Source organism: Coenobita brevimanus, chromosome 26 (genome assembly GCF_032717465.1).
Source record: "Coenobita brevimanus isolate Jiangsu-jjx chromosome 26, ASM3271746v2, whole genome shotgun sequence".
In the NCBI taxonomy this organism is placed as follows: Eukaryota; Metazoa; Arthropoda; class Malacostraca; order Decapoda; family Coenobitidae; genus Coenobita; species Coenobita brevimanus.
This window is the reverse complement of record NC_136979.1, coordinates 4967340-5087096: the sequence shown is the minus strand read 5'-3', so window position 1 is coordinate 5087096 and position 119757 is coordinate 4967340. Positions and strand designations below refer to the sequence as shown.

At 41.9% G+C, this 119757-nt stretch overlaps 4 protein-coding genes across 4 annotated transcripts; 1 reads left to right on the top strand and 3 right to left on the bottom strand.

The window, feature by feature from the left end:
* Nucleotides 1–3733: 3733 nt before the first annotated feature.
* On the bottom strand, nucleotides 3734–21599 carry LOC145394166 (myosin heavy chain, muscle-like). Its single transcript, XM_080268146.1, has 21 exons — nucleotides 21092–21599; nucleotides 20902–20929; nucleotides 20650–20752; nucleotides 20361–20450; nucleotides 20086–20248; nucleotides 19634–19737; nucleotides 17503–17640; nucleotides 14434–14703; nucleotides 13789–13959; nucleotides 13316–13643; nucleotides 13017–13066; nucleotides 12788–12875; nucleotides 12113–12230; nucleotides 11395–11515; nucleotides 10314–10787; nucleotides 9310–10196; nucleotides 8585–8663; nucleotides 7693–7938; nucleotides 6697–7484; nucleotides 6138–6591; nucleotides 3734–4431 (listed from the first exon to the last, which is right to left on the bottom strand). The coding sequence occupies exons 1-21, from the start codon at nucleotides 21597–21599 to the stop codon at nucleotides 3841–3843; spliced, it is 5799 nt and encodes a 1932-aa protein (XP_080124272.1). The 3' UTR covers nucleotides 3734–3840.
* Nucleotides 21600–51631: 30032 nt separating this feature from the next.
* Nucleotides 51632–54298, bottom strand: LOC145394138 (NPC intracellular cholesterol transporter 2-like). The gene is made up of 4 exons (XM_080268117.1): nucleotides 54097–54298; nucleotides 53586–53690; nucleotides 52581–52756; nucleotides 51632–51715 (listed from the first exon to the last, which is right to left on the bottom strand). Exons 1-4 carry the CDS (start codon nucleotides 54296–54298, stop codon nucleotides 51632–51634), a joined length of 567 nt encoding a protein of 188 aa, XP_080124243.1.
* A 4540-nt stretch (nucleotides 54299–58838) lies between these two features.
* On the bottom strand, nucleotides 58839–63686 carry LOC145394056 (NPC intracellular cholesterol transporter 2-like). The gene is made up of 4 exons (XM_080268024.1): nucleotides 63576–63686; nucleotides 62188–62292; nucleotides 60810–60982; nucleotides 58839–59146 (listed from the first exon to the last, which is right to left on the bottom strand). Exons 1-4 carry the CDS (start codon nucleotides 63649–63651, stop codon nucleotides 59063–59065), a joined length of 438 nt encoding a protein of 145 aa, XP_080124150.1. The 5' UTR covers nucleotides 63652–63686; the 3' UTR covers nucleotides 58839–59062.
* An 8382-nt stretch (nucleotides 63687–72068) lies between these two features.
* RnrL (Ribonucleoside diphosphate reductase large subunit) lies at nucleotides 72069–113536 on the top strand. The gene is made up of 17 exons (XM_080268023.1): nucleotides 72069–72120; nucleotides 73877–73965; nucleotides 76023–76200; nucleotides 78286–78446; nucleotides 78893–79095; nucleotides 79354–79550; nucleotides 80292–80404; nucleotides 81240–81369; nucleotides 82616–82716; nucleotides 95780–95908; nucleotides 96901–96993; nucleotides 97406–97539; nucleotides 101487–101631; nucleotides 103382–103594; nucleotides 107629–107724; nucleotides 112284–112472; nucleotides 113257–113536. Exons 1-17 carry the CDS (start codon nucleotides 72069–72071, stop codon nucleotides 113506–113508), a joined length of 2475 nt encoding a protein of 824 aa, XP_080124149.1. The 3' UTR covers nucleotides 113509–113536.
* The last annotated feature ends 6221 nt before the right edge of the window (nucleotides 113537–119757 follow it).

Genomic DNA, 119757 nt, shown 5'->3' with positions numbered 1-119757 from the left:
CCACACACCACCACCACCACACAAAACCACACACCACCACCACACAAAACCACACACCACCACCACCACACAAAACCACACACCACCACCACCACCACACAAAACCACACACCACCACCACCACCACACAAAACCACACACCACCACCACCACACAAAACCACACACCACCACCACCACACAAAACCACACACCACCACCACCACCACCACCACCACACGAAACCCCACACCACCAACACACAAAACCCCACACCATCACCACATAAAACCCCACACCACCACCACACAGAACCACACACCACCACCACAACCACACAAAACCACACACCACCACCACGCACCATTACACACCACCACACACCACCACCATCACCACCACCACATACCACACACCGCCACCGAATACTCACAGCACCACCAAGCTTTCACCCATCTGTAACCAAACTCCTAATTCCAAAGCTTATCCAAGATGGTCTCAGCAAAAAGGTCATCAAATGCTCTTTACCATATCTCACCACAGCTCCCTCTAGCCACTCCAAGCATCCCTCCCCCATGCACATTATCAAAAACATTCGCAATTGGAGCAGTGTTCTTCATGCACAGGACACCTCGTAACACTTCTTTCACACTAATTTGGTTTGCCAGTTACATCTTGATATTTTGCTGGGTGTTTATGATCATTATCACCATCATCATCATCATCATCATCACTTTCTTCCCCATTTATAAAGAGTGGGAGGCATCCAGGAGCAATAATATGAAATTGCAGATAAGTAAGAACTATAGCAAAGTGTCCAGTAAAAATACACTGCTCATCCACTCAAGCATCATTTAATCCATGGAAATTCTTGGTTCCAGTTCATAGGCAAACGACCCACACAGACCTGTACTTCATAATATGAGATAGAATCATTATGTCGACTGCCAGGTCATGAAGAAGTATGCAACCCTTGTCATATGCATCTCTACATAATTTTCATCCACCCATTTCTCTCCTTCGTCATTTCTTTTTGTTTCCTCGATTTCTATATCCCGCTTATTCACACATTCATTCATGTTGTCCAACAGCCTTCGTCTCAGCCTTCCGCACCTCCAGCTGCCCTCAGCCTCAGTCTTTGATACCCCTTTTACCACCTTATTTGCATCCATTCTCCCTTTGTGACCATACCATTTAAGTTCACCTCTACCCTTTCATCCACAGACCTCCTTACGCCATATCTTTTTATAAATCTTAGTATTTTATACTCTTCCCAAACCACACAGTCCTCATACATCCCTTTTCAATTACCTTTCTACTGCTCTGAGGTTTTATTTTATTTTATATTATTTATTCTCATGCCGTCTCCAAGCCTCATTTTCTTCCTGATATATCTTTATGCTGTCCTCCTGAAGCATTTGTGATTAAACCTCTGTTCCACATGAGGACTTCTTTGCGCCAACCACCTCACTTCCATTTTTCGCTCCTTACTTTCTTTTTTTTTTTCACACATTTCACTCCTTTTCTATCACTGCATTCATTATTTAGTCCAAATACACCATTTACCTTCTTCGTCTTTCCCTTAACTAATATCTTCACTCTGTTTCTTTATCCTCGAAGTGACCATGCCATCTTAGCACACTCCACTACCTTTAAATCAGTAGACGTCCGTACTCTTCATCTTTCACGGATCTCTAATTATTATCCTATCCACCCTACACATACCACGTACAGTACTTTCTTTACAGTCCTATTTCTACTTCTAACAACCTTTTTTTCTCCACGTCCTTCGAAATTATCATATCTACACGCTAATATCATTATCATCATCAGCCGTTTGAGTATCCACTGCAGGACTGGCCTATCCTGATCGAAGTCGGGACAGTACAGCCAATGTATCTCTACCAAGTGGCTTAGGCTGTCTGGTTGAGATTGTATGTAGGGTGAGAAGTGCTTGTAAGTGTAACTGTAGTGTTGGAGTGGCTTTGGATATGTGTGTAGTCTGTGAACCAAGTGTAATCGGCCCGCGCAAGCCGACTGGGTGCAAGCTTACTTTATACTAAGCGACACTGGTTCAACCACAGCACCCCTTGTGTCCGCCAATGCAGTACGTGGCCGGGTGAACAATCCCAAAGTTTATTACCCTGGCGGGGCGCGAACCCTGGTTCACCAGTGTACGAAACGCACACTCTACCACTGTACCATAGAGGCTCCACATGCTAAGATAGATATTAATATATTTGCATATGGTCCCCTTGCAACCTCCACACTCAGATCTCTGTTCCGTATCAATGCCTTCATAGCACCGACCACTTTACTTCCTTGGACCACGATATTCTTCATTTGCTTAACATATCTACTTCTGTTACTGCACTTAGGTACAGAAACTCTTCCATCACTTCCAGTCTCTCTCTTCAGTCATCAGCACATTACCCTTCGAGCCTCTTTTCTCTACAACCATTGTTTTATCTACATTTACTACTGTCATGAAACTATGAATCTCTTTACAATGTTTCTGTTCACTACTAACCCACTCCACACAGTGACGTAGTTTTGTTCTTTGTTATATCGATTACTAGACACTTTTATTTAGTATAGTTGTCTAATGGTTAATGGAGACTGCTTGCCTCCATTTCAAAAAGTATATCCGAAAAGTAAGTAAAATCGACTGGGGATAGAAAGATTAAAATGAAAAATACCTTGTCTGGCTGAAGAAATTAATAATCAACAAGGTGACATCTGTATACATCAGTCCTCTCTCTCTCTCTCTCTCTCTCTCTCTCTCTCTCTCTCTCTCTCTCTCTCTCTCTCTCTCTCTCAAATTTGTTGTAGCAGAAGGGAAAAAAAAAAACAGGAAGATTCTGAATTAACTTCGTCCTTCCTGTAAAACAAATCTTGGTCACGAGAGGAAGAAAATTATAAGCTAACTAATATTTCTTTTTCCAGGAAGAGTAAGGAGGAAATTCATTACGTTCCCGCGTCTCTGGTTCTTCCTGTCAAAGCAAATCTAAATCTCTAATTCTTCCTGTCAAAGCAAATCTAAGTCTCTGGCTCTTCCTATCAAAGTAGATCTGAGTATCTGGGTATTCCTGTCAAAGTAAATCTAAGTTACAATAGAGAACAGGTCATAAGTAATTTAGAGAATCCCACAGAGTAATAATTGTGGTGGTAGGAAGGTTGGAAATTTGCACCGCATAGATATCAGATTGTTTTTTATTCAAGCTTCAGAAAATCGTACAAAAACAAGACAATAACATACTTAAGATACAACTTGCTTATTGTACACTGTAATTACCCACTATCCTGAAATGGGAAGGGTATTGCAACTCGTATAGACTGTCTGCATGTCTGTGTCGTTGCTTAGTTATCTTAAAACCCTAACTGCACATACAAGGAAAAGAGATTAAATATGGTCTTCCCTTAATGATCCCTAAGGTCCTCGAAGACTATCAAAATCAGTATTCCATATTTTTCGTCTCGTATGCTCACAGTTTTGGCTTAAAGCATGACTGTGGATGCTGTTTTTATATCCAGTTATGATTAATTGTATTTGGATTCTGGATTTTCGCTACCTATGATTAATCTGATGAATCCACTAGAGGGATTTGGTTTGCGATAGTCAGAACCCACAAGAATATGAGACAACGTGATGGTTTATAATTTGAGCACCCATGTTGATCTGTACTTTCCATACCCATATGTTTTTGTGATGTAGGCGTGTGTCATTCTTCGCAAGGTGTTACGATGCTACGGAACCCTGCACTGAGAGTAATGTCAAGTACGCTCATGGATACTAGACACGCTAACATAGATAATTACGACAGGGAGTAAGGCATTTTTCTTGAGGTGAGACATTTGCATCTCAGAGCTGCAAGTTAGCCAGCATGGTTGGGACTACAGATCCACCTCTGGCCACTGTTACTGTCGGCATGGGCTGGTCTAGCTCCTCGTACTCGTCCAGTTCCTGCTGAGCCTTGCGGTACTTGGCCAGGTTCAGGGCAGCGATCTCCTCGGCCTCCTCAATTTGTTTTTTGTAAGTTCTGATCTTCTGCTGCAGCTTGTCCACAAGGTCCTGCATCCTCTCGTGGTTCTTCTTGTCCTCGTCTGACTGGAAGGTCAGCTCCTTGATGCGCCTCTCGCACTTCCTCAGGTTCTTCTGGGCGTCGGAGTGGCGGCGAGCTTCGTCATCCAGCTGACCCTCCAGCTCACGGATGCGGCCCTCCAGCTTGGCAACGGATTTCTTGCCGGTTTTAATGGCAAAGTTCTCAGTTTCATCTAGACGGACCTGCAGCTCTTTGACGGTGACCTCAAGGCTCTTCCGCATCTTCTCTTGCGTCTGGGCGTGTTCCTGCTCAGCACGGAGTTCATCAGCCAGACGGGCGGCATCTATCATGGCCTTCTTGGCTTTCTCTTCTGAATTTTTTGCTTCACTTAGCATCTCATCCATATCAGCCTGCAACAGATAAGGTCAGTTTCTTTTTGGCATCAACAAAAACTAGAGAAAATAATGCATCGTTCATAATACTGCACTGAAAAGTAACGCTGGCTCGCTGTGGCGAAGAATCGTAAACACCAGGCAAGTTCACCATCAGGAGTCAGATGAACACTGTACCCCTCGCAGATTTTGCCTGACTTGGTTCTGCCAGATACTCAGCTCAAGCTTCCCTCTAAACTACTGTAACAGATTCTTCTAAACCCTGCCCTCTAGCACCCTGCAGCAATGGAGTATATGACAGGGGCGGAGGTTGGAACCTGCTTTAGAGCAAGGGGTGCCAAGAATCTCTGGAAACGGAAAGTTAACCAATTTGGGAATATAAATTCTCGGACGTACAACGGCCAAACTCCTAACCAAATGACTTTGCCTTCCACTGAATGCAAGCCAGTCGAGAGAGCAGGCCATATTGCGTTGTGGTTACTCGGCAACAGACCATCTTCAAGTTATTAATCAAGTGACTAGCAAAACTTCTAAATATAAGAAATGTTTGTGCATGGCATCTATTGATTATGAAAAAGTATTTGATTCGATTGAAACAGCTGTAGTGATGAAAGCAACTGAAGGACAAAGTTTGGATGACGCTTATGTTGAAAGTATTGGACGATATTTATCCAGAAAGCATCGCCATCAAAAAACTCCATAGGGATAGCTTGAAAATACCAATAAACAGAGGCGTTAAATAAGGAGACACAATTTCACACAAGTTGCTCACAGCTTCTCTTGGTGTCATAATAGAGATTTAGAATAGGACGGGAATGGATTTAACATTAATGGTGACTGAATGAACAATTTTCTATTTCCTCATGACACTTTTTTTCGGTGAATCGGGGAGAAAGCTAAAAGAAATAATAGCTGATCAGAATAGTGAGTGTCTGACGAATGACTTGAAAGTGAATATCGTAAGGAAGAACATTACGTTATAAGCCATGTTCAATCCCTTCAGGCAGAAATAAAAAGTGAAGATCTAAAATGTGTTGAGGAATACATCTATTTAGAGCAGGCAGTTCAAGCAGACCCAGTTTATGACAAGGAAATCAAGGTAAGAAAAGGAATGGGGTTGAGAGTTTTAGATGACGAAAATAAGTACATGAAGGATAAGTAACTGCAGTCAAGTTAGAGGAGACTGTTAGAAAATCAACACATCCTTCCTTTTTTGTTTTATGGGTCCGAATCATAAAGGCTCATAAAAAAAAAATTTGGAATATAAGCTAGGAGTGCTCAGAGAGGAATGGAATGAATTAGGCTATGTTAGAAGTCACGTGAAAAAATTAAAAGTGATTTTCGTGGATAAGGGAAGGGAAGAAAGCAGACGATATAGTCACTTCAAGCAAAATGCAACAGTGGATGTGGATAGGCCACGTCCTTCGTAGAGCAGATAACAGATGGGCGACCAAGTGGCAATCCAGAGATGAAGTGAGAGGAAAAAGCAGACAGACGAGATAGCAAGATGAGATTCAAACATCTGCTGGGACTGGATAGAAGAGACCATTAGCTAATCGTTCAAAATAGAAAAAGATGGAAGTGACTGTCCATCAGTAGACTTACTCAGGATGACGATGATGATGATGATGATGATGATGATGATGATGATGATGATGGTAGTGATGGTGGTGGTGGTGATTACGATGATGATGATGATGGTGATGACAAGTAACCAAACTTACATGAAGTGTCTGCAGTTCACTCTCCAACTTCCTCCTGGCCGTCACCAATGCGTTGCTGTTGGCAGTGGTGATGCTCAGTTGCTCCTGCGTCTCTGCCAGCTCAGACTCAGCCTGGCGACGCCCACGGTCAGACTGTTCTAATAAAGTTCGCGACTCCTCAAGTTCAGTGAGGAGAGAATTGGCACGGCGCTCGGACGCTGCCAGTTGCTCCCTGTATTCGGAGGAACAGCGTTGTTCTTCCTCGATGCGGGCCTGCATGTCCTTCATTTCCGCCTGCATTTTCTTCACATATTTCTGCAGGTCAGCACTGGCCTTGTTGCTGTGGTCGAGGGCCACCTCCAGCTCGCTAATATCAGACTCCATTTTCTTCTTCAAGCGGAGAGCTTCTGCTTTCCCCTTGGCCTCGGCCTCCAGAGACGCTTGGATAGAGTCGATGGCTCGCTGATGGCATTTGCTGTGAAGAAAACGGAATATTGAAATTGTTCCTTTATATACACATCATGAAATGTTTAACACGCTTTTAAAGAGAAAAGCTATTTTTGGTATTACTCCTCCTTACCGTGTGTTGTCGAACTCCTCTTCCTTCTCCTGGATGCGCCTGTCGATCTCCTGCCTGACCTGGCTCAGCTCCAGCTGGCCACGGAGGACCTTGTTCTCCTCCTGCTCAAGGGCTGCCTCGGCCTCCTCCAGAGCTGCCTGCAGCTCCTCCTTCTCAATCTCAAGACGTTTCACGTTCTTCTGAACATCGTGAAGTGACCTGCCACCTTCACCAATCTGGTCCATAAGGTCCTTGATCTCGTCCGTGAGATTCTTGTTCTCCCGACGAATGGCGTCAAGTTGGTCGAGGTTCTCCTCATAGGCAGCCTTCACACGGAAGAGTTCAGTGGAGTAGTTACGGCACTCCTTCTGGGAGGCGTCCAGCTCAGCCACGAGATCGTCAACCTTTAACTTCCACTCACCAATGATCCTGTCAAAGTTCTTTTGTTTCTTCTCAGCTGTACTAGCCAGTATCTGTGCACGTTCGGCTACCAGCTGCATATCCTCCAGTTCTGTACTGATTCTCTGCTTCCCTTTTTCCAGCTGTAAATTTTTAACATTTAGTAACTCAATCTGAGCTTCTGCTTCATCAAGACGAGCAGAGAGCTTCATTCGGGCAGCTTCCAGCTCCTCGGCTCGTGCCACTCCCTCAGATTCATACTTGGCACGCCACATCTGAGATTCTGCATTGACCTTGGACAGTTGCCGCTGAACATCAGCCTTGGCCTCAGCCTCCTCCTCCAACTGTTCTCGAAGACCATCAATGTCGTGTTCCAGGTTGCGCAGCTTGCCCACAAGAGTAGCCCGTTCCTGGTATGCAGACAAGAAATAAAGACAAGCAAATAATTCCACAGACTTCATATAATTCTAATTATTTTTGGTTACGTAATAGCCAGTCTGCATACGACTTCAAACTCAAATAAGATTATACATTTATTGCCACTGCTACATATAATGCAAAAGTTAATATTACTTTCCAGTACTGATCTTGCCACTGTCAGTTACTCAAAGCTCTTACCCGACTCTCCTCGTCGTAGAGCTGCCTGGTGTCCTCGAGCTGGTTGGAGAGAGAGAGCTTGTGTTTGGAGAGGAGGCCAACCTGACTCTCAGCCTCCTCCAGCTGGCGAAGCAAATCAGAGTTCTCCACCACCAGCTTCTTCTTAAAGGCGTCGTAATCACTGAGGGTCCTGTTCGTCTCGTCGTTTTTGGCCTGCAGTTCGTGGATTTCCTGCTGCAGTTGCTTCACTGTTTTCTCAGCTGCTGCCTGTTCGAGGGAGAGAAAGGAACAAGTGGATGCAGAGAGAGGAGTGAATGGAAAGGGACAAGCGGATAGAGACGAGTGGACAGAGATACAAGTGGACGCAAAGACAGACAGACAGACAGACAGACAGACACACACACAGAGAGACAGTGTGTGTGTGTGTGTGTGTGTGTGTGTGTGTGTGTGTGTGTGTGTGTGTGTGTGTGTGTATTGTAAGTATTAACATTAAAGCTCATTCCATTCGTCTTATGTCACCGAACCTAATATTCTTCATTCTTGCATCAACGGCCATATTATCAAAACTCAATGTAAGAAGCCCTAAACAAGCCCTAACCAAGCTCTAAGCAAGCCCTAAGTAAATCCCTGTTACCTAATGATCATTTACATAGCACCTGAAATTATGAGATGTAATCAGCCTGCATCGTACTTTACAAACTGCTATCAACAACGATGCAAAAGGCCAAATATTTTCTATCATAAACCCACGCTTCAGATATCATCGTAAAGGAAGTCCTGGGGAGTTGTCCACTTTCTAGGGCTTTCGCTTAGACAGTCCTACTCGTATAAGCTTCTCTATGGCAGTTTGTAATATATGATTTGCAAAAGAGAATAAGGCTTGAAAATTTAGCAGAAAAAAAAAAAAACTTACCCTATCCCTGGCGAGACCATCTAGGGCAGTCTTGGAGTCCTCTGCTTCCCTGCGCATCGCCTCCCTCTCCCTGTCACTCCTGTGGGAAATCTGGTTTGAGATTCAGGCAGACTTACGAAAGATCCCCTGTCTTATTTCCTTCATTATTTTTTTCGACTAGAAGGACAGGGAAGGCATGACAATGGGACCATATTGCCAGGCACTTTTTCAAAAACGTATCGATCATTTTCCTATCGTCTAATATTGGCTTTTGAAGGAAGGGCAAGGAAAGAAGAGTACAAAATTTTCCTATGCCTCTTATTATTGTCAAAGAAAATAGAAAAGTGTAAAATTCCTGTCTCTTCTGCTTGCAAAAATAAATTACAGAGGAGTTTAAAATTTCTCATAGCTATTCGTCTTCTTACAAAAACGAATTATAGTTATGCCAAGGGACTATTAGTAACCTTAGTTTGAGAATCCAGGCCTAGACGCATTTAAGGAATCTGTGTGACCAGATATTGCATGAAATCGGTACACAAAGACAGGACAGCATGGAATGATTGGGTGGGAGGCACAGATAGAACATGAACTCTTTATAACAAAAACATCTTCAGAGAGTTTGTTCTGTGCAGCCGGAAAAGTTAGAGAAAGTAAAGAAATCAAGCTCTATGTCTCTCTCCCACCCAACCTTTCCACCTCTCACAATGGATTATCTACAGGACAGCACACAATGCCTGAGAACTTACTTGGATTTCATTTTGCTGAGGTGGTCAATCTGTTCGGACATCTCGGCCACCACGTCGTTGTGCTTCTTGCGGAGGTTCATCATAGAGGACTCGTGCTGGATGTTGGTCTCCTCCAGGTCGCGACGCAGCTTGGCCAGTTCAGCTTCCCGTTTCTTATTCAACTCGATCTGAGCTGCCGTGGCGCCTCCAGCCTCGTCCAGACGCTCTCCCAACTCCTCCAGCTCTTTGGCCAAGCTCACCTTCGCTTTCTCGATCTTGCTGCGGGTTTGTCGCTCGTGTTCAATCTCTTCCTCCAGCTCCTCGACTCTGGCCTGCAGCTCCTTCACCGTTCGCTGCACCTTACACACAAGACTTTGCTCGTCCTCAAGCTTATTGGACAGTGCGTTGAATTCTTTATCTTTCCTCTCTATGATTTGTTCAAGTTCCTTCTTGCTCTTCTCGAGATCCGTCACGGCCTCTTGCATAAGCTTGAAGTCACTCTCCAGCTTCCTCTTCGATTTTTCAGTGTCTCCCCGCAGCTTCTTCTCCCGTTCCAGAGAGTCTTCCAGCTCGTCAATGGTCTGCTCCAGCCTGGCCTTGACCTTGTTTAAGTGGTTGCATTTGTCCTCCACACTCTGCAGGTCTTCGGCGGTCTTCTGGTTGCACTCTTGCAGGTGCTTCTTGTCTTTATTAATTTTCATAAAGAGTTGTTCCTGCCGAGTGATCTCCTCGTTAAGAGCCCGGATCTGGTGATCTTTACTGGCCTTGTCCTGTTCCGCCTTCTGCATGGCCAGCTCCAGGTCCTCTATGTCCTTCTTTAAGCTAACAATCTCGTGTTCGGACTTCTTCTTGGCTTGTTGTGTACGGTTGTGAGCCTCCTCTTCCTCACGTAAGCGCTCAGACGTCTCCTGTGGATATAAGAATCATATGGCAGTGCTATGAGTTTCTTCAAACTATTCAAACTACCTAGAGTAAAATTTCAAATTAAACCACAGTACACCAGTTTTATATTTATATCTACTCACGTTCAGTTGCACTTCCAGTTCACTCCTTTGCCTCTCAAGTTTGGCTTGCCTATCAATGTACTCTGACACATTGCCCCTGCTCGACTCAAGGGCAACGATGAGGCTGGTCTTCTCACCCAAAAGAGCCTCATTTGCAGCCTCAAGCTCTTTTCGGAGATTTGATTCCCGCTCAAAGTCAGCCTGAGCCATGGCAGCCTTCTCTTCCAGCGCCTTCATTTCATCCTCAACGCGGGTGACATTGAGCAGCGGCTTCACTTTCTGCCACACACTAAACCACTGCCAAGAGCGCATCTTCAGGAACCTTCTCATGCTGCGCTGGACCACCTCGAGGGCGATGCGCTGCTCCTGAAGCTTCTTGTAGATCTTCCTGCTGATGAAGCCTCTGATCCAGGCCTGCAGCCACGACACCATCCTACCCACTCGGTCGTCACGGATCTCCTCCAGCGTGCCCAACACACCAGCACGGAAGAACACCTGTATGCCCACATATATACTGTATACATGTCTCATATACAGGTCGAGAGAATACACACACACACACACACACACACACACACACACACAAACACGAAATCTGACCTAAACTCTTTCAGTAAAATGACGCCTTTAGGACCTTATCCTTGCTTCCTTCAATTCTCTTCATGATTACTGGAAACCTTTTGTTGTAAGGGGAATAAAAACAATTTCCTCTTGACTACTTAATACTTGGAGTCTTTTCTAAGCTAAATGGAGCGGTCTGAGGAGCAAGAATATTCTTTTTTTGAATGGGCATCACAGTATTGAGGTTAAAGTCGATTATCTGATCTTGTTTTTAATTTCTAATTTTAATTTTCATTAATAGCAGTAGTAGTAGTAGTAGTGTTCCTACTACTATTACTGCTACTATGGTTATTATTTGTGGTAGTAGTGGTAGCTGTGTTATCGTTATTACTACCACTAATACTAATACTACTGCTACTACTACTATTGCTATTGTTATTATTATTATTATTATTATTATTATTATTATTATTATTATTATTATTATTATTATTATTATTATTATTATAGTGCATATCTTCTTAACAATGACGTACTGTACCTTAGTGTTGCCAAGACGGTACAGTTCCCCATCCAGGCCTGCCTTCTCAAAGCACACCTTAGCTGCCTTCTTATCATCCTCACCCGCCTGAGCTACTTCCTTGGGTGCCAGGATGTTGTACCTGTCGGGAAAGAGTAAATCATCACCATCATCATCATCATCATCATCATTATTATAATCGCCATCATCATCATTATCATCATCACCGTCATCGTTATCATAGTTATCATTACCACCATAGCTATCATCACTATTGCCAATTCATCATCATTATCATCATCATCATCATCATCATCATCATCATCATTATCACCTTTGTCATTACCATCATCATCATCATCATAATCATCATTTTCACCATCATCATCATCATCATCATCATCATCATCACTTCATACATTATCAGCATCTTCAACATCACCTTTTTCCCGGCCTTCGGATGGGATGGGGTAAGATTTAGAAACAAGGAAAGGGAAAGTATGAAAGCATGAGAACTATCAACACCCTGCGCAGTCTCATGGGCCACACAGTCATTCACACATTATTTAAGCCCCTGGAATCCTGCCTCTACCACACCTTCTTTTATCATTTTCTACATTAATGCTCTTTCCAGTCACCAGCCACATAGAGTCAGTCCGTCTAGTATCAGGTAATAAAAAAGGAAAAAACAAGGAAAATAAAACTGACCACTAAGCACCTTCGAGACGGGGGAACTCACCGATGCCTGAAGTCCTTATATGAGACTCTGTTGGGGAAGCCTTTTCTGCATATACGAATACCTTCAAGCACACCGTTGCATGTGAGCTGGTGCATCACGAGGCCAGCATCAACCACACCTAAGGAAGGAAGGAAGGAAGGAGGGAAGGTGAGATATGTTAATGCACAGTAGTCCGTCTGTCTTAATTTGGGTAAGATTTTCGTCCCCCTTGCAGCTATTTCACGTAGTCCAGTAGCAGAATAAGACAATACAGTGGCTTTACATTCTTTTTATACCACTTCTTCGTAAATTAGGATCATATTCTTGTGTTAATCTCTTTCAGCTTAGCATTCTAGATGGAGAAATGACAGTTTTGGACCATCTGTGTCATCTACGAGAATTAAGAGTTAAAGATATTTGTAATGTTAGTAATACTGTAATATTAGCAGTATCTGAGTAACGTGAAAGTCCTGAAAGTGTACAGTCATGAGCAAAAGTTAGGGTACTATTCTACTGTGCCAGCTTCACATTTAAGGCATGTCTCTCACTTTCCTCCTTGACGGATTCTAAGAGAATCGTCTATGACCAAAGCAACAAACAAAGCCCTCTCAGTTTAGGAATATCAGCCAACAGAGGACAGTGGGAAGGAAAAGAGGTGAAATATTAGGCCAGCTTATATCCCCGAGCATCCCTTACCTGGCGACTTGGTCTCGTTGGGCACAATGCAGCGGATAAAGTGCGGGAGGGTGGCATTCAGGGTCTTCATCAGGTTGCTGAGTTGGTCCTGGGAGGGGGTTAGGGGAGGGTGGAGAATTACGACCATCATTGATATACGTAGTCGATACAATGCACATTCAACTTGTCCATTAAATCAATCAGAATTATTCTTATTTGAAAATGTAATCAGTATGAAAAGTTAGCTTACCTTATAGCCAGAAGAGACGGTCCTGAATCCAGCTGACTTCTTGCCCACTCCTGCACGAAAGACAAAAGAGTGTCTAGGTTGTGCAGTGAGGTAAGATTATACAGAGCTTTGAGACATTAGGTAAACGAGAGAGTGACTTTGGAAGGTGCTGATGAATCGGAAATCAAAGCAATACTCGGCTGAGACGAAAATTAATTAAATATTCTCCTTCAGTGGAAACTAGTGAAAGATTCTACAAAACAAAAGTGAGTGGAAGATTCTGGTAATGAAGAAAGTGACCTCTGCGTCCGCGAACATACCTTTGGTCTCAATGGTACCCGACTGGCCAGGGTGATCAGCAAAGATCTGGACGGTCAACTCGTTGGTGGCCTTCTTGAGCTGGTCCACTACTGTATCATTGAGGGGGTCCTTGTTCTTCTCCAGCCACCCCGCCAGGTTGTAGTTCACGGTGCCGGCGTAGTGCACGATGGCGAAGTGGGACTCTGACTCTCCAGGCTTGGGAGGCTTGGGCTTGATGAATACAGGTGTTTTGCCCAGGTGGTTGGCGTTGAGCTTCTCCTGGAAGGTCTTGTCAGTGGCTTTTGGGAACATGGACTCCTCCTCCAGGATGGAAAACAAGCCAAGTTTCTGTGGTAGACCAACGCCGTGCAGTTAATTTTGGAAAATGTGGACTACACTTGAGTTAACATTGGAACCAGTTAGAGGCATGAATTTCAAGTTGCTGCATTATCAATTGTGAACTGGTAAATTAGAAAAACGGAAAGACTGTCACCTTCTCGAAGAGCTCGATGCAGGCCTGTAAGTCCATACCGAAGTCCACGAAGGTCCAGTCAATTCCCTCCCTCTTGTACTCCTCCTGCTCTAGCACGAACATGTGGTGGTTGAAGAACTGCTGCAGCTTCTCGTTACAAAAGTTGATACAGATCTGCTCGAACCCGTTGAACTGCAAAGAGATAATCAAAATGTATAATTACTTCAAGCAGTCTGGCAACGATAATACTAAAGATCATATGCATAAGAGCATGATACTATCCAATGAAATCAAAATTCTGGGATACAACTTCCGTTAATGATTCACATATTATTACCGTGCTTTCCTTTCCCTGGGGCTTCTGTGGCTCTCTCAGATGAATAAAATCATCTGGAGTTTGCAAAAATAAGAGGGAAAAAGGTAACCATGAGAGTTCATGGTTCCAGTATTAACACTGTCATGCTTTTATGATTCACTCACCTGAATGAAACCGTCTAGCGTTTGCAAGAATGGAATAAAAGAAGCAATTAAAGGATGGTTAATGGTTCCAGTATTAAAACTAACAGCTTCCTATATGATTCGCTATCGGCTGAAATTAATTGTCCGGTGTTAGAAGGAATAAAATCCTTGAAATTAGGCGACCACGAGGGGCCTAGATTTACTCACGTCGAAGATCTCGAAGCCAGCAATGTCGAGGACGCCGATGAAGGAAGTGCGCTTGAGGCCAGTCTCGAGGGTCTTGTTACACTTGGCCACCAACCACTTGAAGAGACGGTCGAAGAGTGCCTTGGCCAGCGCTCCCACCGAGTAGTAGCACTGGTTCATGTTCATACCCTTGGCCACGAACTCAGCACCGACCTTGATCTTGGGTTTGGTGATGTTCTTGTACAGGTCCACGCCGTCCACACCCAGCAGCTTGCCCACGATACCCCCAACCTGACACCCCGAGCAAGGAGAGAGAGAAGAAAAAGCTACGATTTATGCATATCAATTATTCGAAGCTCGTTAATTTGGGGGGCTTGTTGTTCTTGTACAGGTCAGTGTCATCAACATTAAGGATTTTGCCTACTATACCTCTTACCTGGTGACCGGAGCAACGAAAATGGAGAAGAAAAGAAGAAAAGAAAGGGAAAAAGATGGCTCGACTCTCACGCCTATTGACTACACGAAGGTCCGACAAATATGGCTCTTTCACCCCGAGGACATAATTTTCACTTCATTCTTGTTATTTCCGGACGATTTAGTTACCCCTAGATGAGTCTCCTGGAGCTGGAGGGGGAAAAGGGGGAAACGCATTGATTCTACCAGTCTGACCAGCACAAGACGAGACAAGGGAAGACCTCAAGCAATATAACTATTACTGTTGAGTCTGGTTAAAAAAGAGACACGTTTGACAGGAGTTTTTCCCGTTAGTGCCAAATAATAGATTCGTTCCTCAGCGAGCTCAATACGTTAGTAAGAATTCGAGCAGATATGACAGCCTTTGACCTCTGCTAAATATGACCTCTTCTGCTAATTCTAGGTGAAAGGGATAAATTACTGGATCTTTTACTCTTTTACCGCTAGTGTTGAATGATGGATTGATTACTTTGCATCCTGGATAGTCCTCGTTTGTCTGCATGAGCGCCAGCCAATATGATAAACTTCGTAAAATCAAAAATCTGTTCGTTTTATCCATCTATCTGTCTATTCCCAAACCCCTTAATCCAGTAAAGGGTGGCCACAAACAAATCGCCTCCATGTCGCCATTTCACCGCCCTGCTCACACTCCACTCTGTCATATACCTTTCCATAACCTGTTCGCTTTAACTAGCCGTAAAATCGTCATCTCGATCTTGAATGCTGAGCTTTAGTAAGATATTAACATTACACTATCCTGCTAGTCACGAAGAAGTGCAAATTTCTTCGAATCTATAATCTGCTCACTTTCACTATAAAAAATTGCCACTTCGATCTTGAATGCTGAATTATAACAAGAGATTAACACTATGATGCTAGTCACGAAGAAGTGCTAGGAAGAGGAAATAATGCCACAGTATTGTTTTATTCTCCTATTAAGCCACAGGAAATAAGCTACAAAAGTACGAAAATCTCCGCCAGTTTAAAGTGAGTGAACTATAGGAAAAAAAAAGATGGGAATTTTTCTGATTGTGGGTGATTTTTTTCAGCCTAGGAAATCTTAGTAAAGGGATTAATGAAGTTAAGACTGTAATCCCTACTGTTTGGGAATTCTCTCCTGAGCTGAATAAAATCGTCTGGAGAGAGAGAGAGAGAGAGAGAGAGAGAGGGGGGGGCAGAACAAACAGACAGACAGACAGACAGACGTTATGGTATTGAGAGAGTTAATCCCCTGGTCTATTCACATAAATCCCAAGACTAGCTCTATAATCCCTCGGTCTAAATCCATAAATCCATAGTCTACCTCCATAAATCCCCTGGTCTACCTCCATAAATCCCCTGGTCTACCTCCATAAATTCCCTGGTCTATCTCCATAAATCCCCTGGTCTACTTTCTTAAATCCCCTGGTCTACCTCCATAAATCCCCTGGTCTACCTCCATAAATCCCCTGGTCTACCTCTATAAATCCCCTGGTCTACCTCCATAAATCCCCTGGTCTACCTCCAAAAATCCCCTGGTCTACCTCCATAAATCATCTAGTCCGCATCCATAAATCCCCTGGTCTACCTCCATAAATCCCCTGGTCTACCTTCATAAATCCCCTGGTCTACCTCTATGAATCATCTGGTCTACCTCCATAAATCCCCTGGTCTACCTCCATAAATCCCCTGGTCTACCTCCATAAATCATCTAGTCCGCATCCATAAATCCTCTGGTCTACCTCTATAAATCCCCTGGTCTACCTCTATAAATCATCTGGTCTACCTGTATAAATCCCCTGGTCTACCTCCGTAAATCCCCTGGTCTACCTCCATTAATCTCCTCGTCTACCTCCATAAATCCCCTGGTCTACCTCCATTAATCTCCTCGTCTACCTCCATAAATCCCCTGGTCTACCTCAATTTCCGTCTCATCTCGAGCTACATAAATCCTCACGATCTCACCACACCTAATCTCATTTAATCTGATCTCATCGTACCTGATCTCACCAACTCTGATTTCTCCACACCTGATCTCACCACAAAGGGTCTCACCTTATCTAATCTTATTATCTCACCGCACATGATCTCACCAGCTCTTATTTCACCATATCTGATCTCACCTCACCTGATCTTACTATCCCTGATCTCAAAACACCTGATTTTATCGCAATTGATCTTACCACCCATGATCTCATCACTGTCATAACTCACACTATAAATGATCTCACCACAACTGATCTCACTTCTCTGATCACAGCTAATCTCACCATAACCGATCTCACCACAACTGATCTCAGAATGATCTCACTTATCTTATTTCACCACAACTAATATCACCATAATCAATATTACTGCTCTCTTTTCTTCTTTCACTCCTCAGCCCTCACTTATACTGTCCCCCCCTGCCGTGACCTATCCTGCTTTGCTCTGCCCTGTCATGCCGTACCTGCCCTGCCCTGCCCTGTCCTCCTAAACTTCTCTATCCCTACCTTGTCCTGCTCTGCCCTGCCCTAACCTGTATGATTGAGTTCTGCCTGCTTCTGCCTGCTCATCTGCCATACCTTGCCCTGTTCTGCCCTGCCCTGCCGTGCTACGCCCATTTGCCATACCTTACCCTGCCTTGCCCTGTCTCACCTCCGTGTCGCTGGGTTCGGCTTGCTCCTCCCTGCCTCTCTGCCTGAACTTCATGTTGCCCAGGTGCATGACGGCTGCGGTCACCTTGTACACGTCCTCCACCTCACGTCGGCTGAACCCAAGGATGTCGAGCGCGTCCTGGGGTGGAGGGACGAAGATCCAGTTATTACCAGGACTCTAAGTTATTCTCTGGACATTTAGTTATTCTCTACACGTCGGTATAGGCTCTGCACCTCAAATTCGCAGCACGTTTAGTTGTCCTCTTCACGTCAGTTTCTCCCCACACTTCAGTTTATTTTCAGTAGTTATTCTTTACGTTTCAGCTTAATATCGGTGTTCATTGAAATCTGTTCCTCATCTCACTCTATACCTTTTATATTCCCTTCACTAAACCTCATTCTCAATACGACAGCTTAATTTCTACACATATTTTTCTCATCGTGTCAGCTTATTTTGTACATGTCAGTATATTCTAAACACAGAGAATTCCCTACGCTTCAGCTTATTCCCAACCCATCAGCTTATTCCCAACCCATCAGCTTATTCTCCACTTATCAGCATATTTTCTACACATCAGCTTATGCTTACGCGTTCTTTCATGCTCTACACATCAGCTTATTCTTGGCACATAAATCTGTCAGGCTGTCTGTTAAGTTTTTCTCAGTCTGTCATATTACTACTCAAAGGTTACAAATTCTCAACCCGTCAAGTTATTAGACACAAATCAAGGTATTAGCAACCCACCAAGTTATTCTTAGTCTATCTAATTATTCTCAACCCGTCAAGTTATTCTCTCAACAGGTCTGGTCATTCTCATCCCATCCAGTCTCAACTCATCGAGTTATTCTCAATTCGTAAAGTTATTCTCAGCCGATCAAGTTATTCTCAGCTTCTCATGTCAAGCTCAACCCGTCATGTTACTCGGAATCTCAAGTTATTCTCAACCCATCAACATATTTTCAACTCCTTTAATTATTCTCAACCCGACTAATCATTCTCACCCAAGTTATTCTCAACTCGCCAAGTTATTCTCAGTCCACCCAGTTAAATTCAACCTGATAAATAATTCTCAGTCTGCCAAGTCAGTTTCCATCTATTAAGTTACTCTCAACCTGCTAAGTAAATTTCAACCACTCAGAATATTCTCAACCCATCAAGTTATTTCCACCCTGTCAAGCTATACACGTCCTGTCAAGTTACTGCTCAAAAGATCGAACTATTTTTCAACCTTTCAAGTTAGGCTCAGTCTCAGGTTTATCTCCATACCTCATCCTGTCAAGTTCTTAATATGATGCTATACACGTCACCACACACATCGCCCATCTACAAAATCACACCCAAAATTCTCGATACGGGACTACTTATTTGTCTTAATTTCTTCCCTTTGCTTCTTCCAAGTTATAATGAGGACGAAGAGAACCTGTTTTATCCCTCTTTAATACCATGTTCCCTCCCACAAATCCTCCACCAGAGTTTAAAAAAAAAAAAAAAAAATCCCTCCTTACCCTTCGTTGTAACTATTCTCTCACACTCTTGGCCACTTCTCTTTCCTATCGCACTCCATCTCTTATCAACTGACCAATTCTTTTCCTGTGTACGAATATGCAAGTCATCCCATTCCATTATCACCAACTTTCTGTTAGTAGGACTTCGATATACAATACTGAGTTTGAAGTTCATTGTTTGACTAATCTGATCGCAAGGGAACTTTTTTTTCCCCTTCTTTTTTATGCTTCAGCTCACATAATATGCTGATCTTATGTTTTCTTGGTCAAGTTAAACAATATCTGGGAGCATGACGAGGTTGTGAGAAGTGAAATGACAATAAACTAACATATAAAGCAATTACAGTGAAGATAAGCTTTTTTTTCTTGTCTGTAAGCACACTACATTAAGGCTGCACACAGGATTTGGTGAAATGTTAGTCATCTAAATTTAGCTTCATTTAGATAAAATCAGGGTTGGATACTCTAGAACTGAAATAAGCTTCAAATTACTGTGCCTACTAATCACAGAAAGAACACAGTTTAGTAGTTCATATGATTTTCCTACTCCATATATCTTGATCTAACATCCATTTATATTTCGTCATAGAAAATTTGTTGTCAAAATACAAAATTCAGCAACTTACATGACAGAACTGCATATCCTCAGCGTCGTCGATGGAGGGGACGGTGACCTTGCCCTGAGACACGTAGTGGTAGTCGAAAATATCATCACTCAGATAGCACAATGCTGTCAAGGGTACATAGGTTACGTGTCTACTCTTGTTGGTAGCTGATATGTTCACTGATCCTTGTTGTCATCTTATAATGCATTGCTATTGAAGTATATTAACTCTTTCTGATTCAAAGGTCACTCCTAAACCGAAGAAAATCGTCTAATGTGAGCCAGATAATTATATTTGTGCATCACTCTAACTAAAAGGATTTGGTCGTTGAAGGAAGCATGTAACAGAAGTAAGCTGAAATAAAATTAGCTTAGTCGTGTTATGTCTAGAGCTGAAATTAGTAAACCTTGTGAATTATTTACTTAGGCATTGGGTATCTATTCATGCTGTCCATTGACAATTTGTGTACTCACGCTTGATCTGCTTGATCTGGTCGGACATCATCTCGTAGAAGATGTGGTAGGAGCGCTCGAGCGGCTGCTGAGAGATGACACGAGCCTTCTCCAGCAGGTACACCTCGATGTCACCGCCAGAGAGCTTGCCGTTGGGGCCGAAGTGGATACGAATAAATTTACCCTGTAGAAGAGGACGTCATTAGTTCAGAGCAGAGGAAATGGGGAACTTGCTTACATTCTGAGATACAAATTCAACTGATGCTCTGTAGTTGCAAAGATTCCACCCAACTTACGAAGCGGGAGGAGTTGTCGTTACGGACGGTCTTGGCGTTACCAAAGGCCTCCAGCACCGGGTTGGTCTGCACGATTTGGTCCTCCAGATTCTGCAAAAAACGCGGAAGTGGTCGGGCTGGGACAGAATTAGCACCATAACCATACCAGAGATTATTTTGCAGTACATCGTTAATTTAAAGGAAAATTTTGGCATACCTTAATGTATTTCACACTCCCCTGTCTTTCTCCTTTACATGAAGCAAAAACAAGATCAAACACAGTGACTACAGACATGCCTGGACTACTCACCGGCTTTTCCTCACCCGTCTTCCTGGCACTGTTGGCGCTGATGTTGGCGAAGTACGATAGAACCTTCTTGGTGTTCTCCGTCTTGCCCGCACCAGACTCGCCGCTGCAAGAGTGGAATGGTGTTACTTTGACGGTAAGATATTGCCACGTATATACCAGTATCACGTTAGTACTAATGGGGAAAATTGACCATTATTATATACAAAATATTCGCTTTCAGTAATCTTCAACAAATAAAAAAAAACTACTCACGTTATCAGCAGTGACTGGTTCTCTCCACCTGCCAAAGAAAAGAACTTAATGCTTTGAAATAACTATCCACACTCAAACATATGACAAGAATATGATTTTGTACTGTTGCAAGTTATCCAGTTCTTTGGTTATCATTCAGTTCTGTAATATATAAACATTTCTTAACATGATACTTAGCGACAACTCTGACCTTGAAGCATTTGCGTATATGCTCCGTCGGAGATGGCGAAGAGATGGGGCGGTATCTCATTACGCCTCTTGCCCTGGTAGATCTTCACTACGCGGTTGGTGTAGATGGGGTAGCGCTTGTAGGGGTTGACGACGATACAGAAGAGGCCGGAGTAGGTGTAGATGAGCTTGTTGACGTAGCGGGTTCTTAGGTTGTACAAGACGGACGCTTCGTTGAGGTAAGTCAGATTGGTCAGGTCCTCGCACTTCTCATACTTGGGAGGGTTGACTTGCTGCACCAGGTCCTTCTTCCAGTTCTTGACCTCCCCCTTAGCGAAGACGGTCACCAGGTCGCCCTTGGTGCCCTGGATCTCGCCCTCGACAAAGCCATCCCTGGAATCCGGCACCCAGCAGGATTTCTTGGGGTCGTAGGGCTTCGTGGCGTCCTGCATCTTGCCCTCCAGCGACACGAAAAGAAACTCGGTGGGGTCAGGATCAGGGCCCGAACTCTTGGCGACGTGGCCCGGCATCTTGGTGGCTGGTATGGGTGAGGGCTGGTTGATGTGGTAGTTGTGGTAGATGTGGTTGTTGTGGAAGGGGTGGTGGAAGTTGTGACGGGTACAGTATGGCAGATGAAGTAGCTATGGCAAGTGTGGTAGTTGTGGAAGATGTAAGATGTGTGGTGACTGTGCGACGTGTGATGGCAGATGTGAAAGGTGTGGTACTGAAAGAGGTCTGAAGCTTGTGAGATATATGAGAGGTTTGGTCTCTGTGGATGCTGTAGTAAACGAGGTCTTCACCGTTTTGGAAGGTGTGTTAGGTGTGGAGGACTTGATGATGGTAGGCTTGGAAATTGGTCAAAGTTTCTTAGGTGTGTCAAACGTAAGAATTGCAAAAAGTTCCTCAGTTCATGGGGATTAGGCTGTGGATATTTCAAGGTTGCTGTTGTCACACTAATAGCCGCCCGTCTTGACAAACCTGGCAGTTGCTAAGGAGTTTTTATTGTTTTTCTTTTTTCATTTCTTTTTTTGCGCAGCCTATGTTGTTCTTCAGGCCTCAGTCTTCGCAAAAAAACAAGGAAACCAGCCACCGAACTCCTTCCTTCTTGTCTCCTTGCCTGTGTGTCTCCTTGCTCTAGGCAAGTGTCTCTGTCTCCCCTCTCTCTGGTTATCTATCTCTCTCTCTCTCTCTCTCTTTCACTCTACTTATCTCTCTCTCCGCCACCTCCGACCCGCTCCTCCTCCGCTTGTCGAGTGAGTGAGGACGAAAGCGAGGGCGAAGGAGGAGCCACGCGCCCTAAGCCTAGCTACTAAAAATATCAGGCGTGGACGCGACGACGAGGAACACTACATGAAGGGGCTATGGCTTGAGCGATTTCGTAGCTCCTCTTACTTAGCGATTTATTTTGCTTGTTACGCCTCGATATCCTCAAGCTACTGGTGAAAAATGTGTCGATATTAAAGAGGATGAGAAAATTAGACAGGGGAATATGAACATGTAATAGGTAAAATGAATCACAAAAGGAAAAGTGTTACGAAGTCTTCTGTGCCAACGAGAATACGGCTCTGTGCCTCTACGCCCCTTCCTACTGCCCTTTCCCTCTATACCTCTTCATTCATCTCTCTCTCTCTCTCTCTCTTTCTCTCTCTCTCTCTCTCTCTAAATCCTGTAATTCTTCTACTTTTGTAATTACAGTGTGTTATCTCGTAATAAATATAGTTCTCTCATTTCACACTTCCTTCTCTCTTCCTCTCTTTTCCTGTCTTCATTTATTCCATTTCTTCTTTCTACCTCCATTCCTCCTACCTTTCACCCCTCCTCCTCCCTCCTTCCTTCCTTCCTTTCTTCCCTCCTTCCTTCCATCCTTCCTTCCTTCTGCCTTCCTATCCTTATTTTAATTTTCTGTAATATGAAAGTGTTTCTTTTTTAAATAAAGCCTGACCGCCCACTAAGGCCCTTCAAGTATGTGTGGTCTGTGTATCTATGTAACTCTGTAAATACTTCCCTACCTCAGTTTTTTCCTTAACTTCCTCTACTTCTCCTCCTTCCCACTCCTCCTTCACCTCGTCTTCCTTCTCCCCCTCCACCACTTACTATCACCTCCCCTACTTCCACCCCCACCTACATCACTATTTCCACCCCCACCTGTTCCTATTTCCACTCTCACCGACCTCTACATCCACCTACCTCCACCTCACTTACACCTCCACTTATTTCCACCTACACCTTAACTTACCTTCACATCTACCTCTGCCTCCACCTACTTCCACCTGCCCTTCCCCCTCCTCTTCAGCCTCCACCACCACCTAACTCCAGTTTCGCCTCCACTTCTTTGTACCTCCACCTCCACATACCTCCAGCTTCCCATTTCCCTATTTCCTCTCCTTTCCTTCGTCCTCCTCTTCTCTCCACCTGTCTCTTCTCCGACCTCTTCTCCTCCTCCTCCTTACTGTTCTCCTCCTCCTCCTCCTCCTCCTTCTCTCCTCGCCTCCTTTCCTCCCCCACGTGGATTTTTATTTTAGTAACGCGACACCGCTCCTTAGCCTTATAAGGATGTAAGCACACACACACACACACACACACACACACACACACACACACACTGGCACATACTACCACACACACAACACATACAAATACTTACAAATTTTCACACACACACACACACACACACACACACACACACACACACACACACGGTCACCCATGCACACACACACATAAATACAAATACATACAAATACTTACACACACACACACACACACACACACACACACACACATAAATACAAATACATACAAATACTTACACACACACACACACACACACACACACACACACACACACACAAACACACAAGAATTAGCGTGTATGTTCTGAACTTGTGTATTTCCATTGGGATTTTAGGGGTAAACTATTGAAGAGAGTGAAGGGAAGAGTTTGTTTTCTGTTTTTTCAGTGTTTGTTATATTTTTTTGAGATGTGGATGGGCGCACTCCTACATACTGATGACTAAACGAAGAGAATTAGTTGATTTGACTAGTTTGTACCTGTGTGTGTGTGTGTGTGTGTGTGTGTGTGTGTGTGTGTGTGTGTGTGGTTATTGATATGGAATTTATGTGTGTTTCTCTGTGTGCATTGTAATTGTTTCTGTAGTGTGTCTGCATGTGTACGTCTGTGTGTTAGCAAGATGTTTAAGAATACGGTGTTATATTTATATCTCTTCCTTATATTTTTGGTGACCTCCAATTTATTTCCTCCACTGTATTTTAGGGAGATTTTTTTTTTTATGTCCAAAAGAAAAATACTTAGCACGTTAACTCTATCTCGACAAAAATCCCTAATCCCTTTTCAGCTCAGATGATGGCAAGATGTAGTCATACTGGTGGGCTGATTTGACTGGTAACCAAGGAGATTCATCCCCACTTCATAATTCAGATTCATCGTATTCCAGACAACCACGACTTAGCACTCAAATTGTAGGAGTTGCCCAGTTCCCTCAGGTGATAAGAACTTGACTATAGATATCAAAGCTTCCACTATGATGAAGTCTCTCTTTTTCTTGCTATCTCCAGACGATTTTATTCAGCTTAGGCAAGATTTTTAGAATTTGAAGGGTGAGATATGGCCTTCCTTAACCCCTTCGATAAAAGTGGTGTCTCTTAGGTCGAATAATTTCAACTATAATAGTGGTATACTCTTTTCACTTAACTTGGCCTAAAATTGCCATGTCTCCATCTTGCATGCCGAGATATAGCAGTGGATTGGAACTAGGATATGATGCTAGTCACGAAGAAGTGCTGCAGCAAGGATGTAGGGCCAGAGTATTGTCCATTCCTGCCACTGAGTTACGTGAAATAAGTTGCAAAAGGACGAAAATCTGGAACAACTTACGGTGAAAACACTAGAGTAAAAGTTGGATGGAAGGACGTCACTGTTTTGAAGCTAACCCTCTCATAGTCAAGCCAACTCTAGAACTCTATGCAGATTAACGCCAGACGATTTTATTCAGCTGAAGGTGAGTCATGGGAGGCTGAGAGTGTTAATACCGTTACCATTAACCCCCTCGTGGTCGGAAAAACTCTAATATTCTCCAGCCAGACGATTTTGTTCAGCTGAGAGTCCTAGGAGCTTAAACCGATAAAATTAAGGGCTGTAGAGAAGGTAAATGAGGAAGGAGGAAGAGGAGGAGGAGGAGGAGGAGGAGGAGGAAGAGGAGGAGGAGAAGGGGGGGAGAGAGGGGGTGAAGGTAGCGAGAATAGATACGAATGTCAAGGTGAAGGGGAGGCATTCTCTCTCTCTCTCTCTCTCTCTCTCTCTCTCTCTCTCTCTCTCTCTCTCTCTCTCTCTCTCTCTCTTAGTTTTTCCCTCTTCTTCTGTATTTTTTTCTTTTCATTCAGTCCTCTCTTCTTTCCTCTACTCCTTCTTCCTTTCCTACCTTTCCTCCTCCTCCTCATCATCATCATCATCCTCCTCCTCCTCCTTCCCTACCAACAGCCCCCCCCCCAGTTTAATATTAGAATGATTGAGGTAGGTAGCAATGGTGGTAGTTGTGGTAGGGAGTGATGGTGGTAGCTTGTGATTGTGGTAGCTTATGATGGTGGTACTTGTGGTAGGGGTGGTGGTGGTAGTTGTGATGGCAGTAGGATGTGGTGGTGGTTGTGGTAGAGGTGATGGTGGTGGATGTGGTAGGGGTGATGGTGGTAGTTTTGGTGGTAGTGATGGTGGTAGTTATGGTAGAGGTGATGGTGGTGGATGTAGCAGAGGAGATGGTGATGGTATGTGTGGTTGGGGCGATGGTGGTAGTTGTGGTAGAGGTGATGTTTGTGGATGTGGTAGGGGTGATGGAGGTAGTTGCTGAGGTAGTGTGGTAATGGAGGTAGTTGTGGTAGTCGTGGTGGTGTCAAATGGGTGATGGTGGTAGTTGTGGTAGGGGTGATGGTAGTTATGATAGTGGTAATTGTGGTAGTTGTGGTAGGGGTATTGGTAGTTATGATAGTGGTAATTGTGGTAGTTGTGGTAGGGGTGATGGTAGTTATGATAGTAGTAACTGTGGTAGTTGTGGTAGGGGTGATGGTAGTTATGATAGTGGTAATTGTGGTAGTTGTGATAATGGTTTCAGCAATAGAGAGAGAATGCGGTAGCTAGGACGGTGGTAGTTGTGATGGTTGTAGTGTTGGTATGGAGGGTGATGGTGGTAGTTGTGGTAGATGGTAGGGTGGTAGTGGTGGTAGGGAGATGAATAAAAAAGAGAGAACCCAGATGTACATGAAAAACGAAAAGAGGAATATAATAAGGAAGAAGAAGAAGGAGGAGGAGCAGGAGGAGGAGGAGCAGCAGGAGCAGGAGAAACAGGAGAAGGAGGAGGAGGAGGAGGAGGAGGAAGAGGAGGAGGGGAAGCAGGAGGAGGAGAAGGTAAAGGAGGAAGAAGAACAAAGAGAATGAAGACAAGGAATGGGGAAAAGGAAATGGAGAAGATTGGAATGAGGAAATAAAAAGCAACAGGAAACTGAGAGAGAGAGAGAGAGAGAGAGAGAGAGAGAGAGGCGAGGTGCAGGAAGAGCGGAAGTAGAGAGGACGGAGGGAGAGGAGAGAGACTACGAAAAAATGACGGGAATGCCATGTTCACTATGACTCCTCTCTCCCCTCCCATCCCCTCTACCCCTCACCTCTCCCCTCTTCTCCCTCACCTCACCCCTCCCCACTCATCTCTCCTCCCTTCCTCTCCCCTCACCGCACCTTACTTTTCCCAAATTCCCCTCCTCTCTTTCTCACCCCTTTCACCTTACCTTTTCGCCCACCTTCGCCCTCCTTCTCCTCTCTCACCCCAGTCCCTTCTCTTCTCACCCTTTCTCTTCCCTCCATTCTTCCTCCCCGCACAGCAACTCTTCCTCCTCCCCCCCTCCCTCACTTCATCTTTCCTCCCTTCCTGCTTCTCTCACCCCTCTCCGCTTCCTCACCCTACTCTCCCCTCTATTTACTGTATAGCCCACACTCTCCCATTCCTCCTCTGTTCATTTGCCCTACGAAGAACTACTAAAGGAATATATGTTTTCTCCCAGTAAGCGATGCCTTAGAAGAGATCTCCAAATATCTAAATTTTTAAAGTCAACAGCGTCAGTTACGAAAATCTATCCAAAATATAGAGTGACAATGCGACTAAAAGTAATGAGATGAACCTTACAACTCTCATATAATAAAAAATAAATAATAAATAATGATAATCGCGCAGTGAAACAAAGGAATAGGCTTCCACTATGTCGCTGATAAATGTCTCAATTGAGTATTCAATATTTTCATTTTAACGTGAATCCTTACGACTATGAAATGGCATACTGATTACAAATATATTCCGTGATTGTGTCTGCTAATCTACTTCAGAATTATGGCTAAGAATTTGTACGGAGCATAGTACTTTCGCTTCAGTCTTTCCAAAAATATTGTCTATGTTTTTTTCTTTTTTCTTTTCGGTGATTATGGTGTCTCTGCCGTTTTCCTGCGGTATCCCGGGGGGTGTGGAGGGCGGGAAAGAGCCTTCACCTTGTCTATCCTTTTCTCACACACCCTGGTTAGAGCTTTAGTGTTATTATCTTTATCCCTACAGGAAACCACACTACAGACCAATAAGCATTCTTTTATCTGTACTTCTTACGTATTATGTACTGTTTTCCTCACTCTTCCTCTCATTCTTCTTTCTTAAACCACTTTCACTCTCTCTCTCTCTCTCTCTCTCTCTCTCTCTCTCTCTCTCTCTCTCTCTCTCTCGTCAACTTCTTTCCTTCTTCCATATCTTCATATCATCTCTTCTCCTCCCTATTCTTTCCCTTTTCTCCACCCATCTTGCCTTTTCCTCCCTTCATCCTTTCTGTAATCTCTCTCCTCAACTCTCTTCTCTTTTCCCTTCTTGTTCCCCCTCTCTTTCCTCTTCTTCTCAATCTCCCTTGCCTTCCCTTCTCTCTTCCCCAGCATTCTTCCCTCAAACTCTTTCCCCCCCTCCTTTCTCCCCCTTCATCTCTCCCCCTTCTTCCCCCTCCCTCACCACCCCAACAAAAAGCTTCACCACCACATTCCGTCTCCCTCCCTTCTTCTCACTCTAAGTAACGCTGCTTCCTCAGAGTCGTCTATATTTCTGCGTTAATTCCTGTACTTTCTTTGTTGTTCTCTAAGGTATTTACTTAATATTTGTAGTCGTTTTCAGTAGTCTTTGTATTTCTGTCTATTTTTCAATCTAACTTTGTGCCCCTTCTAATGTCGTTCTTCTTTTTTTGCTATTTTTTTATTTGCAGTATATATGTGTTATATTTTCGTTTATTTATTTATTTATTTATTTTCTTTATTTTTCTTATTTATTTTTCCTGTTACTTTTATTTATCTGTTATTTTTCCCGTTATTTTTAGGTATCTACTTATTTTTTTATCGTTTATAGGAAATATATATCTTAATCCCTTTGTTCCTCTGTTAATTTGTATTGTTCTCGCAGTTTAAAGTAATTTTGTGCCTCAATTCCCGTTCTTCTTATGTTATTCTTTTACGTGTCTACTTATTTTTATCAAGTTGTTTACAAGGGGCTTCCATTTTTGTGCTTCCTTTGTTGTTTTCTTAAATTTTTGTTTTTTCTTTCATGTGTCTAAATTCGTCCCTCCTTTCCTGTAGTTCTTCTGTTTTGCTTTGAAGTTTTTATATATTTTTTTGAGTCGTCTGCAATAAATGTGTATCTGAATCCTGTAGTTCCTCTGTTGTTTTTATGTGTTCCTGGTTATTTTTTGGAGTCTTCTATATTCGTACTTCCTCTCCTATTGACCTGGTGTTTTGTTTCCGCTTATCTTTTAGAGGTGTACATGGAAAGTAATGGTGAGGAGTAACACTATATCACCCTTGTATTTTAAAGTACAAGAAAACACATCACAGTTTATGGAGCAAATTATTGTACTCTCATTATTATTATACTCATCAGTCTGCCCTTCCTTTAGCTTTCACCACCCTCACTCATACACCTCTCCATCTCTCCATCTCATCCTCAGTCTCTCCCTCCATCTCTACCCTCATCACCCACACATACTTTTCTCATATATAATTTACATAACTGACAGCACTTTACGTCAGACCTGGTATCAGTACCTTCGAAGTGGGAAGAATACTGAACTGAAATGTGTACTGTTCGTTTTATATAATTTGGTTATGTTTCCGCTCTCGTTAGTTTATTAAAAGCTAAATCATTGTATCCCTCCTTACCAATATCGTACTTATCGTTGTTGTGGGGTTAGAAACATTCTTAAATTAGGAGTCTTGTGAAGTTGTGACTTTTTCCCCTTTAAACTTAATTACTGTCATACAAGATTCTTCAGCACGGAAGGGACTGACTGGTGTGAAATTCGGTGTGAAATGCACTGATTCACACAAACATGATCTCTTACGACCTCGTTCAGACGTGTATGTGCTGTGGCATTCTGATTTTACGGACAGCCGGATTCAGATTTCGCGGATTCAGTTTTTCGAAATGTTATAAAGGGGAGGCACAGTGCATTGGAGGTTAGGCTAGATTAGGTAAGGTTAGGAGGTAGGCTTGCTTGTGAGTCCTAATTTCAAAATATAACGCTACCGCTAGAATTAGCGTTTCGAAAACTCCAATCGGTGAAAGCTAAACCCTGCAATCAATAACATCACAATGCCGTATGTGCTGAAGCGGGTTGGTTTGTGATCCTGAGAACCCACATAGATAACGACGGTGGGTGAGGGAATGTAATCACAGGTGACTCGTGTTTATCTGTGTGGTTCACGTGTTACAGGTGCACCTTTCTCAGTGGACAAGAAATAATCATCTTAGGTGGTGACTGTGGTTGTTTATGTTGTAGTGGAGTGGGTGGATGGGGTCACTGTAGGGTTATGGCTTTCTTCCTTACACACACACACACACACACACACACACACACACACCGCTCGCTGGTGCAGTGGTAACGTTCCCGCTTGCCATCTGGTAGACGGGAGTTCGCGCCTCGCTCAGGTTGCGAAAAGTTTCACTGACGAAGTGGGTGGTTACTGTCCCCCTTGAGCAAGGGGACGGGTGTGTGGGTGTGTGAAGGTCACAGCCTTGCCCTTAGATCGGACTATATGAGCTCTCAGCTCCCTTCCGGGAGGGTAAAAGCTGACGATCACGACCATCAAGTGATCCTGACCGACCCGGTGAATTACACACACACACACACACACAGATCAGAAATAGCCTGAGTAGTGGTGAAAAAGCCTTGATTTGTGGACGACAGCGGCAGAGAGGCATGTGCAGTCTGGTTCATGCTTCAAGACTCGTGTGTGTAAGAGATTAATTTATTCCTGATCTTAACAACCTCCCCATAATTCATTCTTACTGTCGCCACATGATTTTATACATGGGGAAGACTTTCGTAGTGGTGAAGAGGAAGATAGACATTTGCAAAGCCCGTAAAAACACACAGAACAGTATTTTTACTCTCCATATTTTTACTTTATAGCACTTCTTGGTTACTGTTTTGTTTTTTACAGTACGCCTAAATATTCCCTTGTATGTTATTTAGATCTTTTTAATATCAAAATGATGTACTCTTGCGCAAGGGACAGTAATATTGATCCACTCTTTGGCTGAACGATTATGGAACACTTACACAGCATTCTGAAAAGATTGTTGGATTCTGATGATCGTAATACTGAATTTCGAAAGTCATTGCTCACTGTCTCGTTATGTATAGTACGGATGTGCAGCGATACTAGTGTCCGCAGTAGTTCATCAGTAACATCAAAGATAATATTAAACCCCTATTTCGATAACGTATTTCCTTATTTTCGATATCTCCGGAAGATGATGTAGAGCTCAGGCGATAATTTCCCAGATGGAAGGGTTAAATCTAGCTATCATTAAGCTCTTATAAAAGATTATATATATATATATATATATATATATATATATATATATATATATATATATATATATATATATATATATATATTAAAGTTAAAAGAACTGATTGGAGGAAGCAAGAATAAGCAAAAAATACATCACCTGGTTGGCCCCGTTAAGGTGTAATGGGAAAAATAAATAACTGAGGAATAGGTCACTACAATATCTCCCAGGCGAACGAGAATACAGGCTACTGATGGGATTAAAAGAGAGACTATTTCCGTATAAGTGGATGATGTAAAAAGACAGCACAGATAATTGATAAGGCAGGTAGGGAGTAACTGATAATGTAACCATAAGAAAGCACTGAATTATCAAAAATATATTGTGCTACATAATGAGTTCACCCGTACAAAGAAATAAGCCTCTTCTCCAAGTCTGACGAACACAAAGCGGAAAAAGCGAATCATCTGAAACACGCACGAGTAGAGATGGGATTTTCATTATATTTCGTCAGTTGTAAATTTCCATCGGACAGAATTGGGAAGAGTGTTGATTTTCGGACTACACATTCGCTCATTTAAGAAAAGTGTTACCTCTTTAGCCAGCCCCTCCCTCCGCGTTTCATGTAGCAACACTGTAAGCTTTATACCTTCACGTGATTCGAATTGTGCTCTGAGCTCCTGTGTGTGTGTGTGTGTGTGTGTGTGTGTGTTAGGAAGAAGGAACTAAGGGCCAGAAGTCCGCATATATTGTTCCCTCCAAGTAAAAATAAAAAAAAATATAGAACAACAGAGAGTCAAATTCAAGATCCGTTCATTTTAAGTGAATCTAGTTTCGAAATTAGACTTCACTGATTGGCTAGCGGCTGCGGTCCTGCCCCCTGACGCCGCCCCTTTGCTTCACCTGCCTTCCATGGAGACCCGCTGCTTGCTCGAAACGTAATGCGACTTTGACCCTTATCCTCATGGGTTAAAGAAAGCTCCCTGACACCTCTTCCTTAGCGATTTATTTTTGGATATGGCTGGTTGATATCTTTTTTTGTATTTTATGCAGAGAATGGCGATACTGGAAGGATTTAAGTACAGAAGAGGACAGTAATAAACAAAATAAATCGCTTAGGAAAATGTGTTAGGGAACTCCCTGAACCGACTGGAGGACGGGCAGGAGGTTCAGACCAACACCCGAATCACGTGAATCAGTAAGGCGAGGGGTTGACAAGGGAAAGACCATGACGACTTTTATGTGGCTTGCATTAGACCGCATTCTCGGGTACATCACAGACTTCGAAACATCTTTTCCTTAGCGATTTATTCCGCATATTACGCCTTAATTCTCTTATAGTCGGGACAACTCCAGTATTGAATTCTAGATAATATCAGATGATTACAATTAGCTTGGAGGGAGTGATGGAAGCCTGATTATTATTACTGACTTTTTTTTTTCTTAATTTTTTGTCTCTCTTAATATCGACCTAATTTGCTGTGGCAACGAGCAAGGTGAATATTTAAATGTAATGCGGAAAATAAATCGCTGAGGAAAATGTTTCTGAATCTCCAAACCCAGCGAGAGTATAGTCCAGTGTGATGGTATTGAGCTGATAGTTCTTCTGTTGCTCTCTCTCTCTCTCTCTCTCTCTCTCTCTTCTTGTATTAGTGGGAGGTAGGATTGAAATGACGACGATGATGATGATGATTACATGGGAGGTAGGACTGGAACGAAAATGATGATGATGATGATGATGATGATGATGACGATGAAGGTGATGTTCTGATGATAACAATAATAATATGATGATGAAGAAGGTGATGTGATGATGATGATGATGTTGATGATGAAAACTTTCCCATTTCACACTACCCTCCACCTTACGATTTCAGCTAACTTCGGAAGGACCTCTCGCAAATAAAATGCTTAGTAACAACATCCTGAAATAAAAGAGTAATACATAACACTCATGACGCTTGGAAATAATACAGAAAAAGGAGGTTGTCTTACAGAGTTATGAAGCAGTAATTACATCAGTGTTGGTGATTTCCCTCAGCTGCTGAAAGTCGCTTGATGTCAGCCAGAATAAAAACTCTAAATTATAAAATATATATGGCTGTAGCGGAAACCTAGAGAGATCAACAAAAGAGGATAATCAAAACGAAGATCACTGCTGACTGATGAAATCTGAGTCTCTCTCTCTCTGCATACATATATATGGATAGATAGATAGATAGATAATGTATGTATTTATTTGTTTATTATTTATTTAATCATTATTATATATTTATTATTCATTTAATTATTAATATTTACTTATTCATTCATTTATGCAAGTAAATCACTTTGTTATACGTGACTCATGGATATACTGATATCCACAGAAAAATGAAAAAAGTGTCCCATTCCTTTTCTTCTTGTGGATATCAGCATAGATCTATATATATATATATATATATATATATATATATATATATATATATATATATATATATATATATATATATATATGTATGTGTGTGTGTGTGTGTGTGTGTGTCAATTTCCTCTGTGATGAGGAGGTCCTCCTCTTCCATCATCAGGACCACCAAAGCCCCCTGAATGCTGGTCTCTGGGCGTGAATGCAGCTCTGGTGGCTGTGGTGGTGAGAGATGTGATTGTGGTGGCGGTGGGTGGCGATATTATGGTGTCTGTTGTGGCTGGTGGAGCTTTTGCGGTGGTAGTGGTGGTAGGTGAAGCATTTGTGGTGTCAGGCGGAGCATTTGTGATGGCGGTTATGATAGGTGGAGCTTTTGTGGTGGTAGGTGGAGCACTTATGGTGGTAGGCGGAGCATTTATGGTGGCAGGCGAAGCATTTGTGGTGGTTGTGGCTGTTGATGGAGCTGGTGTGTTAGAAAATTGGGTAGTTCGAGTGGTTGTAGTTGGAGGAGGAGCAGCTGTAGTTGTGGGTGGAGCAGTTATGGTAGTTACAGCTGTAGATGGAACAGTAGTGGTGACTGTGGTTGTAAGCTGAGCAGTTGCGCTGGCTGTGGTCGTGGATGGCGAAGGTGTGGTGGTTGTCGGTGCAGGTGGAGAATTTATGAGGCCTGATGCTGTAGGTGAGGCAGTTGCGGTGGCTGTGGTTGTAGATGGCGCAGCTGTGGTAGTTGTGGGTGATGCCGTTGTGGTGAGTTCGGTTCCTGGCTTGGTGAACTCTGGATAGGACAAAATGCTAGAGAAATGGGTGAAATTCTTGTTTGAAGGAAGTCTCTCTCTCTCTCTCTCTCTCTCTCTCTAGATGTACAGAGATGGACCGCAATTATGCACCGTAAGAAGATGGTTTTATGGTTTATTTATTTATTTTTTTTATTTATTTGTTTTTTTTTTTGTTCTGTTAAGGTATTTCCAGGTTTAACCACATAGCCGCTACTTGGTTCCCCTTCTTATCCTTACTCCCCTACAGTAGGCTAGTGTGGACTCGCCCTTTGTTTGGATACCGCCGACACTGGGCGAGTCCACTCAACGTTGCTGAGGGGAGAATGGGAAAGTAACATAGGTAAAGCACTAAATAGCTAAGTAAAGACCGAAATTTAAACATACTCGTCTGTAGAAACAGTATTGCTTATAATATTACCATCTCCCAAGGTTTGACAAGAGTTTCGTGGTACACCCTGATAATTGAAACACTTTAGGCCTATAAATGACCTAAAGTACTATAAATATAAGGGGTCACTCCGTTCAACTCACCACAATCCTCATTTGTATTCAGTCTTAGGTTTACTTCTTCGATGCCAAGTACGATTGCCAAGGAAATTAGTTAGATTCTATATATCATAAAGTGTTTTAGATATTGGCTTTCTCCCCTGACGTTCATATCACATCTTTCTTCCTAAAATTTCTGCCAACAATCAGATCAGGATAAAAACAAAAGAATAAAATATTTAAATTACCCCAGTATCACGGGCTGATTTTTTTAAACTAGGAGATAATTCTACCGGTATCCTGAATGGATGTCAGTGGAGTATTCTCTAAAATATAACCAATTTAACATAAAAGTTGCCACTCGAATATCATCATTATCATCACCATCACCATTATCGCAAGCAATGGGGAGAAGAAGAGGATGGCTCTTTTATTTGGCCCATTGAATCCGAGTGAATTCCTGTTTAGTTTGTTCCTGCTAGTACCGAAAGATGTTAATTAATTCAGCAAACATCTCTCCTAAGCAAGGGGTTGATCAAGGGTATATCTAATCCCTCCATTTCGAAAAATCTATCCTGAGTTTAATATAATCGTCGTGAAATGGCAAGGATAAAAATGAAAGCGATATCTCGGGGTTTTGTGGGCTGAACATAAATTAGAGGAATTCCTGAGTACAACCGCTTTTATTCCCGTGCTGTGTAGGAGGTACGAGGCTGCTACTGAATGTTGAGTTACTGCAAAATATTAGCCCAAGAAAATAGCAATAGACAGGAAGAAGTGCAATGGAAATGATAAAGAGCGGTAGGACTGTCTATTCTGCCTTTGGACTATATGAGATAGGTACAGAAGGACGAAAATCTGGGCCAAGTTATGATGAAAGAAGTATAGCTTCGAGGGAGGAATCATATCACTCCTTAACAAATTTTTAAAAGAAAAATAGTGTTTCAACTCCTTTTTCCTGCCCCATTTAATAATCTCTTCAGACAGACAGGAAATACGTTAGCAATAATATTTTTCCCTCACCCGAATGTTGTTTTTTGAAAATGTAAACAAAAAAATCAGCAATATTCAAAGTACAGATCAGCCAAGTGCCAAATGGAAAACAACGTTCTTAACACAGGCCGGACCACACTGTTTATGCTCACAAGTTTACACACAATTTCCGAATGCCGGAATAATGTTAGTGTGAAAAAGGGTGATACTGACCTGGGATGAAGCAGGGTGAGGAAGCGGGGAGGGTGGCAGGGGAAGGGTGGGCGAGCAGGTGACAGGATCCCTCAGGACTTCCATCATGTCGAAACCCACCACACTCACCACCTGGACAACACAGCAAGGACTGAGGATAGAGCTTACGGCAGAGAAATCATCTTTTAAATATGTATAGATAAGATGATTTTAGGAACAGAAAGGAGATGTATAAATACGTATAGAAAGGGGGATAAAGATGCAAACTATATCGGTATTAAGCTGGAGAACATGCAAGACGCTTTGAATTTTAAATGTGCAGATAAATAGCAAAGGAGGACATGCTTCGAGGACTGATATAGCAACAAGAATAAACACTTCAACCCCCGATGATACAGGGATAGGAGATGAACATTCTAGTACATATTCTGAAGCAAACGTCTGATCATGTTGGAGGGGATAAAAGTCAAAAAAGTGCACCCCATCTCACTGCGTCACGCTCTGGGCAAACGGTTTTTTCAGTGAGTTGGACATATTCTGACGCAAATATATACCTGATAATATTATGTTGGTGAGGATAAAAGTAGAAAATGAGCATCCCATTTCACTACGTCACATTCTGGACGAGCGGTTTTTCAGTGCCAACCAGACGGTAATAAAGGAGACGATACGAAAAGCACTGCCACGAAGGAGGATCAGTAAAAGAAAAAAAAAATGATATTCCTGCAAGTTTTTCTGTCTACACGAACGGAAGATTTGCCTCAGGATATGTCCAATTCCGATTTCAGAGCGAGTGGATCTTGCATTCCCAGACGATTTTGCCGATTCTGGAGAAACCGTCTGTAGTGACGAGGTTATAGACAGTCTCCAGTAACCCCTCCACTTCCTTAGGTCTCTCCTTAAGATTAATAAAATCATCTGAAGTTAGCCAGAGGAGGGTAAAAAAAAAAAAAAAGGCATTAGTATGAAAGAGTTAAAGTGAAATATGCAAAATAATAAATCGCTCAGAAAGAAGAGCTACGAAATCTCCTATGCCGTCTAGAATACGACCTAGTTCCGTATCCTCGATAATTGAGGAAGCTCCCTAACACCTCTTCCTCAGTGAATTATGATGCTTATTACGCCTTCCTGTCCTTTCCTGAGTTATATAAATCCTTCCGATGACGCCATACTCTGCATAAATAACATACAAGAGGATATTAACCAGCCACATCCAAAAATAAATCGCTAAGGAAGAGGTGCTATGGAGCCTCCTTACCCACAGGCCCTAGAATCACTGAGAAAGACGACCAGGAATCGCTGAGGAAGAAATGCTAAGAATCGCCAAGAAACAAAACAACAAAAACTCGCTAGAAAAGAAGTGCTGTGAAATTTTAGTCAGATATGCTAAGTAAGAAAAAAAAAATATTAAAAAATGGCCATGAACTCTCCCACAGCCAGAATCAAAGAAAAAGACGAGCAAAATTAGCTACGAAAAAATTGCCATGATATCCCCTAACCAGAATTGCTAGGGAAAAAGACAGCCAAAAATTGCCGCGAAGTGTTCTATTTGGCAACGAAAATATGGTTAGCATTTACTGACCTGTGGAGCAGTAGAGGGCACAGAGGGTGGGGGTGGGGGTGGAGAGGGAGCGTAGGAGATCCCCACACGTCCAGTTCTCTCTATACATCCTCCTTCCCGCCCACACTCGTCCACACACCACCCACACCCACACCCACACGTGCCATCTAACCATCTACCTCCTGCTGGAAAAAAAAAAATAATAATAATAATATAAAAAATAAAACCTCCTGAATTTATTGGTAAAGATGATTCCCGGAGCTGTATGGTGAGTGAGTGAAAGTGTGGCTCATTTGACTGGACAGACTTTAGTTAGTTCTCATTCTATCATTTTTGCCACTTGTTTTTTAGATCCTACCTCCCCTCATCCTTAGGTGATAAAAGAGGCCTAGATGATGATAATGATGATGATGATGTTATTAAAACAATAAAATCATCATCTCAAACACGAATATAGTATGGTTTTAATACGTGAATGAAAACTTCCATAAATGGTGGTTGGTGTGTTTCATAGGTAATCAGATTTTTTTAAATATTCAGGCTAATGGAAAATCAGACTATATTTGTTTTTCTTATCTCAGATTTGTCCTTTATGGAGGAGAGGAGAGTCAGTGCCCGGCTGAAGTCTATCCTCGAGTGCCTGACCAGCTTTCTCGGTTTCTTTTAAATACTCGCCAGATAATAACCCATATGAAAATTTGAGCCTCTAAAAACTAATTATGGAAACCTAATTAATGTAAAGAAAAAATCAAATTAAAATGAGATTGCTTTACTTAAACTTGAATGCTCTGGTTATTCCAATAACATTCAGTTCAATGACGCTACTTAATCTACACATTCCTGTCATACGTATTCCCCATTTATTTCTCTCCAGTAACACACAGCCACAGCGATGCCACTGACATACACCCCAATGCTAGAATGCATATTGGATATATACCGCTTCTGCTCGAGGATGTACCTTTTATGATACTGCTGTCTCCTGACGTTCTTGATCAGCTTAAGTGAGACTTCCAAACAGAGAGGATAGAAATAGGTTTCATTAACTTTTTCAATACAAGAGTTTTACAGTTAAATACAAGAATCTTGGGTAGCAAGAATAAAATAAAATAGAACGTCACAGTAATGAAGGGATTAATATTGAAGTGCATGTGTGAAAGAGAGCACTGGTAGCCTATACCAGTTCGGGCATCATTGGGATAAGAAATCCTGACGGGACATGAAATATGAGAAAACTCGCCCGGCTGTCGATCATTATTTTAAACCTCACGATTGTCCATACTAAATGAAGCTGACTTTCAAATTGACCGTCATGGGCTAAACTATATTCTTGCCCTGCGGTTGTCTCTAGGGAAAGGAATCCGAGATTTCTCAGGCTGCGTTCTGCTCTCGATGACACAGGAATTAAAAAAAAATGGTATGCTATTGGCCAAAGTATAAAAGAATAGGGCTTCCAAATCATAGTTGAAAAAAAGGCGTTTGATGATGGTACCATAGTCGAGAGTGTGTGTCTGGTAAATACTATAAGGTGTCACAAGTGCCATAGTGAATATACAAGGGGGATGCGGTGCTGGGTGTTATTATACTGTAAATATTAACTGTCCGACACAGGTCTTGTTTCATACTAAGAAATGCTTCTTGTACATCGATATAATAATAGTAAATTTTTCAAGGAGCTCGACGAACTAGAAGATTAGGATGTCTCATTAATTTTACCATGGACTGATAAGGACAATGAGGAAAAATAACTGGATATATCTTGAACTGTTTTAGACTGACAAGGAGGAAAGTTACCCAGACACATATAAAATGCTATCTATGAACGTTTCTTAGAAGTACGCATGTAATTATGATAATCGAAGGTTTACTTTTTTTTTTTTTAGTAAACTGTCACACAAGCACGAAGTCTTTCAGATTTCAAGGATATTCTATCATCATCATCGTCGTCGTCGTCGTCACCGCAGCATCCTCATCATCATCTTATTCCCATAAAATGTACTGGTATTTGTAAGCCATACATGTAGTTTGAGGTAGCATTTACAGCTGTATTGTTAATTTTTGTACCTTGTTAATGTTACAATAAGCCACCATCTGGGTAAATAATGACGCGTGTGAGAATTGATGATCCAAATATATATAGAGCCAATGATCCTTGAACCTAACTATAATATATCCGTGTCACATTCCATCCCAACCAATTCCATGCGTGCCTCAGTAATGGCAGTCTGGGTAGTGAATTACAGGCACCACATTCAACAGCCACAGCCAATATCCGTGATGCATAACCCAATCATAGCCTCAGTGCCAAAGTGTTTCTAATTTACAGCACAAGAGTGAGGGAATATATACTTCAGTCTCCTTAACTTGGTGGAGATTTTCGTCCTACTGCTTTTTTTTTTTTTTCGTAGATCAGTTGTAGAATATGACAGTACTAGAATTCTATATCCATTCCATAGCTCTTCATAATGACTAGCACCATCTTCCTCTGTCGGTTTCTTGTTATAGGTCTGAATTCAAGATGGACTGACGACAGTTTTAGGCAACTCAAATTGGACAGAATATAGAGACCTGGGTATGAATATTATTGTTCACCCTCACCCTCACTTAGCTCCCACCCTCCACGTATCTCTGTAGGCTAGTTGAATGATTGGTTGGATCTTGGATATTTGGCTGTCGATAAGTGTTACGGCGAAAAAAATCAGTAAGTCAAATACCCCTGTTTTAGCTTTTGAAGCAAAAAAAATATGAAATGAGAGTTAAGTTTCTTTTGTATACTGTATGACAGGAAATTGTATTTCCGTGAAAAAATACTTTATTTCATGAGTACAGATACTGCAGTCGCTAAAGCGATTTTATTTAGACCGTGTCATTTATTTCAAGTTTTGAAAAGTTCTTTGACACTAATTTTATAAATTCCATGCTATCGAGCTTTTTCTATCACACTATATGAGTCATCCTTCTTCCTATTGTTAAGATTAACCACGCATTCCACTGCTGAATTATAGTTTTTTATCGCTGTGTATGATTTTTTGTCAACTTAGCCCCTTCACTATGAGGACGTCTTTTACAAGTAATTTTGTATTCTCACCACCTTTTTAAGTCTTTATTCGATTTAAGGGAGATTTTTCGGATTAGAGAGGTTACACACAGCCTTTCCCAACCTCCTCACTACCAGGTATCTCCCCTTAACTGGAGTGAAAATCGTCTCTCGGTAACCAAAATCAAATGAGAAAAAGATGTCCTCGGGTTGAAGGGAATTAATAAGGCTTGCCATCTATACTGTGTACAATGTTGATGTCCACCACCCATGAAGCTGGTGGATTAGAGGAAGTATGTGTGTGTGTGTGTGTGTGTGTGTGTGTGTGTGTGTGTGTGTGTGTGTGTGTGTGTGTGTGTGTGTGTGAGGGGGATGGGCTAAGATATAACTCTTGTCAGCAGTGATCAGACACACACGCTCACTGACAGTTGACAAGACGAAGACTTGAGACTGACAGGAGTGGTGCTGTGGTGGTGGCTATGTTGGTGGTAGTAGATGAAGTAACTGTGGTAGAGAGGAAAAAATAGCAACGGCAATAGCATTTGTTGTGGTAGGGCTACATAATTGCTGTGGTGGTGATTGGTGTGGTAGAGGCTTATAAGTGCTGTAAATAAGTGCTGTGATTCTGATAGTGGTTGGCTGTTGTCATAAAGCCGTATATCAGCTGTAAACAATAGCTGAGGTGGCGATTGTTTGGTGTGACGGGAGTGAGTAATTACTAAAGGTAAAATCTGAGGAAGTGACTTTTCTTTATAGTTTTCAGTCTTCATAAAACTAACATTTCGTTTTGGGAGGGGACTTTGGTAGGACAGAATCAACTACCGTGTATAAGAGATGACGAGTGGGCACCTGCAGCGGTTGGTGTGGGCGTGGGTGGTGTGTGGGCGGGTGTGGGCGTGGGTGATGGTGTACAGGGAGGGTCTGACAGGGTGTGGGAGCCCCCTACTCTCCCACCCCGCCATCAGCCCCATCGTCTGCGCCTTACACTGCTCCTCAGGTTTGTCAGTGTATCTTTATTATTATTATTATTATTGTTATTATTATTATTATTATTATTATTATTATTATTATTATTATTATTAATTATTATTATTTCAGCTTTATTTTTCAATCATTTAGTCTGGCACTCAATTATTTCGCCTAGTTTTTCAAGGGATGTTGGAGAGGGATGCCTTCACGTGGTGGCACCGATATAACCAGGTGGCTCCGCTGCCTGGTAATACAACCTTCCCTTAACCATTCCCTATCCTCTGAAAGGAGATTGGTGAACTATATGAGGAAGACAGTTTAAGGCAGCAGTCCACTGGGTTCACCATACCTGATGAACCTGAGGCCACTACAACAACAACAGCAAGAACAACAGTATGGCTCGAAGGCAGTCATTCAGTCAGTCAGTAAAATCAGCTAATTTATCAGTTAATCAGTCATTCAGCACAGAATTTATCTATCTTATCTGCCAGTCAATCAGTTAGCCAGTTAGTTAGTCACTTAAAAAAGGCATACAGTTTATGTGTTATGCAGGGAGGTCCATATATAGCACTCTTCTTCCACGTAGCTGGCAGTTTTTTGTGTGTTGTGAGGACGGCTCACTCAGGGTTATCAGTCTCTATCCTGCATCATTTATTCATTTCTGGCTCCCACGCATACACTACGCCCACACCAGCAGACTGAGCCGGTCCCAGAACTATCAGGTATATCCCTCTAGTGTTGATTTAGTTTCTTTAAATAATCTACAGGAAAATATTAATAAGACTCATTCCTTTGTCCCTACCTTCTTCATCATCCTTCCTACCTCTCTCTCTCTCTCTCTCTCTCTCTCTCTCTCTCTCTCTCTCTCTCTCTCTCTCTCTCTCTCTCTCTCTCTCTCTCTCTCTCTCTCTCTCTCTTCCTTTCAGTCCTCTATCTTTCCTCCTCCAAATCTCCCTTCTGATTACCTCATTCTTCTTTATTTCTTTCATCTTCCCCTCCTCATTTGTCTTCTTTCATCTTCCTTCTCCTTCCTCTCCTCTTCTTCTCTTCCTCTTCGTCTATCCCCTCTTCTTCTTCCCTTTCCGCCTCTTTTTCCTCACCGTGATTTTTCTTCTCTCCTTCTTCGTCCTCCCTCCTCACTTTTCTCTTCATCCTCCTCCCTCCTCCCCCCTCCCCATTTCACTTCTTCCTCTTCCTTCCTATCCTCCCCCATCTTCCCCCTCTTTCTTCTCCTCCCCTTCTTCCTCCCTCCTCTCCTCTTTCCTTCCTCCTCGCTCTCCTCTCCACTTCTTCCTCCTTGCTCCCCTCTTCCATTCTTCCTCCTTCCTCTCCTTTTCCTTCCTCCCTCCCATCTCTCCCCTGTACCCACTTCTCTCCCCTGCCCAGGTGGTGAGTGTGGTGGGTTTCGACATGATGGGGGTAGTATGTCCTGTCAGCTGCTATCCCACGCCTCTCCTGACACCCCTTCCGCATCCTCACCCTGCTTCACACAAGGTCAGCACCCACTATTTTTGTGCTATAGTGCGTTTGTCCTAACCTGGCAAAAATCCCTAACCCCCTTCAACTGTTGATGGCTAAGTGTAGTCAGACTGGACGCTCGAGTTGACTGTAGGTTAGGTTAGGATAGGCTGAGTTGGATTAGGTTAGGTTAAGTTAGATTAGGTTAGGTTAGATTCTGTTAGGTTAGGTTAGGTTAAATTAGGTTTGGTTAGGTTGAGTTGGCTTAGGTTAAATGTGGGAGTTGCCCAGTTCCGCCAGATGAAAGTAAACAGACTATAGTACTATCTTAGCGATCTGAAATTGTGGCCAGCGAGAGTATACATGGAGGCGATTTGTTTGTGGCCACCCCTTACCGGATTAAGGCGTCTGGCAACAGATAGATAGATAGAGAGTATACAACAAATTGACCACAACTTATTAGCCACTGCGTGCTAGATTTTTCTCTTGACTGATAAAAATCGTATAGCATTATCACCATTAGATTTCCGAGATGGTCTAGTACGTACCAAAGAAAGAGTTACTAGGACGGATTTGAGACGTCTGATTTCTACATTCTTTTTACTCTAAGTTCGACTGATATTGCCACCTGTCTATCCTGAATGCTGAGTTAGAACAATAGATAAACACTAGAATATGATGCTGGTCACCAAGAAGTGCTATGGATAAAATGAAGAGCCGCAGTCCGAGGAAGCGTTATGGAAAAAATTCAGAGCCATTTTTTTCTCTCCTGGGGTTACGTGAAATAAGCTGGAGAAGAACTGAAATATAGGCCAAGTTAAAGTAAAAAATATGTATTGTTTTCTCAGCTGAACAAGATCTTCAACTGTTATCCTGAATATAATAACCATGCAAAACAATGCTCCCAGCGGATAGGGTGTCTGAGGGCGAATGAAAATGACTGCATGTGTTTTCCTCTCCGACACTCCACATTTCACCCTTCAGTCCAATGTCTTATTTTTTCCCCTATCCCCACACTATTGTAGTCAGCTTTAGATAACCTTCTATAACTGGGGTGGTAACATATTGCTTTCATTTATCCCTTCACCAAAAGAGATCCCAAATAACTTAGTAAAATCGTCTGGAGGTAACAAGAACCAATTTCTATTTCAAATTAAACGAAAACTGTTTCATCTAACTTTGAGCAGTTACCATAATGTTTGATCTTTCCCTGAGACTTTGAACTTTGACTTTCCTCAAAATCTAATTTCTTTATTTTTGTTTAAACCTTAACCGTTCCACAAAAATTAGTATACATTGGATAAGAACTGTTCAGGTTTACCTTGCCATGTGACTTTGACCTCTGACCTATTGTTCTTAAAAAAAAAAAAAAAATCACCTTTTCCCGTAATCCTCAACTCCTTCACCAGCGTTTAATGAATATCAGATCAAAACAATTTATTTTTATCTACTTCACACGCAGAAAAATTTGACCTTGCCTTGTGACCTTGACCTTTGACAGATTGTTTTCAGCACTGAATTCCTTCGTTCTTTGACCCTTAACTCTTCCACTAAGTTTTCTTCAGATCAGATCAGAAGTGTTTGAGTTGACGTTGCCCTGTGACCTTAGCCTTTGGCCCTTCCTGTGACCTTCACTTTTGATTGGCTGTGCTCAATATCGATTTTTTTTTCTTCCTCTCAATGTCTGGTTTAAATCGGATAAACGCTGCTCAAGTTGACCTTACCTGTGATCTCTGCCTTTGGTCTGTTGTTCACAAACAAAATTGGTTTACTTCTTCGATGACCTTCAACTGTTCTACAAATTATGGTTAAAATTATACCAAACCTGTTTGAGTTATTTTGTAACACACACGCACGCGCACACACACACACACACACACACACACACACACACACACACACACACATGAAGGCATAACACCCACTCATGCTTCACGAGTCGCGGGTGTAAAAATACATCCTGGAACTGAAGGGACCAATCATTTCCAGTCACACAAACCATCGCTTCACCATCGGCAGCCACGGATGCCACTACTACTATTACTACTACTACTTCTACTACTACGACGACTGCAGTTACTGGGCTTACTACTTCAACAACGATCTCTCCACCATCACCGAAATCAACCACAACTACAACATTAACCACTTCATCACCAACCACAACCATTCAACCAAGTACAACAACTACTACTCCCCCAACAACTACTTCTCCTTCATCAACCACAACAACCACTCCAACAGCTACCACAACAACCACACTGCTACCAACTACAACAGCAGCAACAACCACTTCAGTAAGCAATATTAAGTTCGTTGTCTAATGAATGAAATCTGTGTTCCAGGGGCGGTATTCTCGTGTGGTTAGGAAGCTTTCTGTTCTCTTTTTACTCTAACTTGGCCTAAAATTGCCATCTCTCCACCTTGATTACCGGGTTGTAGCATTAGATTAACGCTGGAACATGATGTTAGTCACGAAGTGCAATGGAAGGATCCAGAGCTGTAATACTATCATTTTCTGCCACTGAGCTATGTGAAATAAGCTGCAAAAGGATGATAATCTGGGCCAACTTAGAGTAAAAAGCAGTGTAGCACCTCTTCCTTACCGGTTTATTTCTGAATCTTCTCCGTTAATATATACTTGTGTGTTAATCATGCAATCTATGTCAGTATTAAAAAGATGTGAGAAGTAAAAAAGAGGCTATTAATGGGTAGTTAGGAAAATAAATTGCTATGGATGAGGTGCTAGGGAACCTCCTTAGCCGATGGAAATACGAGCCTTGGTGGCAGGGGAGACTTCACAGCAGCTATTCGGCGATTTATTTTGCATATTACACTTTCTTATCTTCCTGTATTGTCGAGTCCATGCATAAGTACAACAGGGGGTGATGTGTTGCGGTCTTACGTAGCATTATTTTATTTATTTATTTTTATATATTTATCTATTTATTTATTTACGTCTTACATTTCCTGTAGTCGGATTATTCTGACGGGCTTCTTCCAACACAGCAAACGCCAGACATAAAGGAATTCATCAGTGACACACGGCTGTACGTCCCTGTGGAAAACCATGCGACTACCAGATACACATAAATGATATAAAAGAGAAAAACAGAATCGTAAAATAAATCACCTTGAAAAGGGTGCTACAAAATTTCCAATCTTCTTTACCCTCCATCTTTTTCATATTTCGATGTCACCTTGAGGAAAATAAATACAATGTTGATATATAAGTTTGTTCCTGATTAGCTACACAGTTTTCCTCTTCCTATACAGCGCCAGTTTATAAAGTGTCTAATTGTAGTACCTCTAGTTTCTATTTAATTATCTCCATGTACTTAACATTACTCCATAACTACCTGAAGCCGTCTTTTACAAACTGATCTTTAAAAGCAAGATACATATTGTCATTAGCTTCCTCTTTTTGTTTCTGGGTCTTCTCGTGAACTGAATGTGAACTATACACTTTTTACACTAACCTGATCCAGATTTTCATCCTTTTTCAGCCTATTTCATGCAGCTCAGAGGCAGAAAGAAAAAATGCTACGGCTTTTCAGCTTTTCCACAGCACTTCTTCCTTACTAACATCATAACATCATATTCTAGTGTTAATTTATTGTTACAACTTAGTATTTAAGGTGGAGAGATGGCAATTTTAGGCCAACTTAGAGCAAAAGGAGTATAGTAATATCAACACAGATTTATCATTATCTCCACTTGCCTCGTTACTTTATCAGCACTACATACACCATCATCAACAACCTTAACGCCTTTGTTCCTGTGATTTAATTTTCTCCACGCTTTTATAGATCTTGTAGTTCCCTTTCCCCTGTAATTTATCTTGGCTATTGCTTCTTAACGCCTTAATTCCAGTGACTTATTTTCCAGTATTATTCTTGCTACCACTAGACGCTATTATTCAACTTAGGACACACCTCTGGTAATGAAGGGTATGAAGGCTGTATCTAACTCTCCTAGGTTGATAAGTCTCGAACGCTGAGGAAAATTAACAGAGGAACTTGAAATACGTAATCGAACTGAAGGGGTTAATATCAAGGTTTAAAGATATAACTGACGTGAAAGAGAATATTAAGGGGTAATATGCAAAACTAAATCGTTAAGAAAGTTGTGTTACGAAGTCTCATGTGGAAACGAAAATAAGGCCCACAATACTCTGTTTTAACATGATCACTTTTACCTTCCGTCTTCAGTTCTGATCTTTAACAGGAGATTAACACTAGAACATGCTTCTAGTCACGAAGAACTGCTATGGAATGGGTGTAGAACCATATTGCCTTATCTGACCAATGAGCAACGTAAATATACCTCAAGGACGATAATCTCCGCAAAGTTGAGATGGACAAAACATAACCTTTCCCAGACCGCAAGGGAAAACACTGGTTCGAATCCCGACCCGGTCAGACTCGTAGACAAAATCTGTTTCCCTTACATCCCCGTTCATCCAGCACTGCAGCAGTACAAATGGGGACCTTCATGGATGTAACTTCAATTGTTGCATGTTCTAAGGGGAAAATTGTGACCTGTAAAAATTGATTGTATAGAGACGAACGCCTTCACCTAGTTGCATCGATTTGACCGGGTGACTCGCTCTCTGGCCATACACTTCCCTCCCTATCCCCCAAAAGTACGATGGTGAACCGCAATAAGAGGGTAACTTCAGCCTGCAGTCCACAGGGTTCACATTCATCTCGTGTAATCTATAGTCATTAATCCTATAGCTTTCTTCTTTTACTTACCCCCGGCTGTGACTTGGGCCAGTACTCTAAGGAGGCTCTCTCGCACCTCTTCCTGGGCGATTTATTTTTGGATATGGGTGGTTAATATCCTTTTGTGCGCTATTTATGCAAAGTATGGCGATTTTGGAAGGATTTGTGCAACGTAGACTAGGAGAGTAAGGTGTTATAAGCAAAATAAACCGCTTAGGAAAAGGTGTTTGGGAGCTTCCTTAACCCACGGACCACGGTGAGAATTGCCTACCTTAATTAGTCCCGCTCAGTTGATAAGCACTCATTCTAAGCGCTCTTCTTTCAGGTACCCTTTGCGGACTACAGTGGCGCCTCACGTATAAACCTCTTGTCCACGGATACCGCCTACTGCTACGACAACACCGAGGTCATCGCCCTGGTCAACAACTGGTCCAAGTACGAGATATTCTGCCTGTACCAGGGCTTCATCACCATCCTCCCCTCCACCACCCTCTGCACCGCCACCGACAGGATGGAGTGCATGAACGTGGACTGCCAACCTGGAGAGGCCATCCGGGGTTTCACGGTCGATGGTGACGCTACGTACGGTCCTTGCGGTACGTTTTCGGAGGACCAGAGCACGCTAGATACCTCCGACTGTGAACTGGTGGAGTCTGTGGGGAATATCGAGGGGGAGGGCGGGTGGACGGACTGGCGTTTTTGCAGGGGGGACGAGAACCACTTCTACACCATGACGGGGGCCAGAGTGACCAAAGAGGGCGAGGATTGGAAGTTTGTCAGTATCACCTGCTGCCGCGTCATCCCTAAGTGATTTAGTAGTAGTAACTGTAGTAGCAGCAGTAGTAGTGGTAGTAGCAGTAGCAGTAGTAGTAGTTTCTAAGTGGCATAGGAGGCTTTTTAACACCTGCTCATAACCGATTCATATTACATGTTACACCTTAACGCCTTTGCACGTTTCTATATCATTTTAATATCGGAATAGATTGCACCAGTAACATACAGGAAGATACTGAAATTTAATGTGCAGAATAAGTGAGGAAGAGGTGCTGCGAAATCTCCAAAACCACTTAGAATACAACTCTTTGCTAGATACCAACTCCTTCAGCCCGATGACGTATCTGATTCCCATTTAATTCACGTAAAGATAGAGTTTTAGTGCCTGACATGTGGCTCTTTATACTGACAACTTTGTTATATATTCACCTCTTCAGGCCGATGAGATATTTTCCCCACCTCTATTTTATTCTCCGTACTTCCAGATCTGGTTAAACTGAGAAGAGATTTTTGGAATGGAGGGATTAATTTTATTTCATTTGTATGCGTTCACTTGGGGGTCTCTTGAATGAAATCGTCTGAAGCTATAACTATAAAGCAGAAATTGCCACACGTCCTCGATTTGAAGGACTTAATGGTACTGGATAAGAAAATGCTGTTCCTTTCTTTTGCCCTTCATGTACCCACACCTGGTTTTTCACTGCTGTAGTTATCCGTAGATCAGTGTATGTGTAATCTCTTCATATCCTCGAGTGTATTCTGTATATTTATTCACTGTAGCTCGGTTTTATATCCAACACGAGGTAGAAATAGTAACTTGGGGCGTATTTTGTCATATGCGTTGTGTAGTGGTAGCAGGAGAGTAGTTTCTTGTGAAGTGGTGGCAGGAGAGTAGATTTTATCCCCTTAAATTCAGTGACGTAATAGTCCGTTTGTTTCAGTCACTCTCAGACGATTTTCTTCAGCTTAGGGGAAGTTTCTTGTCGTGAAAGGGTAAATAAAGGCTACTTTTATTCTGTCAAATTTGAAAAGTCACTCCGAAGTTGAATAAAATAGTCTGGAGGGAGTAAGAACAACACGAATCAAGAATCTTTAATCTTTTCCCTGTCCATGAAGGCAAAAAGTATAATACGTTCCTCAGGCTGCCAAAAGACGGTTTTGACTAGCAGAGGGGGATTCTAGTAGTCAGAGGGTTGATTACTATCTAAGTTAACCCTTCGAGTGCCGGAAATTACCTAAACTGATTGTAATGACCTGGATTAGCCTGCAAAACATGACTAGCGAGTCCATGTCAGCGAATGAATTAAATGTCACTCTATAGCTCCGGCTTTCTGTACTGTATTGTAGCGGTCGGTCTGCACAAGCCTGGCATGGGTAGGAAGCTGTTCTACACACGTTCAGGTCGTGCTTTTCGAGTCGTAAAAGGCAATTGGTCCGTAAAGTTAAGACATCACTTTTTTCTTTTGTCGCCGGATGTGGAGTGACTTATTTTCCGGCTATACACAATGAAGAGTTATTAATTTACAAAATATAATAAGCCATATCCATCTCTGTCACATATTCTCTTCAGTTACCTTTCCATTTTCTCCACCGCTCAACCCCCCCTCCCCCCATTATTCAGAACTGCGTGATACTTTATGGTTTACTAATAAGAGAACAAAGAATTGGTCTCTGTATATTCTTTATTATAAGGGCATATATTTTATTATACTCTTATCTCTGTGCTCTGTGGTAGTGAACGAGTAATAGGCCCTAGAAGAGTTACATACTTCTCACATAAACAGGATCTCTATAATATCCTTATGATTACCGTGACAGACATCTATTTATTAGTACTAGTAGTAGTACTGAATTCCTATAATATCAATGCTTTATTGTCACCTCATCCACTTACAGGTTATCTAATATAGCTACGCAAACCATGTTTCTTATTTGTTTCATCCACATGTGCAATAGAACTGAGATATCCAAGTTATACATTAATCTTATTTACACACACACACACACACACACACACACACACACACACACACACATATATATATATATATATATATATATATATATATATATATATATATATATATATATATATATATATATATATATATTCGAGCATACCACTCAAATCCATGCCTGCATTGTGTTCATTTTAACCATGCAATTTTTTTATGTGTTGCGGGGACGGTTCAGTTAGTGTCATCAATGTCTGCATCATTTATTCATCATTTATTCATATCCCACTACTACACCTATACCCACAGCAGCGCAGTGAGCAGTCCCCGCGACACATAAAATACTGCCTGGTTTGTTTCTGGTGACGCTCTGTATGAAATCTACACCTACCTAATACGTCTATAATATACACAACTTTAACTAATTCTATTCACATATAGGACAGCTTTTTCGTTGCTATAGATTTTTTTATATCTCTTCGTCAGCGATATATCCTGTAGTTTACATTTCAATAACCTCGTGTTTGGAACTGATGAAAATTATTTCAACATTAAAAAGACATACGAGGTAAGTAATATGCAAAACTTTCTCTTGCAGTTGCAGATGTTGAGAGAGAGAGAGAGAGAGAGATCCAGCTTCATATGAATGTGAACCCAGATGATTGCAGGTTGAAAATACCCCTCTCTTGTAGTCCACCATCCTCCGCTCGGTGGATAGGGAGGGAGGTTGAGGGACGTTTGTATAACCCGGTCAGTGGCGTTGCATGGTTATGTTGGTGACACTGTGCTATAAAGTCAAACAGGGCTATTTTATTCTCCCTAAAGACGGACGATTTTATTCAGCTTAGAGAACTTTTAATCCCTCTAATTCTGTTACTTATATTTTACTTTATTATTATCTCCAAACGATTTTATTCGACTTAAGAAAGATCATTTGTGTTAAAGGAGCTAATCAAGGCTATATCTAACCCCTCAATGTCAGAAAGTCACTCCTAAGGTGAAAAAGGTCCTCGAGAGGGGCGCCTTCACGTGGTGGCACCGATATGAGGGGGGGGCGGTGGGGCTGCCATAACGTCCTTCAGTTCCCTCTCTATTCCCCAAGGAGAGGATGGTGGAGTGCAGAAGGGAGGGGCAATTTCCACCAGCAGTCCACTTTGCTTACACGCTCGTACACTTAGTTTTAACGATACGGTCCCTAGTCTTTCCACTGTCACTTGTTCTTTCTTCAAAAACAAATCTCAGTTACAACGGGAATCTGATCGTATGTCTGTGAATGTGGATCTGTATTCCGGTGACTGCCATTGGTCATTAAGGCGCTAGGAGATGATGACGGGGATCTGCCAGTGGTCATTAAGGCGCTAGGAGATGATGACGGGGAAGGCGATGCAAACCTGTAGCTGACCTAAGTTGTCCTCCAGCATCCATGTCACGAGCACTTCCAACTGAGGAGAAATCAAGAATATGATTTTTTTTTCGGTATACAATAATTACCTCCCCCTCCCCCCCCCAAAAAAAAAGTAGCAACATAAATCCACTTCGCCAGCTCATTCAGCTGTGGAAAAAATCATTAGTACAATACTTTGGCTCACACACATTTATTCCTCAAGGAGGTAAGTGTACATAAATCCACTTCAGCACGTTCCACTTACGAGGTCATGTGGATTATAATTTGACTTTATAAAGGAACTCACTCTGGAGAAGGCAGTAGTGTGTGATGCCGCTGAAATGTCGTTTGTGATACTGTGCAATTATGTCTACCTTGTGGCCTCGAAATCTACTACAACAACCACCCAGTGGGGAAAGCATGCTTCACCTAGTAACCTGCTTCTGTTGGGCGGTCCGGCAACCTCCCAGCCTACTGTATATATAATTTCATTCTTGAAGTTATTATGACAAGAGAACACAAAAGAGTAACTACACATATTCAGATCCTTGAAGCCATTAACATAGAAGAGTTCAAACAACCAGTTGTTGTTATTGTTATTGTTGTTGTTACTGTTTTCGTTGTTGCAGTTGTTGTTACTGTTGAGCAAACTTGGTCTGTTTGGCCGAGCAGACCCATCAACAGCAGGGAAGCAATCGCCCTTGCCAGATTGTCCCGTACAAAGAAAAAGAATCTATGTTCCATTGCGTCAGATAACGCCTCGCCACAGTGAGGCGTGGGGAAGGGTATGGGAGTTTGATTCCGGATGGAACCTGCACATACTAACCCTGAAAATCATCATGAAACAGGAACACGAAATCCCAAACAAAATACACTGATCCTTCAAACAGATACAGCAAAAGAAAAATAGGCCAAAATCGCACCTCAGGGTAGATCTCGAGGACTGGCATGACGGCGTGGTACTTGTATGTGTGTCCGGCCACCAGAGGGCAGGTGTCGCCATTGACCAGCTTCTCACAGCCACCGGGACCTGGCCAGGGGTAGTGCTCGTTGCCGAAATAGGCGTCGATTACTGCCTGGAATGACTCTACCTCCCTATCTGGTGGAGGAAAGGAGAATGGGGATGTAAATATGTGTTGCTGGGGAAGGGGGGGGGTTAAGGGGACAGGGCAGGGTCGTAAGAATGTTGGGGGAGGCATGGACGCGGGAAGGGGGGATAGCCCGAAGGATCAACCCCCACCTTTCTATAAAAATAAGAAGGGAGGATACTTTTATTGTCTTTTATTTATGTATTTATTTATTCATTCTCTGTTAATTATTGTTTCCTAGGTTCTTTCCTTTACTGTATAACACTGGATACATCTTTTAATAATCAGTCTAGATATTTTTATAATACTTTACAAGCAGCCATGTCTTAAGAATAAAGGCAATCAAAATTCAGGTCTCTCCCCAACTTAAAATCCTGGCTGCACCCCTCGGGGAAGGGAAGAGAGAAAGGGGAAAAAATAGTTATTACTGTGCGTGGCTATGGGTGGAGAGAGAGAGAGAGAGAGAGAGAGAGAGAGAGAGAGATCCACCTCAAAACATAATCAACTCTTCCTTGACCCACTGCCCATCTATCCACCAGACTCATTGAAATCAAACAACAATTTTTTGAGATATCTTGTACGCACACAGACAAACAGACACGGGCGAATACATAACCTGTGTCCAATTTCGTGGCGAAGGTAATAATGATAGTAATAATAATGAAATACCAATGTAGAGCAGGAAAACAGGAGAATTAACTGAGTAGCTACGAACAATTTTAGTGTGGATGATTTCCCTCAGTTAACTGGAACTTTCTAGCGTAAGCAAATATAGTTTTAGTGCCGCATAACAGTGAATGGTTTTAGAACAGAGGATCAGTGTGAAGTGTGAGGACTAACCTGGGGTAAAGGTGATGTTGACGTCTTGCATGCTGGGTCTGAACACAGGGCACGGAGGAATGTAGCAGTCCTCGATGTCCACGCGGTCCACGTGAGCCTGAGACCCTGTGAGAAGTTAATGAAAGGATATAGAGATTCCATTATATAGTTCCCATTTTATCATTTTGTCTCTCCATCTACTTATTGTATTTCTTTTAGCGGGTTTGTTTATATCTGATGGAACTGGAACTCTCCTATAATTCAAATACTAAGCTGTAGTTGCGGGAAATTTGATGAGCCTCAGGTACAAGGTAGGAATGAGCCTCCTTGGTTACCAGTCAAATTTGTCGTCCAGTCTGACTGCACCCGGCCATAAACTAAGGTGAAATGAGCTAGGAGTCTTTGTCAGGTAAAAATAAAAGTACTACACTTGCCTGAAGCTGTTGTCTGGGGTGGCCATGAGCGAAAAGAGCAGCACGTAAAACCCCATCCCCACTTGCTGAGGCTTTTCCTTGCCTCCCAGCCTGCCTACCCACTTTCTCAGGCTGTATCTCCCCAACATATGTGTCATAGATACAATCTGGGCATCGGATTTGGACTGGAACTTGTACACCTAAGAGCATTTGTTCGCTGACCCTCTTCTGCCAGCGCTCTCCTGCCTTCTTTGTTTCTCGTTCCTCCCCAGACGTCAGGGAGTATCCATCCTTCCCATACTCCTCTGTTGTGTGTCTCATATCTCCGTCCTATAAAAGTAGTTCATGTAACACCTTCCATTGCCTCAGCCAGCAGAGAAGTGTCGGGGATGTTTTGCTTATGACTAGCTTTTCAACTTTATGTGCAAGTAACTCCGGACAGTTGACTAAAGAATGCTTACTCTGTTTAGCAGCCAAGTGTACGTTTTTACACTTTGCATCAATAGAAATTTTCGCCTTAAGCACAAACAATATTATATATATATATACATATATAAAGAAAAAACGGACGTCTGTTCGCTTTAACTAGGTGAAAAATTGCCATCTTTCCATGAAGGCTGAAATGCCAAGAAATTAATGCTAGACCATGGTGCTAGTCACGAAAAAATGCTATGGAAGGATGTAGAGTCGTAGCATTGTCTTTTTCCGCCACTGAGCTACGTGACATATTGTACCGAAGGACAAAAACCTCCGTCTAGTTAAAATGAACAGACTTTCGATTCAAGATTTTAATTTGGAAAAAAACATAAGTTACTCACCACAGTCCGTGACCACAGTGCCAGGCAAAGCGCTACTTCCAGTCACCAGCGGAAGCAGCAATAGCAACAGGTTCATGTCTGCGGTTTACTCTTCTTCGTGACTAGCCAAGGATGGTTGTTGCTGGGTGTTTGACTGAGACGAAGAGGTGGGGTCTCTATATACGGGGTCCAGCGTGTCGTGTGTGTGTGTGTGTGTGTGTGTGTGTGTGTGTGTCGGGGTAATATGGGGGCGTGACGTAAGAGGCTGTGAACTCTAAATACGTTGTAGGCTCGATGTCTTAGGAGCTTTCGTAACATCTCTACCGATTTATTTTTTGTCACTCCTTAATATTCCACTTTTATGTTACCAAAGCAAACTATATCAGTATCAGAAAGACATAAATTACGTACAAGAGGCTATTAAAGTCCAATATCCAAACTAAATCGCTAAGGAAGAAGAGCTACGAACCCGTGTGGAGGGGGAACAGCGGGGTTTTCTTCTCAGGGGTCCATCCACATACCCACAAAAAGTTCTCATGCCGCCAGTAGTCACGTGTTGCCATAAATTTACACCCGCACTAGCGATGAGAGTGGTTATTATGTTTTCTACGACGTTTATGTGTGTGTGTGTGTGTGTGTGTGTGTGTGTGTGTGTGTGTGTGTGTGTGTGTGTGTGTGTGTGTGTGTGTGTGTGTGTGTGTGAACAAAATAACTCAAAACAGTTTTCATCCGATCTGAACTAAATTTAATGGAGGAGTAGAGAGACAGGCACGGGGTTGACCTATCGTTTTTTAGAATAGTAGGCCTAGGTCAAAGGTCAAGATTACATGGCAAGATAAAGTTAAACAATTTTTACCCGAATTACACCCAATCTTGTACTAGGGTTCAGGTAAGGATCCACATAAAAAGCAATCAAATGTCGAGGTCACAGGGAAAGATCAAAAGGCATGGTTAAAGGTGAACCCAAACAGTTTTGATCTGAATTGGAGCAAACATGGTGGAAGGGTTAAGGGTCAGGCAGTAATTTGATTTTGAGAATTAAATCAAGGGTCAAGATCAAAGGGCACGGGCAAATGTTCAACCCTTAGACTAATTGGTGGGCTAGGGTGGTGACTCTTGCTCAAGCCCAACCTATAGGAACCAGTGTGTCAAATCAGAGCAAGATGTTCCAACTCTCTTTCACAAGGCTTTCTGGATGCTCATTGTTAGGATCGGATTTTGAGCTGCGAAGGTCCTAGGCCAATGCTGTAAGTAGTGGAAAGTCCTACTGTCATTTTACCCACTACTCATTTCACTGAGTTATTCAATCAGCTGCCGTCAAACTTGAAATACTATGAATGTAGAAGAGCGAGTAGTAGTTGCATGTACGCTGGCATACATATGGATGGGTAAATGGTGAAGGCTCCCCTTTGTGCAGGAAGATTTGTGCAGTTGTCTTGACTATTGTTTAAGGATGAAGAATCTTGCGTGTTTTCTTGCTTCTTTGGTTTCCTTGACATGACTTACACACACACACACACACACACACACACACACACACACAAAGATGACCCCTGAAGAAGCCTGGGTTTTAAAGGGAAAGTATTACTATACCCCAGGGAGTGTCAACCCCCGGACCTTTCCACAAATACTCAATGATCCTGTGCACCGACCACCAAAAAACACGCCCAACATTACCTCACTTGAAGGTAATTTCTTGTAAAACACCACTGGTGTTTTACAAGAATATCTTGTGGCCATTCGTCAGTCAGTCAGTAGAGAGAGAGAGAGAGAGAGAGAGAGAGAGAGAGCATTTCAGGGATAAATGCTACCTCAAAACGTCTTACGACCCATTACAAGGAGGTACCAAAAACGAAGTTGCCAGTCATACTGTACATTACCACTCCAATAGTGAGGGCAGAAAAGTATGGCAAAGGTGAAGGCTCTTACCACCCACCCCTCCCATCCGTATTGCAGAGACAGGAAGGGAAGTATGCTTAAACGGGGGAGAGGGAGGGAATTAGATCAGTTAATTATACAGGAAAAATGGAAACAGTCAATCTGCCACAAAGTTAGGACTAAGAAAGCTTTGCCTAACTGTGTCATGAACAGTTACATTGACGAATTGCCAACTACCCCTACTGGTTACCTATTACTGGTATTGCAAACCCTGTGTTGTACAGGAAGAAACTAGCTACTGTATTATAGTGAAAACACTTTAAGTCAAACTTCCATCTGTGATTCCTCCTTGAGTTGGCGTTTAAACTATACGTGTGTTGGCAGTCGACATCTTCAAATCAATGAAGGATTTTGATTTCCTCAACTGGTTGTCCGCGCAGATGCATGGTCTCGAAAAGAGGCCCAATGCCTGCAGTTTTTTCTGCTCCCTCCCTCCGTCCCTCCCTCTGATAGAGAGTGAGGAAGGGAGGGCACAACAGCACGAGGGTAATTTTTAATGCATTACAGCTATAGCGATATAGCGTTTACGGTATTGGTTGTTTTATCGTCCTTGTGCGGCCATTTTGATTAGGCGGTAGAGGTGATGATGGTGGTCGTGTTAGTGTGGTGGCTGTGGTCCTGATGGTCATGGTTGTGGCAGTGGTCATGATGGCAGTGAATACAATGACAGTGGTGACTGTGGTAATAAAATCAAGTGGCAGTGACAACTATGGTAATGATGGCAGACGTTGCTATAGTAACGATGTTAGTAGTGATATTAACGGTAGTAGTGGTGATATATTTGTCAAAAAAATTTAATTTTGAAGTCATCCGTGCAATACCGATATAGAGACATAGATAGATAGACAGATAGGTAGATAGATAGATAACGTAATCATTTCTTTATTTATATAAGTCAGTTATAATCGCAAACCTCTTCTGAGATATGCTGTGTGTGAAGAGGTCCGCCAACCACCATCACCACCATCAGCGTACATTCAAACTCTGATAGGGATCCTCCTAGCAGGACGCACCTGGGGCATTTACAGTGATAGATTTGGGGCAATGAAAAGAAACGATCTCCCTACTTTACAACAGTATATCAGGTCAGTGATGTCCTGTACCACTCCGGTTTGGGGTCTCATCCTGTCAAATCACCCATTGCAACAGCCTGCAAACCATACAGAACAACACTCCACGCATCATCACTGGCTGCACCAAAACCATTCTCATAGCTCACTTACATTTGAAACCAAAGTCCTTCCTGTTAGAGGATATCTCTATATGAGAGGCACTCAGTCCTACGTGGCAGTCAGTACTAACACACAGTATCCTCTTTATATTACGACAAAGCCACACAGCACAACAAGGCACATAAAACAATCTCCACACAAACATTATCAAACTCCATTTAGCAATGTCCCTATCTCCAGACATTCCAACATTAACAGTGAAGAAACGCCTATAGTAGCTATGTACCTTATTTATGTGCAAAGCAAATACGACACCTCGATCAGAACACTATATTTCAAGCCTCCCTCCCGAGATCCAAGCACCAGTGGTATCCTTAAAGAGAAGTGATTGAGTACATCGAGCTAGGCTTAGATCACATCACCCAGCCCTCTCTTGTTACCAGCTCAGATTTGGTTTGGGTGAAATCAGTGATGACGTGCCACGTATTTGAAACAGACCGACGCAACATAACGCGCATCACATCCCTCCATCGTCTAATCGTTTGTTGCCGCATAAGGAGCGTGGAGGCCTGGGGCTAGGCTACTTAGTCTCGACACGGAAGCCGAGGATGATCAGTGGCTTTTCCCTGAGTGGTATTCTGTGTGTAATAAACTCCAACCATCCAGAGAATGAACTCTTACGGATCACATTTGGTTGGAACACCTAAACCCAGTAGACCACCAAGGGTTTGTTTGGTTATATGGTAACAATCGAACTTGTAAATAGATTCCCCAGGGTACAATAAACCATCTGACTTGACACTTAACGTTGAACCACCTGAAGGCAGCTCTACAGCGAGTGAGTGGATGGTGGGGCGCACCTACCTACCACATTCTCACTTTTTTCTTTAGTTTTTCCCTCAGGCTTGTGAAAAACAATCCAGGTTTTTGGATCCTGAATTTTCATTTCTTTTGTAAATAAATAAATATAGCTAGATAGACAGATAACAAGTTTCTTGTACATGTACTACATGTTTTTATTGCATAAAATACATCACATGAAAATTACTATGATAATAAGTTACAACATCAGACATGAGATCAGTGTTTTTAAGTATGGATTTGGTAAGGAGCTTCTTGTAGGATGATCCACGTAGGATTGGGTGAGGCGGGTGGCGTGGTGGGCGGGGAAAGGGGGGTTACACCAGGAGGATCGGCACCATCCCACAGAAGTGCTCCACGTCGTTTTCATCACGCAGCTTCCACGTCACCATCACCGATATCTGTGGCCGAGGGTAAAGGGCAAAGTCATGGGGAGGTTAGGAAGACTAAAGCAGGATAGATACAAGGCACACGCAGCGAAACAGAAGACAGTTGAAGAAGACAGTGGTATTGAACAAGAGGAGGGCAGGACAGCTACCGCAGAAAGCACGGAGGGTAGAACAGGAGACAGTTGAAGGAGACGGTGGAGTACGTTTTGTTATTTGATTGTTGCGGACGAGGCGTTAGTGTGTGAGCGTCCACCCTCACAAACTCAGTGCTAGTCGGTGGAACTCGAACCCACCATTCACAGTGTCCTCCAAATCTGGGCCCAGCACCCAACCAACCAAGCCACCGGAGAAGAGGACAATGTTAACACCACTCCGAGGCCACATTTTTTATATTATCATTCTTCCTGCCACCGGGCGATTTTATACATTTTAAGGGAGACTTTTCAAACTGGAAAGGTCACATGTCGCCTCCATTAACCCCTTCACTACCAGACGTATCCCCTAAGTTGAATAAAGTCGTCTGGAGGAGGCAAGAAAAGACAGAAAATGATATTGAAGAGGTAATGAATCTAGCTTCGTGTCTGGTGCAGAATTTTGTATTTTGAATGAATAACGCACACATACAGAAAAGCTGCTAATTTAAAAGATACACTTGGTTTTTAATTACTTTTTATAAGTGGATATGATTCATCCATCTAAATAAAGCGTGGTAGGAACATTTTATATTGAAGTGTCTGAAATAAGATGCACTGAAAAGCAGAACGCTAAGAATCCAGAGACAATGAATCAAGAATAACGAAGATATAAGGAGAGTTCTTGAATGTTCTGAATATTGTAGAAGAAACAGAAGCGGTAATATATACATTTTTAAGAAACGAGTCAAAGAAAATTAAACAATATTGACTCAGAGAAAAGTCCAGAAACACATGAGAAAATACTTCAGAATAGCGCCACTGAAGAGACTACTGTTCATCCCTTCAGCCTGTCTATGTCGTTTCTGATTTATTTTTGCTATCTTCAGACGCTCTTTGGCAGATTTTGAGAGACTTCAGAGATTTTTCGAACTGGAGGAGTTAGATATAGCCCTCATTAACCCCTTCACTAACCGGGCTGTCTCCTAAATAAATATACTTTCGTTGGGTGACAGCAAGATAATATGTATAATGGAAATATTAAAACACTGAAGAGGCTAACCACAAGATCACGAAGAAAACTGCCATTTATTATTATTATTATTATTATTATTATTATTATCATTATTATTATTATTATTATTATTATTATTGTTTCTGAGTCACTTCATGGAAAATATACGAAATTTGACCTTTTTTCTTCCATGCTGATCACGCTGAGTTCAGTGGAATGCTCTCTAACTTTCTCCTATACTCAGAGACATTTTAAAATGAACTGTTTGATATTAGGAGTTTGCTTACACCTTCCCACATACTTATAAAGGCAAATTATATCAATATAAAAAAGTATAAACAAGGTACCAGATTATTCAATAGGGTAATATGCTACCTCCCTTTCCTTGGGGGAAGCAGCCTAGGTATATAGATAGATAGATAGTAATATGCATAATAAAGCACTGAGGAAGAGGTGTAAGACAACCACACAAAACAAATAACATATGGACCAGAGAGAGAGAGAAAAAAAAAAAGAGGTAAATACTGACCGCAGGGTACTCGTCAAGAACCTCCATGACGGCTCTGTACTTGTATTGCTTGCCTGCCTCCAGAGGGCATTGGTCCCCCTCCAGCAGCGTGCAGCCGTCGGGACCAGGCCAGGGGAAAGTCTCACCCCCTATGCTGGCCAGGATCACCGTCTCCAGCTCACTCGAGGTGCTGCCTGTTGGGGCGTCATCACCATTTTTAACCCTATATAACTTTAGCATCATCACTAATTTCCATATCTTGTTATAACTGATATTTCTACCTTATTATCATCTGTGATATTAGTATTGTATAATCATTATTAATAGTATTATTTTATTATCATTGGTAATCTCAGTACCGGTATATCATGATCACCACTATTATTAGTATCATATTACATCTCTGACATCAGTTTTGTATCTTCATTACCAACATCATGAGTGTCACTGATCAAGCACCCTTATCATCGTCACTATCATCAACATCAACACCATCAATATCAAGATCAACGGAGTACCCCATACAGCTTAATTATCCTATCCACTTGCACGATTGACAACCATGCTGTCCACTAAAACTACGTTGTTATTTGAGTTGATTTGGCCATTTACCGAGATGCAAATAACGTGCCCTCTTGACTCTTGGTTAGTGTTCTGATCTGTATTATAACAGAGAAGCTCTGCCTGTCTGACTGTCTAGGGGAATGCATATTGAACTCTTTAAACAGCTTTGACAGGGGTAATTATTTACGACGAACTGAGATGCGTACATTACAGTTGCTAAAGTGGCGTCCCTGATGGCCAAGATTTGAACTAATTAGAAACAAGCAATCAACATGATGGAAACAAGGCAGCCAATTACTGTGGAGTTTTTTACTTCTACAACCACATTATTAACTATAACGGTTCGGATGGATGGATGGATTGGTGGGGTGGACAGGGCTGGTGGATTGAATAGGGCGGGTGGGGTGGGTGGGCAGGGTTGGTGGGTGAGTGGGTAGTGAAAAAATAGGTTCATGGTAGAAATATGTCCATGGTAAATATATCCCGGGAGAAATGGGCCCTAAGAGGAACATCGGTTCACTTAGCAATATGGGACCCAGGGGGTCGTTGCCCACAGAGGGAGTGGCCTTCCAGGGTCTCAGGCAATGCCGGGTACCCCTGCTATTGTATAATATCTGCGTACTGATTGCGAAAAATCAGATCAGCCTAGAGCAGTTGATGAGTACACCAGATGACAATACATCCCTTCTTCAGGAAAGAATCATAAGCAGAACACAGTGTGTGTAAGGCAATGTGGATGCCGCTGAAGCGAGCTACAGTATGTGACATAGCCCAATGACAGTAAAGTACCATTAGTGAATCAATACGTAACTAATACATCTAGAGATTGCACTACCTGGAATGAAGGTGATGTTGACGTTGTATGTGCTGGGTCGCTCCACCACGCAGGGAGGCAGGTCACAGTTGGTCATCTCAAACTCTAGGACCTCAGCTTGTGAGCCTACGGAGAGAGAAAGCTTGAAGGCTGAATTCCCAAACAAATATATGATCGTAAAAACATACCCCCATCTGGGGTAGTTGTCAATAGGAGATATGAAACAGTTGTGATCTACTAGGACATTCTTTAGGCATATCTAGAGAGGGTCCAAGTCGGCCGGAAACTGTTTTAACATTCCAATAGATATATTTTTTCCAGATTTGGATACTATTATTTCCTTTTAGCAATCCATGGCGCTGCGATAATAAAACACACACATGATAAATTCTCTCTCTCTCTCTCTCTCTCTCTCTCTCTCTCTCTCTCTCTCTCTCTCTCTCTCTCTCTCTCTCTCTCTCTCAGGAAGAATAATAGGCATGGAAAGATTTAGCATTCTTCTTTCTGTGTACATCCTGTGAAACGAAAGGACTTACGATAACTTTTTTTCCCTTAAGTAAGATTTCTTTTTGCATGAAAAGCAAGGCAAGGGGATGGGGGGTGTTCTGTATCCTCCTAGTCCTTCCTATGAAAAAAAATGACGATTGATAGAGAGAGAGAGAGAGAGAGAGAGAGAGAGAGAGAGAGAGAGATTCAGTGTATGTGTGTATAGAAACTCGCTGTATAGGTGTATGCCAGTATGTATGCATAACCTGTATATATGTATGTATATGCATGAATACTTCTACAGTATGTATGTAAGTATGTATGCAGCATTTTTTATACACTAGTCAAGATTACCTAATCCCTGGCAAGCTCTGTATGTGGGTCAGTACCTCTTAATCCTTTTAGATAAGGGTCCATGGCTGCCATCCTCAATGTAGCCTTTATTAATCCACGAAGATGTATATAGCTGTGCTAAAGAGTGCTCAGGTAGGCACACATATACACACCCTGATATAGATAGATAGACAGATAGGCAGACAGATAGATAGATAAATAGAAATAGACAAAGAAATGGTGTGTATATACGTTTATCAAGAAGCCAACAAAACTAGTGTGTCTTAGGCAAGCATGGAAAAAATAATCTCTTGATAACTTGGGATGTCCCAGTTATCAAGTAAGGGCCCAAGGAGCTTAGTTTTCCTTCGTTATTGTAGTGAAATATGACGATTGTTGCATGGATAATGCCCTATTCCTCTTATCCATACGAATTCTAGCATATTCGAAAATCCCACGTATCTGTGTGATTTATATATACTGCATACATAGAGAGAGAAAGAGAGAATTAAAAAGGCGTTACCATACTGAAGTAGCTAAACCCCAACCCACCCACCAATCCCTCCCTCTTTCTCAGCCTCCCTACTCACCACAATCCTGATAACTAGTTGCTGCAGTGCCCCCTACGAGCACCGTCAGGAGGAGGAGCACATACTCTAAGGGCATCGTGGTGGTGGTGCTAGTGGAGGTGGTCTGGGCAGGGGAAGGTGCAGCTGGGGTATGAGGTGTGGGGGCGGGTATCACTTATTTATACAGCTTCTACGACCCCATCTCTCTCTCTCTCTCTCTCTCTCTCTCTCTCTCTCTCTCTCTCTCTCTCTCTCTCTCTCTCTCTCTCTCTGTCATTTTTATTATAATTATTAAAGTTTTTCTAGAACTTCAGTTATGTACTCAGCCTCTGCTTCAAGAGACAGCAGTAAACCTTTTATGTTACTCGTTTGTTAAATACGAGTTGGCGATGATGAACTCTAGCTTAACTGTGCGTGTGTGTGTGTGTGTGTGTGTGTGTGTGTGTGTGTGTGTGTGTGTGGGTATAACCCGTTGGCAACATGGGTGAGAACCTGACGAAATGAGAAAGTACATTGGTGAGATTTGTCGTGGTGGGAGACAACATATGGCCGGTACATGTGCCCCATCCCCCCCCTCCAGACACACACACACACACACACACACACACACACACACACACACACGTGTTCACAGTGTGTATGAGATTGTGTGTATATGTATATATATAGATAGATAAATAGATAGATAGATAGATAGATAGATAGATGGATATTCATTTAATTTATTTGTTGCGTGTTCATTTATCTTTGTTATATTATTCATAATTACATATATTGATACATACGCATTATTTGTTTATTAATTCATTTTTCATTCATTCATTCATTTATTATTTATTTATATCATTACCTAATTAATCAATACTTAATTTTATAAGTACATACAGTATAGTAAGAGCCATTCTCATCAAACCCATAATAATCACCTCCTTTGGGACATAGGGGATGATTCTCTTACACACCTGGCAGCAGTTTACATGACACAACACCCTTCACTCACCTGTGCTAGAGTCGACAGCCTACACGTACACGTAAGACAGCGCCATGACCCCAGGTTACATAATACATCTCCAAAAGCTTCTTCATGTTTTATTCAGCAACGCCTTGTCAGGTTTGTGGCATACTCAGGCATTAAAGACAGTGACCACGGTAATATACAAAATGGAGTTGCGTGAGTGGATGTTTATATTTAGAATTATTATTATCATACCTTCTTTTATTCTCGTTTAAAGATTCATAAAAACTACCGGTAGGGGAAGTCTGATAACATTTTCCCGTGCTGAAGACATGCGTCATAGGACTTTGCCCCACTTTAGAGTCCAACGAAATACGATAAGGCGTCACAGAAATATTAAAAACTGCTCTAATCTTTCCCAGCCATGTTCATGCCTCACCCTCCCAGCTGCACGGGACCAGGGAACAGGTAGTGATAATGTTTTTTATAGATGCTAAGGAGTAACAGCTGCTTTTTTTTTTTTTTTTTTTTTCGCGTCCTAGTTTCATGGTGATGACCCATGTGATATTAGTACCACTATCCTTTGTGACGAAGTACTTTAACCCCTTTAATACGGTGACTTCTTTCGCGTTGAACAAGGAAGCCCCCTAACACCTTTTCGCAAGATATTTATTTCGCTTATTACACCTTACTGTTCTATTCTGTTATCTAAATCCTTCCCATATCGCCATACTCTGGATAAGTAACGTACAAAAGGATATTAACCAGCCATATACAAATATAAATCGTTAAGGAAAAGGTGCTAGGGAGCCTCCTGACCCGACTAGAATACGGGCTTAAGTCTAATTCGATCCATTCATGACCTAGAAAGACAAATCCAGATCCACTTAACTCACTTTAAGTTCACTTATATTAGTTTAGGTTCACTTTCACCCATTCTGCCAACTTCAGGTTCTCTCAGGCAACTTCAGGTACTTTCAGAGAACTTCAGATTCATCCGAGTCCACTTCAGGATGATACTCGAAGGTCAGGTCATTACAGATCCTTCTCGTTATGTCCATGAAGCTGTATGTCAAAAACCAGACCCGTTTAAAAGGGTTATTACACGTCCCCAAGAAACAGCTTATGATACACTGACTAAAAAAAAAGACAAACTGCAGGTTACTGCGGCAAAAACAAACACATAAGTATATAAAATAAAATGCAATACGATCAAACAAAGAGTGGTTAAAGATATATAGAAAAAAAAAACGGGGGGGGGGTATTCTATATGTGCGTCCTCGATAGAAGGTAACGATGCAAGCACCCTGAAAAACAAAAACGAAAGATGATTATAGAAAAAAAAAAAAATGTAAGAAAGGGTGACTGTGAACGGGTCGGGGTGAATGAGCACGCGTCACCCCAGCACGGGAACACCTCGGCCTGGGTCACCCCTTTACGTAAACACTCTCACCCCCCTCTCCTCCTCACTTCCCTCTCTCTGTCATTATCTTTCTCTTTTCAGTCATCATTAGTTTACATTAACGTCCTATGACATCATTCACTTTTGGTTAATTTTCTTAACACAGAGGCTGGCAGAAAGGCATATTATATATATATATATATATATATATATATATATATATATATATATATATATATATATATATATATATATATTGCCAGACGCCATAATCCCGTAAGAGGTGGCCATTTGACTTTGAGTTATTTGTTTTACAGGGAGGGGCACTAACCCTCCACCAACCCACTTGTTGACACGTAGGGAACAAGTATGGTTTGGTTATATGGTTACCACCCAGCGTTGTAAATGGTTTCTTGGCTTACAGGAAACCATTTAGCTTGTCACTCAGTGTAAAGCCACCTGTGAACGAAAGAAAAGCAGTAAGAAGTGACAGGAAAGATGAGAGAAGTAGGAAGAGAGGAGGGCAGGCACAGAAAAAGAATGATAACGGCTAAGGAAGATATAGGCAGCACTACATCAAGTGAGTGGATAATGATCGTCACCACCTACCACTATATATAATTATTTAATATCATTTTTTTATTTATATTTTCTAAATCTTTATGGAACTCATCACAGATGTAAGGGCCCGCGACTAGACTATTTTGTTCAGTAATTCGTGAGTAACCAACCGGGCTCCCTTGAACGAAGTCACGTGAACAATAAACCTCAACCCAACCCCAGACTTACACCCTTATGAGCCGCGCCCATTTTTAGGACCTTATCCTACTAGACCACCAGGCGTTCATGTGTTGGTTAAATGATTACCGCCCACAGCAGTCAAATGGTTCCCTAGCTATGGTAGTGAAGTCCAAACCTTGAAGCTTAACAGTACTACATGTTAACACGTAATGCCACACACCTTCACACACCGCCACCTGAGGACTGATGCCGAACCGTTGATACTGATATGTGCCAAACATAACCTGCTAAGGTACACTGTTACTGGTATTGGCATTTTTACAACCTGTCTATAAGGTTTGTAAAAGAAAAGTGAAAACTATAAAAATGAAATTCTGATTCTCAAACAGTTCCTGTCGCAACTGTGGACGTAATAGGCACTGTACCCCTTTCATCCCTTCAATCTCATGGCTTAATGCTTAGCTTATTTACAGACCTGTGTAATAATGAACAGGTTGGTGATATTTAGCCGTGGTCTTGGTTTGGCCAGGGGGAGAGAGACTGGGTCCTCTGTGTTCTTCGTGTTTTCCCTCCTTCAGGACTCTATCAGAGTTCATTTTCTCAATATTTTTCACAATCTTAAATGTTTCTATATTGTGTCCTTGTTTACGTCAGTCCCTACTCTTCGAGTTACCTTTTTTTCGATCGTTCCTCGTTAACTTAGTCCCTTAAAGTTAGTGCCTATCTTGTTGCATGTCTCTGCTCATCTCCAAGAATATTCTTTTTTTCTTGAAAGTAGAGTGACCAGATCTATATGCAATGCTCCATGTGGACGCGTATGAGGGGTTCTGTACAGTGATCCAAAGCCCTGCTCACTGATGTAACAGATGGTTCGACATAAACTGCCCAGCAAAACATTTGCCTTTGCTACAGTAGCTTCCTGAGAGTTGACAGTTTCATAAATCTTTGTATCATCAGCTAAGATTTTATAGTTTGGCTGAGTGTTTTCCGGTAGGGCATTGCTGAAAAGCAGGAAAAGAACTGGACCAAGAACAGAAGTCTCCATAACATTCTTTGACTATCGAAAACTGCTTGAATCATCTTCAATCAATCAATCAATCAATCATTTCCTGTGGCACCCCACGGGATGCATAGGGTCTCAATGAACTCTCTCCACCAATATTTGTCTCTTGCCATCTCCTTCAGGTCCCACCAACACTCCTCTCCTGCTTCTTTTTTCATTGTCCTCAACCAGGTTTCCCTCGGCCTACCTCTACCTCTTCTTCCTCTAGCAATCCACTCTGGCACATCCTGTATTAAACAACCTTCTTTTCTGTATATGTGTCCCAGCCACTTCCAGCGAGACAGTCTCACATATTCATTAACTGGTTCCACTCTCTTAATATCCCTTACTCTTTCATTTGTAACCCTGTCTTGCCACTTTACCCCAAGAATCCTCCTCAGTATTTTATTCTCAAATCCTAATACTTTCTGATCTGTTGCAATTGTACTGTACCATGACTCATGCCCGTAAATTAAAATGGGTCTAACCATGGACTTGTAAATTTTCACTTTAGTATGTACCGAAAGCATATTATTATTCCAAACAGATTTCAACACTCCAACAGCTCGCCAAGCCTATCTAATCCTCTCCTCAATTTCATTGTTTAATGATCCATTAGATGATACAATCGTTCCCAAATATTTAAAGTTTTCTACATTCTTCACCACATTATTCCCAATTACACAATCGATTTGGTTCTCCACGTTCATATTAATAATTTCTGTCTTTCCACAATTTATTACCAATCCCACTTTTTCTCCTTCCTCCACCAGACAATCGAGCACCCTCTGCATCTCGTAAATACTTCCGCAAATCAGTACAATATCATCAGCATAGTCCAAATCCATCAGCTTCTTATTTTCTTTCCAGTTAATTCCTGCACCTGTTCTCCTTACAACCTTTTTCATAACATAATCCATAACCAAAACAAACAACAATGGCGAAAGAACTCCTCCTTGAATCACTCCTGACCTAACTTGAAATGGATCACTCAAGGAACCACTCACCATTACCTTACAAAAAGTACCTTCATGCAGGCTTCTAATAATATTTACAAACTTTTCTGGTATGCCATAGAATCTCATAATTTTCAACATAGCGCCACGTGAAACACTATCAAACGCCTTTTCAAAATCCACAAAACACATACTAAGTGGCATTTTCATCTCATTAGCTTGTTGCATTAGATGCCTTACAATAAAAATCTGATCATTACAACCTCGACCCTTTCTAAATCCCGCTTGTTCTTCTCTTAAAATTTTATCAATAACTGGCTCTATTCTGTTCAACAAGATTTTGGAAAAGACTTTTGCAACTACAGGTGTCAAAGTTATCCCCCTCCAATTGCCACACACACTTAAATCTCCCTTTTTTGGTATTTTTATAATCACTCCATTTTTCCACTCTTCTGGAATTCCACCATTATCCCAAGCCACATTAAAAAGTTTCAAAAGTGCATTCATCAACTCGTCATTTTCCACCTTAAGCATTTCAGGGAATATTCCATCCTCACCTGGAGCCTTAAAATTCTTTAACTCCTTTATAGATTTTGCTACCTCTTATGCATGTTCTGGCACACCTTTCGTCTCCCCGCTGATTTATTTGGCAAAGAGAAAAGCAAAACTACTTATTAATTCTAGTCGATCTAACCAACTAACGGCAATCTTTTACAATGCTTGGTTTGCCAACATTTCTCCTCAGCCACAATGGTGCCAATTTTCATATCCCCCTCACGAAAGATTTTCCGTTCAGTCGCCTCGGACACATGAAAGCAAAGGGCAGGCTGCATGTGGCTTGTGCAAGGCGATCAACCTGGACATGCCATGTGTGAACAACATGGGATGAAAGCCAAACCAAAGAGGGCCTGAGATGAAGGGCGTGAGGCTGATGGAGACGGGAGTATAGGAAGGAGAGGAAACGGAAGATGTTAGAGTGGGGTTGTGAAGAAGGGCGAGGGTGGTTTAGGAATAACTTACGATTAGTCCTGAGAGTTTTTGAGAGAGAAATGGAAGCCACGGGCAAATATGAGCAGACAGTTCACACTGGGCACCACTGGCCCAGTTGGGAGACCGTGGGAGGTGGGAATGGCGGGAGAAGCAGAAGTAGTGTACGCAATGCAAGCGACCTCTGCCCGGCCTTATTTAGCGAAAACAGAACGGTCAGAAGAACTTCGAATGGGATAGGTAGGGTAGGTACAGATTGCTGAGCTGAGGGTTTCAGTGATGGAAAACTGAGGAGCGATAAGAGGGCGGTCAACAGGAGTGGCGGAAGGCATACAAGCAATTGCAGGAGTTCTACTTGACCATGCAGGGAGTAGAGGGTCAGCAGAGGTGGCTGTGACAATGTAAGCGAGGATACTGGGGGAAGGGGGATCTCTGCCAGAGAGCTGAAGAGGAAAAATGAACGTCGAACGTTTTCTTTGGAGTCAGGAGAACATGCTGGGGATGCCAGAACGCTGGACTAGGTTAAGATGAGTTGCATAAGAGGGAACATCAACCAGTCGGGAGGAAAAAGACGGAGCAGGGGACGGAAATCAGGCATTCTTTGGCGAAGCAGATACCGATCATACAAATGCCATGAGTAACAGGACACAGGTTGAGTTCAGTGAGCATGTTAACTTCTCTGGTAGACCAGTGGCAGTGAAGAATGATACGCCTGGCTAGATTCTGTACCACTTCAAGAGGTTGGAGCTGTTCAGGGAAGACAAGAGAGAGAGGGATGCCATATTAGCCAAGAAGAGAGAGAATGCTGACCACCTGGCCTCTGGGTCACTAGTGAGGATATCGAGGAGGTCAAGTTGGGGAAGGAGGCTGTTGCAGAGGGTAGTGATACGTTGGGAGGAGTTACAGACGGAGAGGGACGCTAAGATTTTAATATATCCTATACTTCCATGAAGAGAGCCAAGAGGAAAACAGTTATACAAGCAAGTCTGTGAGTAGAAGTGCGAGTAAACGAACTGGATTTGGCAATGCAAATTATTAACCCACAAGCAGAGGCATCCTAGCTTAACTTAACAAGGATACTTTGGCGAGGAGGAGGGCGAGAAGAATGCCAGGTGAATGGGAGTGGGTGCAAATATCATCAGTATATCGTAAGATCAGAGAGGACATGGGAAGAGAACCAAGAAGACGGAGACGTCTGTTCATGAGAAGGATGAAGAGGAAAGGGCTGAGGATCCCACCCGGGGGAATACCAAGACTGCAGAGTCGATAGTCATTAACCACATAGCAGAACAAAACCCGAGTGTGGCGACGTGACAGGCAGCTTTCAAATAAGCGAAATTGGCGGCCAGAGACATTCAGGTAGGCAAGTTAATCAAGGATGACATCGGGGGTAGCTCTGAGGTCAATTAAGGCAATGCAAGAAGAGGGTGTGTGGTGAGAGTATTATTCTACAAGGTAGTGCTGAGTACTGCGCCTTGGGAGGAAACCAAAGAGGTGAGGAGAGATTTGATCCCGAACAAGACTGCGATGCCTCGCTAAAGAAAAAAAAATCTTCGGGCACTTTACAGACAGAGAAAATGAGAGGAAATAAAAGGGAAGTCAGAGGAGTCAGACTTAGGGAATGGGATGATCGTACTACTGGTCCACTCGTCCGGGAGCATGCCCTCAGAGAGGCTTCAGTTGAAGGGATTGCCAGGAACCTGACCACCAGTGATTTGTGACACTTATTCCAAAATCTGTCCTCTTCCATATCTCTGTCACAGTAAGATGCATCAGCATTACTCAATATCACTTTTAATGTCTCAAACTTTAGAAAATGGCATCTTGTGTTACATTTATAAGAATTAATTCTTCTCCGCCATCCATCACTCATCAACAAAGCATCGCTCTCTCCACTCCGCTCACGAGAGAATAATGAGCTAGTTATTACAATGAGGTATCACTAAAAAATTCCTGCAAGAACATCATCCCTACTTGCCGGTAGTTTTGTATCTCGCGCCAGTGTCGTTTATTTACATCCGTTCATAGAGGAAGCAGTTACGGAAAACATGGAGCATTACTTCAGGCAACAAGTACATTTGTGGCATGCTAAGAGGATAGTTTATTAACTTCTTATAATGTGAGTATATGCAGAGGGTTTTGCTGAAGCCAACTGTTACATTTTCATTTCTGTGAAACACCCGCGAAAACTTCAGCTAGATCGAGAGAGTAGTTGAGAAGTCCTTGTTGATTGGTCCATCTGAGCGCCATGATTACGACAAAGCACGTTTTGTCCAATCAGCTGTGGTTTTTAACACATTGCACAGAAGAAAGAAAACCATTGGCTCGACTGAACATTTCCCGCGTTTTTCGTTTATTATTCGAGTGACAGCCATCGAGAGAGAGGTGGTCTTGTTCGGTGAGAATTTTTTAAAGCTATTTACGGAAAGAAATGACTCCCAAACCAGACAAGATGTGGTCAAAGATGTACGTCATCAAGAGAGGTACGCAAACCAATATACCTTTTTATTCTAATCTAAGTATTGTTGACAATGAATAACTTGTGGTGTTCAGTTCAACCGCCCTAGTGTAGACTGGGTTGCAGTAACAAATGAATATTCTTTTTTTCTTTAATGAGTGAATATTGGAGACAAGTCAGCGTTCAGTTAGGATACTATTTTTTACAAGTAGCATTGTAAGTGGCCAGGGTGATATCACGTTTGTGTATGGTTACAGGGGTCTGGAAGTTTTTTTTTTTTTTTTTTTTTATGTAGCTTCATATGGAGAAGAATGTATTTTTTGTATATGAAGTAGCCGCCAACCACCCCAATTTATTATGGTCAAATACTTCCATGAAACTAGCAACCTGCACCACAAAGCACAAGCTTTATGGATGTTGCATGGTAGAGTGAAGTTTTTTGCCTCACCAATTATACCAGTATGCTGTCTCATTAGGCTAACCTTTTCATTAGGAGTGTTTTTGGCTACTGTACAGATTAAAGTCTCCAGAATTACAGGATTTTGCATCTTATGGAATTTCTTTTGTGTTTAAACATACCTGGGAGGCCTTGACTTTTTTTTTTTTTCTCCTGAAAAGATATATAATTTTCCTTTCCTTATCAGATGTCAAGGGAGTAGGGGCATGTAGGACACTAGAGATCTGCCTTGTGAAGTAGTACCATTTGCATTAGTTAGTCATAATGGTATTCTAAGGTTGAGGTTAGGGTAGGTTGATTTATGTCTGCCAGCTACTGTAACTACCCAACCAAACCTAGAGGTTAGGATATAAGTTGCTATTACACATCATGCTACACTACGGGGAAGAACATTGGGTTGTACTTCCCGAAAACCAAAACGTCATTTTACCCTTTAGTGTCACTTATCGGAATGAGGTTTTAAGCATTGTAAAGCAATTCCTTTCAGCGCATTTGGAAGACCTGAGAAAGGGTAGATGTAAAAACTAAATCCATAAGATTAAAAAAAAAAAATTAGGAGACATTGTTTTATAAATTAGTCATGCATTGTGTTGAATAATTGTAACTGTTGGATGTTTTAGCAAGGCTGATTTAATAATATTTAGTCTTTTTATACATAAACAGTAAAGGATAAATGAATGGGAAATGGATGAATATCAGTAGTTGCCAGTAATCAGATACGGTTATTTGTTTTACATTGACCTACTTGTGAGGGGTCGTTGATGCCACTTCCATGGTAAATGCTGTGTTTAGTACTGTACACTACTTAGAAAATAGGGGAGGGGGGCACTGCTGCTTACATCTACATTAAACTAAGCAAACCTAACAACCACATTATATTGTCAATGCTGTAGATCAAGCAGAGCCAAAGAAACCCTTTCCCAAATTTCTAAATACTAAATAAATACCATAAAAGGCATTGAGATCCCCAGATATGAAGTTACAAGTACTGTATTTGCCTTTTGGTGATCCTGTTAGCTTCACAGGCTGTTTCATTAGTAGAAGTACATAAAGGTAGGGCAGCTTGTAGAAGAGGTAGGTCAAGAACTGGATACCATACTGGAATTTGTGAAGGATGATGGAAAGACTGGTTGATGGTGTTTAATGACATGACAGGAAATTCTTTGGGATCATGATTTACAAGGTGTGGCCTCAGACATTACCCACAGAGATTGTAGTAGAGGATCTTTTGTTACCATAGGCCATCTGCAGTCTAGTACAGTGTGGTACTACAAATGTGAATTTCTTCCTTCAAATGAATTTTTAATTCTGCACTTAATTTCAGATGGACGGCAAGAACCCGTAATGTTCGACAAGATCACTTCTCGCATCCAGAAACTCTGTTATGGACTTAATATGGATTTTATTGACCCTGTAAGTAAAGTTGCACACAGTATTGTTTCATTTTGTCAGCTTTTTGTGTGAGTCATTTTGAAAAGTGCAGAAATTAAATAACCGTTGTTTTGTGGTAGAAGTGGCTGTAAAGAGTTTATATAGCTATCTATCTATCTATAGCCCAACGCCCTAATCCCTCAAAGGGTGGCAGCAGACAAAACGCCTCCTAGTCGCTCTGTCACCCACCATTTGACTACCCTCCTCCCAACTCCCCCCCCCCCCTCCCTCATATACCTCTCAACTCCATCCCTCCACCTCATCCTCGGTCTACCTCTCCTCCCTCCCTCCACCACACCTACATACACCCTCTTAGTCAGTCTTTCATTCTCCATTCTCTTCACATGTCCAAACCACCTCGGTGTATTTCTCCTAATCTTCTCAACCACATCCACATCCACCCCACAACGTTCCTTCACTTCTTCATTCATCAACCTGTCCCTCCATGTCACTCCACATGCTCCTCTCAAGTAACTCATTTCCACTGCTCTCACTCTTGACTTGTTCCCCTCTTGCAAGCTCCATGCCTCACTTCCATACGTCAGGGTAGGGATCACAATACTATCATGCAGTGACTTCTTAACTTCCATACTCACCTCCCTATTTCTCATCACTGCTTTCAGTGTACCAACAACCTTCCTTCCCTGCTGTACCCTTTCATGCACTTCATCCCCCGAAGTTCCATCCTTACTCATCACACTACCCAAGTACTTGAATGCACTCACATTCTCCATATCCTCACCATCCAACCTCACTGCACACTCTGTGACTTCATTATATATATATACAGTATATATATATGTGTGTGTGTGTGTGTGTGTATCATGAAACTAGATATACATACCCAGAGTGAACTGCCATTATTGTGTATCCCTTTCCCAGGCATTCCAAGAGCTCTTGTAATGCTAATCACTGAGAAAACAGACAAGGGAAACCCCCCCACACACACACACACTCACTCTTGTCTGACTCATTAAAACTTCATTTTAAAAGATAAATAAACATGCTGCATATCTCTCAGTACTGTACCAGTAATTCCATTGTTATCATAGGCATACCAGCATGCAAGGTTTCTAACTGATAATTTAATCTTAGACCAGGTTATAAATAATGTAAATATCATCTATTCAGATTTTCACAAATAGGCCTATGTAAAAATTGGTGGACAAGTTTCTTTTTATCCATCATCCAATCTTATGTTGCCCCAGGAGGAGCAGAAGAGCCCAGGGCTAGGCAATTTGGTCCTGACATTTAAGATGAGACTGACCAGCTTCACTCATTCGTGAGTGGCATTACGTGAGCAATAAACCCCAACCACTCCTTGGGTATACCCACACAGGTTCAATCCGATTGGAGTGCCTTAATTACCCACTAAACCACCATGTGCCATAATTTGGTTATATGGTTACCACCCAGCATAGTAAATGGTTTCCTGGTGTACAGGAAACCATTTGACTTGTCACTCAGAGTTGAGTCACCCATTGGCAAAAGAAGAGGAAGGAATGAAGGAAAGAAAGAAGATAGTGTATTAAGGTTTCCAATTGCTTGTGCAGAACTTTTTAATTATAATCGCAGGAAAAGACATCACATTGTGTTTTTAGCATTAAGAGTGATGTTCATTAAAGGTTTTATAAATTTTTCATAGACACAAGGCAGTTATGCCTGAGGGGTTCCTAAGTGTGTAATATTGGCTAATGCAACTGGAACAACCTCCACCATGTCATTCAAACTACCCATGTCTGGCAGTGCTCACCTGTTCTTGTTTTCATTCTCGTCTCAGTGCCATTTTGTTTTTATCACCATGTGTGGCTGCACTGGCTTGTGATCATTGTCATTGCACAAAGTGTTTGGCGCTCCAGTGATTTGGTCATGATTATTACTGTAGTTTATGTACATTTGGTTCTTGATAAAATGCATCTTGGTATCTCTCTCTCTCTCTCTCTCTCTTTCTCACACACACACACACACACACACACACACACACACACACACACACACACAGCTGGTTGCTCTATGTAATCACATTTTCCTCCACACAGCCTGCAATCACACTGAAAGTGATAAATGGACTGTACTCTGGAGTGACGACAGTAGAGCTGGATAACCTGGCTGCAGAGACTGCTGCCACCATGACCACAAAGCATCCAGATTATGCAGTTTTGGCAGCTAGGATTGCAGTCTCAAATCTGCATAAGGAAACTAAAAAGTCTTTCAGTGGTGAGTGCAAGCAAGAGAAAGGAAAGTGTGAGATTTGTGGGGAGAAAGGTTGTCTTTCTGAGTACTTGCTCCATCTGAAGGCAGTCTCACATTTGGAGAGGTGACAATAAAACAGTAGAGGAATGGACTACTGTACCAACATTAAGGTCATTGTGCTGATCTTGGTTAGGGCAGGAAACAGTTTGAGAATTTAAGTTTCACCTAAACTGTCATCACCCACTGATATCATTGCCAAAAAGCTGTGACTTCCTGACCAGTTCATTGATGGGGGAGTAGAGGGCTGGTGTTGGATGGTGAGGACTTACCTTCATTGTTAGGGTTAATTTCATTTTAAGTTTTTTGAATGAGTAAACTATAAGATATTGAATGCCAAGTAACTTGCTCGGGAAGAATTACACTTGTGTAACGTACAAATACTGTATTATGCTTGTGAAGGTACTGTAGTTTCAACCTAGTATTGTACATACTATGCAGTTTCACTTAGCTACGAGTTTGTTGCATTCACTAGTTACTTAGTCCATGCAATTCTGCTTCCAGGTTTTAACCAGTGTATAACCTTGGAACCTGATTAGCCTAAAGCAGAGTGTACAAACTAAATGAAGCTCAACAAATTAATCACTGGTCTGTCTGGAATTCGAACTCAGGCCTTCGCGCTTATCATGCACGCATGTTACCACTGAGCCAAAGAGAGGATCCTCACTTTGCCTTTTGGTAGCGCGGGCATTTATAAACCCCATTACACCCCTCCTATTTCCCCTTGGTGATTAATTTGGTGAGTCGAACACACGGTAGCGTAGCATCGGAGGCCACAATTGGGGAGGTTGTGGACTTCGCTGAGCAGCTCGTTTGTGGGATGTAAGTACTGTTCAAGGACACTGTCAGCTAAGCAAGGAACAACACAAAATTTCCAACCAAGCCAGACCTCACATCCCACACTACTGCCAACCAAATATACAAATTAATTATTGATCTGGGTGAGTTCAAACTCATGCTTTCACGCTTATCACGCGTGCACGTTATCGCCGAGGCAAAAAGAGGATCTCCACTTTGCCTCGGGGCAGCGTGGGCATTTATAGACCCCACTAGATGAGGTTAAAAAAAAAAAAAAGCCAGGACCATTTATGTAAGGTTGTGTGTAATGCATGGTTTAAGCATAAATGTGTGTATATACATGGTAAAAAGATGGGAGAGAATATTCAAAGGAGTCCATGTGCATGGGGGTGCTGTTGACAGGGCACTGAAAGAACAGAGCACATTTATTTGATTATATGGTTTTGGGGAGAAAGGAGAAGTTGGCAAGAGTTTGGAGGATAAGGTGCAAGAGGATTACTTGAATTTAAACAAAAAAGTTGAGAAATAGGTGGTGAATGAATATGACCTTGCTTTAGTTCATTGCATACATACTCAAAACATGTTAAATTTCATTAAATAAATGGCATATACCATAGGAATGATGTGAAATAGCATAGTAATTTAAATCTTATGAAATATAATCAGGCAGTACCAGTAGCTTTAAATGTATTAGCATGTACTTTGGGGCAACAAAATCCTAGAATCTTGCCAGTTTACTGAAGATGCTGACTTAATTTCTTAAGTTAACTCCTGTAATTCAGGTGTGCCTGTCTAAAGATGAATAAGATTGACTTGCATTGGTCAGAATATTGTAAAACATGCCTTGGCTGGATAAGTTGTTGAAACCATTTCTATTCTCTGCAACCAAGGAATGCCCTTCAAGAGGTAAATATATTATTAGCCAGAAAAAAAAAAAAAAAACTGAAGGGATTAAAGATTTAAATAATTGCAGTCAAGATGATTGTTACATAAGCATTATCTTTATTCACTATGGAATAGTGCTTATTCTTTGAAGGTTACAGCATTTTGGGGTCAGGTTGTTGCCTCAGCTGAATAACATTGTTCTGTGACCACGACAGAATCCAGATGTGAGGCAGCAATCCTCAAGTTGTCAAATGAGTGTTACTATAAAGATTATGCAGAAATGACAGTTATTCTGTAAAGATCATTTCAGTTGAGCTAACATTGGCATTGCAGTAGCTACTATTAATATGAACACTACTATCCCCACAGAGGTCATGGAGGACCTGTACAACATGAAAGATAAGAAGACTGGGAAAAGGATGCCAATGCTTGGGGAAGAGTACTACAACATCATAATGAAAAATGCTGACAGACTGAACTCTGCCATTATCTATGACCGAGACTTTGCATATAATTATTTTGGTTTTAAGGTTGGTGCCTTTGTAGCTATGGTCGTATCATGTTGTCATGTTTATCTTTTGTTGATTGGTTTATCTCTGTAGCATTGTTAAAGCATTTGTTACAGTGGGAATCAGGTCATTATTAGTTTTTTATTCATGAGAAGCAGAGAATTTTGCAAAACTTATTTAGGTACTAATGACCATTCATATCACATACACTAAAAAAGGTGCTCTGATGTAAGCATTCTGTGTAGTCTGTAGCATTTAGTAGTCAGGTGATACCATGTCTTATCCAGTACATCTTAGCATAAACAACAGTTCATTTTTCATTCTAGATACTATTTTGATTAACTTTCTAGCATGAGTAGAACAAGAAATTGTTCGTATTTTCAGCAGATATTTGACTGGTTGAGTTCTTAATCTTTTGCTACATTTTTTGGCTGTTAGCTGATGTTTGATAATGTCTCCTTGCTCAGACCCTGGAGCGCTCATATTTGTTGAAGATTGATGGTAAGGTTGCTGAGCGACCACAGCAGATGTTAATGCGTGTAGCTGTGGGCATCCATGGAGAAGACATTGAGGCAGCCATAGAGACATACAACCTGCTATCTGAGAAATGGTTCACACATGCATCACCAACACTCTTCAATGCAGCCACTTGCAGACCTCAGCTCTCCAGGTGATCACAATTTACTAACTGTATCTTAGAGCACAAATGTGAACATAGTTTTTAGTTACACCAGGTAAACTAAAATACAGATCATGATTAATTTTTATAGTTTTTTCTGTAGCTGCTCACCTAAATTATTACCAGTATGGTTTTAATATAATCTCATCCTGTACTGTACATTGTTACTTAATCCAGACCAACTTAACTTATTAACAGTCCTAGAAGCTGCAGTACTAAATGCTGACTAACTCTTAACCCTGGCAACAGCTGCTTCCTGTTGACAATGAAAGATGACAGCATCGATGGAATCTACGACACTCTCAAACAATGTGCCCTCATATCAAAGTCAGCAGGAGGCATTGGGGTAAATGTTCACTGTATCCGTGCCACTGGTAGCTACATTGGCGGTACTAATGGCACCTCAAATGGCTTGGTGCCAATGTTGAGAGTCTACAATAACACTGGTAATGTATAGAAGAAATGTTTTGTTTTCTCTGAAATTGTTCAATATCATCTAAACCCTGTGTCATCAAGAATCACCTTTTATTATGATTAATTGTGGTACAGTTGGAGCTTATATGAATAGAATTACAGAGATCATGGACATACTGTATTCAGAAGATGCACAAAGAAATTTGGAGTGAGATTTAGGGTACTGTTAAAAGAAGGAAGACTCATGTCGGTGAATATGCTGGCTTAATGAGATACATGGAAGAGGAGGGAGAGAAATTGTGTATGGAAGGGGGCAGGAGGAGTGTCAGTAAATTCAGCCTGGATGTGGTTTTGTAAGTCATTCCTTGTCTAGGACATCCCAGGAGAGATGAGGGTGTTGGATAATGATACTGAATTGACATCATTATAATATGAAGTGCCTTTGATCACTGTTTTAAGTTGTCAGAATATCATTGCATACTTTGTAAGAGATTCTGACACCAAGGTAATGCAAAATAGTATGTAAATGATTCTGCTGCATGTTGGTAACCTTGCTCTCATGAAGATCTGTGACATTGCCTAATCAGAATTATTAAATATTCATGATAAAATGTTACTCATTGTGCAACATCCTAAGCTGTATTGGTCATTTAAGATATCATTGGAACCCTCCTGTGATTTATACTCATTGGAGCTAGTGTATATAATATTCCATGTTTTACAGCTCACCATAAATGTACTACCGGTACTGTACTTTATTATGTCACCTTCAGCAAGGTACGTGGACCAGGGTGGAAACAAGCGACCAGGTGCATTTGCCATCTACCTGGAACCTTGGCATGCTGATATCTTTGAGTTCCTTGACCTACGGAAAAACACTGGCAAGGTCTGTCTGTGAAAGTTTATCTTTTATTGTGTGTGTGTATCAGCAAAATTATTTTTCCAGCTACAGTAACTAATGTTCATTTATAAGGAAGCATGCAAGTGTTTATATGTACCATATATAATACAGTAAATATAGAGAGGGAGAGTGGGAGCCTCCTTCTGGGGATGGTGCCATTGCTGTCATGGAAATGCAAAACTGACCAAAACCTCCTCAGAGGATAACTTGGTGCCACGCACACACACTAATAAATTGCTAAGCTGCACTCTGTCATCCACATTTGACCAGTGAAACTATTGCATGAGCATGGTCCAGACTTCTGTCCATCTATATATCTATTGCCAGACGCCATAATCCCGTAAGGGATGGCTGTTTGACTCTGAGTTATTTGTTTTACAGGGAGGGGCACCAACCCACTTGTTGACACATAGGGAGCGCATATGGTTTGGTTATATGGTTACCACCCAGTGTTGTAAATGGTTTCTTGGCTTACAGGAAACCATTTGGCTTGTCACTCAGTGTAAAGCCACCTAACAGAAAGACATCATGAGAGGAAATCAGTATAGATCAAATTCAGGGTCAGTTATTAACCTCCCCCGTAAGTGGTAGCATTTGCAAGCTTTTGTTAAAATAATGCACGCATATTTAAAAATTCAGTGCTAATAGTATAGTTGATGAGTGAAGATAAGAAACTGTGATATACAGTAATTAGCTACATATTTTGTACTGTAGACTTATATACTCTTCCTGCACAGGATTCAAGAATTGACATGGTAATATGTTGATTATTACCATAGATGTACTCATAATAGCTACCATTCCTGTTTGTGGCTTGCAGGAGGAGCAGCGTGCACGGGATCTCTTTTATGCTTTGTGGATCCCAGACCTGTTCATGAAGCGGGTGGAGGAAAACGGAAAGTGGAGCCTTATGTGTCCACATGAATGCCCAGGACTCCATGACACGTGGGGTAAGCATTTGATGATTCCTGATTTCAGATTAGGCATCAATTGGTCCTTTCTTCTCAATAATGCATGGGAAGAATGAGTGCTGTAAATAAGTAGAGAAGCAAATTATAGACGAACTGTATATTTCTACCATTGAAATAGACCATTTGTCCACCCACGCGTTCTATCAGACATTTGAAAAAGTGAATAAGTAGCTACTGATGAGAGTAAAGTATAGCATATAGGGTCATCAGTGCTCATAAATTGTACAGTTATTGGTGTGTTTTACTAGATGTGCTCTTACAAGATGAATGGTATGCAACATTGTCTTATTGTGGTCAGATTACAGTGTTAGGAATACCCCTACGTTTATGAGTGGTGCTGCAGTCAGCATACAGGCATCTTTTGCATAAGGATATGGTGAGTTGCCCCCAGTCCTTGTCATGAAGCAGATATAGATTCTGTGGAGATGTGTTACCAAGGTTCTCACTGTTAGCCCTCTTGGGGGTGTACCTTATATATTTGAACTGATTCTTAATCTCTTGTCCAGTGTGCCATTTGCCTCAGCTTCCTTATTTAAGTTACTGCATAATTACCAGTTTGTTACCATCTTCATAGTCCAATAGATTATGAACATAGTAGACTCGACATCACCTCATAATTCTGTGGATACCAGCCAGCATCATAAATGGTTTCTCGGGTGAGAGGTGTTGCGAGAGGCAGACAGAAAAAGACCTCAGACAAGGTCACAGTGTGACGTCTGGGATAAGGAACTGAATTGGGAAGCTGCTGGAGATCGAGCAGCATGGAGAGCCATTGTTAGGTGACCAAGGCCAATGCTTACAAGCATGTTGGAGCCTTTGTAAATGAACAGATGAACTCACTGCATGGTAGTCTCCAACATTAGATACCATAATATAACAGCAAGAACAAATGAAAAGGATTTCATGTTTGAAAGGGTTAGTGGCTCATGTCCTCCTTGAAGCAGATTAATTTATTGTTTAGCATTAACTTTTAAGAAACATTGCCTGGAAAAGATGTTGCATTTTATTATGATGCATAGTGACTATACATGTACTTATTTTGCAGTGTATATTATACATACCGTGTATCTTATGTTGTTTGTAGTCAGTTTGAGTTTACTTTTCGGTTCATTAAGGTCATCCAAAAATCTTTTAAGACTAAATGTAGGTAAGTAGATGAATAAACTTGAATTATCATGCACTTGGCACCAAGGGAGTTGACCTTGTCAGCACTTTATTTTTACAGGGGAGGATTTCGAGAAGCTGTATATAAAATATGAAACAGAAGGTCGTTATCGGCGACAGGTGCTGGCACAGCAGTTGTGGTATGCCATTATTGAGTCTCAGGTATGTACCTTAGCAAAACTGGCAAAATTTCTAATAGTTCTTTGCTGAATATCAGTTGACTTGACTAACTTGCAGAGATTATAGTATCTCAGACAGGAAATATTCTGCCACAGGAATGCAGTCCAAGCTGAGATTTTAATATTGTTACACTGCCTATAGCGATATGTTTTCTTTTTTCCTAACCCATCCAGCAGTTGTCGGGAAGTAATTAGCTGGTAGTAGCAGTAGTAGTTGTTCCCTAGGCAGTCCGGCCGAACAGCCCCGAGTCCCTAAGGAAGGCCATGCCCGAGACCGGGCTTTCCCACAGAGCTCTCAAGGAGTGTATGTTATGTTGTTGGCATAGGTGATTGTGTGCAATGCAGTCTTCCGTAATGTGCTTAATAGTATGGGGTGCTGTGTTACATTTTGGACAGGCATCAGCGATGGAGTCATCGAGCCTCTTTTGGTAACTTAAGAGTTCTGGATGATGCCCACATCTCAGCCTGGCCAGGTGGACCCTGCCCTCACGAGGGAGATAGGATTCAGAAGGGTGGATATCAGGAGGCCGTGCGTGCAGCTGTGTGTTGTTTTTAAGTGACTGAATGGAGCAGCAAGTGATTTGAGTATGGATATGCTTCTGGAAGCTGGTCTGAGGTGGGGAGAGATGACAGTATTTGTGTATGATATCGTGTGCTGGGTGTAGTTCTGATGTTCTGTGGTGTGTGTGGATGTGCTGCCATGTAGTGTAGTGAATGTTGTGAGTTTGTGGAGGCTACAGCGAGAATTTGGGTGTCTCATGTCTAGGTGATCCTTGACTTTGAGGACTTTGGTTTCTTAATGTAGGTGGTCTGTGGGTGTAGTAGCTGTGCAGCCTGTGATGATTTTTAGGGCCTTGTTCTGTATGGTCTGTAGGGTGTTTTAGTGAGCTTAGAAGCCCAAACAGAGCTTGCGTAATTCATCACTGAACGTATATATTTGTATACTGGTGGTGGTTTCTTTGTTGTGTCCAAATGTTGTATGGGCAAGTGACCTCAAGGCATTGAGTCTTGGTGTTATTTTATTTTTAGTGTTTGTGATGTGTTGTTAAATGACATTGATGTATTGTATGTTACACCAAGGATATTGAGGGGGGAATGTTGTTTATGGTGAGGTGTGGAATGTGACTGTTCTGCTGTCCAGTTTGTGAGAAAGGTCACTGTAGATTTGGCTGGGGCTATTTTGAGCCTGTTTGTGGTGAACCATTCATGCAGTGTGATTAGGTAAAGTTGGAGGATGTGTGCAGCTGTGTTTGTATTTTGGTGTGTACATGTAAGTGTTATGTCATCTGCATAGGAAGCTATGTGTATCTGTGGGGTGTGGGTATGTCATGCATGTATAGGTTAAAGAGTGTAGGGGACAAAACACATCTTTGAGGGATTCCAATTGTGAAGTTTTTGATGTTTGAAGACTGACCAGCAAATGTTACATGTGCACATCTGCCTGCTAAATAGTTTGCCAACCATCTTTTTGTGTTACTGTGCATGTATTTGTTAAATATTTTGTCTGTGAGGTTGTGGCGGGGGATGGCATCAAAAGCTTTGCTGATATCTAGTGTGAATAAGAGTGTTTTGTGTTGTGGCCTAGCTAAATTCATGCCATCAAAAACTCGTTGTGTAAGGTCTGTAAGAAGGGTGTTTGTGGAGTGTAGTGGCCTAAAACCATGTTGTGATGGGGCTAGGGAGGTGTGAGGTGTAACTAGTTGTAGTACCAGTCGTTCAGTGACTTTAGAGGGGGTGCAGAGGAGGGTGATGGGTTGGTGTGAGGAAGATAACGTGGGGTCATTGTTGGGTTTAGGGATAGTGATGATAATGCCATGCTTCCAGATGTTGGATATTGTGTTGTGTGAGTAGCTGTAGTTTGATAGGTTTGTCAGTGCTTGTATGCCTTGTGGTCCAAGGTGTTTAAGGTGAATGTTGCTTATGTTGTCTGGTCCACAGGCAGATGAGTGCTTAAGGTTGCTAATGATGTGCTTCGTCTGGTTGTAAGTGAAAGGTGCAGAGTCTGGGTCTGTGGGGTCCTGTCTCTTATGTCGGATGATATGTCAGTCGTCGCAATGAGGGTTTAGATGGCTGACATGTGAAAAGTGATTGATGAGAGTGTTTTCTTGTTCGTTTGAAGGCGTGGTGCCTGTTGTTGTGATGGCAGTGTGTGATTGTGTAGTGTTGCTGTTGGAGAGTGTGATGCTGTTTAACATCACACTCTCCAATGTGGGGTCAAGTGTTTGGAGATAATTATTCCAGTTTAGTGTTTGCTGTTCTGATATTTTATTGTTTATTAGAGTGTTAAGATCTTGTATTTGTTGTACGGTGTCTTGCATATAAGGTGTTGGGGAGTGTCGTAGTGTGTCCCGTTGACTGATGAGGCCTTGAATTTCTGGTGTGAAGTTGGGGTTGTGTCACTTTCTGTTGCCTCTAGGGATGTGTTTTTTGTCTGCATTTTGTATAATTGTATTGAAAGTGTGCACAGCGGTGTTAATGTTTGTGATGGGTGTACTCTTCAATTTTTTGAAATGTTCTGTTTCAGTTGTGAAGGCCTCCCAGTTGGCCTTCTTATAATTAGTGTATGTGTGTCTGTGGCCAGCTGGGGTGATTCTGGTTTTGGTAGTGATGATGATTGTGAGGTGATCGGATCCAAGGATTCTGACCACTTTCCAGGATGTTGTGGGGATGGGGTTTGGGGAGCAGAAGGTGATGTTTGGGGATGATGGGAGGAAGAGGGCTTGGTGTGGGATATGGGTATGTTGATGGAGATTATTCAGTATGAATAGATGATCTGCTTGGGATTGTAGTGCCAGCCCTCTGTTTGTGTCATGGTTGTTGAAATCACCACCCAGGATGATGTTGGGTATGTTAGTGATATGTTACATTTCTATCTATCTATAGCCCGACGCCCTAATCCCGCAAAGGGTGGCCGCAGACAAAACACCTCCAAGTCGCTCTGTCACCCACCATTTGACTACCCTCCCCCCCTCCCTCATGTACCTCTCAACTCCATCCCTCCACCTCATCCTCGGTCTACCTCTCCCTCTCCCTCCCTCCACCTCACCTACATTCACCCTCTTAGTCAGTCTTTCATTCTCCATTCTCTTCACATGTCCAAACCACCTCAGTGTATTTCTCCTAATCTTCTCAACCACATCCACATCCACCCCACAGCGTTCCTTCACTTCTTCATTCGTCAACCTGTCCCTCCACGTCACTCCACATGCTCCTCTCAAGTAACTCATTTCCACTGCTCTCACTCTTGACTTGTTCCCCTCTTGCAAGGTCCATGCCTCGCTTCCATACGTCAGGGTAGGGATCACGATACTATCATGCAGTGACTTCTTAACTTCCATACTCACCTCCCTATTTCTCATCACTGCTTTCAGTGTACCAACAACCTTCCTTCCCTGCTCTACCCTTTAACGCACTTCATCCCCCAAAGTTCCATCCCTACTCATCACACTACCCAAGTACTTGAATGCACTCACATTCTCCTTATCCTCACCATCCAACCTCACTGCACACTCTGTGACTTCATTCCTCTCAAACACCATAACTTTGCTTTTGTTTACGTTAACTTTCAGATTCCTCCTCCTACACACTGTCCCAAATTCATTCACCAAACCTTGCAACTCCCATTCATCTTCACTCAACAATACTGTATCATCAGCAAACAGCAACACTGGAAGCTTCCAAATCTCACCCTCATTCATTAGAGCCACCCCCACATCCACTGCCCTACCCTGCACCTCCTTTACAACCCCATCCATGTATATATTAAACAGCCATGGAGACATCACACAACCCTGTTTCAGTCCCACATTGAGATCAAAGAACTCACTCAGTTCACCATCCACTCGCACCGCAGCCCTAGCTCCCTCGTACATACTCTTCACAGCACTCAGCAATTTCCCCTCCACTCCATATATTCTTAATACCTTCCACATACCTTGCCCATCTATTCTGTCATAAGCTTTCTCCAAGTCCATGAAGGCAGCATACACTTTCCTTCCCTTCTCTAGATACTTCTCCACTAAACATCTTAGAACAAATATCTGATCTACACACCCTTTTCCCTTCCTAAATCCCCGTTGTTCTTCTCCGACTAGCTCCTCTGTCATATGCCTAACCCTATCAATGAGTATTCTACCATATATTTTACCAGTCACACTAAGTAGGCAAATACCCCTATGGTTACCACATACTTCTCTCTCCCCTTTTCCTTTGTATAAAGGAACAAATTATACCTGATTTCCAGTCCTCTGGAACCCTTCCCTCCTCCCAAGCCAATCTACACAACTTCCATATCCACTCCACAACAATCTCACCCTCATACCTAAGCATTTCACCACACACTCCATCAATTCCTGGGGCCTTTCCCAACTTAATCTTCATCGCTTCCTCTACTTCCGCCCTACTGATCTCTTCCTCCCTCCTCTCATCTCTTCTTCTCCCAGCCATTCCCCAACCACTCATACTTGCACTGCTCTCACTCTCTACATTCAACAAATCCTCAAAGTGCTCCTTTCATCTCCTCAATTTTTCTCTCTTCTCCACCAACAATCTATTATTCCTATCATTCACTCCCCTACTATTTCCCCTTTCACACTGCCTTACTTTCTTTACCTCCTTCCAAAACAATTTCTTACTCTCCCTCCATTTCACACTCAGATTCCTCCCAAACTCTTCATCCACTTTCTTTTTACTCTCCTTCACCAGTCTCTTAACCTCCCTTCTCCTGCTCACATATACCTCTCTCTTCTGTCTCTCATCTTCTCCCCTACCTCTACTCGCTAACCATTCATTATATGCCTTCTTCTTTTGTTCCACAGCTCATTTCACCTCATCATTCCACCATGCTGTCCCTTGCACACCCTTGCATCTCCTCCTCACTCCACAAACCGCCTCACACGCTGCGCCTATCTCTTCCGTGAATATCTTACATACGTCTTCCACCCCTTCCATCTGCTCTAGCTCATACCCTCCCAATCTTTCTTCCACTATGCTCTTATACTCTGTCATTTTCTCACTATCTTGCAATTTCTCCACTCTTCTCACAGGAGTTGCTTCCTCCTGTCTTCCCCTTCGTCTCCTCAACCACTTTCTTTGCAGCTCTACCTTGGCCATCACTAAGTGATGGTCCGAGACTCCATTCCCCCACCCTCTCCACACTCTTGCATCCAACACTTGTCTTCTCATTCGCTCATCCACACACACGTAGTCTATCATTGCCTTTCGTTCAACAAGTTCACCATCCATCCTCCTCATTACTCTCCATGTGTACCGGTGGATCATCTTATGCCGAAAGTAGGTGTTGGCTATTGCCAACCCCTTTCCAGCACAGATGTCCACCAAAGCACTTCCATTCCCATCTACGTCAGCTGGCACACCCTACTGACCAACCACTCCATCCACTCGTACATTCCCAACTTTGCCATTCATGTCTCCAATCAACAGCACTCTCTCGCTCCTCTCAAAATATGTTATATTTGTGGTGAGTGATTGTGTGGTACTATGGGGAACGATTGAGGGGAAATGTGTGTGTTGGCGATTGTTATATGTGATTTGTTACCAGTGCTTATTTTGATTTATTGTATTTCTGTTGTGGTGTCATGTGGGAGGAGAAATGACTGTGTGTGTGCACGGGTATCTGAGAAGTTAATGGATTTGTGTACCAGGGTGATGAGTCCACCACCACCGCCGTTGGCCCGGTGTTGTCGAATGGTGGTGAAATTATGAAATGTAGGTGTTTTTTGTGTTCTGTGTAGTTTTGTTTCTTGTAAGATGGCAATGTGTATGTTTTGCTTGATGAATTTTGTGAGTTCTTGTTTTTTGGTGTTTATGCCATCTACGTTTAGTTGAAGGATGTTTATGTCGTGTGTGCGATGTGTGTTGGTTGCTGTAGCACGGGGGGGAGGTGGTGGTGTGGGGGGAGGGGAAGGGGTAGGAGAAGGTTGTGATGGATGTAAGGGCTGGGGTGGAATGGGAGGGGTTGGGGGATTGAATGGTGTGAGAAGGATCTGTGGGTTTGGCTAAGGAGGTATGGAGGAAGTAAGAGTAGGGTTGGTTGGGGGGTTAGTGGGTGATGGAAAGGAGCAGGTCCAGGTGTTTGTGTAATGTTTTGTAAATGCAAGTGTTGTGCAGGTGTAATGGATCCAGTTCTTGCAGGAATTGCACTGAACTGAACCCTTTGTCTGTCAGCTCAATGTGATAGGTTTTGAGCACGTTGGACATTCGTATTTGTTGGTGGGTCCTGGATTGCTCTCAATGTCCCCGGCTAGAAGAAGCCATCAAGAAATGGCCGCCAGGGAGTCATTTCTTGGTGTAGAAAAAACGGTGTTGTTGTATGTGTTGTGCTGAGAGATGTGGTACTTGCCACAATTAGCTGCATTGGCACTTGGTGTAGCTTGTACACAGAAACACTAGGTGTACCATGACCAACATCAATATTTGGGTTTTAAGCATGATGCCGTTTCATTCATTGATTACAGCAAAGATTACTATGTGTTATACTGCCTGATATGTTTGTCACTGAGCTGGAATTGTGGCTTTAGGTTCTTTTTAAGTGAGTAGGTGGGAACGCCCGCCATCCACTCACTCGATGTAGTGCTGCTCACGGTTGACAGCCCTTTCCTTCCTTCCTTTTCTGTATTTTTTTCCTTCATTCTTTCCTTTTCCTTCTGCCTATGGGTGACCCTACACTGAGTGACAAGCCAAATTGTTTCCTGTACACCAGGAAACCATTTATTATGCTGGGTGGTAACCGTATAACCAGATTGTGGCATCTGGTGGTTTAGAGGGTAATTAAGGCACTCCAGTCAGATTGAGTTTGTGTAGATTTACATATCCAAGGAGTGGTTGGAGTTCATTGCTCACATGTTGCCACTCAGGGATGAGTGAGGCTAGTCACTCTTATCTTATGTCAGGACCAACTTGCCCAGCCTCGGGCTCCTATGCTCTGTATGGGGCAACACAGGATTAGTTGATGATGATGCTGAAGCTCTTGTGCGATCAAAATTAAACATTAAGACTAGGTCATACCATTGATGGAACACCACCAGTGTGTGTGTGCCGCCTGACTTGCAGGTTGCTACCTGTTCGCCGCTGCTCCTTGACTGAAGACTGCTGTCTAGATATTTGTGCCAAGCTTCATACAAGCTGCAGTGATATAATGTTAGGCTATGGTCTGTTTTTTTTTTTTTTTTTTTTTTTTTTTTTAATGCGAGGAAGAAGGAACCAAATGCCATGAGCCCGCAGTAACAGTTCCCTCCAAGATAAAAACAAAATACAATATAGAGCCAAATTCAAGATCCAATCATTTTGAGATGCCTGGACACACTGCGTTTGAAAGACTGGAGATCATAGGCAGCAGGAAATACAGACAGAGGGAGACAGTTCCAGAGCTGACCTGTTGCATAAATGAAAGACTGGGAGTAACGGTTAACTCTTGCATTAGAGAGTTGGACAGAAAAAGGATGAGAGTTTGCTGCCAGACGGGTGCTACGCGCCTGTCGTAGAGGTGGAGGAATGCAAGCAGACAGTTCAGAGGAGCAGTGATCATTAAAGTAGCGATAGAAAAGAGATAAAGATGCAACAGTGCGGCGAAGAGACAGAGGTTGAAGGGAGTCAGTAAGAGGAGGAGAGTTAATGAGACGAAAAGCCTTTGACTCCACCCTATTGAGAAGAGCTGTATGTGGGGAGCCTCCCCACACATGAGAGTTGTACTCCACACAGGGGCGGATAAAACCCCTGTATAGAGTCAACAATTGTGCAGGGGTAAAGAAAGAGCGGAGTCGGCTTAGCACACCCAGTCTCTTGGAAGCAGATTTTACAAGAGATGTAATATGATCTTTCCAAGATAAGTCCCGAGTAAATGAAACCCCAAGCATGTTCAAGGATGATGCAGGATTAAGCTGAATATTATTAAACATTAGTGGGTATACCTGTGGAAGATTTTGTTGGGTTGATAGGTGTAAGAACTGAGTCTTAGATGCATTAAAGACAACCATATTATTTTTACCCCAGTCAGAGATACGAGCCAAATCAGACATTAGGTGTGCCACAGCCTCATCCCTTGCTTGTTGAAGTAACTGTTGAGATGGGCGTTGCGGGAACCGAATGGAAAGGTGAAGGGTGGAGTCGTCAGCGTATGAGTGGATAGGGTTAGATGTACAGCTTAGAAGATCAATGATGAATAAAAGGAAGAGAGTTGGTGATAGGACAGAGCCCTGAGGAACACCACTGTTGATAGATCTAGGAGAAGAACGATGGCCATCTACAACAGCGGCTATAGAACGACCAGAAAGGAAGCTAGCGATGAAGGCACAGATAGAAGGATAGAAACCGTAGGAGGGCAGTTTGGAAATTAAAGATTTATGCCAGACTCGATCAAAAGCCTTTGAGATGTCAAGTGCAATGGCAAAGCTTTCGCCAAAGTCCCGAAAGGAGGATGACCAGGAGTCTGAAAGGTAGGTGAGAAGATCGCCAGTGGAGCGTCCCTGACGGAACCCATACTGACGATCGGAAAGAAGGTTGTGATAGGAAAGATGCCTTAAAATTTTTCTATTAAGAATTGACTCGAAAACTTTTGAAGTACAGGACGTTAAAGCAATTGGACGATAGTTGGAGGGTTGGGAGTGGTCACCCTTCTTTGGGACTGGCTGAATGAGAGCAAACTTCCAGCAAGAAGGAAAGGTACAAGTTGACAGACAAAGGCGAAAGAGTTTGCCTAGGCAGGGTGTAAGCACAGAAGCACAGTTCTTGAGAACAACAGGAGGGACCCCATCAGGCCCATATGCCTTGTTAGTACTGAGGCCAGTGATGGCAGAAAATACATCAACTGAAGAAATTTTAATGTCAGCCATGAGGAAGTCAGAGGGGGAAGTGATGGAGGAACAGCACCGGAATCGTCTAAGGTAGAATTGGAGGAGAAAGTTCTGTGCAAAGAGATCTGCTTTATCAGTAGAAGAAATAGCTACAGAACCATCAGAGTAGAAAAGAGGAGGGAAGGATGATGAGGTAAAGTTGTTAGAAAGATTTTTGGCAAGATGCCAGAAGGAGCGGGAAGAATTCGAGTTGGAGAGTTGAGAGCATTTAGTATGGATGAAATTATTTTTAGTAGAGCGAAGAACAGACTTAGCACGATTCCGGGCAGAAACGTAAAGATGATGTGATTCAGGGGTGGGTTGGCTCCGGTACCTTTTGTAGGCCCTCTCCTTGTTGCGGACAGCATTAGAACAAGCGTGATTAAACCAAGGCTTTCTTGCATTAGTCAAAGGATATGAGAAAGGAATGTATGCTTCCATGCCCGAGAGAATAACCTCCGTAATGCGCAAGGCACACTCAGATGGCTCACGGCCACGGAAGCAATAATCATTCCAGGGAAAATCAAAGAAGTACTGCCTGAGGGCCTCCCAGTCCACGGCTCCAAAATGCCACAGACGACATTTTACTGGAGGGTCCACAGGCCGTACCGGAGTGATAGGACAGGTTAAGGTAATAAGGTTGTGATCGGAGGAGCCCAACGGAGAGAAAAGATTAACAGAGTAAGCAGAAGGATTAGTTGTGAGGAAGAGGTCAAGTATGTTGGAGCTCTCTCCAAGGCGGTCAGGGATACGGGTAGGGTGCTGTACAAGTTGCTCTAGGTCATTAAGGATAGAAAAGATGTAGGCTTGTTCACCAGGTGGATCCGTGAAAGGAGAGGAGAGCCAAAGGTGGTGGTGAACATTGAAATCTCCAAGAATGGAGATTTCAGAGAAAGGAGAAATGGATAGAATGTGTTCCATCGTAGAAGTAAGATAGTCGAAGAATTTTTGATAGTCAGTAGAATTAGGGGATAAGTAAACAGCACAGATATATTTAGTCAGAGAATGACAGGAAAGCCGGAGCCAGAGTATGGAGAATTCAGAAGAATCAAGTTCAGGAACACGAGAGCAAGATAAGTCGTTGCATATATATACACAACAGCCACCTTTGGCTTTGAAATGAGTATAGAGAAAGTAGGAGGATACAGAAAAGGGTTTGCTGTCAGTTGCCTCAGACAGCTGAGTCTCCGTTAGAAAAAGAAGGTGAGGTTTAGAGGAGGAGAGGTGGTGCTCAACAGAGCGAAAGTTAGAGGAAAGGCCGCGAATGTTGCAGAAATGAAGAAGAAGAGAGTCAGACCGTGGTTCCAGGCACCTTGAGTCGTCACCGGGAGACGGGCAGATGGTGGGGGCATTTATGGTCCCCCCCCCCTGGGGACTCCGAGGCTTGATAAGACGACGCCATTTTGGTAAATTTTGAATAGGAAGTGTAGTGTGTACTGTGCATGTAGTTTGGTGAAGATAGTTAGAGAAATTTGTACTGGAGAGCATGCTGGCCTACTCTCTGTGTAACTGAGACACTGAAAAAGTTCAGCAAAGGGGGATGGTCAGGAACTAGTCCTGAGGGCTGATGAAACGGGAGCTCCAGCACTCCCTGTCATCAGCTTTCCATCCACCTCGGGAGTACTGCCCTGCTTGACTGGTGCTACAGTCTACTCCTCCTGTATGTTTTAGTTAAACATTTTACCATTTAAGACAGTCAACAGAATGTGGGATAAGGCCGTATTTTTCATAAATGATCATCATTACAGCATTAGTTCACATCTAAAATGATGGAACAATAAGTGCTAGGTTCTAGGGTCATTGAGTAAAAGAAACATTTATTTATTTTTCATCACTCAGCCAATTTAGATACGATTCCGATTATTGGATAGTTTTTCCAATACCGATACCAATATTAATCAGCTTTCGCTTGCCAATTTACATCATTAGCCAATAACCAAAAATGTACACTAACTCATCAGATCTAAGATGGAACTTCCTGTTGTCAGATTACCACATATGACGGAAGATCTGGATATCCTGTCAGCATATTGTTTAGGCCTAATGACCCAACTTGTTCACAGTTCACCACTTTACTCATGTCATCATCTCCAGAACATTGTTCCTTCCTGAGAACCCTCAGACAGATGGCCATGACAGCTACCTCCAAACCTTTATCCTCACATACCTCTCTCTCTCTTTCTCTCTCAAGCTTTTCCTCTTCATTCTCAGTCACCAATATACAGTACTCCTCTTTCTTACCAATATATTGTGGGACTGTTGGTTCTCATAGCCTTCTACAGAGCAGTGCAAGCTACTCAGAGTCATACTTTATTTTGCACAAATGACATCCACAGTATGGTTGTAGATACATGGGGCCTTTTGTCTTCAGTAGTTGAGAATGCCGAAGGGTTTCAGTCCACAGGCAGGGCCCCCCAGCTATGAGTGTCTGTTGCATGAAAGCTTAGAGACAAATTTTCTTTCATACTGAAAGAAAACAACTATCGTTTTGTTGCCTTGCTTTAGGAAAGATTGTTTGTCCCATATCACCCTGTATGAACACAAAGGCATGTGTAATAAACAGCTCTCTTGTAGTGAGATTACTGTTTGCCAGGAACCACCCAGTATCAAGAATTTCCATGTCCAGAAATTTCATAAGAAGTCCCTGTCTATTGGGCATTAAGCACAGTTGTAAACTTCAGAGCCTCAGCCTGTCTGACCTAAGGCATGCAAACCCCTTTGACTTCACAAAACATTTTTTTTTTTTTTTTTTTTTTTTTTTTTTTTTTTTTAAAGGGTTAAGAGACTTAGATTTACTGATACAGGCATTCTTCGGTATGCAGTCAGGTTACATGACATGACATGGGTATGTCACGTAGCCAGCCAGGGTTATTCTTGGGTGATTATTTAACATTGCCGAAGTTCAAAACCAACCTACCTGATATCCATAGCTACCTAAAGCACCACAAAACTGCCACTTGTTTTTATTATTATTATTACAGTATTTAAGTAGCATAAAATATGGTAGAATCATAATATTGTCATGACACCAATGCCACCTTCCTCCCAGTGATCAGCTGTTATGAGGACATGCTGCTTTTATGTTACTGTTAACACATGCATCACTAAATTTCTCAATTTAGAGCTCAGAAAATATATGTTATTCAGAATTGTAATCCACAGATCACAGTGAGGATAGCTATCACTAGAAGTAAGCTAAATTTTGACTTGGAATTATATACTGTACATTGTAGTTTTTCAGAACCGTTTCTGCCCAGTGAACAACTGTTAAGAGAATTCAGTAGCCTACTGTTATATTACAGTCATACATTTCACATAATTTTTGTCTTTCTAAAGCTCCAAAAATGTAATTTAGCACTGAGGATTTTAATTGGCTACACAGGTCATACTGAGGACAATTATGCCAGACTTCTCAGGAATGCATTGATATGGTGGGATATTCCTTCTAGTAGGCTGCTTTTCTGAAGACTGGGTGCTTTTATAGAACTGTTCACATATATTCTTAATTTTCACTGCCATAGAGCTCAGAAAATATTAGTAGTCATCCAGGATTGTAAGGGGTCAGATCTCAGACAACAGTACTGTATCTAACAGATTCTTTGCTGATTGTAATGTTTCTCCACCATTGTGATCATTAAAATGGAAGGGACCAGCCTTATACCATCCTAGGGTGTGCAGTCATAATGTTTGTCCTATGATGATTGTTAAATTGTGAGGGGGGGCCAACTATAAACTGGAATAAGTTGTTAAATATTGGTGATCATCAAAGTAAAATATTGCATACCGCAGAAGGGGGTGCATGCAGAAGAGATAACTTTCAGTGCTTATCTAAGTATTGTTTACCTACAGTCTGCTTTTCACCCTTCACATGAGAGATTTTTCATGACCTTAAAGTCATCTAGCAGCCAGAATTAAATAACATGTCATTTTACCATTGGGATTAATGAAGATAGTCTCAGACCCCCACACTACTGTAGGTGCTGCATATATTGCATGGAATCATTTGGCAGTTGCCAAAGTACCATACTGTAAACTTCATAAAGGTATCATTGTAGTGAAGAGGTTAATTAGGTGCTGCCTAAATTACATGAAATAATTTGGCAGCTGCCAAGTACTGTAAACTTCATAAAGGAATCATTATAGTGAAGAGGGTAATCAGTTTTTTAATACTAAAAAAGTAAAACTTGGATCCAACAGGTTGAGACTGGAACACCATACATGTTGTATAAGGATGCCTGTAATAGTAAGAGTAATCAGCAGAATCTGGGTACCATTAAGTGTTCCAACCTCTGCACTGAAATTGTGGAGTATTCTTCCCCAGATGAGGTAAGTACAGTTATCAGTTGTAATAATGTATGTGTTTTCAGAGAAATAACCAGTGGCCCTCGATTTTTATAATCCCTTCATATATTGTGTGTGGAATGTGTAGATTAATACGGTAGGTGTTTTATTCTTAGCTTAAAAGGAGAGGTATGCATGTAAAGCTTAAGAGGGTAATGTTCAGTGTACCACTGTAGCAGAATTAAAGAGGAAGTACAGTACTTTAACAGTGCACTAAAAAGAGATAATTGAGGAAATCAGTTATGTTATGGAAATGTTTATATTATTCTCAGTTTGTGAGAGCTCACTTGAACAGGTCGGATCAGAAGTTCCCCAAATAATCTGTATCACCTACTTCACAGTTGCAGCGTGGCAATAACCTTTCTTCCAGACACATCATAGCAATAGTACCTCTCCCAGCTAATGGCAACAAGAAGTAAAAGTATGCAGTTGCAGCGTGGCGATAACCTTTCTTCCAGACACATCATAGCAATAGTACCTCTCCCAGCTAATGGCAACAAGAAGTAAAAGTATGGGAGTGATAAATGAACTTATATCCCTGATTACACATGAGAGCTGTGTTCCACAGGGGTTCCTGGAAAGTTAGAGAATCAGGTGGAACAGTTGAATTGCTTAAATTTACTGACTTTGGTTGGAGCAGGTCAGAATAGGGAAATAGGGAGGGCCCTTTGTCTTGCAGTGAGCTGACATTGTCTTTGCAGGGGTGTGGCCATTATAGAACCACAACCAGGTTACTTCTTCCTTGTGTAACTCTCTCACTCGGACATTCTCTTCCTTTTCTTTTTAATCACCATGGTACTGCTTCATTCTCATCCTTACTAGCTATATATGGGTTGCCTCTTTCCACATTAGTAAAGTTTGAAAGATTCTTTGGCTCCCTGTCAGTGTTGATAACATGTTAATGTGTTTCTTTATCCATTCATTAATTCCACAGCTCACTCATATCACTCTTTTCCATAATACTCATAATTTTACAGATTGCAGTGTGCAACTTGGCCTCAATCGCCCTGAACATGTATGTCAACCCTGACCGGACATATAATTTTGCCAAGCTCAAAGAAGTGACGAAGGTTTGTATTTTTGTGAATCACTGGTAGTAGTATGTAGTACAGTATTGTGAAGTTTATCATCAGGATTAGAATCAGTTATTTACTCCATTTAAAATTATTAATACTGGTGCTCTGTTTACTTTGAGCTATTCATCTTAAGCTGATCCTCATGTAGTCATCATTGTTGCACATCTGGTTTTATACCATACCCATCAAGGTGCTGGAGAGAGACACCTTCATGTAGTAGCACTGAAATAGCTGGGCAGCTGTGCTCTCCAGTTATACAAATGTCCGTTATCTTAATCTATATCACCTGAAAGAGGAATGGCTGACTGCTGGAGAAGGGCAACTTCAGCCTGCAGTTCACTGGATTCACATTTAAGATGGACCTCGATCTGGAGCAGCTTCTGTATCTGCCTTTATTTTCTGCCAGGTTGTGACACGGAACCTGAACAAAATTATTGATGTGAATTACTATCCAGTGGAGGAGGCACGCCTTTCCAATTTTCGTCACCGCCCCATTGGTATTGGTGTGCAAGGACTTGCTGATGCCTTCATACTTATGAGGTACTGACAGATACACATTTCTTTGGTTTCTACTGAACTTTATGTGTTGATATGCATTCTGGAGAGTAGAGTAGAACATGAAAGAAAAGTGGCCAGTGTTTTAAAGATCATGATACAAAACTGGCTACAAGAGGACTACTTTTGATGATGCGTATATCCGAGTATGATTGGGAGACAGAAATGCTCTGAGTGAAAGCATTGGAAATGAGATTCGTGGAATGCATGTGGGTTTCATAGGTTAAGATAAGAAAGCAGAAATTCATCTAAGACTAGGAATAAGGACATATACAGGGTATTAATGAAATGGTAGAGGAGTGGTGAGACATGGAATGTCAATAAGAAGATTTCCAAAGGTGGTAAGTCGATGTTTAAGGAAAGGTATGAGAATGAGTGGTAGATGCAGCTGCTGAATATTCAAGAAAGCACGTATGAGAGTTGGAGGGAAAAGGAAATGGTCAAGCATTGAAATATGTTGTTGTGACTCCTGGCTCATCTGCACATAAACACATTTAATTGCAGGGAACAAGCTATTTCAACTGGGTACTTCCAGAGATCTTTTGTTAGGATTATTTTCAAGGATTTTGTGTTGTGAAAGTAATTGTGTATGTGTTTCATGTAGGGAAAAGCCTTGGAATGTATAGTAAGGCTGAAGAGGTAGGGAAATTGAGAATATTGGTGTCTTCAAATATTTTGGTAGTCTGATGAACTGGAATAAAAAATAAGAGAATGAAGTGCAAGAAAGGGTACAGCAGGGAATAAAGGTTGCAGGTACACATACTTGTGATAAGGACTAAGGAAGTGAGCTTGGCAGTAAAGTCAAGTCATTTCATGACAGTATGATGATCCCCACCATAATTTAATGAAGTCAAACTTGGGCTGTGTTGGAAGGACACAAATCACTAGTGAGAGGAGTGAAAGTCAGTTAAATTGAGAGAAGCATGGAGAGTTGCTTGGAAATTGATAGACAGATAGGAAGTGCAGGAGCATTGTGTTGACGTGGATGTGCTGGAAAGTGGCGGGAGGCGTGCCATCTGATACTTTAATCATGTGGCGAGAATGAAGAATGAGAAAGTGGCCAGACGAATATAGGCGAGTGGGGTGAAAGAGGAGAGGAGGGAGTGGAAGGCCAAGGATGAGATGGAGTGTTGGGGTGAAGAGGTTTATGAAAAGGTTGTGTGTATTGGAGAAAGGGCAGCCTCAGCAGAGGACAGGGTCATGTAGAGGCAGTTTGTTTGTGACCACCGCTTCCAGGATTAAGGCATCTAGCTGTTGATAAATAGACTGATATTGGATGAATGAATTATGTATTGAAGTAAACATTAAAAGCATTGCAACCTTGTTTCTGAATCTGGCCTACCCCATATATTAGAGGGAAAAATTTTAGGATGGTGATAGGTATATGTTCATGTGAACCACTTCAACTTCATACTGTGAGAAAATCGACAGGATAACCCTACAACTATGCACATGTTATAATAATGAGGTATTCTTCATTTGGATAGAGGAAAAAAAAAAAACAGTGCGGCTGTGATTACATTGTGTGTAGGCTACCATATAATTGTACTTGGAGTGGCATTCATGAACTGGGATGCATCTAATTGTTCTGACTGAGCTAAGTTTAGATTGCATGTCCATCCATCGCCATACACCATAATCCCATAAGGGGTGGCCATTTGACTTTGAGTTATTTGTTTTACAGAGAGGGGCACTAATCCTCCACCAACCCACTTGTTGACACATAGAGAGCACATATGGTTTGGTTATATGGTTACCACCCAGTATTGTAAATGGTTTCTTGACTTACAGGAAACCATTTGGCTTGTCACTCAATATAAAGCCACTGTAAAGGAAAGAAAAGCAGTAAGAAGTGACAGGAAAGATGGGAGAAATAGGAAGAGAGGAGGTTAGGCACAGAGAAAGAATGATAAAAGCTAAGGAAGAAGTAGGCAGCACTACATCAAGTGAGTGGATAAACCAAACTTAAAGAGTCATAAGGGAATATGAGTAGGACTAATCAGACCTGAATTGCTCTAAACTGACTTAAAACTTACCTGACAAGGCCAAAGTAGATGTGATTGACCTGGAGTGAATTTGATAAACCCAAATGAGTCTCAGTGTAACTGTACTGGACTGGATATGAATGGCCTGAATGAATATAAGGTTGCATTAGTGGTCCTGATTAGTGTGAATGACCCATAGCTGATCTCAATGAACCAAAATTGATTGGACCTGAATTGATGGAAATGCACCTCAGTTCTGAGTGGTTGTCAACGTGGAATGTCATGAGCTAAAAGAATACGAGGTCTGTTCAGAAAGTATCCAACCTTCAGCTCTTTAGGGGGAAGGGGGGCTAACATTTTGAGCTAGGACACTAATCCCCCTCACAAGTAGGTCCCTTCTGACATGACTCACTCACCAGTAGCTCAGCATTCTTTTCACTGCCTAAAACATTTTTCAAAGTCGGTTTTCGATATCTCCTGCAGATGCTTCATCGCATTCGTCATTATTTCTTCTCTTGTCTCAAATCAGGAACCCTTCAGTGAAGTTTTGAGCTTGGGGAATAACTAAAAGTCGCATGGAGCTATGCCTAGTGAGTAGGGAGCCTGCTGGACCTGCGGGATGTTCTGCTTGTCCAAAAATTCCTGAATTAGTTGAGAAGAATGGGCAGGAGCATTGTCATGGTGCAGCTTCCAACTTATCTCTTTTTAAAGGTCTGGTCTATTCCACCAAACTGCATCACAAAAGACGATGGACAATATCAAGGTAGTAATGTTTGTTGACTGTCTGACCTTCTAGTGCTTGTTCATGATGCACAACACCGCAGCTTCCAACTTGCCACTTTTTAAAGGTGTGGTCTGTTCAAGGTATTGTAGTTATGATTGACTGTCTGACCTTCTGGTGCATGTTTGTTATGCACAACACTACAGTACTTGGTAAAAAAGCTGTCAACATGCAAGTGCATTTCACCTTGCTGCAGACCTGTTGTGCCTTTTTTTTGGCTGAGGCAACCCTAAGTGCTTCCACTGGGATGACCATGTCTTGGTTTCTGGGTCGTACCCATACACCCAAATCTCATCTCCAGTGATAACAGTCTTCGGAAAGTCTGGATCGCAGATTGCACACTCCAGCATATCTTGAGCAAGGTTCATCCATGAGAATAGATCATGACGAATGCAATGAAACACCTGCAGGAGATACCGAAAACCAACTTCAAAAAATGTATCAGGCAGTGGAAAAAATACTAAGCTAGATGTGTCAAGTCAGAAGAGGCCTGCTTGGAGGGAGGGTTAGTGTACTAGCTCAACAGATTTATTTATTTATTTATTTATTTTATTTTTATTTTGTTTTTTTTTAGCCCAAGGTCAGATGCTTTTTGAACCGATCTCGTAGTGTAATAGTACTTGAAGTGGCCTAGTTTGTCTATTGATTTTTTCCTGATTATTTCCTTTTGGAAAATAATAAGCTGTTTTGATTTTTAGGAAGGTTTTGAGGGACAGTGGCTCACTGGTAGCATACTCATCTCATGATGCAGGTGCTGTAAGTCTTAGGGCTGAAGTCCATGCCATGGCTGATTTTTAAATTGGGTGCTGGTAGTATATCCTTCAGTATTTTTGCTTTTGTTTGCACCCTGTTGGTTTTATTAATGACTTGCAGACTGACACAGACTTGTGCAGTATAACACTGACATGCATATACATCGTGCTCATCCTACCGTCCCCTTCTCCACCCATACTTTGTTAACCTGGGGAAGTATTAGTTCTGGCAGTCATTCTCCCTGCAGGGAAAATGTATGGTCATGCAGTATACCTAAGACAGTATCAACTGATAGACATATGGCTATGCCAGCACAATGTAGATAGCTATGTGGTTGACAAATGAACATTTTTATCTGTTACCCTAATTTGTCTTTGGAAATATTTTGATAATGTCCTTCACTCCTTTCTCAGGTATCCATTTGACTCTGAGGAGGCCAGGCTACTGAACAAGCAGATCTTCGAGACCATCTACTATGGTGCCATGGAGGCAAGCTGTGAACTGGCAGAAAAACTAGGGCCATATGAAACATATGAAGGATCTCCTGTCAGCAAAGGGGCAAGAATTTTTCCATTTTCATTAGGCTAGGTTTTTGTCACCATAAAGGATTTTGTCCATCCATCATTCAATCTTACGTTGCCCCTTGAGGAATGTAGGAGCCTGGGGCTAGGTAAGTTGGTCCTGACATTTAAAATGAGAGTGACAAGCCATCATCCAATCCTCCATTGCCCCATGAGGAATGTAGGAGCCCGGGGCTAGGCAAGTTGGTCCTGACATTTAAGATGAGAGTGACGAGCCTCATTCGTCCGAGTAGCATTACGTGAGCAGTAAACCCCAACCATCCCTTGGATATAAACCTTCACTGGCTGAATCCGATTGGAGCACCATAATTACCCACTAAACCACCAGGTGCCAAAATTTGTTTATACAGTTACCACCCAGTGGTCAAGGGTGGCAGTACGGTACAGTATGGTATTTTTTCACCTGTAAGTACGGTATATTACAGTACTATATTTCTTTTTAAGTACGGTACGGTACGAAGTTTATTTATTTTTTTTTTTTTTCCCTGCCTATTCTTTACTTATTTATTCAGATGTGACTGTCCACAATAATCCAGATGACAAATATTGACTTTCAGATTTGGTAACCTAGTTATTTCCCAGACGAATGTTCTATTTTAAGATATAACCTTATGTTTTAGCATGTATGTGTGTGGTACAGTACAAGGTCGGTATGACTGTACGGGTACAGCCTGGGTGAGACGCACTGTTGCTGACTGAATAATCGCATTCAGAGTTGCAAAGATAATTTATATTATTGATTCATTTTTACAGAAACGTAATGGCAGAGGTACAAAAGTTTATTTTATCATACCAGTATGGTACAGTTCTTCAGGTATGGTACAAAATTACAGTACGATATTTTTAAACTGTTGGAATTACGATATTTTTTCTGTACCGTACCGTACTGTCACCCTTGCCTGGTGTACAGGAAACCATTTGGCCTGTCACTTACTGTAGAGTAACCCACAGGCAGATGGAAGAGGAAAGAAAGATTTTGTCACCATAATTATTTTAACCATGTTTCCCATTAAATACATCAAGGGGGGGGGGAGAAAGAAGAGCACGGTTTAGAGAATTATCAGTGTAGAGCCATGTAAAACACGTTCATTCAAGGGATAACATCACCTGTGCCTCCTAATTTACTGGTAATAAATGTTTCCATTCAGTATTATTTTGTGATGTTTGGTTGACATTGCCCATGCTACTCAATTTAATTAATACTCCATCCATCATCCAATCCTACATTGCCCCATAAGGAGTGTAGGAGTCTGAGGCTAGGCAAGGTGGTCCTGACATTTAAGATGAGGGTGACCAGCCTCACTCATCCCTGAGTGGCATTACATGAGCTATAACCCCAGCCACCCCTTGGATATAAACCTTCACCAGCTCAATTTGATTGGAGCGATGCAATTACCCACTAAACCACCAGGTGCCATAATTTGGTTATATGGTTACCACCCAGCATAGTTAATGGTTTCGTGGTGTACAGGAAACCATTCGGCTCATCACTCAGTGTAGAGTCACCCATAGGCAGAAGGAACAGAAAGACAAAGGTGAGAGTGTAAAGTCACTCATGGGCAGAAGTACAAGGAAAGAATGAAGTAAAGAAAGACAGAAGGGGAAGGAAGGAAAGGACAGACACCCTAGAGCAGCACTACATTGAGTGAGTGGATGGTGAATGCCCCCACATTGGAACTAATATTGGGATGTTTCCAAATACTAATGTAATGTTTACAATGTTGCAGATATTCCAGTATGACATGTGGAAAGTGACACCCACTGACCTCCATGACTGGACAGCTCTCAAAACTAAGGTGGCCAAGTTTGGTGTGCGCAATTCGCTTCTGTTGGCTCCTATGCCAACTGCATCCACTGCTCAGATTCTTGGCAACAATGAAGCCATTGAAGCTTACACTTCCAACATATACTCCCGAAGGGTTCTGTCTGGGGAATTCCAGGTGAGTTTATTTTGTTGGGAAATGGAAATGGTATTGTATGATTTGAGGCAATTTCCTGTAAACCAGGAAATCATTTAATATACTGGGTGGTAGCCTTAAATCCAACTAATATGTGTTCCCTACATCCCAACAAGTAGGTTGGCGGAGGGATAGTGGCCCACCCTGAAAAATAACTAACTAAAAAGACAAACAAAATGCCTCAGACCCTGATGGACCAACAGGTGACAACCAAGGACAGTACAAAGAACATGATACGGATTGCAGCGTGGAATGTAAGGGATGCGAATAATGAGGTGAAAGAGAGAGAGGTTGTCCAGGTGCTCGAGGGTGCAAAGGTGAATATGCATGGTTTGATGAGACTGAATGGAGAGGTGAGAGAGAGGGACTATGGGTGGGGTATATACGCAGGAGTAGGTGAGAGTGAGAGGGCGAAAAAGGATGTGTGTATTATTGTGTGTGAGAGATGGAAGGAGAATATGAGAGAGTATGGATAAGTTGCTTTAAGGATTTTGTGGGTAAGATTGAAAGTAGGATTACAATCATGGACGATTGTGTGTGTATGGGCTATCAGAAGACTATGCAAGCAAAGTGAAAAAGAGTTATGGGCGCATGAAAAGTTAGAGAGGAACGAGTGTTTTTGATTGGAGATGTTAATGGAAAAGTAGGAAATGTGAAGGCGGATGGAGTAGTTGGTGAGTGGGGTGTGAAGTCAAGGTACAGATGCGATGGATGAGTATAAGGAGAGGAGGAAGTAGTCCATACAAGATGGGTAGAAATGGTGCAAGAGGATGGAGAAAAGGCAGAAGATAAGAGAGAAACGGAGGAGCGATTGATAAATATATGATATGATATAGAACGGATGGGGGAGGTGGAAGGTGTCTGCATTTCACAGAAGCATTCTGTGCAGCATGTTAGATGATGTGTGGGGTGAAGAGAGGACAGAAGGGGGTGTAAGGAACAGCATGGTGGAATGAAGTGGTGAGACAAGTTGTAGCACAAAAGAAAGCATATAGTGAGTGGACGGGAAACAGAGGTGTGGAGGAAGTTGAGAGACGGAAGTGAGTTATATGTAGAGAGGAAGACAAGTGAAAAAATTGGTAAGAGTAAGAAGAGAGCAGATGAAGAATTTGGAGTGTAAGTGGAGGGATTGTAAGAAAATGTTCTGGAAAGAGGTAGACAGGGTGTTAGAAAAGTTAGTAGGGGAGTGAAAGATAAAAATGGTAGATTGATAGTGGAGAAGGGAGAAAGGGTGAGCAGATGGAGAGAGCACTTTAAGGAATCGTTAAACATAGAGAATGAAAGTACAGTAATGCAAGTGTAAGTGGCTGGGAGAAGGAGGGAGGTTAGAAGAGAGGAAGAGATCAGTAGGATGGAAGTAGTGGAAGCTATGAAGAAATTCAAAATGGGAAAAGCCTCAGGAAGTGATGGAGTGTGTGATGAAATGCTGAAACCTGGGGGAGAAATAGTAGTAGAATTAATATGGAAGATGTGAAGATTGGCCTGGGAGGAAGGTTGAGTCCCGGACGATTGAAAGTCATATAATTACCGTATTCCCCTGTACAAAGGAAAAAGGGAACAAGAATTGTGTGGTAATCATAGGGGCATTTATATTCTTAGTGTAATGAGAAAAGGATATGGTAGGATACTTATTGATGGAGTTAGAGAAATAACAGGAATTAGTTGGAGAAGAAGAGGGAAGTTTTAGGAAGGGACGAGGTTGTGTAGATTAGATATTCATCTTTAGGTCTTTAGTGGAAAAGTTTCTAGAGAAGGGAAAGAAGTTGTATGTGGCATTCATGGATTTGGAGAAAGCATATGACAGGGTGGTTAGACAAGGATTGTAGAAAGTACTAAGAATATACGGAGTGGATGGGAAGTTGTTGAATGCCGTGAGGAGTATATATGAGGGCGCTAAGACTGCAGTGCATGTGGATGGTGAACTGAGTGAATTTTTCTGTCTGATTGTTGGATTGAAACAGGGATGTCATGTCTCCATGGTTGTTCAGTCTGTCAATGGATGGGGTTTTAAAAGAGATACAAGGTGGGACAGTGGATGTTAGTGTACCCCTAATGAGAGAGGGCAGTGTTTGGAAGCTCCCTGTACTGTTGTTTACAGATGATAGTATAATGTTAAGTGGAGATGAAAGGGAACTGCAAGGCTTGGTGAATGAGTTTGGGGGAGTGTGTAAGAAACGGAATCTAAAGGTGAATGTAGGGAAGAGTACAGTTATGGTCTTTGAGAGAAATGAATTCACTGAATGTTCAGTGAGGTTGGATGGTTGGGAAAGGGAAAATGTGAGTGCATTTAAGTACTTGGTTAGTGTGATGAGTAAGGGTGGAGGTTTGGAGGATGAAGTAGTTGAAAGGATACAACAGGAAAGAAAAGTTTCTGGTTCTTTGAAAGCAGTGGTAAGAAATAGGGAAGGGAACATGGAAGTAAAAAAAAGTTGTAGCGTGACAGTATTGTGATTCTAGCTCTTATGTATGTGGCCACTCCTTACAGGATTAAGGTAGCTGGCAGTAGATAGAATAATATTGATGACTCCATAGTGGGGTCATGGTTTGGAATAAGCAGGCTGTTGTAATATGGGTTGGAAGAAATATGCTTGTGTTATGATTCAAGGTATGAGTACTGGTTCCAAATTTAATCTCACAGCTACATGAGGTTTTTTAACAAAAATAATAATCAAGGGTTAACAAAAATATAAGGGAAATTAAAAAGTCATCAAACTGTTGAGGTTAATGGAGGTTGTCTCTTGCCCCTTGTCACAGAAGTTCTTGAGCTCAGAAAAGAAAATCATCTGGTGATAACAGAATAGCAGTAGCTAAACATGATTGATTTGTGACAGAAGTGAAAAAAGTGCAGTGCAGAGCTTCAGTTCTTGAAAGCCAGCAGATGGTGAGATAAAAGTGGAGCTGATAAAATATAGTGGAATTAAATGTACTATATGTTGGAAATAATGCAAAATATATGGATGAGTCAAAATTAAACTAGCAAAATTTCATGGGGAGGGGAGGGGTGATTAAAACTAGTCTGAAGCCAATCTTGGCCAGATTGACTATTTTTAGCAACTTTGGTTCTGGTAATCCCCCATCACTATTTGGAAAACGAATCCAGGGCTCTTGTTTGGTGAGCCACAGCTCACAGATGCAAGTACTGTATTTTTTCCCTTCAGTGAACAAATTTTACCTGCAAGTTTCCTTTTTTCGAGGAGAAAATACATCCACTTCAAAACCCAGTGAACTACAAAATAAGTAAATCTCACTTAAATGAACAAAAAAGCACGTTGTGATCGATTATTAAGACTTTCTTTGTCACCATTGTGAATGTTTAAAAATAGACCGACAAACATCAAGTGTGCCCGAACATTCCAGAGATAGTTTGTTTACAAATATTTTGGCTCGTAGTCGGTTTGGCTACTAAAAATTTATTTGGCTCGTAAATCTGAAACCTTAGGAGCCAAGTGGCTCGCAACCATCGGCAGTTAGCAAGAGCCCTGGAATGTGCCCTCATTAGCAACCTGAATCCAGAGGATGTCCTGTCCAGCTTTAGTTTCTGCTACCAGATGATTTTAATAACCTTCTTAAAGGCCTCTTATATTCCAAGACGTTTATTGAAGCTTTACTGTATGTAACCCCTCCAGTTTAACCTCTTGGGGTTGTTCAGTGTTTATAAACCATCAGGAGCGGGCATTTTTCGCAAAAAAAAATATATATATTTTTCAAAAACTGTGCCTATGAAAACTATTAAACCTATCTTTAACATCTTTATACCCAGCAAAGCACAACTCTGTATCTTTAACATGAATGATGTTCCAATGTTCAGCATTCATTTATTGTAGAGCAGTGGCTGAGAATGTAAGAGTATCTAAACATTCTGGAACTGGGACTGACGTCTCCATGGCATGTTCTAGAACGGAGACCAACCTTTAGGGGTTAAAAGTTTATCCTAGTCTGAATTAAATACATCCAGAAAACAAGAATTAGAGTGAAAAAGACATCCCACAACTGAGTGTGTTAATCATCTTTAACAGATTGTGAACCACCACCTCCTGCGTGACCTAACTGAGCTGGGCCTATGGGATGATACAACCAAGAATGAGATCATTGCCAATAATGGATCCATCCAGGTTAGTACCGGTAGTTCCTTTTGCTACATAAAAAAGGGAGAGGGGGAATGGGGTATGTAAGATGAATAGGAAGAGATTATAGTGGGAGGCACTGTATGTTGTGTAGAAGGGAAAACTGCCACATACTATGAGCATTGTTTTTGTGATGGCACTGAAACTTTTGTACAAGACAAATAGATTAGTGTTAGATGGAGTCATATTGATAGAAAGTAGTGAATGGTCTAGTGCTGTTTGAAAGAAAGGTTTATTATAACTCAATCTAGTTTGGTGCATTTGGTGGTTGGGGACAAGAGATGCAGCTGTATGCAAGGTTGATAACAAAATTTAACCAATGTTAAGTGTGCCATATGCAAGGGGAGATATTGTGACTCTGAAGTTTGATGGTCGGCTCTGCTGCATGGGAGATAAATTATTGTACAGGGATGTGTAAAATTAAGCTCAGTTGCAAGTGTCAAAAGTGTTAGGATTATAGGCAGTTGTTCTCTTTTACAGTGAAGACACTGTATGAAGGGAAATTTTACCATTTGTGTGTAAGTGTAATGGGGTAGGCCTTGGAAAAGGCTTGCAAGTTTGGGTACTGAAATGGGAATAGTGAGGTATATGTGTCCACAGTGACAGAATATTGTTTGCATAAATAAATTGGATTGGATGGATGCGAGAGATTGCGAGTTAGTACACTATGATCTTTACGTCTGCTGTGGTGTGGTGAACCAGATTCAGAGGTCTCCAGAATCGTGGTGACAGACAAAAATAATTCATCATCCAGATTTATTTTCCCACCAAAGGATTGGGTGAGTGGAAAATTAGTGCAGTATGGAATTGTGATTCATCATTATCTTTGACATATAGTACTAAAGAGCTAGTGCTGTTGTCTTGGATTTGAAACAAATGAAGAACCCATGAACACTTCCTCTTTTCTGCAAAGAAAATTTGTACAGTTTGGAGGTCCATGCTAGAAACTATGGTTTTATTTCATCACACTGAAAACACTCATTGATGATAATAGAAAAGTCTGCACTTTTATGAGTATGGTATACAAATGCTGGAACAATTCAATTATGATTAAATTGTGAAACTGTTTCCCTCCCTCCTATTATGCATACTTAAACCAAAATATGTTGAAATTTACATTGAGTAAAAGCCCCCCCCCCCCCCATATCATAACACTTTTGCGGTCTTTGGACATGGATCTGAGTCCAAAAAGAAGAAATATTCACCATAAATCAGGAATTGCATCTAGCGTCCTGAAATTTGGCCTGATTGAATTTCCAGTTCGGTTATACTATTTCCATTCGTGGGAAAAATAAAAAGTGTGACCAACAAATGCTTCGAAAAAAACTTGGTACATGTATAAATATTCTTATGCACTCTTTCGAGTTAGTTTCATTATAGCTATTTTCCATCCGCCCATCCATCATCCAATCTTACGTTGCCTCATGAGGAGCATAGGAACCTGGGGCTAGGCAAATTGGTCCTGCCATTCAAGATGAGAGTGACCAGCCTCACTTGTCCCCGAGTGGCATTACGTGAGCAGTAACCTCAACCATCCCTTGGATATAAACCTGCACAGGCTTAATCTGATTGGAGCTCTGCAATTACCCACTAACCGCCAGGTGTCATAATTTGGTTATATGGTGACCACCCAGGGTAGTACTGTAAATGGTTTCCTGGTGTTCAGGAAACCATTTGGCTTGTCACTTAGTGTAGAGTCACCCACGTTCAGAAGGAACAGGAAAGAATGAAGGAAGAAAGACTAAAGAGGGAGTGTCAAGACACCCACAGACAGAAGGACAAGGAAAGAATGAAGGACTGAAGAGAAAGAAAGGAAAGAGCAGACACCCGAGAGGAACACTACATCAAGTGAGAGGATGGTATTTTACTTAATGCTTCACTTTCTTTTTTCTTTCATATTATTCTACAAAGCCTTAGCTTTCTAACAGTACAAAAACAAATCTGCTGATCCAAATATTTCAAGGTGAAAAAATGGTTAGAAAAGAAAAAACGAGTGCGCAGCAGGGAAGGAGGGAGGGAGAGTGGGAAGGGAGCAAATAGGAAGGTTCTTCTGGTTGCAAGGGGATCAGACCACAAAAGTGTTAATGCTGTAATGTAGTTGATGGCATAGAGATGAACAGCAAATAAACCCCAGAGAGACATAAGCTGTCGCATGTGTATACAGTATATCGGTGCATATTTGGTCCACTGCAGGACCAGACCATCTCCTTGAAGGAAGAGTGATGCCAGAATTCCTTCCCTCATGCTGGTGAAGTACAAATGGAGAAGGGATGTTTAGGAACAGTGATGCATGTGAAACTCACAAATGTTGCTGAGGGGCAATATGAGTTGCAAAGAAAACTGATACAAGTATATATGTTTGTAAAAATTTGTTAGTGGTAGGTGGTGGCACTCACCATCCACTCACTCGATGTAGTGCTGTTTCCAGGTATCTGCCCATTTTTCTTCCTTTCTTTTTCTCTTCCTATTCTGTCTTTGTTTCCTTCATTCTTTCCTCCTCCTGCCTATGGATGAGTGTCTTTCCTTCATTTTTTCCTCTTCCTTCAGCTTACGGGTGACTCTACACTAAGTGACAAGCCAAATGATTTCCTGTACACCAGGAAACCATTTACTATCTTGGGTGGTAACCATATAACCAGATTGTGGCACCTGGTGGTTTAGTGGGTAATTAAGGCTCTCCAATCGGATTGAGCCTGTGCAGGTTTATATCCAAGGGATGGTTGGGGTTTATTGCTCATATAATGTCACTCAGGGATGAGTGAGGCTGGTCACTTTCATTTTAAATGTCAGGACTAACTTGCCTAGTCCAGGGCTCCTATGCTTCCCATGGGGTGCCAGGATTTGATGATGGTGATGATAGTTGGGATGCTCACTATCCATTCACATGTTACCCTCAGGTGCCACCAGAGTGACAAACAATAGTTTCTCATAACTGAGAAATCCATTTAATCTCCTGATTGGCAACCAATGAGGTTTGTCCAAAAAGAATCCATCCATCATCCAATCCTACATTGCCCCATGAGGAGCGTAGGAGCCTGGGGCTAGGCAGTTGGTCCTGACATTTAAGATGAGATTGACCAGCCTCACTCATCCCTGAGTGGTATTATATGAGCAATCAACCCCAACCACCCCTTGGATATAGACTTTCACCGGCTCAATCCAATTGGAGCACAATAATTACCCACTAACCACCAGATGCCAAAATTTGGTTATGTGGCTACCACCAGACATAGTAAATGATTTCCTGGTGTACAGGAAACCATTTGGCTTGTCACTCAGTGTAGAGTCACCCACAGGCAGAAGGAAGAGGAAAGAATGAAGGAAAGAAAGACAGGAGAGAGAGTGTAAAGTTACCTGTAGGCAGAAGGACAAGGAAAGGAAGACAAGAGGATGGAAGGAAAGAAGGATGGAGGAGAGGAAAAAAGAAATAAAAAAAAAAGTATTGCTTTATATACAACTTAATCATTCTTGTCTCCTTCAAAATACTCCCCTCCACTCTTCACACAACGTTTCCAGCACTTTTTCCAGTTCTGGAATGCATTTTCAGGGACGGTGCACAGTTCTTGTAACGAATTTTCTTCTGTCATCTGAAATCAGCTGCTTTTGAGGGTGGATTTCAACTTGGTAGGGGGGGAAGTCCAGGGGCCAAATTCCAAGAATAGGGCGGCTGGGGTATGATAGTTGGCTCGTGCTTTGCCAAAAAGTGTCCGGTAAGGAGCACTGTGTGGGCAGGTGCATTGTCATGGTGCAGCATCCAGATTTCGTTTGTCCATGCCATAGGGTTTGCATACAGCTCAAACAATCCTCTCCATAAGCCTGTTGCAACATTTGAAGTCTTCATAAAGGCTTTTCCCAATTTGAAACAATTTCACACAAACATGTTGCTCGAGATCCTTCATTGTTCAACTGGTGACAAATCGCCAAGTGCACTAAACCCATGTTCATTCATGTGCATGTACCATGGTGACATGTGACTGGGATTAGACTAGAGCTCATAGTCATTGCTACACAGTGCTTCCATCATGAGCACGCAATGCCTGTTTGTTGACGTGCTCTTTAATAAGTTTGGTCTCTTTTTGGACAGACCTTGTATAACCAGCAGAAGGATGGGTGGGTTCATGTAACCCATAAGGTTTTATAACTGTAGGAAGATAGGGGTTGATTACTTACATAGTGCCACATGCATGAACATGTAATTACTTGCCCCCAATGTCCAGACAAAGTATCCAAGCCATGGGTCCCTACATTCTTGATGGCAATGCATACTGTAACTGGTTGACAGAGTAAAACAGCATTTTCCTATGTGAGCACTGAAATCATCATTTTGTCTTACTTGAAAAAGTTAAATCAGTCCAGATAAACATAGCTTTGTGTGTATAACTACCCTCAACAGTTTTTGAACCTGTGATGTTGTCCATCAGATTGCTATATTGTGTTTGAAACAACTGTCTTGAAACAAAAAAATGAAAAGGGTATCCTTCAGTATTGGTATCTTTGAATTGTAAAAGCACTGAGAATATTGTAGATTTTCTTACCCCGTTTTGCAGAACATCGAGAAGATCCCCGCAGATCTGAAGGCACTTTATAAGACTGTGTGGGAAATCTCTCAGAAAGTGGTACTGCAGATGGCAGCTGATCGAGGTGCCTTTATTGACCAGAGTCAGTCCCTTAATATCCACATTGCAGAGCCTAACTATGGCAAGCTTACCTCAATGCACTTCTTTGCCTGGAGACTGGTAAGTTTTTTCACCTTGGTTTGGAATTTTAAAAACTCATTGGTGGTGTGGTTTTCAGGTGAGTGTTGAGTGAAATGTTGGTTGTTGGGGGGTGGTGATTAACAGTTTGATGAGTTGGTGAATGAAAATGGGCTTAGGTTGGTGGAAGTGTTTGGGTGCCTTGCTGCACTGGTGGAAGAGAGAGGTGGGTGTCCGAGTTGAGTGGCTAAGGGGTGGCCAGTGCTTTGAAGGCCTTCATGCATAGCAGTGTGGATGCTATAGGTGAACTGATGTGAGCACTGACATGTAGTTGTGAAGCTTAAGTGTGGCATGAGTGTAAAAGAAAAGTAATAGTAATGGAAATGATTATTGGGGAATGTATGCGGATTGGGTTGTATCATATCGTTTATAAAGGCTTCAGCATGCATGCATGTGTCAACCTTGGTCACCATGTCCTTTATTTTGTCCAGTTACTATGGACTGGATGGGATGAGAAACTTGGAGATTCTTGAAGGATGTGTTCTGGATAGGATTGATATTTGTGTGCCGAAATGGTGTGATGTGGATGTAGATATGGTAGTGAAAGGGGTTGTGTGTATAGATCCGAAGGTTTGAGGTGGGATGGGAGGTTGATGGTTTTAGTGAAATAAGAGAGTTTGAGTGAATGAGCTGTGGGAGTTGGGAGGGGAGGGGGGGAAATAAGGGTCATAGGGGGACTGAAGTGAGTGGATGATTGTGTGTGTGTATACAGTATATATCTATATATATATATATATATAATTAAACCACATGTTGTTTTCCACAGGGGCTCAAAACAGGGATGTATTATCTCCGCACAAAGCCTGCAGCCAATGCCATCCAGTTCACTGTGGATAAGTCAAAACTTAAAGCCTCTACGTCAGTCAATGGAACCAGTGGGACCACAAATGGTACCTCCAACAAAACCACCAATGGAACAAAGTCCACCAGTAATGGTAGCACTACTGTCGAAGAGAATATGGCAGCAATGGTGTGCTCCCTGGAGAACAAGGATGAGTGTTTGATGTGTGGTTCATAGGAAAGCTCTATTATATTATTGTAAAGAAATTAAGACAGATTTTCTTTATTTTATCTACCTAAACCTTTTATATAGCTGGCAGGTGGTGTGATATATAGCTCCACTTAATTCACTATTTCTGTGTCCAGTGAAAAGCTCACTAACTCGGATCAGGTGCTTGGAATTGCTTTAGGTTGGACTCTGTTGCTATCTCTGATCAATGAGCATTAAATTGGAGTCCTTGTGACTTTCTAAATGGTCTGAGCTACCCAGAGTCTGTATGTTAATTCTGATTCAAAATTTTTTTTTTTTTTTTTTTTTTTTTTTTTTTTTTTTTTTCTCAAGCATGTATTAAGATTTCAGTATGTGGGGATAGGAATTGGAAGCCTTTTAGATAGTCAAACCTATCCTGTTGTAGGATAAAGGTAGTCAGTTGGAACTTATCATTCCTCAGACTGGCCATTGTCCCTGTTAGTTTTGCTTAGTGAATTTTATTGTGTATGAGACCAGGTGTGGTGATCCTTTTTTATTTTGAATAAATGTCTAATTTCTTATAACCTACCATGTTTCTTGTAATTTCTATTGCTTGAATATGATTTCTATATTTCTTATTTTTAGTTGGTAACTGAATGTTTGACATTATATCAGGAGTACTTTACTATGCAAGAGAGCCTTTTATTATATTTAGTTTAAATGTTTAAATTGTATTTTAAGTTGTGCATTCACACATGTGCCTTATTTTTACTAGCACACAACCAAGAGCTTACATATCACTGCCACTTTTAATTGAGTGCATTATTGTCACTTGGAGTATTCTCTTTTACTTTGATCTTAATATTAAGTTTTCATTATGTTTGTGCTTTTGATTTTTTCCTCTGCTTCTGTGAAGAATGAGCAGATAATGATCATTTCCCTACCAGTCGCTGTTTTTATGAACATCTTTTACCTGCTAATATTAAGGTTATTCCACACCTTGATCTCCAGCTATGTTCCTTTCATATTTTACTTATGTATCATATTCCAGTTTTTTGCCACAAAAATTGGCTTCTCTCATTCTTTCAGAATTCATGATTTCTCAAGTATTCACATTCCTATTGTATATACTGCACCCTGTGTACCTTTTATCCTCTCAGTTAAGATGACAAAGGAATGCACAATTGTATTGACTTGAGGAGGCTCTTGTAGGGTGAATTATGAATTCAGGTAGTACAATAGACCATAAATTCACATTGAGTGCTGTGAACCAGGGATCCAGTAACATGACAATTGGGGAGGTATGGACATAAACATCATCCTGTCTTTTTTTCCCATGCATAGGTGTGGTGGGGTGAGATCCAGAAAATAAGGAAAAGCAAGGAGGGAGGGAAGGAATGATAAAAGGAGAACTTTTCAAAAGCATGCCCGGTGGACTGAACCACACTCATTCACTCACCAATCAGGCCCTCATAATCCTAGCTTCACCTCACAGGCACATCTTTCACACTATTTCATACTGTAAGTACCTGTCAAAGCTAATCCAATGACTCAAGTTAAAAAAGAAGGATACCAAACCCTGTCGTGCTCTCATCCTCTCAGTCCTTTGTACTCTCTTCCCGAAATTCATCAGCCTTCTCTTGCTCATTTTACAGCATTGTCTACCTTGGCCTGACACACACCCTTCAGACTTGTAAATACCTTTTTCACCCTCCTAATTATACCTCTTCATATGCTTTATGAATTTAAGGGTTAGGGTCTATATTTGAAACGCCTTTCCTTGAAGTGGGTTGAAGTTCACACATTGACTGTTAGTCCAAATCTTTTTCAGTGACAAGTCTAAATTTTAATTCCTTTGAAGGAAATATGCACTGTGATGTCTTTTCAGGAAATAAGTTACCCCTTGCAACACAGTACACCATTTTGCATCACTGGACTCACCTGTTACACCACTACCTTGACAGTAGAAGTGTTAGTGCTACACAACCCAGGTTATGCCTTACCTAGCAAACCATTTAACTGCAAGCAAGCAACTTCCCCTTTGAGGTCATCCCATAGGCTCCTTATATCATTTATGTATCTGTGACGTAGTGTGACGTGTTGTGCAGTGCTCCACAATGTGGATTGCATTGTGTGGGCCTGTTCTACAGGAGGAGCACATGTCAGTTCCACCCAACCTCTGATCTCCTTGAGGAAGGCTGGATGATGTCATGATCTAAGCCTAGCAAAGTAAACCTGATCAGCTCTGTTTAAGGATACCTTATGGGTGGGTGTTGGGAGGGTGGGCTGGTAGTATAGTGTTCTTATCAAGGTGGTGTATTGCTATACAGTATACTGAAATGAGTATGTAGTATTTCTTCATTACTAGTGCTGGAATGTCTGTAGGTTTGATGTAGGTCTGCCTGACAATGTTTATGTGGAGATTGTTCTATGTGCCTAATTGTGCTGAGTGCCTGCGTCATGTACTGATGGATTATGTAGTGGCATAGGCTGCCACATACAAATGTGTGCCTATCAAGATGTCCTCTTAAAAGAGGGACTTTTTAATTTTGAAGTGTAAATTGTGGGAGTAGTGCTGGTGCAGCCATTCATGTGTAGTGTTGTTTTGTATGGTCTGTACAGTATAGTGGTAGGTGGGGGCACTTACCATTCACTCACTTGGTGTAGTGCTGCTCTCGAGTGACTGCCCTTTCCTCTCTTCCTTCCTTCCTTTTCTTCTGTCCTCTTCTGTCTTTCTTTCCTTCATTCTTTCCTCTTCCTTCTGCTTATGGGTGACTCTACACTGAGTGACAAGCCAATTGGTTTCCTGTGCATCGGGAAACCATTTACTACACTGGGTGGTAACTGTATAACCAAATTATGGCGCCTGGTGGTTTAGTGGGTAATTAAGGCACGCCAATCAGATTGACCCTGTGCAGGTTTTCATATCCAAGGGGTGGTTGGGGTTTATTGCTTACGTTTTGCCACTCCCTGAGTGAGGCTGGTCTCTCATCTTTGATGTCAGGACCAACTTGCCTAGCCCTGGGCTCCTATACTTCTCATGAGGTAACACAGAATTAAATTATGAGGATGATGCAAGGTTTAGTGGGTGTTGGATTAGATGGGACCCATGCTGGTGAGGTATAGGACATCACAGGTCCAATATACCGTTTGTAGAGTAGGAAGAGTATTTCATTTTGTTGCAAAAGAGAGAGAGAAAAAAATCTCCCTATAAATGTTCTGCGTGCACTGAGCCTGAGGATGTATCCCCATGATGTTTGTGTTCCTTGAAAGTGACTCCAATATCATGTCACTCGAAGGATCTTAGTTGAGGGTGCATTTGACAGGTATGTCCAGTATAGTGTCAGGCTTATACCAGTGTTCATGTTTGCTCATCATGTGTGTCATGGTGGATTTAGCTGGAGCAATTTGTCACCCTGTTGTCCTTGACCCATGACTGATGTCTGTTGAGGTAGTGTTCATTGTAGTGTCTGATGTGGTGTGTGGATGTTACGATAATCTCATCTACATATAACTATGAGGCAGTATTTGTGTGCAGTTGGAGTGGGGAAATATCATACATGGGAAGATGAATGAACCTCACTGAGCCTGGTGAACCCCATGTGGGAAACAAGAGTAATGTCGGAAGAGATAGACCTAATGTAGAATGGAAGAGAATGAAGCAGTATATTGATGGAAGACAAAAGACCTTCTGTAGAATGGAAGAGAATGAAGCAGTATATTGATGGAAGACAAGTATCTGAGAGTGAGAAAGGTGTAAAGGATAAAGTATGGAAGAAATTGCTGTCATGACCAACCCACATCAAGGTTCCCAAAACAGAGCAAGATATCAGAGATGAAAAGTACCAAAATACAGTACCTGTGCCAGTTTTTGCATATGAGTACAGTACTATGGAATTGGGGTAAACTGGCAAATCAACATAGGCATCAGTGGAACTTTCAGGCAATTTTTTACACTTTCTTGAAAACTAAATAGCAAAATTGAATGCAAAGGCTATCTTATGTATAATAAGCACTGTCTAGTTTTTAGTTTATTCTTGCTATTTGTTGTAGGTAGGGGTACTCAATCCACATACCCATGGCCATTGTAGTACTATCCAGGTGATTCATCACTTGAGTGGTAAGTAAAGTGGTTTCCTTAAATCCAGGAAACCATTACTTGTTGGATGGTAATCATGTAACCAGATGGTGCATGGTTGTCTTGTGGGTTAAGGCACTCCATTTGGATGGGACTCATGAGGGTTTACATTCGAAGAATGGTTGGGGTTTATGTCGCTTCATGCCACTTTGGCCAGGAAGGCCGTTCACACTTTCCTTAAATGTCATGACAAAGTAATCTAGCTATGGGCCCCTATGCTCCTGATGGGGCATAAAAGGATTTCATGATAGTTTAGTATTAGGACTCCATTTTAACATTAATTAAATTGCTTGGTCTACATTTTGTGTGTGTAATCCCAGTAGGGTGTTGACTTCCATCCTTGTGTCCTTTATTGCCCTATCAGGAGTATAGGGGCCGCCAGAGGTAGACTTCTCAGTCCAAACATTAAAGGCAAGCGTAAGCAGTTGCTATTTCATTGACCAGTTTTACGTAAGTAATAAATCCCAGCCATTACAAAATGAGCAACAACATATCCAGATGAACAAATCAAGGACAGGGTAGAACATAAGTGAAAATTCTAGGGTTTCACATTTTTTCCCCCTCTACATTCTTTCCCCTTGACCTGTTTGCTTTATCTCCTTTCCTCTTTTTTTTTTTTTTTTTTTTTTTTTTTTTTCCCACTACCTAAAGATAGCGTGAGATAGGACCTAGAAAGCAAGAAAAGAACAAGTACGAAAGAGAGAATTATGAACAGTATACCCAGTAAAATAGGCCAGACATTCACTCATCATTCAGGCCAGTTTTCTTTAGCTTTAACCCTTTCATTACAATGACGAATAGTGTTAATCCCCCTCCCCTCCCTAACGATTTCACTCTAAAGAATTTTTGTGATGGAGTTACGGAAGATTGCATGTAACCCTTTTAGTTCGATAGAATCTCTCCTAAGCTCAATAAAATCTTTAGAGGAAATCACAAATAAAAGGAAACGTCGCCCGAGTGGAGTTAGCTGTCTTCCACTCATTTCCTTAGTCATCCCACGTCTCTAAAGCTTCATACATTTCAAGGTTAATGCGGCCTTTTGTATTACCCCTTTTTTTTTTTTTTTTTTTTTTTTTTTTTCAGGGTGGTACTTAAACAGCACTCCACCATACTTTCACCTGAGCATCTTATATAATACGGGAACGGCTCAGTCTGCCGGTAAAGGCGTGAATGTAGCAGTGGGGGTAGAAAATTAATGATGCAGGATAAACATTTATGACGTTGACAGCCGTCCCCGCAGCACAAAAAATTGCCCCGCGGAGTGAAAGAGGAACGTTATATATTGACTAACCTGTTCTTGAAGAAAGTGCTTGCTTTCAGGCCTTCCATCTAACAAGATACGCTACACGTGTATCATATTCTGGAACGTTGCAAGATGTCCATGATTATAATGGACGTTTTGTGTGTGTGTGTGTGGCCTAATTCCTATACATTTTTCTTTTAACAATAATATATGTATCGATTTCTTGTCACCTTTGCCTTATTACAGAGCTGATTGTTAATGACACCGTTTCGAAGCATATTCATTGTGCACTCAACCATTTCCCCCTTAATAACATGTATCCTAGTGTACCCACTTCTATTGCTGTCTAAAGTTAGCTACTCAGTATATTGTGAGACTGTCCACCCTAACAATGGAGCGTATTAGTTATGGGAAGGGACAGTAGATGGCATATTTATTTAATTTTTTAAGCATACACTGGTTGAGATGGTACATTCCTTTCTGTGATTCGAGCCCTCCGGATTGGCGTTCACTGCACAGCTTCGAACCGTGTGAATCCGTGAACCCGCTGCCAGGCGCCAGTTGCCCGCAGACCGTGGAAGGGGTGGTACGTGATGGTGGCCGTGCTGGTGTTGGGGGGGCTGGGTAAGTTAGTTCTTGCTTCCTTATGGATGTTAAATTACTGAGTTCTTCCTACGGACAATATGGAATTCACGAGCAGGTGGAGAATCAGTTCCCTAGCAGATAAGACTGCTTTTTACCTCAGGCTTTATAGATTACGAAACGTTTCTGCGCGGAGACGCCATGAAACACTCCAGCCTAACCTAACTATAATTACAGAAACAAACCATAATTGTACAAACTTAATCCCTTCAGTCTGACGATGTATATTTTTTATTCTTGCTACTCCCAGATTTTCAATCAAGACAGCTGTTAT

Excerpts from the sequence above, each read along its gene's own strand:
- LOC145394166 (XM_080268146.1), bottom strand. The coding sequence starts at position 21,599 with ATGCCGGGCCACGTCGCCAAGAGTTCGGGCCCTGATCCTGACCCCACC. Across the intron at positions 10,788-11,394 it reads ACCGTCTTGGCAACACTAAG|GTGTTCTTCCGTGCTGGTGT; the intron begins GTACAGTACGTC and ends GTGGGCATACAG. Across the intron at positions 7,939-8,584 it reads ATGGTCTCGCCAGGGATAGG|GCAGCAGCTGAGAAAACAGT; the intron begins GTAAGTTTTTTT and ends TCCCTCGAACAG.
- LOC145394138 (XM_080268117.1), bottom strand. The coding sequence starts at position 54,298 with ATGAGACACACAACAGAGGAGTATGGGAAGGATGGATACTCCCTGACG. Across the intron at positions 52,757-53,585 it reads CAACATCACCTTTACCCCAG|ATAGGGAGGTAGAGTCATTC; the intron begins GTTAGTCCTCAC and ends TTCCTCCACCAG. Across the intron at positions 51,716-52,580 it reads TCCTCGAGATCTACCCTGAG|TTGGAAGTGCTCGTGACATG; the intron begins GTGCGATTTTGG and ends ATTTCTCCTCAG.
- LOC145394056 (XM_080268024.1), bottom strand. The coding sequence starts at position 63,651 with ATGCCCTTAGAGTATGTGCTCCTCCTCCTGACGGTGCTCGTAGGGGGC. Across the intron at positions 62,293-63,575 it reads AACTAGTTATCAGGATTGTG|GCTCACAAGCTGAGGTCCTA; the intron begins GTGAGTAGGGAG and ends CTCTCTCCGTAG. Across the intron at positions 60,983-62,187 it reads CAACATCACCTTCATTCCAG|GCAGCACCTCGAGTGAGCTG; the intron begins GTAGTGCAATCT and ends ACGCCCCAACAG.
- RnrL (XM_080268023.1), top strand. The coding sequence starts at position 72,069 with ATGACTCCCAAACCAGACAAGATGTGGTCAAAGATGTACGTCATCAAG. Across the intron at positions 78,447-78,892 it reads ATAATTATTTTGGTTTTAAG|ACCCTGGAGCGCTCATATTT; the intron begins GTTGGTGCCTTT and ends CTCCTTGCTCAG. Across the intron at positions 103,595-107,628 it reads TTCTGTCTGGGGAATTCCAG|ATTGTGAACCACCACCTCCT; the intron begins GTGAGTTTATTT and ends CATCTTTAACAG.